Consider the following 115,289-nt stretch of genomic DNA (forward strand, 5'->3'; position numbering starts at 1 on the left):
CCGGGGGGTGGCCGCCCCCTGGTGCCTTCCCGGCTCCCGCCCCCGGGAGCGGGGCTCCGCTGTGAGGGCAGCCCCAAAGGGTGTCCTCGGCTCCTCGGGCAGCAGCGCAGTGGGCGAGCTGTGGCAATTAAGTTATTAAATAAAAGGGGGTGGGAGCACCGGTGACTGCTCGCTCTGCTTTTCTTCTAACAGGGCCTGCGTCCCTCTGGCACGAGGGAAACCCTTCATCAACCCTTCATCTGTATCTCCCAGACCCATCCTGCAGAGGATGGAGGCTGCCCGGGCATGTTAGGAGCATTTCTTAGGCTCTGGGAAACTCTGCTGCCACGCACTCGTGCGTCTATGCCTTGTAGTTGCCTTGGCACGAGGGATTTTGATTAGCCCAGCTGCAGACATCAATCCCTGAATCGTTTTTTGGGTCTAATTGCAGGTACCGCAGGACCGATGGCCGAGGCGTAATCAGTTGCTGAGACGCTGCAGCTGAAAAGGAGGGAGCCTGCAACCTTTGGTACATAACGTAATCCTAAGGAGGCTACTCCTATCTGCTTTGTGACCTTCACGCCTATCACATGGCTAAAGGTTAATAAAGCTCATGTTTGTTTGTTATAATGAATATCAGACTCGAGTTTGTTGTTCTAGGCAGTTAGTGTACAATTTACTCTGGCGAGTTAGGCAACAGACAGAGGACAATGTGTTTTAAAGCCAGGGTAATATAAGTAAGTCACTTTGTTGTCTTTGCAAAGCTCCATTTTAAAAGAATCTATAGAAATATTTAATTACTCCCAAGGCAAGGGACATCAAGTCTGTTCTCAGGGCTTTATTCCACACGGACTACTTCCTGCTTAATTTACTCTGGATTAAACGAAACAATTGCTTACTCTGAATGAGAACATATATACATAAATACATTAGGAATAAGAAATAACTGTGAGTAGAGACAAACCCTTAGGCCACCTGTGTGACACAGCAGTACACCTCTGTCTAACCTCCTCCTCTTGGCTATCATCCTGACTTATTCCTTGTTTTGATTTGGGTTCAGCAGGATCCATGTGGAGAGACTTCTGTGCTCTCAAGAAGCTCTGCTTAAATTGAAGAAATCTGCAGAACCAGGGCCTTGGACACTGTGTCTTCTGGAGGTGTGCACGACTGACTTCCCAACAGTACACCAAATGTTTTATTCCACTAATGATACATTACCATTCAAACACCTCTTTCATTAGACAGATGGCAAAAACTGTAAAACAAAATGAACTATGCAAAACTCAGGTTGCAGTTGAGTTTAAGCAAGAAATGGATTGTGTACCTTCTACCTGTACTGTGATTGGAGAGCTAATTCAGCACACACCAGCAGCAAAGGAGAGCTCATGACAGAACATGAAAAGAGCTGGTCTAAGAGAATTTAGATTATCCAAGTGCTTTCAAAAAGGCTAGGCCTAAATAAAAGCCACACTTAAGGTGCCTAGAGAATGGCTACTCAGCCTCAGAGGATTTAGCTGGTGAAGTGTAGGAAAGCTGGAAAAGGGCACCAGAAGAGCTCCTCTTAAAGACGCACAAAAAGATGGTGGCAAAGGAATCCCAGAGCAGTCAGCTCCCCAGTTAAAAATAAATAAAACACGCTAGCAGATAGCCAGGATGGCAAAAAGCAGCCAATACTAGATTTATTGAAAACAAATCATGTGAAACCAGCCTAATGTATCTTTCTGTGGCAAGGTAGCCAGCCTTGTTTATCTTCTCCTCTCATGTGCATGTACGGGCATCACAAAGAAAACTCCCCTTCTTACTCTTGTTTCTCTACTTGCGGTATTTCTTGCTCCAGTCAGAGAACAGGATTTCATACAGTGCTTTAGCTTTTTCTTTTTTTACAAGGATATCCGTCTAAAGGTTTGCTTGATGCATGTGAAATAAACCAGCCCAAAGCTTCAAAAGGTTGGTGGGCATCTTGGCCCTTGTTACAGCTAAGATGTTCTGTGAAGAGGCAGCAGATTTTAACTATGTAACACCAGCTTTAGAGCTGATACAGAAGAGCACTGATTTGCAAGCTTTCCAAAAGATAAAACAACATCCATTTATCATCCACTCCTCAAACATTTAAGCTGTGGCTTAGGTTTTTATGCACAAACGGTGCAATACTGCAGTTGGCTTAAGCTGATCTAAAACGACATTATTACTGAAGGAGGTTTGCCGTCCCCTCTTTTGTCTTGGCACTAGTGCTCACACAGTTGTACTAGCATTCACATGGTTGAACAGTAACTGAATCAGCTCAGTGATCTCACATGAGGGGAAGAAAAAAACCAAACCACACCACTCCCTTTCTTAGTTTTCAGACAGGTGAGAAAGCTGGCCTGACTTACCACAAGCTCACTAATGTCAACAGAGAGGGAGGCAAGCAGGCTGGAAGGGAACTACCTCCAAAGAAGGTGATGAAAGGGGCACAGTTGCACATGGTAGCAGATGCAGTGGCAAACTCAGTTTAAGGAATTCCTTGCTGATCTCATGTAAAGTGCACCCTCACAAAAAACAGAATTGTGGTGTGGAGGTGGAAATGAGCAGAAGGAAGAGGGTGGGGATTCCTACACTAAAATATCCACTGAAGAAAATTAAAAAAAAATAAATCACCTACAATATAGGTAATCATACTGAAGTCAAATGCACATTCTGGTTCACAGTGCCCAGAGACAGACACATGTATGAATCTTTCCTAGTTCAGAGCTGAAATGAATGGATGCTGCCTGCTCAGCACCCCAAGAATCAGATCCTTTACACCTTGAGCATACAAAAGTAAGCCATGAATTAAAAGGCACGCTGGGGACCATCCTTGGGCCTTCACCAGCGAGTTCTTAGTGCTCATGCTGGCAATATGCGAACCAACGGGAACACAGGCTGATAATTTTGTGGCTTCCTGGTAAACCTGAGGACACTTCTTTAAAGGCAGAAAACTGAAGTAGATCCATAATTTTCTTAAGATCACGTAAGCTCCTCACTGTGGAGGCAGTAACAGAATATGCTCTGTATTTGATGTGATCTAATAAAATTACTGTTTCAGGGCTTTAGGTAAGCTTTGCAAAGTGCTTTTAACATGTCTTGCTTTATGGAATTACATGCCAAAAACCAGATTAGAGCAAATACTCCTCTTCCAAATGCTACACTTTAAAGCATGTGCAAAATAATAGAACTATTTAATGATCCAGCTTGGAGATTATTTTTTTTTCAAGGAAAAATACTGTATTTTTTCATAACTGCTTCCTTAGAAACTATTGAAATATTTTTGTTAACATTTTTCCTTTTTAAGGGTAAGAAAAAGCCCTGCATTCAGGAATTTAAGTGAGAAGGATTAAGCAACCTCAATTACAAATATATCTCGTTATCAAGTCTGTTTGTGATGGTAGAGAGCTTGTACCAAGTGAAAAAATACAATTAAAAAAAGAAAGATTAATCAGATTAATCACATTAGCGTAAGCAATGAATAATAGAGTTGTTTCTGTGGTATTAGGGAGAAGAATGCCTAGTATTAAATTTTCGTTCTCAGATCTCTGAGAACAAAAAAGGCGTTCTGCACGATTTCCTCAAGCTCGGTCTTGCTCTGCTTCTTGGCAGACACCGTCATTTTTAGGTACATTTTTTCCTGCTGTTAGCTGCGCTGCAGGGCACCATCTCCTAGGTCATCATCAAAGGGTTTCTTTGCCAGTCTGGCACGCTGTCTCCTTTTCCCTCCACAGAGGCGAGGGCCAGCCCAGTCCCACTGAAATCCACAGCGGTCCCGTGCCAGACCCGCAGTTATGCATTACGCTTGTGCCACAGACTCCGGCGGACCTTCGCCAGTTGGCTTTATCTGATGATCTGGCTCCAGGAGAACAAGTCCCTCATGACTCACGTCCACCTCATACCTGATGTGCACGGCAACAGGTTGTTTTTCGAGCTGGGTCCCACAGATGCCAGCGCACGATTCCTTGCTTCTTCGCAGGGCTTCTGTCTACCGGGAAGCGCTGAATAACGCACGGGTTCGACGAAGATATTTGCTGAGCTCGTGCCCCGCGTCACACGCAACCGGGTGCCACCAACTTGCGGCGTGATTCAGAGCTCCCAGTCTGCAGGCACCCTCTATGGGCACTGCTGTGAAACACCACTCAGGACCCGTCCAGACGCAGCAGCCCTGGCAGGTGAGAGGGAACTTCAGAGTCACGGTGGAAATTAAGCAGAAACTAAAAACCACTTTTCAAAACCAAGTGGATTTACGTACATTCACTATAGTAAGCACAACTGGCACAAAAATTTTATAATTTGATATTGAACTCAGAAAAAAAAAACACCTCTTTTCAAAGTTCTTCAACTCAGATGGATATTTTATTTTGCTTTCTACATGCAAACCAGCATCTTGGAGTGGTAATATAACACCAAAATCTTACCATCAATTTGAAAAAAAACTCTGAAAAAGTAACTTTGAAATCCATTGTCACAAACTACTATTGTCTAGTAAATACAACAGTGGTAACAAAAGCTCTGTATCCAAACTAGAGTGTGAATGCAAATTCTAAACTAGATGACTGACAAGAAAATTGATTTAACTTTTTAGCTTTGTAAGGCTCTTGTGTGAATGCAAACACTGTGAATAATTATTAAGTGGAGCAGGTACCCAAGCCACAATAGCATAAGGCTCTAGCGTGTCATTAAGCAGCATAACTATGGAAAATTATTTTAAAATACAGCTTTCAAAATAGGTTTCCATTAACAAATGATCATCCCATTGCATCTGCCCCCACAGTTTTGTCTTCAAAAATGCATTCGATAGGCTCGCACTAAGCTGCAGCAATGTGGAACTCATAGGCCATGTTGTTGCCTTTCAGGCTCAAAACCAAATCTATAACACCATGTTTTAATCTGTCGTGTGAAGCCCTGGCCCTGAACGGGCCTTGTGTTAATTCACCCTGGTACCTGCAATGCAGCTGGCACTGGAGACAGCAAACTCCGAATCAGGCAGGCATGGGCATCAGCCCAAAGGAGAAAATTGTTGGATAATGGATTAGAGGCTTCTGGTGAACTATTATAAAAGATCTGGAAAAGGTTCCACTGTATTTTGGTTGACTAATACTTTCCATTATAAAGGACTCTTTCTTTGGGAAGCATTAACACCTCTGTTGTCTGTTGCAGGCCTTTGATATTTAGCAGGGGAAGTCCCAGAGGCTATGGTGGTGCCTATTCATTGCCCAGAGAAACGTGAGTCAGTTTTACCTGTATTGTAAAGTATTAAAAATGTTGGGTCTCTGATTCATGCACAAAGGCAGATTAAAATCAGGCTACCACCCACATCTGTCTGGCCTGCCCCCTCTGCACAGATGGATCAACTGCTCTTGAAACATCAGCTGAATTGCCACGATTTACAGCCAGGCATATTTAATAACACTAAAATCCGAGCACAAAGATCTCAGCTGCCAACAAAGCAGAAACTTTCAAGGCAGTAATGAGGTGGACGGCTATGGGAGATTTCCACTGCTGACATTTTTGATCTGTGCTTATGACAGGGGCTTTATATTTCTTTTTCTTTACTCTCTAGAAAACTGCAGAGACAGTTTTCTACAGAATATGCACAGCGTAAATCCTTCCAAATACAAGTGCCCCAGAATCCTTGGTTGCCTTGAAGTTGCATGGCAAGCTCATTCTCATTTCAACTTCAGACAGCCTATCTTTGTCCAAACTGTTCCCAGTCTGTCTGATACTCTGTTCTTGTTGGCTGGGGCCTCGCCCACATGCAGGTTGGATTGTTTGTCCTGGGGCCTTAGTATCAGTTTGCCTAGGTAAGGAAATGAGCATTTGGTAAGGGACAGTGATTGTCCTGTCCACCTTGTTGTGGACAGCCCCCACTGCCTTGAAAGTTCCTGCTTTGCAGACAGCACAGGAAGGCATTCCCAGAGATTACTTCTGGGTCCTCCAGGGATGTTGCTAATACATTGTAAATCAGTCTCATAGCTGACTGAACACCACCTTCTTGTCTGTACAGAGCTCATTTGTGTCTTGTTTTAAAAAATGTTTTCAACATCGGATTTCATTTTTACTGTGATGAAAGATAGCTGTCTTTTTGTCTCTGCCCTTTATACAAGAATCAAATTAATAATGTCTTTAGCAAGCACTTTTCCTAACGGGTCAGGATAACCATGGCTATATGGAAATATTTACGGAAACAGAGGTAGGCATTTTTAGCTATGCTGTCAATATTGTTATTTTGCTTTCTCGTCATTGTACCTGTAGCACCCAACAAATAACTACAAAATTTCAATTACAGCAAACTCTACATAAATTCTAAGTTCAGCTCTATGAATATCTTTAACTGTTTTATTTATACATAACCATTGCTTTCAGTTTAATGCATTCATTTAACAGTGCATTGTAGCTTAAAAGTCCATTATAAAAATGTCTCTATAATAACTCTTGAAAGAATTTTAAAGTCAGTAAATAAAGCTAAGAAACCAGCAGAAAAAAAACGTAACTTTTATATATATATCTCTCACAAGCTGTTATCTCATTCCTAATAAATAGCATAGTGGAGTAATAAATAATGGGATGTATTCCGTACCGTTTCAAACTTTGCCTCGTGTATTGTGTCAATGCTTTCCCCCAAGGGCTATATTTGTTTTATAAATAAATAAATATACACACACATATATATGCTATATGAATATGTGAAACTTAAAACTTTCTTCTCCAAAGGGTTATTAATGAACATATTATATGTGCATAATATTGTGTGTATCTTGCATATATATACTCTAAGCACATTAGAATAATTTAACATGAAAGCAGAGAAAAGACAGACAGTATTATACACAAGATTTTGACAAGGATAAAAGTGCAGACTTCTTAAAATGTTTTGCTTAAAAAAAATACACCTCTTCTGAAGAGTATACTTTTCACAGCTAAATCCAGAAAAACACTGTTTTTCTAGAAAGCCATCTGAATTCCCAAGCCCAGGTCAATTTCTATTAGTTTTTCCTTCACATTCACTGGTGTGGCTTCATCAACTCTCGAGGAAGTAGAACAGCTTTCAAATGTCTGTACTGCGGTCTGAAGTTCCGAATACACAAGCTCAGGTATAGAAAACTCTGCTTCTACCAGAACATTTTCTCCAGTAGCTTGTAACCATGGCTGAAGTTGTGTGAAAAGTACTTCTGCTGTTGAAGTGTCCCTTTCGCAAGAGTCCCCTCCTTCTCTTTCAAAACTATTTTGACTTACTGACAACTTATTTATTATCATCTTGTTATTAGGAGTCTGACCTAAGCCTGTGACAGCATTATATACTGCTAAATTCAAACTCATGTGGCCCTCATCATCTTCTTTATACCTAAGGGAATAGAATTGAAAATGCAAGTTACAAACACAGTATTTACAGCAGAAAATAACATCTAATATGATTACCAAAATTGAAAATGTCTGCAATTAGAAGATGAATCAGATTGCTATTATGTTGTACTCAAACAAAAAACACTCTGTATGAAGAGACAAATGCAATAGGGTTCCAATAAGTATTTTTCATCAAATACATCTCACTTAATATAAAATAAGAAATACCTATTCACAATTATATTTCATTTGCTGAATTTTCTTGTTCTAAAATGGAGAGTGTGACTTGTTTGTACTTCAGAAGCTGTTGATATATTTATGCACAGCTTACTTCCTTGGCGGATACAACTTACATGGTCAAAAAAAAATTATTTCAACAATCTAGGTTACAAGAATTTCCCAGTGGTAAAGGCTATAAAAACAAAATACTTTGACCATCTTTACACTAGGTTTTCCATCATGATAGTGAAATCTAAGATATAAATTGTTTCACAATATTTCACTGAGTATTTAAAGCTGGACCAAACATAAGACAGCATTTAATTAAATATCTGGATCTCTTATACAAAACCTACAAAAAAAAAAAGTTACTTTATAATCTGAACAAGAATCAACTGATAACATACCTGAAACGAGAATGACTGCTGAGTTTGTGTGCTTTTCGAAGATGTAGGGTCAATGAATAACTCCAGCAGAAACATTTCTGACAGATGTGGCATTTGTATTTCAGAATACCATTACTCTTGGAAAGAAATAGTGTTTGAGTAATTTAAGACTTGCAAATCTGCATGAGGACAATTAATCCTTTGTTGAAAAGGGGGAAACTACACTATCTAGCTAAAAACCTTTTTGAAGTTAACTCCCTAAAAAGTTTTAAATGTGTGGGTTTTAGGCAGACTTGTCTGCTTAAGGAACCTCATTGAACATGTAAGTTGTCTTTACTGCCTTCAGTACTGCACATATCTTCAGTAGTAGTGTGACAATATAGCTTCCACTAAAACCTTCACAGTTTACAATATAGCAGTGGTCATAATTCAGAAAGTTGAAGAAACAGGCAAGAAGTGTGCATGAACCATTGCAGCCAAAACTGTATTTTAATGTTGTGATGAAAGACTCACATGATCAGAAGGGATGTAAGCATTACATGTTTTATAGTTTCTCTATTTCCAGGTTACATATTAGCTCTAAGGGTGGAGTATCAACATGAGGAGAAAGGTGACATTGGATTTTAATCCCTGAAATATTTTGCATTTCAGATTAGGATTGGCATGTTATTTTAAAGAAAAAAAAAAACATAAGTTGGGGGGTTGGCTGAAATTCAAGACTGTGAGTATGCAACTGCATGTACTTAAAGTAAGCAATCAAAATCTATAGGTAAGGATGAATCAGGTATTTGCATAATACAAGAGTCCTAGAAATATGTGCAAATAGATACTTGATTTGATGGAAAAATGAAATATTTCCTTCATTCATATAAAACTAAACACATGTAGATTTGAAACTTAGGATCACTTATAGCAATATATTCTATTCTGCTATTTAATATACTCACCACATGTGCTCTCTTGTAATGCTGTTTCAAAGTTTGTAAAGTCCGTGAAGTAAAACCACATCCTTCAACATCACAGCTGTAGGCATCTGAATCATTGTGTGTTTCAACATGTTTATGCAGATCATACGCGTTCTTAAAACTGAAAACAAGGTAAAACAAATAACAGATATAATAGTACAGAGGAGTAGTCTTGTGGTTAATGTTTAGGACTGGGAGGTAGTAATTTTTGGCTCTGACAATGACAAGTGAAAGCGGAATATGTGTAAATCATTTCTCTTCTCTACCTCAGTTTTTCCACCTGTGAAAAGGGGATAATCTCTTTGATGTGCTCTGTATTTCATTTTCCATTCCTTCTTTCTTCCCACACATCCATGGCATGCCCAAATCTAGGTGATTTTTCCACAACTATGTTGCAAGGCATCAGCCTCTCTTTCTGTTCACACTGAGAAAATTATTGTCCATTATGGATCAGTCATTTCATTATTTCTGGTCTAGAAATTCAGATTGTTTCCTTGTGTCCACCCACAGTGTGAACACAAGAGTACTTAAATACTTGTTTACTTCATCCTACTTTCGGCATAAAAAGGCTAGACCTCTCATCTTCCCTGGCAAAAGTTACACATAATTTGCCAATCCAGTGCTTGGTCTATCACATCGCACATCCACAACTTGGTCTATCACATCACAATGGTATATTTTTATGTCTTTTTTTAATATTATTATTTCATTGCTGTTCAGCATCATATGATGAAAGCAGAAAAGAAACTGCCAGAGAAAAATCAGAGAACAAGACAGCAAAAGGTGTGGTGAACCTGTGGCAGAAAAATCACTCAGAAGATTACGGCTCTCCCAGGAAATGGCCAGCGATCATTCGCAATGGCAAAACCCACAGTTTAAGGCACTACTGCCACACATCTCCACTTGCCATCATCATGGACCATTTTATAGTCCACACAGTCTTGCCAAGAAAAGTCCCCTTTAAAACATCAATCCTACTTTACCAGAAGTTCATGAACCACAACGTTTTAACAGATGAAGGCAGATGAACAGCAGATAAATCTATTACATTTCTTCCTTGACCAGTTGACTGTTTTAGTGGTTGAAAGGTTTTCTTCTCTCTGTTAACTCCTATGTAAAAACTGAGTTCTACAGTTCTGCTCGCAGAGCTACAAGCCTTAAATTTTCTGACCTGCTGACACAGAGGTGACAATGGAAAGGGCGTTCATCACAGTGTCGGTATCTGGTGTGTGCTTTCAGTGAGGAGACACTTGTGCATACTACATCACAAAGCGGGCACGTAACACGGTTAACTGTAGAAAGAAAGATACTTTCAGTTCTGCATCACGACTTCAGCAGGACGTTCAGTCCACTATGACACATGAAAAGAAAATGTATTACAAACTCATATTAAAATTAACAGATTACAATAATTCAGGAACAAAATATACAGAGAAAAAAAAAAGATAAAAATGGAACACAGGTAGAACAGAAAGAGTAGTCAAATAACAGTAATCTTTTATATGTATATATACTATTACAATGTTTCGAGTTACTTTCAAAAAAGGTAAGGGAAAAAGATGTAGAGGATCATGTTTCACTCTCCAGGCTCTAACAAAAGGATGATTATCTTCTTGCCTTTAGCACTTTGGGAGGATTCCTAAAAGGTGCACGTTGTCTGGAGGCCTTCTGACAGACAAGCACTGGCAAATCTACCTTTAATGTTTAAGGTATTACCACTCTTTAAAAAGGTGGTAGAAGGAATATGTGTCTGCCCTCCGCCTCCCCGTTTCACATTCGGATATATTTGCTTAAGGCATAATAATGGTAGGTGCTTGCTAAGCTGCCAGACTTTGAACTGCAGTGGCAGAGGCACAGGTTTGCTCTGCTGACTCTGGAACAGGGGAGAACCTCTGGCACGTTGGCAGGCAGGACTGCAGCATCTTAGCTGGACAAATGCTTGCTTTGCTGCGTGTGAATCAGCAACCTGATGAATGCGGTAGGGAGAGTCTTAACAAAGAAGTATGGGATTTCAACAAAACCTGTCATATTTAGGACCCTGAAATAATGCCTTATTTTATGATCAGACTGGTGCTCTGCAGGTGGCCAGGGAAAATCATGCAGTTGGAGTGTTCGTGTTTTCTCAAAAAAAAAAAAGGAAGTAAATATAATGTGTTCTAACTGCTCTGGAATCCTTGCATAAACACCTTTCCTCATAGCTTGCCTTGAAGTAGGATTTTTTTTTTCTCCCTAAAATAAATAGCTTCATGTGCAAAATTAGTCTGGAGTAACAATCTATAGAACTGCACCAGTGAAGTCTCTTGAAATGGTAGTATCCAACAGTTTACTTCGTCTTCTGGCACGTAAATGTATCCATGTGGGGAGCAATTTCAAAATACCCACAGACTTTGCCTTCACATCACAACTTATCTCTGGCTAATTTCTTATAGATGGGCATAATTTTCACTATTTATCTATACCAGAAAGCTATTATGAAATATGCTGGAGTAAGAATCTTAAAATGTCATGTCTGCACTGGCAGTCTGCACTAGCAGACATGTATGCTGCCAGAATTTTTAAAGAAAGCTGAATCATGAACCGAGAAAGTAACTGGCTCTAATGTCTGAAGGGATTTATGTTGTGCCTAAACAATTGGACCCAGGATTGCTTCACAGCTTCTTCAGCCAAGTTCACGTTGCAGCTGGTTCACAGTGGTTTACTGGGACATGACACAGGATCACATCATCCTTGTTCCTAGGTCCAGCCACCCTGTGAGTTTCCCTGGCTGTGCAAGCAGGGTACAGGATGAATTATCAGGGGACAGGGCCAGCCAGGCCCCTTGTACAGTTCACAAAGGTTTAGATGCAGCCAGAGGGACCAGAAACAAACAGCCCTGTTCACCACGTCTTATTTTAGATATCAAATCTATTTTAATGTGTATTATGCTTTAATTAAACAAAAAAAAACAACCTCAGCATATTTATACTGCTTCATTAGCTAATAAAAATAAATAAATTTGTATCTATTTCCATTTTCTGTCCAAAATCACCTTGACACAAAGGAATAAAACTAGTCTAGTAAACAAAAATCTTTCTCTACTTTCTGACATAAAATATTAAAATTAAGATATTTTAGGTAGATGCACGCCAAGTATAAACATATTTAAATATGAACATGGTTAATCTTGGTAGCTCACAGTAAGCACCAAATCAAATGTATAGTGTTAAGCATCAATGTGTTGAGTTGCAGACAGTGAAAAATCATAGAATCTTAGAATATCCCAAGTTGGAAGGGACCCATAAGGATCACTGAGTCCAACTCCTCGATGTTTCATGTTTTCTTTACAAATGCAACTAGAAAATCATGTTTTCTTTACAAATGCAACTAGAATGTAGAATCTACTGTGACTGAGCAAGTCCGCACATAGCTACTTGTATGTTTATACAACCTAAATAACTGGTACCCAGGTCTGGCTACATGGTTCAAATATTCCTGTTCCCAAAGCAAAGACCCACCCGCTTCTCGGCTTCTGTATTTCCTGTATGTCCAAGAGCAATATCACATGTTTCCTTGTGCTTGGATGCTGTAGGATTCTTTCCCAGCAAGTCATAGCTGTTGTAGTATAACTTGTGGGAATAATTTGGGGACCTGAGGGAGATTGTGGTTAGGTCAGTGAAGGACTATGCTATTTGAGTGAAGCTGATTATGTACTGTGAAGTGAGCAGAGTTGCAGCTCAAGCTCAAACACTACTTTGGCTTTAACCATTCACCCAGTCATGAAAGCAAGTAAACAGGGATGCAAGTGAAGAATAAGCATCTGCACAGGAAGCTACTGCAAAATAGAAAAGCCCACACTGAAAAGCCCCTTAAACTTTTTCATCAGAAGGCATGAAGAAGGGGGTTCCCTTGCTTCAGTGAAATTCTTGCTTTCCAGAATTTGTAACCCAGTTGCCCTAGTTTTGTCTATTAATTTTCTTAGCTGATACAACAATACCTTAGTAACTCTGTAGTTTATCAAAAGCTCTTCTGTATAAGGTGACCTTGAGAAAAGCATGTTTTAATTTTAAAAAGCTCTGACTTACCATGTCCTCTCATGTGATCTCGTAGCAGTCTTTCATTGGCAAAATGTTTGTGACAGTTCTGGCAAACAAATATTTGTTCTAAATTTAAATAGAAATTATTTAGTGGTGATACAAATCACTTGTGAAAGATACATTAATTAATAACCTATAGCTGCCAGTTTTGTGAATAAGCTAAAACAACATTGGGACAGTTTCAGTATTCTTTTTCATTACCAATACTCTTTAGAAGAAAACTTAGTTTAGGCTTAATGAAAAGGATTGTTTATCAGTAACTTAATTTCATCCTCAGTCAGATAACAATGTTCAAAACACTAACAGTTTGAAATTTGAGTCAATTCTTCCGTCAATAACCTAGAATACTTTTACTTTCCATCACCAACATACTCATACTTTCATGAGATTGACTTGTAAGAAGAACAGAATTATTTATGAGACTACGTGTGCACATTTGTTATAAAACACCTTAAATGAAAATCTCTTTAAAATATACACAAAATAAAAGCATATTGACTTACTATCTTCTGAAACTTGTCTCTTTACGTGATCAAAAAACTTAGTGTTATTGGAGAACATTCCTCCACAAGTAGGACATGCTACAACTCTTTCTTGCGTGTGGGTTCTTAAATGATCCCATAGCTTGTGCTTGCCTTTAAATACTCCTAAGCAGTCTAACACAAATAGACAAAACAAACAAACAAACAAAAAACAGCTGCACATGAGTGCTACAGTCTTTCTTGAATAGAAACAGCAAAGTCTATTACATATGTCTTACCACTGTATTTTTAAAAACCCAAAGTAAAACCTCTTCTGGGAGAAGCAACAACAACAACAACCAGACTGTTGCAAACCTCATGTGACATTTAACCCCGCAAATATCTGTGACAAAGTCATATTATTTGTCAGTAATCAGAATTCTTCGAGACATGTTGTCCACATGTCCTTCCTTAAGAAAATTCTAGTTTTGAATTTGCAGAGGGCATGTTCTTATACCTTCCATCATCAGGCATAAAAGTTTTTGACTCCACCTGTATGTTTGTAAAGTAGAACAGAGATAAAATTAATTACTACCTCTGTTGCTATCACAGAACCCCAGCAAACTTCTCTTGTTCTCTTGAGAAACAGGAGAATATGACGGGGTAGTGAATACATGTGAAAGAACTCCGCTTACTGACCTCTTTTTTTTTTTTTTTATCTTCATGTTTTTCTATCTTTACATACACATTCACGTAGTGGTTAACCACACGCAATCAGCTATCCACCAAACAATCTTTGCATATAAATAGCTGTGTCAGACCTCTTGAGCTCAGGAACAGACTGGTACTGTAGACATAGAGCAAGAACAACACAACTAGAAAGTTCTGGTTATTGACATGTGACACATAAGGGTCTAGTAGGTTAATGTGTTGGCTTAAATGAAGCTCAAGAAGAGCTCTCAGTAGAAAACTTCAGATAGTTGTGAAGGAATACCCTGCCATATAACATAAGAAGAAGCTGCCACAAGACTCTCATCTACCTACCAAAGATAACGGCTATGCAGAAAACTACATTTTTAGAAAGGTGAAGTAAACAGCCTGGACCCAATCAGAGACTCTTAAGAGTCAAGAAGACTAAATTCAAATTCAAGAACAAGAGGGAGGAAAAGGTAAAAGATTCTTTGTGGATGATGCAATGAAATGGTCATCAAGTGAATCAAACTCAATGACAGGTTGGATACCTTTAGGTCTCAGAAATTAATACGTAAAATTAATTTAACAGAAATGATTCACCTAGTTCATTTAATCAAGTAGGTGCATCATGAGTTCCAAGTTCCATTTTTACTACTCATGGGGACTTTCTCTCTAATAGAAAGAAATGCCATAGTCTTGATAACAATCCACATCCACACCAGGCAGCAGAATAGAGACAACTTCCTGGAAAGGACCTCTGAGCTTCAGATTAACATACTTAGCAAAGGGCAAAGCCCTAGATTCTTCATTAAAAGACAAAGGAAACCTAAAACCTCACCTTGCCTACAATGAGGAAATAGGATCATCAGTGTCTCTCCTTCATCTTCACTGAGTACAGGATGCTTCTGGTCAGGAGGGGCCACAGAAAAAAGGCAAGGTCCCATGTCAATGTCAGGAGCTGGAGGAGTGAATATTCTTCCAGTGCAACCCAAAGATGTCTGTCTCCGTTCAACTCCAGGTTCAAAATGTGATATATAGGACATCTGACTAAATCACCCTTTTACATCCTTAATTTGTGAACTCTGTCAAGGTCAACAGCTTCTGGCTGCCTGACCAGCCTGTGGCCATCACTCTCTGCCATCCTCCCCTATGGCCTCTTCCACCTCACACATCTACAAGTTCAGTTGCTTGTGTTTGAGGTCCGCTCTAATACGGTGACGCCGCATAACCCTTGATGACACTTGAGCTAAGTTGAGAGAGAGAGCAGCAAGAAGCCTCCACTCATGCACCCTGAGTGTTCTGGCTTGGGACCTGCATTTACCTGCACTGTAGGGATGCTGTGAGGGGCCTTGCACCTCACTGCCCCTGCCTCTGACTTGCTGAATGAGCTTCCTGGCTTGGCCCTGGGCCTGTCTCGTTCCTGTGGACTTGTCCAGTGGCTGTGGCTGACCCTGGCTGGCACCACCAGACCTTCTCTGCTCTTGTTCAGGTTCTGTGAGACTGCACCCTGCCGGTGAGGTCCCTGCCTGCCTTACTGTCACCCTTAACTCACAGTTTGCCTTTCCTTGCAGATCAGCGCATTCTTGCCGTACCTCCACAAATTCAAACAAACTCAGACCACCAACCAGTACACTGAGGGTCCCGGGAAAAGACTGGTGCTATCTGTTGTCCCAGTTCCACGCCAACTGCTTCCTCGTGGAGATGAGACCTCACTTGCCTGTGCGTGTTTCTTAATTTGGGGGTTGGAATGAAAAGTTGTCTTTCACTTCCTGGACATTATGATTCTCCATGTTGCTTTCAAATGTTCATCACCACCCTGAATGTCCAGATCACAGACTAATATAGACCCCACAACACCCAGGATATATACACATTTATTTTTTGAGGCAGAATCTTTGTCTCAAAAGAGGTCTTCTCAGTTCCTCAGTGACAGAGAACTTCCATGAGTTCAAGAGGCAACTGCTACAGTACTTTAATATACTCCTTTAAAATGACTTTCCTAACTTCCTACTTGCACCTCTCTTGTTACAACTGAAGCTCATTACTTCTCATCCTTTCTAGCACAAACATGGAGAACAGATTTCACTGTTCCTAGCAGCAGGGCATATCTTCAACATATTTGAAGATGTCATACTCCTTTTCTTTCACGCTTCCCTTTACCCATTATGTTATTTATGCTATACAGTCAGAAGAGTCCTTTCAGTTGTCTCAATAGGCTATATTTTCGAAAGCTATGATCACACAGATATGTGATTTTATTTTCCTCTAAGGACTACAGATTTTACACTATCAGGCAACTGGAGTGAATTCCCCAGCCAAAATATGTGCATCTGTCGTCTGATCTCAGGATGGAAAGGGATGATGTTGCCCTGCATCCACAAACTGGATTTGGCCATCCCCACAGTGAATACCTACTCTAAAAAGTAACTTTAATAAACTGAAAATACTTATATGTGGAGGGTTAGATATAAAGAGGATACAAGTTAGATATAAAGAGGACTCCAATCAAATCAGGACTTTGTTGACACACGTTAAATTGTCAGCTTTAAGGCAAACAGAATGAATCTGCTCCAGGACCAGAGTCTAACAAATTGTCTCATTATTCTTCAGCAGAAAGTCTTCTCTTCTTGAGAAGCTCTGCTCATACACTTTGTAGGTCTGAAGCCGAATGGCATGTACATCAGATGGCAGTCCATACTTTAGCCCTTACTCAAACAATAAAGGCATCTGCTATGAAAGACTGTCAATGGAATGTGGCTTCTAAAACAGAGCCAAGGGCAGAACATCTGCTTTGAAGCCATGATGATAATTTTAACACGAGAGGTAGCTAGCAACACAGACAATGCATTAGAAGTGCTCTTTCTCACCACAGAGTTAGTTGAAAAAACTAGAATGACAATGGGTGTGCTTCCCTTGATTTGAAGAGACAGGTGAGAGTAAGCAGAGAGTAAGCTCACCATCAAAGGTTATCGTGAGGGAAACATTCCTGGTCCTGAGTGGTAGAATATAATTGAAAAGTCTGTTTGAATGGTATACAAACTGACATTCACAGACTGAATTATGAAGAAACCAAACCCTGGTCAGTACTGACATTTCTCAGCTTACGCTAATAGGGAGTTGAATACATTTGGTCCCACGGATGACATGAACTATTCTACTTAAATCATGGGTGCTATAAAATAAAAGTGTTCTGCAACTATTTTAGATTAAAAAAAAATAAAAATCTGAAGGTCTTATAATGTCCTACGCAATATGTACTACTCAGTTAATTTTATAAGAAATGTTGCAGAGAAACTATTTTTTGCAATTTAAATTTTTTATATGAACTACCTTTCCAGTGACAATAAACAGCTTTCTTCTGATCTGTAACAGTTTCTTCCTCAGTAGCATAAGCATGATGAGCAACATGTTGATAGAACCACTCTGGATTATTGAAAGTAACCTAAAAACAAACAACAAAAAAAAGCATGGAGAAGTAAGACAGTTTTGGCAGGAAATCAATTGACAGGACCATAGAATTAAGTGCTTTTAGAAACCAAACAGACATCAGTAAATATTGCAGTAACATTTAATTAACTCACCCCAACAGAAAGAAAATTACATCATTACAAAAATGTAGAACATTCGGCAGTATCCACCACAAAACCCAGGCCCTGAATTTGGACCTACCATCATGTAGTTGAAGCCTGTCTAGCTTAATTGAGGGAATGCTACCCATTCTTCACTTCTACCTGCTCACGAGAAGGCTATGAAGGAAATAGGAAAGCTGCACGATGATTAGACTGAATGAGGTGTTATAGACAGAGCGCTCCACCAGTCGGTGTGTGCGACAAGGGGCAACTAAACTTTAATTAGCCTCTTCCTCAGTCCACAAAAATCCACACCTGCAGTGAAAGTACACTGCATGCTGCACCTTCTTAAAGTCACACAGGGCGTCATCCAGCTGCAGACTGTCCTCAGTGGCAATTTAAAGTATCCCTCTCTCATTTCCCAATAACGTAACCCCTTAACCTCCCCGCTTCACTAGCCCAATTTTGTAAGGCTACACATTGAATCGGGACAAGGCATTAAACAGAATCTGATTGACCTGAATTGATCTGGCTTTAAATGCTAGGGAGAGGAAATGGGGAAAAAAACAACACCTCCTTACACTGGTATTGCCACCGCAGATAATGTACAGTTGATTCAGATTGAAAGAGATTTATCTTTTTAAGAAAAATATGTAAATGAAAAAAAAATTATTCACTTAGTATTATGTTTTTAATGATCCTAATCTTAGGAGAGTGGATTAAGCTAAAGTGTTAAAAGGCATTATTTGCACAGAACAGAGCATTCACATGAGGAGTTAATGCAGGTGAACTGCTGCATTTTTAGTTCGTACTCCAATGTATTTCACAATAGCTCCTCGGGGAAGACAAGCCCTTATTTCCTCTGAAGGACTTGAAACATGATCTGAGAAATCCAAGGTCCTGTGTATATGAAAACATGCAGGCATATTAAGGTGAATCAACTAAAGGGATTAAGCTCGACAGTGATGGAAAGCCTCTTCACTTCCTCATCAGAGTGACCACAGAGGGGTTAAACCCGCTTTTATTTATTGGCACCATCTCTAAGTCTTTCCCCGGAACTTTCTTGAGCATTTCTTTATATGTACATAGAGGAGGAGAGAAGCTTTGGGGGCTGTTGCCAGAGTTAGGAGCTTTACCTTTGGGGAAACAGAATCTGACATGGTAGGAGGCACCGCAAGAGTCGGGGGAAGTTGTATAGCCGATTTTCAAAGAGAATTATATTTATAACTGTGGGAACATATTTGCAGGAGGGTGGGAAATGTAAGCAGCTTTCCCTGCCCTCACAGTTCTCCTTCGCAGTGCGCCCTACCCCACCTCCTGGGTCTAGTCTAGCCTGCCTACTAAGTTGGGAAACATTCTTTTAATTAATAAAATTCACAACATAGTTTGAACTTGAAAAAACATGTATAAAAAGATTTAGCAAAATGCTATGGACTAAAGGAGTCCATCTGCCACAAGCGCCCACTTACAGAAATGAAATACAGAACATGAAATCGATGAACGTGAAGACTTTTCTTTTTTAAGTGTGCTTTTCAAAGACTGTGTTTACCGGCAGGTGCAGCAAAATCAAACTTCTGAGGGCTTGGAAGTTTTTCTTAACTTCATTTTTTAAAATAAATAGATCAGTTGTTGCATTGTGCAAGTAAAGGCTGATTGGCATGTATCAAAAAGCCTTGATACCTTAAAGTAACTACTGTAAGAAATATGATTCCTACATGCTATGAGGCAAAAGGGTAATAAGATTTGTTTGTAACAATAGTTTGTAATCAAACTATGCAAACCATCCCAAAGTTACTATAAATAATGCTCTGTATTACATGCTTAGGCATATAGCTTTAAAAAGAAGAGACTGGGGGTATTTCCATGCTTAATCCAATAGTGAATAAATGCTCACTTACAGAGAGAGAATTTCTCACAGATTGAGTCAACAACAGAATTACCTTTCCCTATAAACTTTGCTTGATGATTTTATGTCATTCCTTATATAAAGAAAAAAAAAATCAGAGAGAGATATCAAAGCGTTTTTTGGGTGTAGGTATTCTAAATTCAAAGCCAAAAGAGCCAAATGGATATTTCTGGGCATTCTGTCCAACAATAACATTCGCCTGACCAGACACTCACCCTTTATATATGCTATGGCATAAACAATCTGTAAATTGAAATGTTAAGAGGAAACCAGAAATAACCTTATACTTAGTAAGGAGAAGGTTAGCAAAACAAAGCATGAGCTATAACTACCACCAGGAAACAAAAACATTTCCACTCCAACATTACACTTACTCTAATTCAACACTGTGGTGTACGTGAGGGATACAGCATGTATCCCATCACCAGTCTGACATTCTCTTCATTCAGCATCACCAGTCTGACATTCTCTTGCATGGACATATTTTCATCCTCATTAGCTCTTGTTTGTAACATCAAAAAGCATAATTTATGTCATAAATTTAATTTTATCACAACTTTGATATGAAAAAGTCATAGATAAGGATTTAAGGATGATAACCCATGCGTCATTGGAGTGCCCAGGGAGACATAAGGTAAAAGGATGAAAGGCCTTTCAAAAGCATTAGAGTTTTTGTTTTGATTTGTAATTTGATGTTACTAAGCCTACATCAGATTTACCCATATAAGGTTTACAAAACTGTCTAGTTTTACAGTTTTCTTTTCCCATGGCACAACTCATTTCAGGTGTATCTTGTTCTCCAGTATCACTTTGGTTTCAATTATATCATTTAAGTCAAATGAAATCAAAAACTCATACGACATGACAAAAAGTAACGTAGATTGGATAGATACACAGCAGTAATTTATCTCATCTCAGAGACTGAAGTAGTGTAGATGATGTAGATGTCTAAAACCAAACTCGTCCAACAGTTACACAGAAGGGGGCGGTATGAAAAGCTCTTCTGCAAGGCATCACATCTACAGATGCAAAGGTAACGCTCACTGGCCACAAATAACAGCTGAGCTTCTGAGTCCAACAGTGACAGGGAAAGTGCTTCCCTGTAATATCATATCAGTTTGAAGCCACTTCTGATCAGGAGTGAACACCTCTAAGAAACAGAAATAAATGTACATGGGCAGCACTATTTATGTTAACATTCTCAAAAAAAATAAAAAAAATATATGTATAGCAGCTGCTAATCATCTTGGTTCATGTGATACAGAAATAGCACAGTTGGAAGTGAATGGATAATCGTTTTCTTTAATACAGGACACCACAAAGTGGTCAAGATACAACCCATTTTTAGTTGAAACCAATCCTGGCCACAACTGAATGTGAGACTTGTAAGAAAAGCCTATTGCAAGCATTTGATTTCTGTCCCAGTCAAAAATTAAAAAAACAAACAAACAAAACAAAAACAAAAACCAAACAACATTTCCAACTGCTCAAAGAAACATTAGATATTCTGAGACTTTTCTTTTGATAAATGATAAGCTCTCTGGACCTCTCTAGAAACTACCAAATTCATGAATTTAACATTCAACTGCATATATTACAGATTTGCATGTATGCTCTTAAAACACGAGGAAAGTTTCATCTTTGCTGAAAAAATCATTTTAGTCACCATAAAGAGAAAGAAAATTTGAAGTCATAGATGGTATGCAAATATCTTGTTTACATTTTGGTGAAGGCTACCATAATAGTCCCCAGATCTAATTTATGAGGATAGTGGGAAGCATTGTACAGAGGTAAGTTTGAGCAAGTCAGTCAAATCCAAAGGTAAAGTTAGGAAAGGAAAAAAAATCAGTAGTATCTCAGCATATGTCACTTACATTGCAATTCTCCCAATTGCAGACAAACTCCTCTGAGGTCTGTGGTAACTGATGCCAGCTACGGCTGGTCAGCAAACACGCCGGCAAGTCGTGGTGTAATGCCCATAACTGGGAGCCCACGAATTTCAGTTTGGTGTGGTAACTGTGAAAATTGACGTGTGTTATCAGCTCTCTGGGATCTTTTGCCCCAAATTCACAATTTCTCCACCAACACTGGTACTGCTCTAAACACAAGAAAGAAGTAACATTTTACAAAACTCTGTGTAAAACCTGTGGGTGTTGCTGCAATAGTGAGAACACCAACAGCACTTACATTTGCAATAACCCCGTGATCTGTAAGTAACCTTATCAGGGAAACTGGTAATTGCTATCTGCTGATAATGTGGTAGGGAAAACTTGCAAATCTCAGTGGCAAACAGATTTTCCGCTGTCTTAAAATTGTAGCACCACTAGCGTGCTTTGTACCTTCAAACACAATTTTTTATAGGAAGGCGCTTCACAGATTCAATGGGAAAATTTTGTAAAAATTTGTATTTTTCTTAGGTATATACTATGATACTCTTTGGTTTAGGTCACACAGACATTGTTAACGTTGGTTCAATTCTACTTTTTTCACCTTTAATTAAAACTCATTCACCTTTAATTAAAACGTCTACACCTGTAATTACACTTGATTACAGTGTTAAGAATAAAGAGCAGGATACACAAGAGCCAAAATAGTTATATTAACAAGTCTAGTATATTATTGCTATTACATCCACAGGGACTGCCTATAATTTTCTGCAGAATCAGATTTTTTGTTTTCCTTTTAAGTACACTTAGGACCATTAAAAAGATGTAAAATACAACACCAGTCATAAAACAGCACTGGTGTCTGTAACCAAACAAGGCAAACACCGTACGAACAATAAAAGTTTCTGTTCTTCTATTAAGATTCATAAGACTGCTACTTCAAACCTGGAATTCATAAGCACCAGGCCAGTTACCTGAAAGGGAAGCACTCTGCCATTCAAAAGCAATTCTCTAAAATCTTTTTTAGACAATTGCACCTGCTGAGGACCTAGCCTTAGAAAAACCCTCGGCAAAAGTTCCCAGATCACCTCTCCAGTCTCTTTCCATTTTAGTAACACCTATCCACAGAAACAAAAATCCAAGACCATCAGATCAAAAGGAAAAAGCAAGTGTAAATCTTTGTCTAAGGGCTTCAAGCAGCTGGATCCTTGGGAAGTCATGAAGGTCTGTGGGGCCTGTAAACTGAAGTCAGTATTACTTCCTAACCTAGGAAATAATCTTCAATACTGCAACATAATTTGTGTGACATGAGACACAAGTCACCTGCTGTTTCCAGGGGGTGCTGTAGATACTCTTTCAAGTGTTCTGCAACGTGATCACAAAACTCCTCCATGCATTTTCCTACAAAGAAGCATTCTTCCCATTCACATGGCAATATCATTTCAGAGTTCTTAAATTTGCTTCCAGGGGCCATCACCTACAATTTTTAGAAGTACAGAGAAGTTTTAGTTACTGCATCACATTTTTATAAATTTCCTTTGTAAAAACAGCAGTTAGGATTACAGCCTCCTGAATGATATATATATATATTTTCCTTTAATTACTGGATACTTTATTTTAAGAATCTGTGGCCATATTTTGCAAACATTTACACCTTGCCAGAAGCCCCCAGTTGTGACATTTTCAATACAGCCATACAGCTGGAGCCCTACGATCACCGTCCCAAACATCTGCTACCATAATTTAACTCCACAGAAGCCCTGTAAAACATCGTCCACACAAAAACTCAAACTCTGGGAGGAGGATGGCAACAGCAGCTGGGAGGAGGTTCGTATCATCCCTTATCAGCACATACAGATCTGGAAGATGGATGGTGTCCAGTAGCCTAAAGCATCAGTATAAAAGCCTGCCTGTGCCTCCACTGGTGCAGCTACTGAGTCGATTGCTGAAGAGTCGGGCACTGACATAATACTGGTTAAAAAAACCTGAGTGCGCCGGTGGAAAAACACACAGGAGTCAGTGTGTCAACTCTGTGGTGTTAGGTAGACACTGTTAACGTAACCTGCAATATTTTTGCACTTCTGGACACTAAATATACTGATTTGGAAGCGTGTCCCCCTAGTTAATTGCTAAAAAGCTGCAGAGATAGTTGCACATCTTCCATTAGGACCCGTACTTTTCCCTCATTGTAAAAGGGTGATCTAAACCGCTGCAACTGACTGGTTTATTTCACCCATTCCCCATCTCGCTGACCCCAAGCTGCAAAGCAAGGAGAGCGCCCTTTGTGCTACGCATTAAAGAATTCACCATCGACTACTTTAAAAAAGTTACTCCAAACGCGGCAATTAGCATCACTGCCACAAACTACTCAGAGCAACGATTCCTCTAACGGGCCAGGGCCGGTGCCCGCAGCACCCTGCCCGAGAGACCCGAGGTACGGCCCCGGCAGGTCGCTCCCGCTGCCCCCTCAGCTCCCCGCCACAGGCGGCCGGGGCTCTCCATACGCCCTCCCAACGGCCGCAACCGCCACCGGCCTGAGGCGGGCCGGGACGCGCTTGCGCAGGAGCCGCCTCCACGTTTGGGTGGAGGTGGTAGTGGGGTATTTGGTCTCCTCATGGCGCCCACATTGCCTCTCACGGCCTCTCACGATCCCCTCAGGGTCCCTCGGGGCCGGGGGCGGTTTTGGGGTCTCCCCTCGGGGCGACGACCCTCGGTCCCAGCCCACGAGTGGGTGAGGAACAGCAGCAGCCGGGTGTCCTGCGCTGCCCGGGCGTGTGATTTCTTGGGGGCGTTCATCGATAACAGCAGGCTCCTGCTCTGCTTGAATTACTCCTTAAACCACTCTTCATTCTGATAAAACTCTCACGCACAGAATTTCTAGCCTTTTATTTATTTTTTTTCTCCAGTGTGTAGACTCAGAAGCACCGTCAATACTGCAAGAAGACAAAGTTAATTAAGAAGGAAATGTGCACGCTGTATGATTAGAACAACAGTGATCCCTTCACTAGAAACGCTCTCGGGGGTGACTGAATTATTTTCTAGCACTGGTAAATGCAGCGCTCTTCTCCAAGGCTGCTCAGCCAGGAACGCCCCGTATCTCTCTCTATTCAACCCGCTTCTGACTTGCATAACCACACAAGTATATCGTGCCTGGAGGAGAACTTGGTGCATGTTGGGATTTGCATGTATTTCATGGGAAAAGTAGTGGAAAAGGGAGGAGAGTGAATGAGAAGTAGGTGCATTTGCCTCCAGGACAAAGTTTCTCATTTTTTTTTTCTCTTTGATTATGCAATCTGAGCTCTTCTCTTTTCCGTCTTTATAAATGGTGTTTTGTCACAGATTCCACTGTTTCTTCAGCAAAAATCTTCCGTTTGATTCAGGACTGACTTCACAGAAGGACAATAAAGCAACTGTTCTTTACCTTTTAAGACAGCTCCCCAAAGAACCCCTCTTTGTCCAAACACCTGACATATGTACCCATGTTTACTCTGAAAACACATCCTGAATTCTCTGTTGTCACATGGGCCCTTGGGTACAGGTGCCATTTGTATGGCAGGCAAAGGTATTCATTCCTTTGAAAGCTCAGACCATGGTCTTAACATGGGTATGGGTGTGGAGAGAAGGGAAGAAGAGCTCCCATATGCAGTTACTGTATTTTTTTTAAGCTACCCACAGCACAGCCCATATAGCAGATTTGAGAACCATTCTTTTCTATCCCCCTCTCCTTGGCACAACAGAGAGCGGGGGTAGGAACTTCCCCACCCTTCCCTTTAATGTGCTCATTTGATTTTTTGTTGTAGTTGTTTTGCAATTTGGTTGTAAAGCACCCCTCTTTATTCTAATATCATCCCCTCAGTGATGCTCCTACGTCAGACTTGCATGCAGATAGCACGTACAGGACGGAGCAGGTCTCTTCTGTGCGTGAGAAAGGACGTTCAGGCTTGAGAAAATGCTGCCCACAAGCTCTTTCCAGAAATGATGAAATGTAGACCTGCTATACACTCTTATCATTTGTGCATCTTACACTTTGCGACCTGCATGTTGCTGCATATAACGCACTGAGTGTGCTTTACCTTTGAAGTTAATGTATGGTAAACTAAGTACACGCTACCACTTTCCCCTCTACAAGTAACAGTATAGGTTCCGCTAGAAAAAAAGCATCTTAACATATTAATCGCTAATATTTAGTTAACAGGACTGCATCCATCACATCTTACCATACAGTTCTGTACAGCAGGTTAAGTATGTGTTCTCTGTTGTTTTTTTGTTTGTTTGGTTTTATTATTATTATTGTTATTATTATTAAAAAAAAATGTTGTATGTCCGATGTATTTTGTTGCCTCTTTTTCCCCAGCTTTGAATCTTTTTCTTGAAATTCACAGGTACGGGCCCCAGAGACACCCAGGCTCCTTCAAGCTCCGTGAAAAACAGCCAGCTGCGTTGGGAAGAGATGCTAAAATGAGAACATGGCTTCAGGGAAGGGCTGGCAGAGCTCAGCTGATATCTGGCCTCATTAACAACACCCAGCTCATCAATCCATACACGAGCAGTTCTGGCAAACTGGACAGCGCACGTGCTGCCTCCTTCTTCCAAGAACCTCACAGGTAGAAGGGCGAAAATCTGCAGAAAATCAGCATCATTAGGTCTGATAATTTTAACTCCTCATTCTGCCATTACTACACTTCTTTTTTTTTGTAGCTGTTTAAGTTTTCCTACCAAACACCTTAAAAACTTTATTGGATCAAAACCTAGATATAAATGGAAAAATACACAGGGGAGCACTCAACTGACAGCCAGAAGACATTAGAACTGAAAAACTTCACTTTAGATGGAATAAATCCCCAAACTCTGTATTTTTAATTGCTTTAGACATCAGCTGCTCTACAGCCAGTGCAACTAACCAGCTTTTCAAAAGGTTTAGCACCTAGCTAGACACTAACTGATCAAAACAACTCATGGATAAGACAGAAAGACAACAGCACCACACTACAAATGCTGATGAAATCCCGACTCCAGGAGCAAGGCTGAGGTCGCTTGGAGGAGTCTCGGCTTCCCTCCCCCTCTCAAAGGACACCCCTTCTGCCCCTTTCAGCTTGGCTGTTAGGAAGGTCAGATTAGCAACGGTGAGCATGGATTCCCCAGGAAAATGATGCAGAGTGTCAGCCATCGGCAGGGCTCTGTGCGCTGAATTTGTTTGAGCCGAACTCTGCGTTTTGCGACTGTCATCACTGCACGTGCAGAGTAGCACTTCAGGACCCAGGAGGAAAAAGAAATCCAAAACAGCTTTCTCAAAGCATTTTAGGGCAAAAAAAAAATGTATTTTCCAACCATTGTTGCACTGCATTGGGAAGTAACTGTGGCTTTTTAAAGTGTTCCAACAATTTTAATCAAGAAACCTTGGCAGCTTCTTGCCATGTACAGTGTGAATACGATAGTAGCACCACAGCACTGAAGAAAATCACTCTGAGTTGATGACAAATGTGATGAAAACGCCTTTTTTTGTTGTTGTTGTTGTCCTGTTGCCAACATGACACTTTGGATTTGCTACAGGGCAAAAGCCCCTACGTGAATACAAACCTTGGCAACTAATCTCACAGGTGCAGTCACTCGGCTGTACTGTCTTTGTCCAAAAATACTGAGAGCAGAGCTTTGCTGTGAGTTGTGGTGCGGATCGGCAGGACCCTCCTCCGCTGAGTTTCCTCCTCGCTTTACACCAGTTTAGGCCAGCACACTCACAACTGCCATGAATAGGCATGCCAAAAACACAGAGGGTTAAAGATTTTCCGACAGGTATGCCTGTATCGGTAATACATGTAAGGCCAAAAGTAATTAAAAGGAGAGACAGCATTACTTTAAGTAGTCTAAATATCGTCACGGGAGTATCATTACTGAAAAAGAATTCACAAAACCCCACTAACAAAGCTCTTTTCCCTATCCATTTTCTTGTAATACCCACAGTTTTTATATGACTATCGTTTAGATGTATGGTATCTTTTCCATTCCCAGTCTTCCAGATGAGGAATTCAAGCATCTTTCTGCGTACAGAACACTGGTAAATTACCCTGACAAACTGACAGAAAATTCAGTTTCAGAAATAATTTCGGCTGTTATCCAGCTGGTAATTTCCAACACTTTCTGGAACAACAAAAAAGGTGCAGATACCTAGTTGTTTAGACAGATAGGAAACTGACTGGTAAGTTTCTGCAAAATACTTTTTCTACTGGCACATCTCAAAAGAAAAGTTTAATTTTAGAGTGTAATGGCACAATACAGTAGGTTTTCTAGAGAGAACTCATCTTAGACCATAGCTGAGAAGGATGTAATCTCCTGTTTTTTTCTGTTACTGTACAGCAATAAGCTATAGAATAAATATTTTAGGATGCTACCCCATATTCCTGTATATTTTGGGGTGCACAAAGTTCTACAGATAACTACTGGATCTTACTGCTGTTGAAGCAAGTCTACCTGAAGAAAAAAAGTTTGATACATTGAGGACCAAAAAGAATAAAAACGCTAGTAGAGGAAAAGTTCTGTACCTTGTTGCTCCTTTACTTCAGAGCCCATGTGCCACAGACAGCATTCAATTAAATAATAGTCTCAGCAATAAACAATGACAATACACAACACTACACAACATCACTCCTTTGGCTCAAAATATTTCCAGTTTGTTACCGAACAGTTGTTATGCAAAATCTCCAACACACGGCTGAAAAAATGTAACCTTCATATGCTACAGATGAAAAGGCTAGTAACAAATTGGCAAATGAAATTTAGATTGCACATCCCTCACATATTTTTATTTGTTGTGCAGGTAGAAACAGCATCAGTATAACTTTGGTATTTGTCTGAAAAAGGCTTAGCTGGGAGAGCAGCTGGCATTCACTAGTTCTCCAAGGTAAGTTCTGTCTGAAAAGGAATCAATTTCCAACTTCTCAAAAAAATTGGAGTTTTTCATGTTGCAGCACACCCAAGATACAGTTTTGTTCTCACAGGGATGTTAATAATATTAGTAATAAAATCACACTGAGATGATGAGATACCACAGCAAGGGTTGCAGGGAAAGATCATTTTTAAAAAGAGCCTTCTGGGAGGTTCTGAGAACTTTCTATTGCCTGGCCTACTCAAAGCCCTTCCTTCCAGTGAGCTTCATTTTTATCTCCTGAAGCAGAATATCATTTAAGATTTTGGGGATACTGAGTTAGTTAAACACTTAGGATCAATTGTCATCAGAAGGGCAAGATGCTGACTTGCTTGGGCCAGATTCCGTGGGCCAGGAAGAGCAGGAGGGATGAGAGCCAGCATGAGAGCACAGAACACCTGAGGATCCCACACAGGACAAAGGGGCTATGTGAAGTCAGAGAGATCTCTGTAATGGACGATCACCTGCAGACACCATTCTTATCAAATAGTCAGGCAACTATTAGTTGTTAAAAAGGCTCTGGCTGATTCAATGTAACCTGAATGCAAACATCCGTGGTATTAATAGTGAGCAGATGTACTCAATGTGCAACTGAGGCAAAAAGTCTCCTCCTCCCTACCTAAAAGGTTGATCACCACATACATATGTCTAGACAAAAAACTCATCTTCCAGAAAATCTATATGCAGCACTGCAACCCTCCTTGTTTGTATACATACATTAATTTTTTTTAGATGTCAGCCATCTTATTTACCACACTAACTTGATCCCAGACCTCTGCATTTGCTTTCCTATTTTTTTTTCAGTCACCCTGCCAAAATATAATGTGATTAGGTATTTAATTAGGTAATTAATTAGGTACTGAACACGGGGAAAAAAAAAGTTTAAAAAAGTTTTAAAAAGTTTCAAGTACATAATATGTTTTATAAATAAAACCTAGAGTCCTCTTGATCAATGGGTTTGGCATGAAGGGGAAGCACTCATGGGGAGGATAGCTGAGAAGCTTATCTGGCCCAAGCCAGTGGTGGAATAATCTGTGTGATAGAGGGGCATCAAGCTCTAATTCTTGGGATGGTGGGAGGCTATAAAAAATTACAGAATCACAGAGTGTTGTTTGAAAAGGAACTGGGGAAAACAAGAGACTAGGGAACAGAAAATTCTTTCTTTTCCACACTGGTAAAAGATGTTTCTGATATGCATCCTTGTCCCCTCGAATATAGGCGTCTTCCATAAAGACATTTCTGGACTTGTTGACATTTACAGAAAAGTCGTTCTATTCCTCTGGCACAAAATCTGTCACCAGAAACCCCCCTCTTATTGCCGTGTCCCATTGCAATTAGGCTTTACACAGACTGTAGCATAGCGAGACTCTGGCTGTTGCTCTGGCACCAAGAAAGCCACGGGAGGTTACCTTTAATTTCCAGTCATTTATACTTTGGAAGGATTTGCTGCAGAAATTATAAGGCATTCTTTAGGGGTCAGGTAGTCCATGTTAATACCAACTTTCAAAGACAAACTCATTCCTACTCATATTTTTGCTAATACATAGAACATTTTCATAAATATGATAGGCACAGACAGGATTTTTACAACCATCAATCTTCACTGTTAAACACAGCAGCAGCTTTATCCTCAGCAAAAAACTTTAGTATGGTTCTGTGGCTCAGTTTGCAGCCCCAAGGGAACTTGTTCTTCAACTGTAGCTGGCAGGACAAATTTGCCTTTCAGGATTCCAGGCAGCAACTTTTTGTTTGTTTGTTTTTAGTTTATTCCTTTTTGATATCAGCTGCTTTTGCTCTGTGGGAAAGATATTGTCTCCTTGACATGCGAAAGTCCAGACTACACATCAATATATGGAGAATGGAATGAAAGTGTAGTATCAGCAGTAATGTATTTGGCCCAACCCTCTATTTATATCCCCAATATTCATGCAAACCTTGCCCATTATACACTAGGGCACACTGCCTCCACGTGGCAGAATATGCGTTAGACATTTTTTTGTCTTGCATTTCACACAACCTTGTATGTGGCAATGAATTTTGGAAACTGAAGAAATAGAATCCATACATTATTTCTGTGAGAAAAGGCAATATGAGGACATGGAACTTAATGCATCATATTGATAACAATGTTCTTCACACAAATATTCACCAGGAATGCACAGTAAAGTACAAAGGCTATATATATATATATGTATATATATATATAAAGAATGCTTTCTCAAATGTTTATTACATGATGAAAGAAGGCTAATTGAAAAAAAATCACATCCTGAACTTGATCAAAGGGGACCAATTGCTCTTCGGGCCTAGTAGCTAAAAGCCAAATTGAAAGAGCAGTTTTGAAGAATTACATAAAACTGTATCACATTCTTGTCTCAGTTCGTAACTGCTTTGATTCAAACTTGACTACAAGACCACAAAAGTTGCTTTAGCATTAGACCAGCTATGTGATTCAAGTAGCACTAACACTGTGTTACGGGTACAGGGCTTTTCCCATCACTAACTGAAAACACTTTGTGAAATTGGTATATTTTCTTCCACACCACACTCATCCCCACCCCCAAGCCCCAACCTCCACCTACTTTACCAACGTTGTTAGATATAAGACCTAAAGAAGAAAGAAAACAATTATTGTTTTGCCCACTTGTGTTTACATTTCAGTCTCTACCAGTTGGCCAGAAGTGCACTCCAGCTTACTGTCAACAAGGTCTTCGTATATAATTTCCAGACTGGAGAGAAGTAAGTGACATGTTACGGCTGAAAGGGTTTTCTAAATCACCAGTGCCATATTATTTAGGATTTCCCTGCTTTGGTTAAGATATATTATGATGCTCCTGTCAAATCTCAATCTTTCTGCACAAAATACACAGTGCAAGGGGGTGCTAAATTTATGGTGAGATTTTTCTTTCCTTTTTTTCTTTTGTTTTTGAAAGACAGTGCAAGGTCTAGAGACGATATGAGAATCTCAAAATTAGGGTGTTGCAGGGTGCTATGCCAATTTCAGCTTACATTTCATTGTATAAACATTTTCCCATCTGTTTGGTATCCAGCAAACAATCCTATTAGAAATTTTCCAAGTGTCTGCGTCTTTTTGTCTCTAAGTACTGTCCATTTCAACTTTTCAAAGTATAAATTAGTAGCTATACATCTGTTGTTGTTGCTCTGTTTGAACCTGTTGCTGTCCTGACTGCTGTTGCGTTGGCTGTGCCTGGGGCTGCAAGACATCAGTTTGAGGCACTGACCTCCACGTCAGAGGATGCTGTTCTGTTATCTGGTTCCCCAGAGGAGCAATGGAGTTCACCAAGGTGGTCAGGTTTATAAAATGGGCCACAGACTGAGGGTTGGCGGCCTCCGGCTGCGGCTGGATCTGAATGTCATTCTGGCGGTTGTGCAGCATGGCGGAACCACTGACGGTGTCAAACGTCACGGTGAGAATGGAGTTGTCCAGCTGCAGCTGGCGCTCGGGCGCAGCCAGGTGGCCCACTGCCACCGGCTGGAGGTTTGTGAATTGGGTGCCAGCCGCCGTTGTAATGGGGGTAACGGTGATGTTTGTCAGCCCGACGGAACTGGACGGGGCTGTGACGTTGGGGTCGCCAAGGGTCACCACCACCTGAGGAAAAACAGAAAGGTAACCTGACTGTCAAATATCTGGCACTGAGAAAAAAACAGCTGAGTGCTGATTGACTCGTATGTTGCTGCTGCCAGCAAAAGAAGTCATACAGATAGAGGGGAATATAAAAAGCTTTGAATGGAACAACTTCCAAGTATAGAAGTAAGGAGATAATGGGGGAGGGCATACGCAACATTCAAAACCGTCAGCCAAATTAGCTGTCACACCTGTAGACATAGCTTCAGCCAGTTAGTGGTACCTGGCAAACAAGGAGATGGTAACACTGAAGGAAATACAAACAGATATGAGGAATGGTCTGGTATGAGGAATGGTCTGGCCTGATTTTTTTCTTTTTAATTCCTATTTATCTTTGTATTACTGCAATTTATCAAACTAGCCCTAACTGTTCCGATTGCTCTTCTGTGTTTGCTATTAGAGAAACAGTTTATCCCCCTAAGCAATGCCAGCTGCCCATCACCCTTCTACTGGAGCTTTACCTGCTGAATGCTCTGTACAGCTGAGTTAGTTTCATCTCCAACATTTCCTGTAAACTCAGCTTCCTTTTCTGTGTATTCGCTGAAGGCAGGGTCCTCAGGCACTTGAGCTTCCTCCTCCTCACCTGACTTTTGCTTCCGTTTCTGGCCACGTTTAGGAGCTTTCATATGCTGTTTCCCTTCCGGCAATTCGCTCTGTTCCAAGGCTAATTCTGGCTGGAGTGATGAATTTCCAAACAAAACACTAAGCAAAATGACTTGATGAAGTTCCAAGTAAGACACTATCACCTGAAGTTGTTTTACTGTCGATTCTCAAGCAAAGGATCAAACTTCAGCAAAAACTTGTTTTCAGAGAATGAGAACTCATGCTCTAATTACCTCAATTTTATGAGCATGTTATATAACAAAACAAATCAACAACTTGCATCTGCTTATGCTGCTATGTCTTAGAACACAGCATGCCACACATTAAGCTAGGATTGGTTCTCTAAAAACCATATCCCTTGCCTACCAGCCCACAATTGGCTATGACACATAACAAAAAAATGATGTCCCCAATTCACCCTCCAGCAGGCCTGACACCTTGTCACCATAAGAATTCAGCAATGGTGACTTTACCTGAACAATCCCAATTGAGGAGGCATCAATGGTAGTAGTCTCTGGCAGCTGCTCTAAATCATCAATCCTCACTGAAAGAATCTGTGAACAAAGAGGTATCAGCCTGGTGAACAGCAGCAGAACAGACCACAGCCAAACAATACAGCATAGCCTTGATAAATCCTGTCACAAAGCAAAAATTATGTAATCTAACATTTTGCATGTATCATTTAATATAATGCACGGCTTTTTTTTTTTTTTTTTAAGTGACTTTCATCGTATGACATAGCATCATAGAATGGTTTGTGTTGGAAGGGACCTTAAAGCCCACCTGGTTCCACCCCCCGCCATGGGCAGGGACACCTCCCACCAGACCAGGCTGCCCAAAGCCCCATCCAGCCTGGCCTTGAGCACCTCCAGGGATGGGGCACCCACAGCTTCTCTGGGCAGCCTGTGCCAGGGCCTCACCGCCCTCACAGCGAAGAATTTCTTCCTTACACCAAATGTAAACCTACTCTCTTTTAGTTTAAAACAATTCCTCCTTGTCCTGTCATTATCTGATTGAACAAAGAATTGCTCTCCAACTTTTTTATAAGCCCCCTTTAAGTACTGAGAGGCTGCATTGAGGTCTCCCCAGAGCCTTCTCTTCTCCAGGCTGAACATCCCCAGCTTTCTCAGCCTTTCTTCATAGGAGAGATGCTCCAGCCCCTTGATCATCTTTGTGGCCCTCCTCTGGCCCCGCTCTAACAGATCTACATCTGTTTGTGCTGGAACTCCATGCAGCACTCCAAGTGGGGCCTCCCAAGGGCAGAGCAGAGGGGCACAGTCCCCTCCCTCCACCCACTGCCCACCCCTCTGTTGATGCAGCCCAGGATGCAGTTGGCCTTCTGGGTTGCAAGTGCGCACTGCTGGCTCATGTCAAGCTTTTTGTCCACCAGAACCCCCAAGTCCTTCTCTGCAGGGCTGCTCCCAATGAGTTCTTCTCCCAGTCTGTGTTCCTGTCTGGGATTACCCTGACCCAGGTGCAGCACCTTGCACTTGGACTTGTTGAATCGCATTCAGTTCACGTGGGCCCATTTCTCAAGCTTGTTCAGGACCCTTTAGATGGCATCCCTTCCTTCTGTTGTATCGACTGCACCACTCAGCTTGGTGTCATCTGCAAACTTGCTGAGGGTGCACTCGATCCCACTGTCCGTGTCATTAATAAAGGTATTAAACAGCTCTGGTCCCAGGACAGACCCCTGAGGGACACCGCTTGTCACCAGCCTCCACCCGGACATAGAGCCATTGACCACCACTCCCTGGGTGCAACCTTCAAGCCAATTCTTTATCCACTGAATGGTCCACCCATCAAGTCTGTATCTCTCCAATTTGGAAATGGGGATGTCATGTGGGACCGTGGCAAAGGCCTTACAGAAGTCCAGGTGGATGACATCGGTCAGTCCTCCCTTGTCAATCTTTTCCTTCTCACTGAAAACCAACAAAGTTTAAAGACAACACTAGAAGAAAGTGTTTATTTTCATATTCCAGACAGAACACAACCCACTGAGAAGTGAGGAATTCTATAGTAATGTAATGTTTTGTCAAACATAATTAGACAAAAAAAATATTATTTTAATTACTATTTATAAATGTATTAACTGTGTCCTATTCCCTTATTTTCAGCAATATCTATACTTCTCAGCTTATCAAAGAACAGAAACAAATCGCCCTCTAGATTGCAGACACTTAGCTGCATTTTTAAACCAAAAGTCAATAAACAGAACTTTTTGTTGACTGCCTACATTTCATCATGATGACAGGGAAGGAATAGTTCAATGCAAAGCAATGCTGATGATAAACTGCTTGTAAAATAAAACCTCAAAGGGAAAGGAGAAGCCTTAGTCAACCTAAACAATAAATGCTGAGAAAAAATACAGTATCTATTCAGAAATTTAGAACAAAGAAAAAGCCCCATTACAGTCAGACAAAACATCCCTCAAATCCAAATTCTCTGCAGTCAGCATTCATCTTTAATACTAAGAATCATTTTACATCATCAGCAGATACTGCCGTCATCTCTATTCACCACTTCTTTCAGATCACTTCTAAATATGGAGAACACAACGGGAAAAAAGAATCGATTATGGTCACTAGTAGATGAAGACAAAACATGAAAAGAAATATGCATTTAAGCTGAGGGAAAAAAAAAAAAGGGATTTAAGTAATCAGAAGAACTTCATTTTTAGGGAGTGGCAATCAGATATGTTTACTACTGAAACATAACAAAACAGCTGATTCGGCTAAGTGCATGCTTAACAGATGCTACCTGAGCTGGTATTTATCCTTAACCTTAAAACTGGCCTCAAAAGAGAACAGGAAAAAAAAAGGGGGGTGGGATGATGGGGGAGGAATTCCTTTCAAGTCACTGAAGTCATAAAGTTTCCTAAAAAAAAAAGAAAAGTCAAAAAACCACTCTATGATCTACCTGCCAAACTAACTCACCTCTGGATGTTTACGCCTCATATGTCGACTCATGGATGCTCTGGTAGAAACCTTTGTCCCACACAGCTGACAGCTCTGGGCTTCTACCTTATCATGCGTGAGCTGTATGTGCTTCTGGAGCATGTAATCAGTGACATACTTCTTATCGCAGACTGAACATGTCCACTGTTTTCCTACTGGTGGCAGATGGAAGGAAAAGCTATTAGCAACAGCCCCCGAAGATGAGTATCATACGAGAACTAGGAGAAAAGTTAAGCTGTAGTCTTTTATTACTGTATTTTAGAGGATTTACCTGTATGAATTAGCTTATGAGTCTCCATCGTATTTCTCTCACTAAAAGTCTTCCCACAGAGCTCACACATAAAATCTTTGATTCCTGTAAGAGTACATTTAGTGTAAGAGTAATAAGAGCATTACTAAGAGTAATACTCTTAGTGTAAGAGTAATAAAGGCACCTGGGACAATTCTGAATCTTGTATTACCAAAACACTCCACCCCACAGCCAAACAAATAAAAAGCCCAGTTTCACCAGCTATTTTCATTAAGCTATGCCACTGTATCAGTCTGAAAATAAATCAGAAAATAACATTTTGTTCTGTAAAATAGGAAACTGGAGACTGATTTAAAACAAAAGCAACACTCTAGGTCTATCCTAGACTAAACCAACCACCCTTAAAAAACGGAAACATGAAAGCAACCAAACACATCTTAACTGTATAACAGGTGGTCTTGACTGACCAAAACCTCACTTTGGAAAAAGCACAATATGCATATTTGTTTTAATAATGTTCCTCATATTCTCTCACTGTTCTATATAAGAGCTCTCTCAGGAAGCATTTAGCTGATTCAGTGCAGCTTTTGTACATCCTTAGGGACCTCACCTGTGTGTCTTTTGTAGTGCTTCAGCATGTTGACTTTCTGTGCAAATTTTCGGTGACATTCCTTGCACTCGTATTCTTTAATCCCTTTGTGAAGCTTCATGTGGTGACGAAGCGCATGTTTTGTCTTCATTCCTATGAGGTACAAAGATACAGCTAAAAGCACAGTATGATGATTTTCTCCATTCTCCTACCTTCGGAAGGGAGCTCAGGATGACCAACCACGTTAGACAATAGCTCTAAGTTGGTATCTGCTGTGTATCCGCTATTCAATGTTTTTAATTGTTTAGGTAGCAGTGCACACTATCATTATTATTTTAGTTCCAGGCAAGATCTCTGGAAAACATCTGAAGAACCATGTGGAAGAAGCAAAACAGCAGGGAGAAGCAAAGATAAAACATCCTTAGGGATGTCAGACTTACTGCCTTCCACTAATATGCCAGTTCAGATATGGTTCAAGTTATAGCTCAAGTAATTCAAAAATTGAAAGCAACTTTGACTCCTAAAGCTCTTAGAAAGAGAAATTACTCTAATTCTTAAGTCTGAAAACAGTCTAGAATGAAAGAAATCAAACAACAAACCAAAACAACTTTTATTCACTTTGGTACTGCAAATGCAGTGGAATTCACTCAGGCAAGCACTCCTCAATCTAACAGAACAGAGGCAAATTTCACTGACTTCAGATGTGTCTTACAGGTCGTGGAACTAGATTGTAAAATTACGGGTGTTTAATATATGCATAAGGCTCCTAATTAATACAGTTTCTAACACTCTAAAGAATTTACATTCTGAGTACCTTCCCAATATTCTAAGTCATTAGAATAATGGAAATCATTTTAATTCAGATGTTCACCTGCTATTCAGTATCACAGTTAATGGAAAACAAGGCATTAGACATACCTTTGCCACATTCTGCACACAAGTATTCTCGGATATTATCATGGACCCGCATGTGTTCTTTTAACATGTCTTTCCTAGCAAATGATTTGCCACATTGCTCACAAGCATGACTTTTTACACCTTAAAAATAAATTTAAAAGACAACATAAACAAAAAAAAATGTTAATGAAAAATGTGCATCCCCTAACACCTGACTAAACTGGTGAATCAGAGGGCAACAGTCCACCTGTGTTGACAGCCATATCTTTCATGCATATTGTAGCCCAGACTGAATTAGGAGACATTAGAGAGAGAAAAAAGCTGGCTTTTTGTGCGAGATCTAAAAAAAGAAAGTCTGAGGTAGGAAAATACTGCATAGCATGAAATAATAATGAGCTGTTAAAAATGATTTTGCAATAGCAGTTTTCAGCCTGTGTAATGGTGAGAAGGTGACATGGAGAAGAATTTGAGGAAGAACGGAATACAGAATTAGGATTTTAGCAGATGAATCCTGCATTATATTAACTAAGATCTGGATTGTGTGCCTTGACCAAACATCTTCATTAACACTATCTGTTTTAGAAAACTGGTCTACCTTAAAAGCATAAATATATCATTTATCTTATTGTAACTTACAGTAAAAACCCGTAACTTATTTCTCCCTGAAAAAAAATAAGGCAGGCATTGGCAACAGAAATTTCTTTGTAATAGTGAGAATGATAAAGAAACACAACATTTTTACCTGTATGTATAAGCTTATGTCTTTCCAGATTCCCTATACTGTTAAAAATCCTTCCACAGATTTCACATGGATGGATATATCTGAAACCAGAGAGACCAAAACTGTCATGCTTTTCCTGAGACAGAGGTGGTTTTCAGGCATTTTTGTCAGTGTGTTTGGTAATACTAATTACTAGAAAAGTTCCTTGAAACATAAATGCATTTTAAAAATGAGTCTTAGAAACACTAGGTTTGCTGAAGGCATTGCTATGCCCTCAAATGATATATTTTTTAAAAATTCTTATTAAAACCATAGATTTGTTGTTTACAAAGCCCAAACTGGGTCACTGTTGACTAATCGTTTTAAGTGAATTGGCAGTGATATATAAGCATTTCGAACTTTTAATCAACATTTTAACACCCATTAGTTTCTGGTCTTTTAGTACAACCCAATTCTCTAAAATCATCAGATGGCAGAGCCACTGTGACTTCAAGATAGCTCCTCATATCAGGCCAACAAGTCATCTTACTTCTGTACATTAGGATCAGGCAGGTTCTCCCGATGAATGACCATGTGTGCATGGTAAGTTGCCTTCAAAGCAAAACGTCGATTACAAATGCTACAGCCATAGCCTTTCTCCTTGTGCACATCCATTATATGCTTCAGGTACTCCTTCCCTCGGCCGAAAGTTAACTGTGAAATGAACCAATAGTGAATGAAAGGGGAAAAATGTCCTTAGAACAGCAACGATTTCATACTAAGTTTTACTGGGATCTCAAGCCAGAGCTACTAGTCAGAAATACCCTGCGTATCACTAGGTGAAAATTCTGGGAAAGCTAGATTCAGGCCTGAACCTGTTTGGCCATTACAAACACACTGCTACAGGACATCGGTTAACTCACTTGGAAAACTAGCTTGAGATGTTATCTCTGGCTTCACTTGGAAAACTAGCTTGAGATGTTATCTCTGGCTTCTTGCTGACAGAGGGCAGAAGTGCAGAACAGTTTGCTCGGTTTTGGACAGAAGTCGTGCTTCTTACACTGCACAAGTAGAGGACCTCCAATTATCTGTGCACTGAGGAACAGACTTGAAGAGAGCCACATCTAACCTCCACCAGCTGTTGAACCAAGGACGTCACAGATGGAGAGAAATGTCTTTTGGACTTTAGGGATAGAGTAAGCTCTCTTCTGCAGAGCAAGAAGAGTTGGTATTTCTAGGCATTTGCAGAGCAGCGATACCAGCTCAGGTCCTGGAAGCACTACAACTATGACAGCCAGGTGCTTGACCTGGGCTGAGTAACCTTGCATATACATATATGCTCCTATGTATCAGGGCAAAGTGCCATGACATGATCTTTTGCTCTGATTTTGCAATTATTCAGGGTATAACTGACAGTACTGAATAGCTTGGTGAAGATGTCCTTTGGGAAAACGAAAAAATAAAGACAGATATCCTCAGAAGACATATGTCACTAACTTATTTATATGTGGTTCTCCCTTAGGGATGTGTGAATTTTCAGCCAAAAAGAGCCTCTCCATTTCATCACAGGTAACACTCACTTCCCACTGCCTTACACAGTTTTTACTTCTCAGACACTTCCAAAAGTGCTAAAAACAAACAAAATAAAAACAGCTTCCAGAAAGAGCTTTCTAATTTGAATGGCACAATTTCCCACATTTAGAAGCATACATTTTTATGCAGTTTATGTATCCATTAAGTGCCAGATATTATAATTACCACATTGAAAGCAAGTACACGATTAACTGCTGTGATACCACATCTTCTTATACTTACTGACATAAGATTAAAATCAGCTTGCATTTAAAAACAGTTTGCAGATAAGAACAGAAAAATGACATATTAATATCTCTGAGTCTTTAAAATGAAAAGAAGATAGCCTAAGTACGTTCACCACATTAAGAGTAGACTGTGACATAAAGTCTGATTTCCAAAGGCCAAGTTGGTGGCTTAACTACCAAGGTTCTCCTGTCCCACTGTCAGTTTGGCCAGTTTTGCTGTTGTCACTGATTCATTTTGCATCCCCCCCACCACAGCACTGTGTGCTCCCCCAGTTAGGGTACAGAATCCAAATGGGCCTTAAAGATCCCATTCTTCCTCATTATTTCTTTACTAAATGGCAAAAGCCATGCAGTAAGAGGTTGAAAGAGTCTTCCTCTGTTCAATGACAAGTGAGTAAAGTCTGTGCCAGCAGAACCATCCATCCTGTTAGTAACAGAATAGGCCAAGAATAAGCAGTCATGCTGAACATTAACAACAGTGTTGATCCTCCAAACTGGATATCCACTAGAGGACATCTGATCTTGTCAAAATGAATCAAATTGCAGTTGGTATCATTCAGAATTGCCACAACTTTAATTTGCACATAATTAAAAGATAGCGTAAGATTTGAATATTCCTTTATTGTTTCTTCCTCCAGTTTTGCTTGCTTGCTGCTTTACACAGAGGGAAGTGTATATTTATGTATTTATCTTTTTAAGTATTTAGCATTTGCCTTACAGAACACCACCTGATGTCTTACAGAATAAGATCACTTCCTAGAATAGAGGTAACAAGCACTGCAGAGAAGAGCAGACCTGTGAACTGGCCTACTCTTTGCTAATCCTCAGTGTTACTTAAAACTGAATAATTTATAAATATCTCCACTCCTTCCCCCCATCAAATTAATTTGAAAGTATTTAAAGCTACCTGGCACCTTTTGCAGCTATACTTGTGAGGCTCAGAATCTGCACTTTCATCAGAGTTGTCATCGTTTTCCTCTGATGAGATTCCAATTTTACCAATGAATTCTTCTCTCTGGTGATCGTCCATTAGTGCTATATCCTGTGTAGGGTAGGAAAGAATATTCTGTTTTAATAAAGACCTATGTCAAAAGGTAACAGCTTGACAGCTGTTTTTCTTTTTTTTTTTTTTCCACCCTGACTGTTTCACATTAACAACTGCTGTAATGTTATTATTTATAACATCCTCCCACTTCATTCAATTCAGGTAAACAAAGTCCCTCTGTGCATGACTAAACAAGGAACAACTGTTTATCTAAACAGATAATACTCAGTTTTTGTATATAAAAGGAATCTGAACGTAAAAAGATACCCAACTGGTTCAGTATTACAACCATATAAGCATCACTGAGTGATACAATTCCTTTCAATTTTGTGCTAACCCAGTTACGTCAAAATAATCAGTGTCTGTTTAGGCACTAGTAATAGAGGTGTTTTTATTTTATATTTTTCTTTTTAAAAATGATTTGGGTCATTTTGACTAAACCAGCTTAGGAACTGAGCACACAGCCAGTTATGCCGGCATATATAAGAGAATCACATTCACTGTGATTCAATTACTTTTCTGGTTTGTTTGCTGGAACAATGCAACTGTTAGCAGTCCTCCTGTTAAACAGGTTGTTATTCTCCCTGCCTTAAGCTGTGCAACCTCTATGATTAACCCAAGGTCAAAGAAGTGTATTTACATAATGTTCAGAACAGCGTTCTGCAGTGGTACCTGAAATAACTTTAAATATGATAGTCCACGTACTCTGTAGCAGTCCACCTGTGGAATACAGAGCCATGGGTAAATCAGAACGCGACACTTGCTAGGCTGCCGTAGAAACATCACTGCACAGGGTACACAATCACTGTTGTGTTGCCAGTATGAACACGCGGCTGTAACAGTCTGAACATATTTATCGATATGCTTATTAATGCTTGCTAAATAACAGGCCTTTCCTACTAAAATATTAACACAATACCTTAAAATGGACATGAATATGATCTCTCAGCACATCCACCCTGAAAAATTTCCGCCCACAGATTTCACAGGTGTACTTCTTGTCTCCATGTGTTAAAAGGTGTTTGTTCATATTGCTTCTGCATGAAAATACCTAAGACAGAAGAAGAAGGATGGGTTTTTGTATCATGCCCAGCAGGACTACAATTCTTTATAAGTTATCCAACGGACTGCTCAGAACATATTTACTACCCCATATTATTCATTCTGGCCAGAAACATGTAGGAACTCAGCAGACTACCTCAGAAACTGCTGACACAGCAAAATACACATAAACAGCTTCAAAGAACTGACTGAAATTGCCTGCTTGTCAGAGGTTGACTTCCAAAAAAGATGGAGCAGAATTACATAGGGTAAATTTAGAAATATTTAGACCGTGTGTTCTGAACCAAGAACGTTGCCTCTATCTGTAAAAAGATACATACACAAAATCTATCTTCACTGATATTTAACGTATTGAAAAAATAAAAAAAAAATGGCCTACAGACCAAATTAAGTATTGCTTGAGCACATCTTGCACCATAGATCATTAAACATTTATCGAACCACTAGTTAAACCCACAATATTCGTACTAGTGACAACAGCAACTTCAGATCATGAGAATTAGCTCCCAAACACAACAGTGGCATGGTCACACAATGAGTTCACTTTGAATTCTAACAGAAAATGATTTCCAATGCACACAGTCAATTCTAGCTGTTTACATTCTGGCAGAAAAACTTCATGCTAAATAGTGTAAGCCAAGGGATTTCACTGGCAGACACAGTGACCACATTACACTCTATGTTTTGTTACATGTCCTGAAAAAATTCTAGTCCGAACTTCGGTTTTGTTCTTATTTTTGCCATAACAGCTCTCAGTGTCTCTAGACACTGTGTGCTTGGACATATAATGGAGCTGACGCAGCTGAAAGAGCAACAAACACCTTGGCTGGGCCCCAGGACTCGCTGCTAACTGACCGCATGCCTGTCTGAGCTGCGAGGTAATCTGATTTGGCAGATACCTTAGGGAACGTCATTCACCTAAAACCTTTTGGCAGGCTAAGCGTCTATTCAGGTAGACAGTTACTGTGGTTTAATACATGGGTGGTAACTTGTTATGCCACGATAACTCATTCAGAAGCTCTGGGTTGAGGCACAGCACACCCTTGGAGTGTTCTTGGAGCTGCAACACAGAGCTTCACGGGGCACATGCTGGCAAAGAAGCCTACCTTCCCACACACGGGGCATCCCGAAGGCTCCTTCTTGTAGCGAACCATGTTTTCCGTGCTGTGTTCAAATTCTTCTCTTTTCACACGCCTCACCCCTTAACAGAACAGTCCCCATCAAAAAAACAAAACAAAAAAAATAAACCATGGTTTTCCACTCCAATCTGCATGCCCTCTCAGGTGAATACTGTAAAGAAGAGTGAAACACTGGGAAGAGCCTCAACGCAGAAGTTAATTGCTAGCAAAAGGATAATTGCTTAGTTAAAATGGTGTCTTAAGAATATAGAAGCAGTCTGCCAAAGTGATGTATCCAAAGTGTTGGATATTACACCAACTGTACTGTGTATGAAAACAGACATTTATGGTCAACAGTAAAATAGGCAGATGTAGTAGGCCTTGGCATTTTGATCAGTTACCTGGCCTAGAAATTCTCCCCAAAAATCTCTAAGGAGAGAAGGAACCATCTGGAAGCTTTCAGACCTTTCTCTGCTACTTCCAAGAGGGCTGCTGCTGTTCTGTGAAAGTTGAACGTGAAACTTCTTGCCATTTCCACTCTAACCCTTGTCCTCTAGCTGTCCTCTAGTTCATGACACAGAGGGCTGAATCATGCGAGGCCAGTGACGATCAGCTATACTCAAGGCAACAAATCAGATAATCTGACTGCCTTTTTTTTTTTTTTTTTTTTTTTTTTTTTAAATCACCTGTGGTCTCATCATCCCTACCACTAGTGGCATTTTAATATATGCTTCAGCAATCTATCATCACCCAAGTTTTTCCACTCTCTCTGAGTACTTATAAGATCTTTAGACACTTGAAATTTCAAACAGACAAATATTATATTATTTTCAAACATTTCCCCAGATTTTGACAGATTAACATCACACAGCATTCTGCTTATATTATACTGGCCAGGTAGCAGCCTTTAAAAATAAATTTATATTGCAGTCACTTTCAGTCCTACATTGCAAGTTAATCCTCTGCCCTCAAATTTTCAAGTTACCACACATTTAAAGAAAAAAAAAAGAGCTCAAATAACTTTAAAAATTAGAGACTGTTAAAATCAGCTAGTCTAAGCTAATGCGTAACAACCCAAGCAACTTTCACGTAACCGTTAGCAGCACTGACTCCAATCATGGGAAGAAAAAAAAATGGTGCAGCTCCTAGAAAGGTTTCACAGAATTAGGTAACTTTCCTCCAGGATTCATTACTATTATTTTTTATAAGTGTCACGTGTTGCTGAAGCCTGCTACTTTAGGTCAGGAAGCTGACAAAAACTGACACCTACCATAATAGTTCTGTTCATATGCAGTATACTTACCTTCCAGGTGTCGTCTTTGATGGTCTAGCATGACATCCTTCCTGTAGAACATCTTATTGCAGATTTCACATGCAAACTTCTTATCCCCATGCTTTTTCTTGTGTTTGGAAAGATTACTGTTTGTAGAAAAGAATCTGAAACACATCTCACACTGGAATGTCTTGTCATCTGTAAGAGAAACCATGCAGGTCTTTACAGAGGAAAGCAGGTTTTATGTGTTTGTGGGACAGGTAGTTCTTTTGTTAGACCTGAATTTTAACATAAAATACATCATTACATGGATTGAGGAGGGAAATGCAGGAGCATGTATTTTTCTTTTACTTCAAAATTTGTCTTCCCATTAAAAGCATAATAAACATCAAATAACATATCACGTTTAATTTTGCCACCTATGAAACTAAGTATCACTGGAATGCACTGGAACATATTTTTTTCAAAAGCAATAGAAATATATTATGTTAATTTGAACACTGGCTCTAGCATCATAACTTCCTCACCTGGGCTATCTCCATTGTGGTCTAGCATACATTAAAATTATGTTTGGAGTTGACTGTGCAATACCTGCCAGTACAGTATACTCCAGAATAAAGTATAAAATCTCAAAAAACCAAACCATTACATGGTAATAGGGCTATGGGAAATTCACTTGATATTCAGCAGCTGAGACTTTTGTCGGAACATGACACCGTGGTGCTGTAGGTGGAATTTGCCAATGCTAAAGCAATCACAATGAAGTAACGGCTTGGTTTGTTAAATAGTAGAGCAAAAACTGCCTGCTCGTTTTGCTAACAGTCAACTCAAGAGACAGAAAATACGCTGCTGTCTTTGAATGAACACAAGACTGAGGTCACTCGGCATTACTTTCCATTCTACATATGGCTGAGTTTTTATACAAGCTGTACCCTCTGAAAGGAAATGAGAAAACCTACTTTGGATGGTGTGGAAGGGGCAATTGCCCAAGTGATTCTAAACTGAGAGTTATCACGGGTCTGTAAAAGTAATTGGGATGTCATTTTCTAAGCCTAAGATCACTCAGCGCAACTAATATGAGTAACCACAAGGGATCGCTGGAGAAGAAAAGGACAAGTTCTAGTGATACCAAGAAAGAATCATCTGCAGAGACTACTTCAAGTATAAAGAAAGTATGAAAAAGCAGAAGAGAACTGTAGAATCATAGAATCATAGAATGGCCTGGGATGAAAAGGACCTTAAAGATCATCTATTTTCAACCCCCCTGCTCTGGGCAGGGTTGCCAACCACTAGAGCAGGCTGCCCAGAGCCGCAAAACCACAAAAACTATAATCCCAGAAAGCTACAAACTATTGATAGTACCGGCTCCTTTTCCAGTTCTTCTATCTCAGAGAAGAGAGGCCAAACTTAGTTTCAGGAAAGAAAGTTAAACAGATGGTGACAGGGTAGCTATGAACATATGAGTGAAATATTAGTTAAGCTTTTATATAGTTGAGCAGGAAATACTAAAAAATGCAATACATAAGTGGATGTGTTGCTCTGCAGATTACTGTTTTAACTTCTGTTATCACAAGAGGTTTTGTGAGGAAAGGGGGAAAGAGGGGGCAGGTTGCTTGTGGTGATGAAAAAATCCAAATGCCTAATTCCCCTTTGCAGTTACTATACTGAGAGAGATTTGTAGACCTACCCACAAAACTGAGTAAAGATGAGAGGAAGCTGAACCGTTAGCCATTCTCACCTGTCCTGCAGTTATGGAATTCCAACGCACTCTCTATCCGAAAGGCCTTTTCACATGTTGTGCACTTGTATCTGTACTCGTTGTCAACCTGAGGATTGCAAACAGTAAGTGTTTAAGAGGGGGAAAAGCCAAGTCTCGTCTGACAGAGAAATTCTGAATCTCAGTTACTTTTTCTGTCTTTTCTAATTTTTCTTCCTTCAACAGGACGCTTAAATATACACTGATGCAAAATTCTAATGCTATATTATCACGCCATGTTTCTACATATGATCTCTATACAAAAAAAAAAAGAACAGACAATGCACCTGTGTGCTTGTAACAGTCTTCCTGATAACCTCCCAGTCCGATATGGAGACAGAATTTTTGAAAAGCGAGATGTAATCTGACTCATCCTCTAGCTCCAAAGTAGATGCCAGGAATCAGAGAGCTTAGGACCTTGATGCCCAGCAAGAACAGAAATATTCACTGATAAGGCCCCACCACAGGTGTGTTAAATATTTATACAGGCAGCAGCACTGAAAGGCCCTCATCAGCAGGCACGGCGCTGCTACTATAAGCATCACACTTTTACACATCTGTTCACAGCCCTTACTGACACAGCCTTCACCCAGAGAGTTCACCCACTAAATGATGCTATAGGTGGAGATAAATAAACCAGGACAGGCAAACAAGACTAGAATAGTCCTTTTTAATACAATAAACTGAATTCAGATCTCACTTCTAGGTAATGCAGGTCCAGCTAACTCCAGCTTCTCTTGCTGTAACAGATGCCTGAAAACAATTTTGAACAGAAAATTCAGACATGGAAAAGGACTTCCATGCTCCAAAGCATGTCCACACTTTCCAAACTAATTTGTTGTTGTAACAGCAAATGGTACCTCTCCCTATCAGTCTTGTCTCACTTATAAGAAATTCACAGATATCCGCTCAAATGTAATTGACCCAAACTCCCCCGCTAGCACCTGGATGCCCACGGTACATTTTCACCTAACCTCAGAAAAAGCCCACTAGTCATTTCCACTCACTTCGTTCCTGCTGTGCTTGTACGAAACATGCTGCTTCAAGCTCTCTTTACGGCTGAACAGCTTTGTGCATTCCTCACATTTAAATAGTTTGTCACCTGAGGGGATCAATCAAGATAAAAAAAAATCAAGTCAGAGACTGATAATCATCAACTCTAGGCAAGACAGAGGAAACCAAAGCACAAGCAACTGCAAATAAACAGGCTAGGGATGAGAAGTTTTAGTAATTCAGGAGATCCAAATAATGGATTTTGACCTTTTCCATTCTAGTGCAGTTTACCTACTGACGACAATTTTGTTTGGTTCCCCCCAACCTTTTCGAAATTGTTATTTTTCACAGAATCCTTAGAAGCAGGTTGTGCACCCCTGGAACTGCAGATCACAGGTCAAAAAGCACTCCGCTGGTATTTACACATCAATGTGGACCACGAGCCTGTGAAGATGGGGGACTGTGTGTATGTAAAGGGAAGAACAGTTTTGGAAAAGCCATCACATCCTTGCCTCTGCTTATAATATGTACCTAAATTCAGATTGTAAATACTCAAATTTCAACTCCCAACTTTTATTTTCTCATGCATAAATTAAAGAGGTCTCTAGAGGAAGTTTAAAAAAAAAAAGCAACTCTATTAAGATTATGCATACCAATATCTAAGAATAGTTTAAATGCTTTACTCAAAGGTGGAACCAATGAGAGACAGAAGCAATATACAAGTGAGGCAAAAAGCAAACCCACCATGAGAACGGATGTGCCTGCTGAGGTTGCTGCTGTTCTGGAAGATCTTACTGCAGATACTGCATTGATAGACTCGTTTGTGCTCCCCAAGTTGTTTTATCAGCTTCCGCCGTATACCATGTCTACTGGAGAGAATTAAACTTCTTTTGAGGGACATGGTGTTTTGGTGATGAGCAAACCTACTGGATCAGAGAAAGAAAGGCAGGGACTGAAAGGTATCCCACAGGTTGCAAGAAAGTCCCACGAGCTGGCAAAAGCTAGAGGAGTGTTATGCTCAGCTTCTGGCAGGAGAGGGAGTGCTGGAGCTTCATCCTTGAAAAGGTGACCTCTTGGCCACCCACTGGTAGCAGCAGATGTCAGAAAGCAGCTCGCTCCAAATTAACTTCACCCAGGATGAAAAAGAAAAAAAGCAGCAGCCACCAGCCCCACAGATCGTCTTTTCAGGCCTCTCAGAGCAGCATAAAGGATCTGTTCTGCTTATTCTCTAAAAACATTAGCAGTACTTCAGCTTAGAAATCTGGGCAGTTTTCATGCAAAAAGCGTGGATGACCAGAAGGCAGTTGGGCACCAAGAAGCAGTACTGTTCTATTTCCCAGCACAACCACCAGTTGGAATGCATTTTTGATGGTTCTCTATCTGCTAAGAACTTCAGTATATAGCATTACTAGCTAATTTTCAAACACCAAGGACTTTATTATACTAAAAAAAAGAAAAAAAATCATTCAAAAATACAGTTTTATCAAGCCGGAAAGACATAAAGGAATTTAAATCAGTCAATGATATTTAGCAGTCTCCCTGAGGTTCTGGTATACATAAATTTTCCCTTCCTAATGCTCTAAGTCTGAAGTATCATGCACATGAATCAGTATGAAGTCATTTATGAGTTAAGACACAAACCAGACTGAATAATAGTGGTTAGCTTTTTTTTTTTTAATGCCAAAAACTCTTTGCCTGCTTTAACACCAACATTCAACAAGAGTAATATTTCACTGTGCAACTGGAAGAGGCTTTGGTATCACACTGAATGAAACCATTAACATGACAGAAAATTAAATTCCCATGGTTTATATTCTAACCTTCTAGCACAATTATTTCACCAACTGTGCATCATCCTACAGTGCTCGATCCAGCTTTGTGGCTCTTCTAGTGGCAGCACCATGCAGTTTTACACTAATGAAAAACAGCATCTGTGGGCTCAGTGTTTGAGCACAGCTGTTACACGCTACTTAGGACTTGATTAAGCCCGAGAGGAAATTCTGCATCCCAGAACACTTACTTTGTGACCGAACTGATGCTGTTTGTGGTGCTAGGCATCTTTCCTAAAACCAATTCCATAATCCTCTCTTCTGCAGCTGAAGGCAGGGCTACCTCATCCGGTGGGACTTCAGTCGCAGTGTCAGCTACACGTTCCGCTGCAAACACATGATAAAAATACAGTGTTAAAGCGGAGAGCTTGAAAGAAAACCTTAATTGCAGGAATTTGCTTTTGTAATGACATGTGGCACTGAACTAGGATCCTTGACAAGTAACTGATTGCAAATGAGTAGGTAGTACTTTCAAGACAGAAAGGGGCTACTGAATCACAGGTAGGCTGTAGCCAGCATCTCTTATGAAGGTGTAATTTCTTACCTTTCCAGCCTACTACTACAGTTGACTATGCCTCGCAAGTTCCCATCAGAACTTCCCTTAAAGGAATGTAAGACCCTGAAAAAAGCCCCTTCCAGGAATACACTGAAAGGCAGAGAGAGAAAGCTCTCTCTTCTTGAGGGGGAAGATGCTTTCTCTCCTGTTCCTTCTTGCAGGATGCTATGCAGTTCTCTCTATTCCTAAAATTGTTGAAGGAGAATGCAGGTAATCTAAGCACAGATGTTGCAACCTTTACTGTAGACATGGACCTGGCAGATAATTAACATAGGTTTGTAAATCATCTGCTTTAGTGATCTGCCCAAAAACGTCCACCCTGACTGTGCTTTACTTTTTAGGCCTTTCTGAAAACTAAAGACATATGAGGGGAACACGTACTTAGCATTGTCTTAAGTTTTGTCTTACCTGCAGGCTCCTTCTCTTCAACAACGACAAGGGGTGTTTCTGCTTTTGCTGTTTTGGGCTTTCTTCCCCGTCTGGCCTTCCTCCTTGAGTCTGTACCGGCACTAGCTGCATCACAAACCACTGGCGGATCCGCGGGGGGAGTCTCTGTTGCTTTCGCTGCAACAGCCTCATTTTGGCTGGCTTGGGGAGCACCTTTAGCTTGTTCCAGGTGACTCAGCAAGTGCTCTGGATAGATGGAAAGAACAAGAGAGTAAAGAGGAAAGAAACTGCCATGAAATCCCCCAAGGGACAGATCTAGCTGAAGCCTATCAATCAGGTCGACCTCATTTAACAGAGACTCACTTCAAGTTATTTCAGAAGCAGTCACAATACCATCCTAACTAAAAGCATACAGTCTATTAAACAACCAAACAATTACTAACATGGACTGCAATTTTTAAGAGATTTGTTAGGTATAACTGGAAATAGGCTGTGTCCCTGACAGTGTGTACATTTTTCCAAAAACCCAAGTTACTTAGCAGCCTAAGTTCCCTTTTCAAAAATGATTTCTCAAATGGTCAGAGCTCTTAAATATTTTAAATTCTTTAGAAGACTGAATAAAACAGCTGGAAATGAAATGCAGAGAAAAGGAACCCACATATTTCATTACCTTTACTACATCTGTGCTATAAATACCAGACAGATAGTATCATTAAGTATAAGCTGACGTCTCTGATGTTATAGACCATTCATGCAGTTTCCTGTCCTTGATATTCCTAATGCTCACATCATCTTCTAGACAATAATTTTATTTCTTCTAGATTCAATATCACAATTGTATGCCTAGAGATTGCCTGCTGCCACATCAATAACATCATTGTTTTACCTTTCGCAAACAATTTTTACACAAACATGTAAGACCTATTTTACACGAATATATAAAACCTTTATTTTAGTGCATCATGGATGAGGACATGGCTTTGCAGTCTTGTGCTCTGGGAGAACAGAACTCTCCTAACGCTCCTCAGTACTATGGCATCAATTTCTAACACTCCATTACCTGTCAGCAGCTGAGGCTCTTGGAAAGCAGAAGAACAGACTTTACACGTCCACTGGCTAGACTCTGCTTCTGTAGCTCCGCTGCCTTCTGAAGCGTTCACTAAATCACAAGAAGAAAGAGTTTAAAGCTTTGAAAATGGGAAAAATAAGTAGTAAATCCCCGTAGCCTTGTTCCTCTTGCAGTGACTCCCTGCATACCATGAAGTATGACTTAAGCAGTAAGTGGCCCACAGAGGCAACTGCTTAATTTTGAACTTCCCAGCTATATTCCCACCAGCAGACCAAACAAAACAAGTAGTCACATGCCTGTTACGCGTGCAATTCATGAGAAACTTAAGTATGATTTATTATCTGGGACCACTTTGGGATCTTCCAGACATAAATACTTGAAAAGTCAAAACAGATGAGAACACCGAACAGAATCCAAATGCTGCAGGGAAGAACACTGGTGCTCTTGTAAGGTCCCGAGGGTCCCTTTATCACTTTCTAAAGAACAGTGATGATCAAAGACACGATACAAATCGATTTTTAGCAATGGAGCTACCGGTGCTCTTCTGCGTCAGTTGAGGACAGAAGTGGAGAAATCCTCCTTGCTCTCTCTGAAGAGCATCACAGATTAAGAGTATTTGGATTAACAGGCATAAGGGTGAGAACAATAAAAACCTGGTTTTGAGTGGTTTCATGAACTGGATGTTCTATCAGACTACCGTACCGGTATTTTAATTAGCATATCAGCTACCAAACACACATGAAGATATTAGGAGGAAAATGGATCTGGAATTGAAAAAAAGGTTACTTTGTTCACAGTCCCTTGTCTTTCACTCTTCGGATGATCTGTCTGAATTTGCCAAGTATCTGATAAGTCTGGACTGGTTCACAGAATTTTTGACACACAAAGCTGAATATTCCACAGTACACAAGAATTGCCCAGGAAAGTAGGATGACACTGTAATTAGATTGAGTGAATGCCAGTGCAAAAAATTCAAACTGTACCTCAGTTTCTGCCACAGATTTCCTGTATGACAGTAAGCAAGTCAGTTAATCTCTCTCTGCCTAAGGACCCCATTTGTAATGGGACGATAAAAATACTTCCTCCTTCTCACTCTTGGCTCTTAAACCAAAATAAAAGACTCTCTGAGGCAGAGATTGTTCCCTGCTACAAACACGTTCAACATTCTGCACTACACACGTCAGACCTCATCCGCACTGTAATAAATACATAAAAAAATGACTCGTTAATTCAAAAACAGAACTTCCTTCTTCACAGGCTACAAAAAGAACTTCTTATCTTGAGAGCTTTGTCCAGGAGGCCAAAGACAGCAAACCCTGAACCCCCAAGTTCTGCATAACTTAAAACGTCAAATTGGTAAACAACATGTAAGCTAAGCTATTGGATCCGTATCATGATGTTGCTGGCTAGTAAAACTGAAAAGCCACCATCTGCAAAACGGAAATCTGTCTTGGAAAATTATCTCCGGTTTTGCACTTCCCTTGCTCCTTCTACCTACCTCAAACCTAGAGACCCTAGGTACTAGGTGTACTGGTTTGCCAGGGAGTCACGTCCTGCATAGGTTCCCACTTCTTCAGGCTTCCAGGGTTAAGCAAAGACCTGTCAGTTGCCAGAAGCTTTGCAGGACTTGGGGCCAGCAGTCAGAATCAAAATAGGCATATTTTGTTTTGTAAACACCAAAAGACTACAACAGTGGGAACACTTTAAGGCTCCTCAAGTGTAACAGTACACATTTTGTTTCTGTTGAAGTTGGACTTTCAGACAGTAGTGTTAGGGATGTAGAAAGGGCTGTTCAAATTCTTCACCATTTTTTTTTTCAGGAGAAATCAGTTATGCTAAACTGAAAGGCAACTGCCCAGACAGCTCCATCTTTCAGCTGTGACAGTATCCAGGTAAACCTGAACCTCTTCTGAGGAAGTACACATCTGCAACAATCTCCTCCTCTTCTCCTTACTACTTTTAACACTAGTAAGCAAAACTTAGCAAACCAGCCTTCTCAAAGAAGAAACCCAGAATACTTTCTTTTGATCCTGATCTCCAAACTATGTACTCTGAGTTTACTTCAAGGCAAGACAAGGCAACTCGTGTTAGACAGCTTCTTAATTGCATTGTTCTCTTATCAGAGATTACAGAGGAATTGCTTCATAATCAATCTTGGGGACTAAGCTTCTGTGACACCACTAGTTGTTTCCTGACCTTGTGTTCTTTGCCAATAGTATCTGTATTGCTCATAAATTTACCTAAATCTGAGTTTCTGTCAGCAAATACAGTCTGAATTCTTCTAGACTTCTGGTATCGCTGTAATTTAGGGATGGGCAGCATTCTTGTCGTTTCCAAACAGCACTGTTCCTACACTCACATTCTCATGTTTTCTTCTAGCACCTGACCATTTGAACTATTACAGTTTGCAAAGAAAGTCTGCAGATTTTCTTTAGAATTGCCCCCACCAAACCTTAACCACCTCCAAAGCCAGAAGCAGTTATGGTTTTCATGAAAATCATCTGCCTAAAGGTCTTTTTGTCCCTTCTGGCCTTTTTTGAACCTGCCTATGCGTTTTAAGCAAAGTGCCCATGAAAATAAAAAGAAAAATCTAGACTTTCAAACCCTCTATATTAGTATTTGCTGAATGTTACATAACCACGATATCTGCAGAGAAATGGTACACCCAGCAGCTCTTTAGATCTGTATCTACCCTCTTTAGATCTATATCTACCCTCCCTCTCTCAAAAATAACATAACTTTGCATACCTGCTGGATCAGCTACTGGTATGCTGGATTTTTTCGTTTTTTTATGGGGGAAGACAGCAGTCGAAGGCTTTGAAGAGACTTTGTTCCCCTCTTTATCATATTCCATCACTACCAAGCACATATCTGTGGAGAGGAAAAACAGTTCCTTTTCTTTACTTTCCAGACCCTTTGATTCTCCTCCTCTGTACTGACAGCAGCACGCATAGTCACAAAGTTTTGCCTAACAGCAGGCCTGCAAAACACATTCTCACGTAAAATCCTAACCAGGACATTTTTATGCCCGGATTTGCATAAATGCCTTTGATGTTATGGAGTATATAGTGAAAGTGCTGAAGACAGAAAGCAGGACATACCTAAGCTTTTTACCTAAATATTTTTAAATACCCATTTGCACACACCGTATACATGAGAATGGGTTGAAAATACATGAATGGGTTAAACTACATAGGAAAAAAATGAAACCACTCAATTAATACCAACTGAAAACATCTTAGAATTTATAAACATGTTAACAGGACTGATTCAGCATTCAAGACTGTGCTCACCACCAAGATCAGCCATAAAACATGCTATTGGCATTGGCCTCTCCCCAAGACATTTGTCACCCCAAATTATACTCAGCATAGCCATAACAGTGTATAAGGAGTACTCCCAACTCAACAACAGAAAGAAATTGCCCTTGCAATGCTAAAGGATCATGCCCTTTAGCTGTAGAAATGCAAAAGTAGAAGAAAACCGAGGGGGCAGAGGAATAAAAGGCTTCTGGCAGTTCCAATTCGGACTGTAATAAATCTGCTGCCTTTCTTTGCTAGTGCACAAGCAATCATGTGGAATGGCACCTCACATCTGAACTTACTTCTTTCTAGTAGCTTTCACGTGAGACTGCATAAGGTAAAATTAGTTTTTAACTGTGCAACAGTTCTGAGCAAAACCAAAACATTTTCACTACAACTGTTAAAAAAAAAAAAAAAGGCTTCTTTAACAAATCTGCATATACGTTTGGACATACACTGACACCTGAGCCCCTTTACTTTCGTACCCTGAAGTGCTTCTGATGCAACTACCAGTTACTTAGTTAAGAACTATTTATCCAGGTTGTTGAGCCTGAAGAGGCCAAATCATCAACTAGGTCATCCGTTTTCAAAAACTCAGATATACCATGGTGAAGAACCCATGCTTTCTTCGTGTAAGGCAACCATGTACGCAGGTTAGCCTGACTCTAAAGGCTAACATATTCAAGGTCAAGGCCTATCCAATAAACAGCACTGTCAACTACAACTATCAGTCCCTATCAGGACTGGGCCCTTACGAAGGAAAAAAGGCCCCCACACATACCATTGGCAATACTAGAGACCTGCTTCAGCACTGGCTTTTCCATTTTTTTGGCGTAAAAAGCTGCATACCACACTCGCAGCTCAGTTCCTGGTGGGATGTCCCGGGAGGTGGTGAAGTAAATATCATTATCATGCTGGAAGGCAGTTAAATTTTGATGTTCGTGCTCAGTGGCTGGCCGCACCATCATCATCCAGTTGCAATCATCTTCATTTGAGGTGTCAAAGTAAACCAGGGGCCCATCCTTCTGGAACACCTACCAAGCAAATTATACATGCAATAAAACCGTAACTAATAATGCAAAGTTAAGAATTTATACTTTCTGCTTTGTAATGGCTTTTATTCAGCGTACATCAGAGATAAAGCAAGCCTCAACACGTGCATGCATCAGGCATGTATCATGTATCAGTGTCATCTTCAGATGAGTAAGTCTGAGACAGACTACCAGGGGCAGCATGGGAACAAAGAGAACTTCCATCCCCAGAAGTCTTGCTATAGCCACTAGTTTTTCAAAAAATTTGAATTACTGTATATAGGTAAACAGTGTGGAATCCAAACAGCACACTGGGAAACACCCATCAGCCCATGTCACATCTCTAAATCTTTGCTTCTGAGTCATGCATTACTGAATTACATTTTTACTGTGGCATTTCTCCCACCAAAACTTTTCAACAGATAAATAACGCAAATGCAAGACAGACGAAAATACATTTATTCTGCATGTTCCATAAGAATAATGCACATGCCATGACTAAGCAAACAAAATCAAATTGAAGAGAGTTTTTAAAAAAAAAAGAAATGAACTGCCATTGGCATGACACTTCCTATATCATCACGTTTAGGTGACAGACAAGCATTTTTGCTGACAGTATTCTGGCTCTATCTCCTATAAGAACATTAACTCCAAACACGCAGAAGAAGCCTCTCGATCAGTTCTTCTGCATCTTGCCCAGAGAATGCTCGTTTAGGTAGACTGGTATAGGGCATGCCTAAAAGATGTCCCAAATTACCACCACCATTTTTTTTCCGTAGTAGTAGACAGCATAAAATCATCATGGGTAAAACAGACTCGCTTTAATTGCTTTACACATGCCCTATCTTACCTTCAGTGGAAAAACTGATTCTTTTTCAAGCTTGGCAACTCTCTTGGATTCAAATGGGCCAAACTGCGTACGTTTCACTAGCTGCGTCAAAGCAAATACTCCTTCAGTCCCATCTTCCAATTGTCTTATCTCCAAATTAGAAGGCAGAGATGATCTAAGATTGAAGAGAGAATTGAGTTATATATGGGATAAAACTGCAAGAACCCATCGAAGGAAGATGTCAGCATCTATTTCTCCAATCTCTGGAGACAGAAGATAGTTTTCTGTCAAAATACCCTGATTTCTATGAGGATTTACAAACAGAGGAGAAAAACTACCAGCAGTGGAGGAGGGCCAAATCAGCAATTACTTGAGAGTGCTCAAGCAATATAAGTCCAGAGACCCAACAGGGTGCACCTGAGGGTGCAAGGGAGTGGTCCAGTACCACAGTGAAGCTGCTCTGTGTCATCTTTGAAAGAAAGACCCTTGGCATCAGGGGAGGTCCCTGGTGATTAGAGAAAGACAAATGTTGCACTCTTCTTCAAAAAAGAGAAAAAGGAACTACAGGTCAATCAGCCTCGCTTCAGTCCCTAGGAAAATCATGGAGCACGACACTTTGGGAGGTATTCATGGGCACATGACGAGCATGCACTGGTTAAGTGAAATCCACACCTGACAAACCATTTGTCATCCAGGATAAAATGACCTGGTTTATGGATGAAGGAAGAGCAGTGGATGTCACTTCCCTTGACTTTAGCAAGGCTTTCAACACGATCTCTGACCATGTTATTGTATCCAAGTTGGGATGTTATGGTCAAACACCAAATACAGCCTTGATTTTTCAGCTCTGTGCTAGCAAATGAAAACCTAAATATAATCAGACAGGCTACTGACTCGAAGTTGACACTGGCTGATCTGCTTTCCTATCTAGATGAAGAGAAATACAGAACGATTACAATCTTAGTGATAAGCAAATGAACTGAAAAAAACTGCTTTCAGTTTTAGTAACAGAATATGCAATGTTAGAGTCGGTAAAGTTCAGGAGACGTTTCTTAATGCTATTTTTCTAACCATATAGCATTTATTTTATCTTTTCAGCGGGACAGAGGAAAACAACCATCATGTGGTTATGCAACTAGACAGGGTGTTAAGAGATTCATATCCAGTTTGCGGTTAGACTTGCCCTCAACCTCAGACAAATCACTCTCTCACATACTGTTCCCCAGATGTAAAATAAATTACATCTTGTTTCAATTACATTTCTTGTTTCCCTTTCTTATCCTACCGGTTTTCAGCTGTAAACTCTTCAAGAAAATAAATACATTTTTTTGTAACATGGTCATTTTTAAATTCTGCTTTTAAATCCAGCAGCCAACGCTTCCACTAGGGAACACCTATGCACCTGTATGTTCAAAAAGGCTGAAAACCAGCGCACACGCCATAATCACAAGCGTTCACAATTGGAAGATCTGGACACTACTGCAATCCTCCACCATACAAAGAAACAAGAGTATTAAATCACAAGGCAACAACAACAAAAAGCCCAACCATTAAAGGTACAAAATCATAGTTTAACTTGTCACTGAATCCGTTTAGTATAGGTTGGAGTTACTGCACCGCCTAGTTTGTGACCAGTTTTTAGAAAAGCACCTCCATCACCAGTTTCATAGAATCACAGAATCATAGAACAGCCCGAGTTGGAAGGGACCCATAAGGATCATCGAGTCCAACTCCTGGCACCGCACAGGTCTGCCCAAAAATTCAGACCGCGCGACTAAGTGCGCAGTCCAAACTCTTCTTAAACTCCAACAGGCTTGGTGCAGGGACTGCTTCCCTGGGGAGCCTGTTCCAGCGCGTGACAACCCTCTCAGTGAAGAACCTCTTCCTGATGTCTAACCTGAACCTCTCCTGCCGCAGCTTGACACCATTCCTGCGATACCATTCCTTCAGGCATTCCAAAATTACCCTCATGTCCAAAGCAACTCTACTGTCAGGGGTGTTACAACAGTAGCCCCCATGAACACTGGTTGCCTAAGTTCGTTTTTTGAGGATTTTCAGCCACAGGAAGCTGACGTCTATCAGGAACTTACACTGGACTGCTGGACTTCCTGAAGGCTGGGAGATATGGCTACTGCTCCTGCACACATCCAGCAAACATATACCCTGGGACACAAAGAGCATCCTGCCCATGCAGAGAAGGGTCACGGCACATGCGCAGCTGATCCAGCACATCAGATGTTTGTTACAAAATGATCCTGGGAAGACACAGTATGGCTTGCATAGCCAGAACATGTCAGACTTGCTGCCCACTTGCCCATGGTTTCTCCGTGACTTTCCAGGAAATACAGAAGCTTCATAAAGCTCGTGAAGCCCACTGAACTCACTTCCCTTTTTGGGATCTGTGCTGCATCTTCATGATCGTTGTTTCTCCTCCTTAGCAAAAGTCCCACATTTTACACATTAATGTAAATTTTGCCTACAACGCCAGATTTCTTTTCTCTGTAAAGAATACACTACTCGCTGCTGTTTTCTCCTACTACGTTTAGCCTATTTGTTTCTTTTGGCAAGCATGACTGTTTCTGCTGCGCTGTCGTAGGCTTACTGACAGGAGTATTACCCATAATCATTCATACAGGCTCACAATAATGAGAACAACTTGTTTTGCTTCTCAGTGGAGGAATTACAGAGGTTATAGCAAGCAGGAGGATACAACCATTCACAGCACTGGGAAACCCTTCTGTGCTTGTCTGAAGCCTGTATGGTACATCTGAGGAGAGGAACGAGCTGCAGGTACTCGACCAAGACATCACCCCATCTGGCGCTATCTCACTTTTTGCCAGAAACTTAAGCAAAGAAGCCAAGTCCTGATGAGCAGCAAGTTATTGTTTGGCTTCAATTCAGTAGAGCACTTAAGTTTATGCATCGGTTTTTCTAGTTCCCTATCAAGGCTGTGTCCTTTTCATAGACTAGGACTTCACTTCTCAGCTGTCAACGTTAACAACCCAGTAACAAGCAAATACGACTTGAAGAACTAACGTGAGCATTGGTTAGCCAGCAGTGACACAAACGCTCCTTACCTGGCCCTGCTCAACACAAAGGAGTCTTTGACCGTCACCACTGGGCCCAGCTCAGGACACTCTGAATCATGGTACTGCCCACAGTCCTCGCACCCTGCAAGGAAGCAGACAGCAAAGTTCATGGAAAATGCTGTTGTAGTACAGCTGCCTCTTTCAAGAGCCAAATACAAAATCCAGCACAAAGCAAAATACTTATCAAGACAGGGTTTTATTTATATTGATTAAAAGAATACATATAACAGAACACTGAGCTGATAGCTGGCACCTATGTAGGTGAGATAATACACACTATGATCAGTACTATCAGCACACAATTGTTTAAATCCTCTCTCTGGGGGAAATAATTACCTTACATGCACAGGAAATATTTTGCTTAAAGATGGGATTATTCTTCCGATAAAGTGCCACGATGTCTAGCGGCCTGAGAAAATTGCATTACTCCCTTCATTAGAACCCAGGCTTTTAGAAACAGCTTGAATAGCACGGTCGTTTTAGAAATAAGAGACGCGAACCCTGTCCCCTGGCGCCAGCAGCAGAACCTGCGCAAGGCACGGAGGCAGAGCAGGAGCCGAGCACCTGATGCGCTCACACTCCTCAGGCACGGCAGAGGCAGCGTCTGGCAGGGAGTTAGCAGAGCTCGGAGACAGCTTCTGGTGCCTTCCCAAACGAGCCGGCTGACTAAGCAATGCGCCGAGGCTACTCCTTAGCTCACCTTCAGCCCACCTCAATTAACTTCTAGTTTAAGTGTAAATTACTCAGACCTGAATGGCTCCTAAGAAATAACTTCCAGACCGGGATGATGTGAAACTTTGTAAAATAAGCCAACTTAGCAGGATTTCAAACGCACGTACACTGCTTCACTGTGAAAACCAGCTGTCAAACTGCCCTGCCCGGTCAGCTGCTGACGCAGCACAGGAGATGATCACACAGGGGTTATCTTCTAAGCGCTCCCCATTCACAAGGACAAGTCAGGCAACCCCAGCAAGGCTGCAAAGCAGAGGGTGGCTACACTTTGTTTGGGATGAGAACAAGAAAAAAGCAATTTCGTTCCAGGGCATGCTCCCTCTGGTGAAGATAAACTGTACTCCTAACTGGAAACCCCTCCCTCCCAGTTTGTCTCACTGAACTAAGAACTGGATCTCTTCTAAGACGAGGAAAAGGGATCCCAAGCTACACAACACAGCTCCCTGTTGGTTGTGCTGTTTGTTCTTCTTTTTCTCCTGACAAAAAACCACAAGAGCTTAGCAGTGAAAATCCACATACACTTCACAAATGGCAGTGCCAGATCATGCAAGCCCCAAGCCCAGCCACTGCTTCCTGCACAGCTCTCTGTGGTGCCTCCTGGTGAACTAAGTCACAAAACAACCATTTTTTCCCCATCGGTTCATTTTTCAGCAGAAGGAATTTCCCAGCCCAGTTTGCCACACTGGGAGTGGCAGTTTACCATCCCACCATCCCACTCGTATGTGTGGCAAATTCAACTACCTGTAGCTCGCGCTGCACTTCATATACTAATATAATCTGGGTTAAATGTAAATTTCCAACACCAAATAGGGTGGAGGGGCCACAGAGGAATGTGTAAAGGAGACTGCTGAAAAGAACCGGATTATCACCCGCGACGGGTTGTCACCACCAATGTGGACTGGAAGGAACAGCCGGAATGACGGCTTCTTAAACTGGCTTTGCTGCCAAAGGAAAGGAAGCACTTTGTTTGCTCTTCCCCTTATCTTTTGACGACACCGAAGCAGCCTTCACTTCTGCAAAGACAGCCTCTGCACTGCTTCAACGAGCACTGCCCAAAACTACAGGTGGAAATCAGATACGTGTCTCTCGCTGCCTCATGGATGAATGATCAAAGCGGAGGGAACGTGAGACTGACACGGTGTGGCACGTCTCAAAATCCGAGGGATGCCTTGGAGCAGACAACCCCCACGGCTGGTACGCTCGCCGTATGTGACGCCTTCAAGAGATTACGGCCACGGGAGAAATACAAAACTAAGCAAAACAGCATTTTGCCTAAATGCCAAAATACCCTGGGGAGGGCAGGTTCACAAAGTTTTATGAAAAATTTTCCCAAACTCTCCTATGTCTATGAAATACATATTCAGTGGCGTTAACTGTGGGAGTGCACAGTATCATTTACAGCAACTTGCTTTTCCAGACCTTGAGCAGTCCCCAAGTTCCATGGCAAAAACATACAAAGAGCACAAGAAAGCTCAAGAAATTTAGTGACTTCTGCCTCCACCGGAAGATGAAAAAAGGCCATGTGACACCATCAATCTAAAATTAGGGAACGATGTCACATCCCCATCCTTTTTGGCATCTACCAGGGTCTTTTTATGAAAAGGAAGACACCATAATCTCACCACTGATATCTGCAACTCAACAAAAATTCCCACCAAGTCATCATTGTGTTTTAAGGAGCCCCAATAAACATGTTGTAGAGGGAAGAGTTAGCTGCCATACGGTCAATGCACAGCTGTGGAGCCATCAAGAGTGAAAGACTGTGGATTCATATCACCGAAGACATGGGCTCCATCCTGCTCTTCCCGGATCAGATCCACAATACCCAAGTCCCCTCTGCTCACACGTGTATGTGAGCGAACTCTGCATCTTCCAACCCTTTTCCACTGTAGCACCAGATCTTGCACGTCCAGATGGGTGACAAACAGAGGGGTTAGGATGGGAAGCAAGCCTGTAGCTGAGGTCCACCAAGCACAGGCTGCTGCCCGCTGTACCCCTGTGGCACACCAGCCCCTCTTCGTGCTCCGTGCTCTCATCGTCCCAGATCCACGGGCATGGAACCCAGGCTGGCACACGGGGTTACGCAGCAGGAGGAGACCACAAAGCTGAGCTGCGAGCGTGCGAAGCGCCGGCTGAGCCACCGGAGCACAAAACCATAGTGAAGGGCATCAGCAAGACCCGTCAGGTCAAGCAGTGAGCGCATCTCACACTGGGCTCGTCCTGAAAGATTAACCAGCCTGCATCCTCCTGCTGCGGGGACAGACCTTGAGCTGGGGCTACAGGTCAGAGCTCCCCGTGCAAAGCCCTGGCTGCCAAAGCTGGCAGTATAAGCACAGGGCTTAGACTAGTCCCTGGCAAGCCCCGAGCCTTCAACCACACTTATTTCAGCCACGAAGAAGCTGTTCTGCTAAGTCACATCCACAGGGCTCTTCATCTGTTTGCCAACGGAAACAGGAAAATGTGTATGCTTAAAATTAGCAACGTTCTCTCTACTCCCCCATAAGCTGTCTGAGCTTCTTTTACATAAATAAAAACTGAGTCTGTTTTAGTCTTTAATTTCAAACGTTCTGCACAGACAAGTCACATCACAAGAAGTAAATCATCTTCCTTCCAATACTTACAAATAAACATAGTCTCATCACTGCCATCTTCAGCCATTTTTTAAACCTGCCAAAACACAAAAGATGAAGTTAGTTCTGAATGAGTTTTACTTTCACCATATTAGTGAAACATCCCGTTACGGAGTGATGATGCTGACTGACCCAGAGCACACCCAAACACACTCCTGGCTCCTGCAGGGACAGAAAAGGAAAATGCCCCAGTGACTGCTGTGTCGTTACACGTGCTGCTGAAGTCACTAGCAAGAAGCCCAAATGGAGCTTCACGGGCACTTCTCTCTAGGCAATGCCATCTTAAGCAATTCCCCCCCGCCAACCTCCAGCCATTTCTCTGTGTCTCTGCACTCTGTGTTAGAAGCTCTTGTGGAACCTCAGAACAAGCAACACCATATTGCACGGTAGATTAAAAATCATCGGTGAAGGGTTGGATTACTGATTTAATAAACACAACAACCTTAAGAACCTAAACTCTGCAGATACGATCACAGATCTGTTCCAAAGGCAAACGTACAGTTTGGTAACAAGCATCATGAAACAGAAAATCAAATCCCGTCTCTGACACTGGCCTGCCATGAAATGGTAACCCACCAATTTGCTTTCACCTGTAAAATAAGGATAATCCATATTCACTTTTATAAACCAGTTTTGGCAGTATGTATTAAAAACTCTCATAAGCACTATTTATTGCTCCTCGATGTCTAGACAATCTGAATTACTTTTGGCAAGCAGCCTGTGATTATGCATGACTAAGATCACACAAGTGGGCTCTAGAAGACAGTTTTCCCTTTTCAAACCTTGAAATTCTCCTCTTCAAATAAGGAATCTTCCCAATGCCCCAGCAAGAGGCAAAGCAACACGAAGATCCTGACTTAAGTCCAAGAGAGAATGAGGCTGCAGAAACAGCAAGGACATTGGTCAAAAAGAAACAGGCAAGAGTAAGAGCCTGAACCCGTGAGGAGGAGGACAGAGGAGAGGAAACATGACCAAAGACACACCAGGCTGGCAGAGCCCTGTCTGAAAAAAGGCATAGAATTTGCTACTGCGACAACAAAAACCTGTCCAAAGATGAACACAAGCCTGGGCACCCCAGCCTCCCTGCACAGCCCTCCCAAATCCTTCCTCTCGCCAGCAGCACAGCCCCTCCTAACGCCTGCTGCCTTGTAAGGGGCTATCGCTGCCAACGTAGCACCAGCCGTTTATGGCTCCTGGGGATTAAACACACGTAACAACACATTTACACGTTTATACAGAAGTCTGGTGCTGGGCAGAAGCAGCAAATCAGGGAAATTCCCCAAAGCTCTCTTCCCGAAAGCAGTATACGCAATGAAACAGGTAACTAGTACAAAACAAGCCATAGAAAGTGAATCATAGACTGATGGCAAGAATGGTTGTGGTTTGCTTCCTAACCAAGATGCTCCGTGGATGCTCTGCACTATTTCAAGAAGTGTTATGTCCAGTTATTTTTAGACAGTTTGTGTCCTGACAAGACTTTCATCGTAAATACAGCTGAATTAACAAGTACTCTTCTCGGTCAGTGGTTCAGATACACAGGGGACACGGTGCAGCAAGATCAGCAGCACCGCTGTGCAACCTGCTCTTCAAAGGCGTGGGTGCTTTCCTGTGTCACACTTCCCAAACAGCAGATTGATGACATGCAGCGTTACCAGAGCACCAAGGTCAATCTTGCTCTAGCAGCCCTAAGATCAGAACAGCAATAAAGCAGGGGGAGAAATCATAGTGGCATAAATACCGGTCAAGGTGATGGAGAGAAACTGCCAAGGTCCCTCACACGTACCTCACTTCACTGATGAGACTCTATATTTCAGCTATTATCTGCATTAGCTTAATTTTCAGTTTTGTAGCAAGCGCTTTCATTTTCCACAGAGCAAACTTTCTGATTCAGCCTCCATCTTTCCTGCGCTCAGCACAGTGACCTGCTGTGCTCTGAAAAAAACAGGAACGGGCATTAGGTGTCAAAATACAGCCGCGTCTCTTCGTGCAGGTGCAGGAAGAGGACTGACTGCCTTGCACTATTAGTCTTTGCACTGTTATGAGCTCCTGAGGGGTCTTCTTCTCCCTCCTACTTTATTAAAGCGTAAGGAAGGAAGGAAGGACCCCAGAAGTGGGTTTAAGGATCCTGCTTTGCAGACGCGGAACTTCTCACCTGTGGGCTTCAAAACCCTTGGCAAACCTCACAAACCCCGTGGGCTTTTGAGCCTAGTGCCATGATGTCACCTGCTCCGGCTGCTAACCCAGGCGCCACACCACCTCACGCGGCGGCACCGAGCACACACTTCACAGGGTTTATTTTACCTTTCATCTCCTGTTACGTTATAGATTTTTTATTCAGGGCTATTTTTTCTTTATTTTGAAGCATTTCTGTCAGAAAAGTATTCCACGAAGCCACCCGTCCCACTGCACCTAACTACACCGCCTTGCACGGACAACCAGAGCCAGTGAGAACTCCCTTTATTTTTCACGTAAATATGTCACTCTCTATACATTTTTCACATTAAAAAAAAAAAAATATATATATATATTTCCACACAAAGGGGCAGGCATCGCCGGGCGGCCACAACCCAGGTGGAAACGCACCCCGGGGGGCCCTCCCGTGCCCTCAGAGCGGGGCAGAGCGGGCGAGCGCCCCAACGGCCGTAACGGCCGTAACGGCTGCAACGGCCGCCGCCCGTCACGGAGCCCGCGGGGCCGGCGGAGGGCTCCCGCTGGGGCCCGAGCCGCGATCCGGGAGCGGCTCCGCCGGGTTTTGCCTCGGACCCGCGGCGCTCGCCCCCCTCCCTCCCTCCCTCCGCCGCGGCGGCGCGGCCGCTGTAACAAAGAACAGGCGGCGTGGAGGCGGAGGAGGAGGACGGGGAGGAGGGGACGGAGCCGCCGCCGCCGCCGCCGCCGCGCCCGGAGCCCGCCCCCGCCGCCGCCCCGGCCCCGGCCCCGAGCGCCTCCGGGGAGCGGAGGGGGGGGGGGGGAGCGATGAGGAACGGGGGGAGAAACGGGGGGGGAGGGAGTGGAGGGGGTGTCCGCGCGCGGGGTGGGGGGGGGGCGCGGGGCGGCGGCGTTACCTGCCCCGGGAACGGCCCGAGCCGGATCGGATCCGGGCTCCGGGTTCCGATCCGCTCCGGAAACCACGCGACGGCGGAAGACGGCGCGGCCGGGCGCGGGGCACGCTGGGAGGTGTAGTCCTCGCCGTGTCCCCCCCCCCGTTCCTCCCCCCACGGCTGCCGCTGTGGTCGGGGGCCTGTGTGAACGGGATCGATAAATAAATAAATAAATAAATAAATAAAGTGGTTGTCTGAGCGTCAGAGTGCTCGTTTAAGGGGGATAAGCCTGTGCTGCGTAAAAGTGGCCCTGCTTTTGTTCTCTGTGAGGGTGGTGAGGCCCTGGCACAGGCTGCCCAGAGAAGGTGTGGGTGCCCCATCCCTGGAGGTGCTCAAGGCCAGGCTGGATGGGGCTTTGGGCAGCCCGATCTGGTGGGAGGTGTCCCTGCCCATGGCAGGGGGTGGAACCAGGTGGGCTTTAAGGTCCCTTCCAACACAAACCAGTCTGTGGTTGTCGGATCAGGAGTTAACTGCACGTTTCTTAGCCAAAGCAGTGTGGGTTTACAATGCTTGTATGCCTGGACCCTGCAGCTCTAACACGCTTTCTATGTATATTTTTTCAGTATTAGCATCAGGCCGTGAACTTGTGCGTTATACCTGGCTTGATCCTTGGGGTAGAGATGAAAAAAAACAAAGACCCTTTCTATTCACTGTTCAGGAATGATGAACCGGAGGACAGATTGTGGCACCTGCTTTAGCTCGGATGCTTCTTGTCACTTTTGCTAGCATACCCTCATAGCATCACAGAAGTTAAAAATAAATAAATAAAGACCCAAGATTAGAGCAGAAAGGAAAATGAGGAAACTATCAGGAGACCAGTAGGGAATTTCAGCTAAGCGCTTCAAGGATTTGAAATAAACAGGCAGATAGATGTGGGCAGTAACTCTCAGCAAGGCAACATACAATTTCCTTGCAAAAGAAGGTGCAACAGTCACTTTCGGGAGGGACAAAAAAACACCTCTGTAGCTATTTTCATGTGAATGTTTTGTCTTGTTTTCCTCTGGTCTGGTAGGGCTTGGTGGGAGTATTCATTTAGAAGATATTTTTTTTCAGCAAAAAGATTGTAAGAGAACCTTATTCACAGGCAGTGCTCATTTTAGTACTGGTGTCTTTCATACAGGATCTATGCACTAACATCCCTTTTGCCTCCCAATATCTCCCCCAAATTACAAATGGTTTCAGGATAATACAATATCACCGAGAGATGAAATGATGAGTAACCACAGTGATTCCACAATTCCCCCTCCCATTAGATTCCCACCCTGTCCATGTTTTAGATAATTCTCAAGTAACAAGAGAGGGCTACTTGTGTGGCCGGCTGTGCCTGGATTATCAGAAAAAAAACCACTGTGTTGGCACAGAGTAGGTGGAGGAGTCTGCCCCCAGATAAGCAGGTGAACGGTCTGCATTAAACAACAGGTCAAATTCGTGAAGGAGAGTAGAAAACCGCCTATTAAGGTTGGCTGACTAGGTACGTAGGACAGCACACAACCCAGAGACAACTGGCGTTTATTGTATGTACAGCAGTAGTTATTTCTTTAAAAAATCCTCGCGCTTTTTAGTGATGTAATAAATCTGTACATCGTAGGCTTCTTAATTACACCAACTTAATTTTACATACACACACAGAAAAACAACAACAAAAAAATAAAACACCACAGAAGTGACCATCACAGTTGTATGCTATGAAAAAATGTTTTACTCCCCCTGGAATATCAGAGCATAGTACATTATTGGGAAATACAAAGTTACAGGATTGGAAAGACCTCAGATCCCTCCTTCACAGGTACTTCACACCCTGCCAGCACCTTGCATAGTAGCAGTTTGGATATCCTGAGTGAAATGATATTATTCACCCGTGACTTCAAGCAATCCTCCCTGTTATGTAGTTAATCTTGAACTGTTTGTCACCAAGGCTGCAGCTCAGCAACACGCCGAGGCATTTGATAACTTAAAACATGTGAATAAATCCACCTAGGTGCTGTGGAGGTCGGAGCAGGACATCAGCTGTGCCTGCTCACAGGGGGAATGAATGCCTTTGGAGCTCTGCTACGCTTCATTCTGGAGCATAAGTGCTTATCTCAAGCTTCAGCTCTGCAGTTAAAATGTAGCAATAAGCTAAAACAAAAAAATCCAGGTGACTCCCACCTTGTAGAGAGCTCTTGGCCCTTGTAACACCAAGATTTACCAGAGCTAAAAGAGATGTTAAAACAAGAGCAAGGCTCACTTCCCCCATACACATTCAACAGCATTTTATGTAGTCAATTCCACTTTTTCTATGATATTTCATGTATCAAGAACACCAAAACATTACTTGAAATACATAGCCGAGAGCCTTCATTTGAAAAAAACCACTTGGGACTAGCGAGGAGCTGCAGCACCAGAAACAACCCTAAAATTTCACCGATTCTCAGAACTGGTATTGCAGGCAACAAACAGCATGGTCTGAAAAAAGCAGTGCTGGAAACCAAGCCCTCTCGAGAGCCGGGCAGTAACTACGGGTCTGTATGACACAGAGCCCCAGCCAAAGAGCCAGCACGGGAATAAAAATCTAACAAAGTGTAAGAATAAAGCCCAGAATTTATACTTGTACAGTTTTATTACCTCTCCATTAAGCCGAACAAATTTGGCAAAAGTATTTTGCTTTTTAAATGAATATTTTTTTTTCCCTTATGACATCCCTTCTCCTTCCTGCAGCCTCAGTTTCAGAAGTGTTGTGTATAGTTAGGAGTGAAATGGCTGACATTTTCTCCTGGGGTGAACTGGTTGTGAAACACAGTGATTTAGGGATAAAGGAGCCCCTCCTCTTTAAAGAGACTTTTAAAATGATCTTTAAGTGAACTTTAACAAAGTTACCTAGCTTGTATTCACGTGAGATATTAAGCAGCTTTATCACTTTAATTTACAAAGAAATTTTTAATTCTTGTACTACTTGTTCAGTCAAAATTCCCAGAAAAGCCAAGGCAAATCTTGGCTAGGTAGGGATGCAGGTCATCATGTCATAAAAATGAAAAGCTTAAATGTCATAAAGCAAAAGCAAATCACAAACACAGACTAAGAAGGTTCAATTATGGGCAGAAAAATTTATCTTGTTTTTACAAGATGACAAAAATTATTTTTTTTGGAAGAGGTGAGGAACACACGCCAGCCAGATGCAGAGGTCAAACATCAAACCAAACGATGTTTATTTTCCTGAGGAGTGAAGCCAACTGAAAAACAAGATTCCTGTGATTCCCTTTTAACCCCAGATGCCTTGCTTTCCTCATCTTCGTAATTAATTCTCTCTCAATATACGTGAGCCCAAATCTTCACACAGTTTGCAGTATATAATATATATATACACACACACACACATTGCATTTCCCACCATTAAGACACACATTTAGGCAATTACCAAGATTTTCAGAAAGATCAACCAAAAACAAAAAAGCCTCAGGGTGCATCTGTTCTTTGGGGTAAGTAAGATACAAGCAAACCCTTCTGTATTCTGCACGGTATTCAGTGTTATTTCCACCGCATTCTACAGTAAATGATAAAGCTTCTGTAAATTAAATCCCAGTTCAGTAATTTAAACAGACTCCAAGTAGTGTTACATACTCCCTCTACATTCCCAATTCTCCAGCTCTTAGTGTACAAGGTGCTATCCACAGAGCTGTATCGCTTTGGTTTATTCAATTTGGTGGTTAGCCTTCCTCCTTCAGCAAATAAAACCGAGCATTTAAAACATAAGGGGGATTTCATCACCCACCCTGCCCCATTATGCAAAGAGTTCCTAGCAAAGTCAGGGGGAAAAGTGCATGTTGAGGGAACTTAACTTCAGGTTTTTGGATGCTCAGATCGTGGTCTGCTATAGAATGAACGAATCCTAACTTCTGTTTTGTGTTAAATTAACTACAAACGAAAGTGTTCACGCACATTCAAGCAGGACAAACCCGTATTACTAAACTGGGATTTTTAAACACATTACAGCTCCAGGACACTCATGTGTAACAAATATTCAAAACATAGAATATTAAAATGCCTTCAAGTGTTTTCGTAATAAGCAGCATGCTTAAACATACAGCCATTTGATAGTCTGGACTGCTGTACTACAGTGATTTTACTAGGTTACACATAAATGGTATTTTTTAAACAGTAGACTCAGTTAAAAGATTTTGACAATTCATTTCTTCTACTATTTTGTTGGTAAAAAAAAAAAAAGAAAAAGAATCTAGTTTTATCTCTGTAAAAGTATTTACCAAGGAATCTAGAGTCCATCGGAAGTTTTGATACGCGTTTCTGTTCTTCAGTGACTTTTTATTTTTGAAGAATGGTTTAAGTTGAAAGCTGAAATATCTGCCAAAGCCTTGGATGACTTTTAAGGGGCAGGAATGGGAAACCCTGTTGGCAAAGCAGGCACAATCTATCTTCCATTTGTGTCAGCAGTTTTGATGGAATGGATGCTTTTATTGGAGAAAGCGAACAGGCTTGGTCCTTCGTCCTCAGTAGGAATGTATACAACGGAAAACTACAGGTATGCATGAAAGGTGGTACCTGTGAAATACTGCCTTTTACCCTTTTAAATAGCTGAAACAAGAACTATGCCTTTACTTTCACCAGTTTTTCCTTTCAATTTAAAGGAGTTAAAGGAGCCAGCTGCAATATTTAATGAGGGGAAAAAAGTCAGAAAACCAACTGAACACTCACCCCGTGACCACACTGGTAGATCTAGAAACTGAAAGACCGAGGGAATTGTGATCATTATTTTTTTAAAAGCTCTCTTCACAACTGTGTTTTCTAAGATCTCAGTAAGTATTTGGCAAGTAAAACAAGCTGTCTAATGAGAAGTTTATATAGGGTTAAATATGCTCTGTTCGACACTTATTGCTCCTAGCTTTGCATTTGATATGATGGTTTATTTTCTTGTCTAACAAGTACTTGGTAGAAGGAATTAGAGCCCCTAAGATAGGTTTTCGCGTTAGCAGCACAGCTTCTCACACAGGGAAGAAAAGCTACAGAGGAGAAGTCTTAAATGTTTTGCTTGCAAGTAGACTCAAGTAGACTTTTAAAAAAGTTCTGTTTTTTAGAGTATAACTTATGCACAGAACATTAAACAATATGCTAGTATAAGTGTTTGCATAATTTATTGATTTATGGCTAGTATAAAAGGCATCTCTCCACCTACATGGACTGAGCAGTTATAGCAGGCTACAGATATTACAGTAGGCTATCTTAATCAGCATTTTAGTTCTGCTTCTGAAAACTTACCCGTTTCCAAATTACAATACAAACTGGATCTGGGTCTCTCTTTTCCCTTTCAGCCTGACCAGAAACACAAGCTGAGACTTGCGTTGCTACTACTCCATGCTGCAGCAAGGAAGCACAGTGGTATCTTCTCTCTTGATAGTGGTTCAGCCATAGGGCAGGTATGATTTTTCAGTTCTCAGCTCCCCACTAATGTAAACTAGGTGCTCACATGCAGGTCCTCTCCACCTGCACCATTCCCTGTCCTCCCTCATCTTGTACAACACCCCACACAATCCTCCAAAAGCTGTCACGATGCAATTAGTGCTGCTTGTATTTGGAGGAACAACTTGATAACCAGAGAGAAAAGCGTTCTGGAAGAATAAACAAAAAAGACAAGCCTTCTGTTTATTCCTTGACCGCTGCATTAGTGAACATCATGTTATGCAAGTCATCAGCTGCATTCGTATTCTCTAGTACTGCTCTGTAAACAACTGATGTGCAGTACCCCACCAGAGAGCATCCAGTCTTATACACATGGTTCTGCTGAAGCACCGTTCAGTTTGCTCTTGCTTTTGTTCTTGGAAAGCAGCTTCCTGTTAAGAAGACGTGAAAGCGTGCCTCCCTTCTTGCGCGTTTCCTCCGACAGGGGCTGCTGCAGGTAGACAAGATCGTTGTGCGACTGGCTCATTCCCGGGTCCTTCTGATGGTGTCGCCGACGGAAGAAGAGCTTCGCGCTTTTTTTCAAAATCCCACCTGCAGAAGCAAAGAGCAGAGGCACGGGACACTTTAGACAGAACGGGCTGCTTTCCTCTTGGACTACAGCTTTAGCTGTAATTGCAACACTACTAAAAAACAGCCTGGGTCTCAACATTTCCAGTTTGAGCACAACCCTCTTAACAATTCAGTGTTAGAAAGCTAAGAGAGTGGTGCATCTAAGCAATAACATTGATGGTTTGTAACTGATGGGACATAGGAGCACGAGTCCCGCATTGGAACAAGTGATTTTGGGTACTGACAAACGTGAGCAATCGCTGCGCTTTCAACCAGAGGCACACATACGTACGCTACATGCTACTGAATCCACCTTGCCCCACTCTTGACCCAGCTCTCTCCCAGCCAAACACCACGGAGAAATTCAGGCTCTGTGAAGTTATGTATTTCTCTGCTTCTCCTCATTCCATGCAGGTATCATGCAAACTGAATCGCTTAGATTCACGACAGACTGTGGTAGCTCTAGATCTATGCATATACACACGCTCTTACAGCTAGCAGAAAAGTTCAGGAGAGAAGAGCTCACACGCATTGCTGGAGGAGCGCTAAAGAAAAAGTAGTTTTTCCTTCAGTTCTCTCTGAAACGATGCAGTTGAAAAGGAAGGAAAGCTACCGTGCAATCTATCTACGAGCAATCAAGTATTAATCTTCTGATTTCAACTTCTAAAGTCGATCCACGCATCTTGGGCAAGTTGCCTTCCTTACACTGTGTTTCAAGCGTTCTTCTGAAAGCTATGATAGTGTTCAAACATACACATGCACAGCGTTTAGTTTGGGTTGCACACTGGGTTCTCAAATGTCAAACAGGCATATGCAACCTTTCTAGTGCAATAAGAGTACGGCGTATTTCACAGAAAGAATGAAATAGAGAAAGAGGTGTTACTGTCTGCTGTTTCAGCAGTAAAAGGAGCTGAAACGAAAAGATTACCCCGTTATGCACAAAGTGAAGATGGCATTTTAATCTGAAGCGCAGTACACAGTTGGTGCCTGAGCTCAGCACCTGGCAGCCAGCCCGCATACAGCAGACTTGAACAAGCCAGGCTGCACGTATTCTACAAGAGGTCAGCACCATCACCTAGAGTAGCCATCATCAAGCGCTTGCTGTTTGAAAATCCTGTTAGAAATAACAATTCACCTCAAATAGATTGAAGATAGTATTACATCTGCTTCCAATAGATTCAGAAATTTGCCCAAATCCCTTCTTGCGGTAAATTAGTCCAGGTTCCTTTATTTTGTAGTACTCCTCCTCTTGATCCCATGTCAAACCTGCTATGCAGCCAAGGCAATTGCAGCTATCGTCTCACCAGGGCTTCGTGCTGGCAACACCAGACACCAGTAGTCTTCTCTCTTTGCAAGCCCTGGCTGTTTCTGTAGCCAGCATTGTGCCAAATTCCACCTTCCCTTTCCATGTGCATGCCTGATGTGTAAGGCAGCTCAGCTGGCAGGGATGCTACCAGCGGCACTCAGCACGATGTCAGCACATCAGCCCAGCATTAACACGGTGGTCGTTTTGTGCAGAACTGGGCACTGTCGTTGCCCCAGTGGCACAAGCCAATTTGAACGAAGGAGGACCCAGGTAGCAAGCCAACACAGGGGGTTTCTGGCAGTCAGGCAGGATACGTGAGGACAGTCTCTTCCCTGGCAGCTTCCGCAGCCCCTACCATAACCAGGTTTCCTTACTCCTTCTCAGATCAACTATTAGATTTTGTCACCACACAGTCTCCATTCTGCTTTTCCTCCCATTGCAAATGGATGCAAAAAGCAACACGCAGACTAATTCCTGCATGTGATCGTGTCCAACAGCTAGGATTACATCATTATCAAAGGACTCGACGCAGGCTGCATGGCATTTTGCACAGCAGCAGCTGCAGAATAGGCAATTCATGGCAGCCCTGCTCCACGCAGCCAGATGCTTTGTTCAGACCGGAACACTTACAAACATGTGCTTGGCATTATTACTTTTTATTTTAAGGACTAGGCACTCAGCATCCGGGAGGATATTCCAGCGTGTTTTGCCTCGCTGCGGCTGAGACTTGGCTCACCAGGCACAATGGGATTGAAGCAGAAGTCAGCTGAAAGCAACTGGAACTCATGGGTTTGACTCTTGACTGCTCTCCCATCACCCTCTGACTGATCACTTTGGCAAGGCAGTACCACTTCAAGCTCTTGTCAACAGCATAAAAGAAAGTGTTTTACCCCGTGACACTGACGGTTGTTAATATGCAGGGGCTGGGGGAGGTTGCTGAGGCCCTGCTGCTGTGCGGCTTTTGTTTTAGCGCTCAGCTGTTCTGCCCAGCAGACTTGGCAGCTGCAGCTGAAGTTGTGCCAATGGGAGGTACAGGACAGAAGAGTTTATCTGTAAACAGATACTTAGTCCTATCCATTCAGACTGATCTCCCTTCCTAGGGAACAGAACCTAACCAAGGCTGCTGCAAAACTTGCGCTGGTGGCCCAGGACAACTCGCTGCAGCTGAAAAAAACTGCAGGCAGCACTTCCCTGAGAACAGCACGGCCTCAGCAAAAGCAGGAGCCCCCCGACGTGAAAGCTTGTGTTTTCAGAGGCACTGAGGTCACTGGTACCTGGAAGCTTGCCACATCCCCACTGCCACCCATCAGTCTCCAGCCAGTCTGGCACGTGCTGCCTGACGGTGGCTCCAGCTGCTGTGGAGGCATGCACCCCGACCGAGAAGATAGGGCACAGGGCAAATCACAAGCTTGGTGATGCTCGTGCTGTTTGCATGCTTACTTTTCAAGTTCAACAGGATCCGCATGCCAGCTTTGCCCCTAACACCAGGAGATAAGCAGAGAGAGTCTCAAGAGCACCGTACAGACTCAGGTCTTCACAGGCTCCTGAGCACAGCTTAGGGTGCTCTGAACAGGCTTGTGGGGCTAGGATCACTTTGTTCAATAACATAAACTAGATTCAGATTTCCTTCCACATCTACTACGATATGAATGGAGATGCTTCTTTCCATTCCTTCCCAACTCCAAAACAGTTTGTAATCCAAGTGATTGTGTAAACAGCTGCTGAGGAACTTGTAGCTCAAGGAGTTTGGCTAGAAACGAGATCTAGAAAACCGTAAGCAGCAGCTTTTAAAATAAGCATTCTGTGTATGCATATCCAGTATGGGGTCACACATGGTTTGCATGAGCAGATGTTTGACTGATAACCAGATAGGACAGGAATGGGCATGATGGACAGAGATCAGGAGCACAGAGCACCCCTCCAAGCCTTCCTTGCTGTCCACTCTGCGTGACCCACCTGGACAGCACACCCACCAGGAAAACCATTTGTTACGGCAGACTAGTCTGCTAGGGCATCTGAGCACAGGAAGGCCATTTTGGAGGGGGGAAAGAAATGGATGAGGGGGAGAAGAAAACAGGTGCCAAACTACATTTTGCTTCGATTTTTACAATGAGAGTACCATTGTAAAGCTACATTTTCTTTAAAAAGTAAGACAAAAATAACTTACTGTGTAGGTAATTAATTCTGGCTGGCATAGTGGTCCTCTTAAGTTTATAAAAGGGAATGGGTAAGAAACAGGAAGTCAGAAAGGTAAAGAACAAAAATATTCAAGAGTAAAAAGAAATATAGAGAAAGACAACGCTAACTTTAAGACATTAATACCATACATAAGGCTTTTTAAAGCAGAAAGCTGTTTTTTACTGTTGCTATTCTTGTTTTTTAGAAGGGAAGGCATTTAACAAAAAACCCTTGAACTATCCAAATCTAACTCAGGAAAACATTTCTACCTCCTTTCCCTATCTCACTCCATAAAAGCTATTCGGCTGTGACAAAGCAAAGATTCAAGATTTCCACAAAAAGATCTGTGTACAAGGAAATGGATTTTAGACTGTTTTTAGAAGTCTTTTTCAGCTGAGACAACTGTCTCAAATATTAGAGATAACTTGCCCTTTTTAGCAGTCCTACCCTGCACTGTGCAAAGCGAATCTTCAGAAGTCTGATCTCTTTGCAACATACTGCACAGGGAAAAACAAAACTAGACAACAGTTCACAAAAAAACTTCCACTTGCGTGTTTGGAATAACACGTTAAAGAAGAGTTCAGAGGTTTTGCAAAATTTCACACAGCTTTGTAAGTTTCACCAGGCTCCAAAAAAGACAAATGTTCACTTCATGCTTAGCCGCCTAACTCCACCCCAAACACACCCAAAACCTTCTAATGCCAAACTGATTGTTGCTGTGCTATTCTAAACTGTCAGATGGAAAAAAAAAAAAAAAAGTGCTGTGAAAAGACAAGACCTCAATGTCCTATGGGAGAACTTTGGCAAAGAGGTCTAGTATACACCTTATGTGGGGTGCATTACAATAATCTAGTACTATACTGAGGTTTTGTAGAAAGCCATTTCACACTACCTCAGGGTAAGGAAAGAATAGAAAATAAAGCAAAAGAGGGATGAATACAGGTGAGAAACTGCAATTTTTGCATCTTGAATGCACATCCCCTGAGGCTGGCATGCTGCCTGTTCAAGGCACAGGTCGGAGTCCACTAAGTTGCTCTTCTTTCAGACTTTTTAAACAGCCACCTGTGTCTACCACATAGCCACAAGCCATCACAACAGCCTAAGAGGGCACTGGATTTATAAAGGAAACACAAAGAATCCTAAGACATTTCCAAATTGCAACTATCCAGGTATGTAACTACATGAGCAAAATGATCTGACCCTTTATTTACTTATTAAATTATACTTTATTCCCGTTTCTTTACAGCAAACTATGTATTAATGAAAACATAGAAAAACTTCTGGCTTAGCCATTGGTGCTGTCTGAACACACATTTTAGTGAGGGCAGGGAAGCTCGTGCTCAGAGAAGCAAGGAAGAAAGGAGGAAGAAAAGCAGCCTACCAGAAAGCAACTGCAGGACCTTGCCATTTTCACATCAGGAATGGGACTCCTAACAGAGCACAAGTCCTTGTTTACAAGAATACATTTTTCACTGAGGAACTGACAATGTGGCCAGTTATCTCCCTCCCAGATACTGAGTCAGGCTTAGTGGTCTGCCTTTCAGCTTCTAAGGGTGAGCCCTTCTAGCTTCCAGATGGAGGAGAACGTCACAGAGCCTGCCATATCTCTGAGAGCCAGAGGACTGCACTCTTTATAGCTACTAGTAAGACAGCTTCCATCACCACAATTGCATAGAGTTTCAGAAGAAAAATCAGTACAAGAAGATAACCTACTGTACAGTGTTGCACAACGCTGTCGATTATTGTACAAAAAGCAGTCTTTCACTGCAGGAGAGGTAAGGCTCACGTACCTTTAGACTTTTTCATGCTCCCAGTTTCTGAAACACTTAATGAGCTCCCAGATATTTCTTCACAGGTCTGGTCTAAGAGCGTGTTGGAGTTCCACTGCTGAGTGCCGTTCTCCAAGCCCCAAGCCTTATGGGCACTTTGCTGAGGGTCAGTATCAGGTACTGTTTCTGAAGCACCTAATGATAGCTTTTCATCAGAGGTGACTTTTGTAATTGCCTCCTCTCCAGTGGGTGCTGGATCTGCTTCTTTGCAGCAGCTGTCCATGGCTGCAGCATAGTCCATCATCAGTGCAGCTTCACTGTCCTGAGATAAAGAGGTCTGCCCAGTGAAAGAAAAAATAAATAAATAAAGAGACAACACTGACACAAGCTGCTCTGCCAGAAAAAACAAGCCTCCCTGGAAAAGTTCTGTTCTTCTCTCTGCTTTACACTTTCACCTGCACTGCTCAGAGCTATCAGAAAGCCATTGTGAGGCTCCTTTAGCTCCACTAAAGGAGAGGAACATATAGTCAAATTCTAGTAAGAATCATAGGTGACCATATTTACCTAATCACTGTCTTGTTAAAGCCAAATGGCTGGAAAAAAAAAAAAAGACTTAAGTACATGCTTCACACCTATCACTGGCCCCACTGCAAGTAATGGGACACTTTCCTACATGTGCTGCTGTAACAACGTATTAGACTGCATAGAAAATAATCTATTTTATTATTTATAATCTTATTTATTATTTAATTATTAAAAAGGTAGATATCAATGCATTTCGTCTTGTAGAAGGACTTCTTGACAGCTCTATCAGATAAATACAAATCCACAAATCCAAAACACGGAGAAGGACTCATCTTTTGTCCTCACCTAACCTGGTTTTCCCAAATTCCTAATCATCCCACTCCTGTCCAAGGACACCATACGTTTTTATTCAGGTTGTCAAATCCAAGAATGAAAAAACAACCCACTCTGCAGTAAACCCACTCATATTTGGCTCAGCTTCAAACAGTAATTGAAGCAAACAGACCTAGATCCTGCAGAGACTGCTGAATAGGAGAAAACAGAAAGCACATTCATGTAATACTCAGTGGAGCAAAGACTTTGCAGGACTAAGAATTAAACGTGTTGTTTTCTGCTCTACCTTGGACACCCCTGATATGATAATGGTGCTCTTCTTCCTAGGAGACTTCAGCTTCTGCTTTGCAGACTCGCTTAACTGTCGAATGGCTGCTTCTGCAACAGGATCAGTGCCATTCAATACCAACAGTTCTGAAAATGAAGAATTATTTCAGAAAGAATAAAAAAATGGGAAGTATCAGAGCTAAGAGAGGCAGATCTTGTTCTTAATTTAAAATTCAAAGAAATTAGCAGAAATTGTATGAACACCATGAATAACAAAATATTTTCCAGTACACCACCCAGCTATTGGGTCTTGTCTTTCCATTCTTCTCAGTCTGGTCTATGTTAGCCATTGTTCTGAGAAAAGGTACAAAAGTTGCACTTACAAACCCATGCCTTGAACACACAGAAGGTTTTAGAAACCTAGGCAAAGCAGCCAATTATTTCAACACATTGCTACACTGCAGTAACTTTGGGCACAAGCAAATGTAAACTAATCAAATTCATCAAGCTTAGAAACAAACAAATCTAATAAAGTTGATGAAGCAAAAAAAAAAACCAACCCACAGATTTAATTATTGGAGGTGGGCTCTTTAATAAGAGATTTAACAACAAAAGGATACAGTCAGGAATAGCATTAATTAAACTGCGTGGTGTCTTTTCGTTATTGTGACATTAAGGCACTAAAAATGATGCCTAAATAATAATACCACACTAAGTACCTCAGATACCTTTGGAATTTAACAGTAGGTGTGCACAAGTGGTATGCACACCCATGCACGCCTGCACATTTGATACAAACCCCTGCTTTTCCGCCTTCATAACCACTGCAAAGCCCCCCAGAACAGCTGAGTGGTCAGGACAGCATCAGAAGCACTTACTAACTCTTATTGTTGTCATTATTTAGAACTATGGCAAGGACACGGTGTCTTTTCCATGGAGCTTGTAGCTATTACGGCATTATGTTTGTAATAAATACTACCTAAGTTATTGCCTTACTGAATGCTCCTTTGTATTCCTTTCATTTGCTTGGGCTTTTGAGCTAATGAGTAATTCTTCCTGTTGTGGTATATTAACATTTCACAGAAATTCCCCCGAACTCCCATAAAAAGAAAAACACTGCCCATCTCAATGTGCCCTAAGCTGCATTCACAGGTTTTCCAGTAAGTGCTTTGTTTCTTTGAGATCAAAATCAGCTATGAGAGAAAACTTGGAAGTCTAAGGCTTCCCAAAACGGCTTAGTAAATACCATCCTGCTTCGTGGTATCTTTGGTCTAAAGATGGGGAAAGATTCAAGAGTTATTAAACTATGGTTCACACTCCTTCCCAAATTTTTGTATTTTTGCCTGTACATCTCTACCTCTGAGCAAGCCTTCTGACTGTTCCAGGAGCAGCCTAGATCATCTCCAGATTGTCCCACGCGTACTTAAATCTGTACGAAGAAAACTGAACTCCACATCACGTGCCATTTACAGCTATACTGGACCACACCTTTCATCACTGCTGCCTACGGAGCTAAAGAATGAATGGTGACAACACAAAGGACTGAAAAATACGCTGACGATTCAGAGTTGTACCTCAAAAAGGTAAAAGGCCACAGAGTCAAAATCAGGTTGAATTCAAAGTGAATTTGTAATTAAAGGTATTGTCAATGCTACCTGATGCTCTGAAGAACCTGATGGTTCTTCAACTATATGCCAGGTGACTTAGGAAAGCGAACTGGCACGGCAAGATTATGTATTTGCATTAGCACAAAACATAACAACAGTGGCAGAGTTCGGAAGAGAATTCAGTGTTCCTGCTGTTCCAGTCTGCTTTACATCAAGCCAGCCTCAAGCCTTCTATTCAGAGAGGGGAATTCAGAATGGCCTTAAAGTTAAGTTTTGGATGTTTTTCATTCTGTGCAGTATCCCTCATGCCTTTATAAAGGAGAAGCCTTTCATTCAGAAGTAAGAGAAAAGGCAGCCTGGCTTTTTTTTTGCAGTCACCCCCCCTCTCCAAACCACAGCTCATTGTTATTTTTTCAAAATTAGTAATTTAAATCTCCAATTAAAAACAGACTTCTATTGCAAGACTGCTATATGCCTAACCACAGTACTTGCTAACATAAACAACTCAGTGCCTGTTGAAAGGCAGTAGCCATGTGGGTTTGTTTTTATTTTAACAGGATTACATTAATCCCATGTGCAGCCTAGAGAGATGTGTTCTGATTATAAGCTTTGAAAGTTTCTATTACCTGTATCTGAAGATGATAAAGTTTTGCTGACTGTAGCACCATGAGAATGGGTAGCTTGAACAGAGAAATCCTTTTCAATCATCTTGACCTTAACTGGAGTTTTCACAGGAGAATCTGAAGACCAAGTTTCTTGGTTATTTAAACGATTCAAGACACTTACTATGAAAATAATAAGAGTAAATTATACCAATTTAAAAGCTTGTTTAAAACATAAGTGTTTGAGAAAGCAGTTTAATAGAAATTCTCAATGCATGCTCTCTATGGTAATGTGACCCCCTAAAGACCTGTGAAGTATAGCAATTTCTTTTTAAGTATTTTCTGTAATATACTAGACAATATCCATTTAAGTAAAAGATCTGCTTTGAGAACTGAAGAGAATTCAGCTCTTTGTGAGACTTCAAACAAAGACTGTTTAGAGATTTTATTTTCATACATATCCCAAGAAGAATCGAGTCTGCTCCTGAAAGGTATTCTGAAAAAAGTTTGTCAGAGGATGACATACCAATCCTCATCACAGATTGTAATACACACCGAGGTTAGAAGGCACAGCAACAAGACTGTCACCAGCAAGCACTCAGAGCCTGACACTTTCATCATACAGAAAAACATCCACAAAGCTCTTATACATTACCACCCTAGCATAAAGCTTTAAAGTGTGTACTAAAAGGAGGACTAACCACTCCTCCTGTAAGAACAAGGCTTCATGAAAATTAAAAACCTGATTTTGAAGAATACAAAAAACACCCCGCACCACCAACGCATCAGAGAAATCTGGACAACAGCACCTTTCCCTCCATCCCACTTCCTCCCTGGACCAAATCCTCCTGTTCCCCACATACAATCCTAACGTCAAACATAGAAAGAATTGGACCTCCTCACCTGTGCTCAGTGGAGATGATCTCCCTTCTAGTCGAGGTTTGGTTTTCACAGCAGTTACAGTAGTGACCACAGTCCCACAGGGCATCACAGTTCGATCCTTTTCTATCTTAGTGCTTGACATTGGAGAAGAAACTTGCCAGATCTTTAACTCATTAGGTTCTATAAAGAAGAACTAGGAAGAGAAAAAATATTTCACCTTAGAGGCGCAGTTAAGCAAGAAAGACATTAACATTCCTAGCTAGTGCCCCTTTAACATTCCTACTAACATTCAATAGCCAGCTAATACTTTTGATATATACAAATACAGTGTGACACACTACCATATAATATGAATGTGCTACTCAAACTGGGCCACACATTGCACTGCACTGTGAAGGACAGTCCATAGCACAAGATGAGCATTCACAAGGACCTCCAGAAGTAAAAGATCCACCCTAAAAACATCCCCGTGCCATACCTCTGCACTAATGGATCCCAGCCGAGGCCCCAGCTCTGGACTGCTCTCACTGGCCGTGCTGTTCAGTGCAAAGCTTTGCTGGCCAGAAGGTTGCTTCCTGAACAAATCTAGAGGTACAGTTGCCATTGCGGACAAAGAACCTAGAAGAAATAAAATTAAAAAAAAAAAAGCACTCATTTAAGCTGTCAGTATATCTAAGGACGAGAAGACAGGAAAGGAGGAAGAATGGCAGCTAATTACGAGAACTGGTTCTACACCATGGGACAGTAAGAGCACTGTTCAGAGCTTTCTTTACATTTTTCAACTATTCCCCAGCCTGGCCTAATACTGAGCAACAAAGAATGGAGACGTGAAACATTACCTGCTTGCCACTATTTCTGGCCATTTCCGCCCCCCCCCCCCCGGTTATGCAGAATGCTTGTGGGAAAAGAAAACATCTAGAAATATTACTATTATGTTCTTGAACAATATTCTTAACCAGTTACTTCCATCTTTCTTTTCAGAGAACACCTTGGGTTCCTAGTGAATTGGTGTTATCATTAAGAATATTTTGTCTTAATTTGATCTTCAGTGCCAGCTGAGCAGTTCTCTAATTCCTCCCCTTACTTTGTTAGCTACATTAGACTGGAGCAAACCATTACCAAAATTACTGCAGGATTTCAGGGATGAAATCATAGTTCTAAGCAAAATCCAAGGGCACAGAGATCTACATTATATTCCCATTGTCCACTCTCATGACTCTACTCTGAGTTTTCCATTTAAATTTGCAGAACAGCTAAGGCAGTGGTGGAGCCAGGGGAGAAGAAAGACAATTGCCAGTGTAATCAACTGGGACTTTTTTGTTTTAAAAACAGGTTGAAACACTCTTAGTAGGACGTGGAATGCTACTGGTATTGTTTGAAAGACCCATTACAAAAGATGCTTGAGGACTAGATTTATGTAAGAAACAATATATATTTGCTGATTACATAGATCTCATCTCTCTCTCTCTCTCTTTTTAAATAAAAAACAGCATCCCCATCAGAGAAATTTAAATAATTTGCCTACATTTGACTTCCCATCCTTCGACAAATAATCATTTGTTGCCTGTTTGTTTTATACCTGAAACCTGGCATAAGAAGGAAAGGGCAAATGGATTCAAGAGGTGAAATAAAGTTACTACTCCTAGCTAAAGCAGAACTGTATCAGCAAAAGGACAAGCAGTACCTATGAGAAGAATTTAAGAACTTGTGGCATCAATTCGATAAAGCTCAGGTAAGCAAGGTATTTTTGGAGCAACTTTACAAAGCTCATGCAAACAGCTCATCATGCTCCCTGGTCTCAAAACCTACTCATCCCTCATCCCCAGCACTTGTAAGGCAATACTTCTCCAAATAAACACAATGCAATAGTTCAGTGGTGAATTTTTCTTTGCCACTGAAGGCTAATTGCAAACTGTAACAACAGAATCAAAAATATTTCATTCTGTAAATTTTATATTTAATCCAAAGCACACTAATTCTGGTTGCATTATATGTGGTAATTGCTAGGCAGCCTTCTGGGCTTGAAAAGGAAGGACTTAGGACGAACAACAATTACCCTTTAGTAAGAGAAAGACGGGGAAAGATTAACTTGAAACCAAAATTTCTCACAGAAAATCTGTTAAAATTTTAGAAGGGCAAAAAATTAGGATTACCAACAGCGGTTGACAGCCTAGAAACAAAGGCTGATTCAAGGTTCCTTTGTAACCTCAAATCTGTCCTGAGGAGGAGAGTTACTTTTTAACCCTGCATTTCTCTTCTGTCCAGGCTTACTGGTGGAAGTAACAAAGTACCTTGACAGCGGCTGACCCAGATGGATCTGCCTACCCAAGAACTCTGCAGTTTTCCATGGATTTCAACTCTGGGACCTAAATTTGAGGACAGGCTTACCGAGTTTTAAAACATAAACTTAACTTATACATTTTCCCCTGTTTTGTATAAACTTGGCTGGCTCTTTTCAGCTGATCTCCCTTTTGTTGTTGTTCTCCCCTCGAGGGCTCTCTAGAGACGTTAGAGAAGGTACAGCTGATGGGACAATCAGGACAAGTCAGCAGAAGACACCTGAACTTCAACAGAGGTTCACAAATCAAACACTTTCTTATACGGCTATACAGCCAGGTAGAACTAAAGGAGGACTCATGTCAACACATAGCAATGAGGTGATCATGCAAAACACTTCAGTTTTAATACTTACTATCCAACTTTCCATCTTCTACTATTTGCAGTTGCAATGTTTTTGATTTGGCACTTAGTTCGCTGCAAAATAAATGAAACTATGTTAGGTTTTTGTATGCAAAAGATTCTCCTTCCCACATAGATTTTCCCTGTCTCGTTCTGGTCCCCAGCTCCTTGCCCTGCACCAAGCACAACCCCACACAGTCAACCCACCAGGGTGCTGGGCAGGCTGTGTGCATGGCTTCTTTCTGACCTCAGTAAGAATGACTAAAGGAATCTCAGCCAGAAAAACAGGGTTTGGTTCCCTCCAGCATTGTTCAGAAGTTCAAGTGCCTGAACTGTCACAGGCTTTTCTTCTCCCCCAGCAGTTTACACACACTGCCTTTCAGGCTGATAGTCAGTCCCTAGTTCAACTGCTGTGCAGCAGCACTAAGAAACCATTTTTTTCCCGGCAGGTTCAGAAGTGAGCATTTCCGAAATTTTTAAGTTAAGATGCTGGAATAGGTCCAATCAACTGCCTATTCAAAGCTGTGCATTATCTTGTCAAAGCAGGAAAGCATCCTGCAAAGCAGGAGAGAAGCAAGGAAATAGTCATGGGCTCAAGTGAGAGGAGTCAGTATGACTTCCAAAATAAGACTCAAGGATGTTGCAAGATAAGAAGAAATAGTTTCTCTGTGACAGAACTAATGTGTACTATTAGCAGAATTACTGACATTTGTAGAACTCTGTAAGATGTACTAGACAAGAGATTAAAAAAAACAACAAAAAAAACAAACTTTCCTCCAGTGAGACAGTGAACTGGGTAGCTACTGAGGAATCTTGTAGTAAAACTTGATTTTATGCCCATCTCTGCAAGTGTTCTGCCAAAAAGCTTGAGGGAACACATGAATGTATTTTATTTTTCCATGTCTCCACTTCAGGCTGGCGTGATCTTGGTTGCAGATACTGCACCTCCATCAGATGCTCTGGGACATAACCTATGCAGCAGGCTTTAACCTTCTCCCTGCCTCTACCATCCCCTCCTGCACCTACAAAACTTGAAAAGAACAACCTTGAGGCCACCTGTTGCTGCTCTTCTCACAAATCTAAATCAAGGCCTGACATGGTGGTCAGTGCACTGGTCTTCAAGCTGGTGGGTATTTTTGTTTCTGAATTAAAAAAGTCAGGGGGGAATGAATATGAAAGAAAGTATACAGTCAAATCCTGATCACTTATCTTTAAAAGTCCCCAAGCTTACCTCATGCCCTTCTGAAAAATAGCAAACACTGTGGAAAACCCAGCATTATCCCTAGCATCAAGGCCAAATTCCAGTCAACTTAATCACATCCTGCCTGCCCTCCCTCTGCACTTTCAGTTGGGAAGGTCATTATTCTTATAAGCTTCCTGTCTGAAAGCGCTGGGCGTGTGTCAGTTCTACAAAACTGAGCACATGCTGCTCCACCAACAGATGGTGGAAGTGATTCACAAACCTAGGGGGTGAAGCACTTTGAGATACTCCAGAAAAGAAAGCTGCTACAGAAGTGCATTGTTTCTCCTACTGTGGAGAAGTTGCATCACATTAATCCTTAAGCTGTGACAGGAACACAGCATGCTGTCACGGAAGAACACAGCCTGCTCTGGCTTTCCACAAAAGCTGTAGATCCTCGTAACTGAAATCAGACTCTATAAGACATTAAGTCATTGAACTGTACAGTCTTAAGGAACAGAGCTTCCTAGCTGGTTCTCCACTTGCCAGCAGGAGGAGACAGTGCATATTTCTCCACCAAGCCACACAAAAAGACAGGACTTCTGTGTTGTTCTACAACATCCATTCTAACTTGCTGACCTCAGAGACTGCTTATCATCTGAACCTCTGCACACATTCAGAGGAGTCCAGTGTTCTCAAAGTCCTGTACAGCTTCTGACAACCAGTCCCAGTGCCTTCCTTTATATCAAGCAACCTATGTTGCTTTTCCCTACCACACTCCTGTTTTTGCAGAGCACACTCCCATAAAGTACGTGGGCACAGTCCAGCAGACTGCAAGGGGGAGGCAGGAAAAGATCTGTGCACTGCACACTCACTCCCCCTTGAAGTTGAGGAGATAAACACAGAAGTGCACACCTCTCCTCAAGGAAGGCAACACTCAGCACTGGAAGGCACAGGTCTGAATGCTCACTCAGATCCTTGCAAGGTGAGCTTCTGCTTTACAAGATAAAGAATGAGTATGATGAATGCCACACTGTGACTGGACAGTGATGAAAAATGTCACAGAAAAACAGATGGACTTGTTCTTGATGATCACCAGCAGTGCGCGCTTGCAGCCCAGAAGGTCAACTGCACCCTGGGCTGCATCAACAAAGGAGTGGCCAGTGGGTGGAGGGAGGTGACTGTCCCCCTCTGCTCTGCCCTTGTGAGGCCCCACCTGGAGTGCTGCAACCAGGTCTGGGGCCCCCAGCCCAAGAAGGATGTGGGGCTGTTAGAACAGGTCCAGAGGAGGGCCATGAATATGATCAAGGGGCTGGAGCACCTCTCCTATGAAGGAAGGCTGAGAGAGCTGGGGATGTTCAGCCTGGAGAAGAGAAGGCTCCAGGGAGACCTCACTGCAGCTTTTCAGTACTTAAAGGGGGCTTATAAAAAAGATTAAGAACAACTTTTTGCTCAATCAGATAATGACAGGACAAGGAGGAATGGTATTAAACTAGAAGAGGGGAGATGTAGATCAGAAGTTAGGAGGAAATTCTTCATTCAGAGGGTGGTGAGGCACTAACACAGGTTGCCCAGAGAAGTTGTGTATGCCCCAACCCTGGAGGCGTTTAAGATCAGGTTAGATGAGGCCCTGGGCAACCTGATCTAGTGGGTGGCATCCCTGCCCATGGGTTGGAACTGGATGATCTTTAACACTCCCTTCCAACCCAAGGCATTCTACGATTCTATGATCTTAAAGGTCTTTTCCATCCTAGATGATTCTATGAATGGAACTGAAGTAGGAGAGGAAAGCTACATAAAGAACCACGGACACTCCACTATGTACCAATTGCCTCTCACGTTAATAAACCAGTAGAAGGAAAAAAAAAAAAGCAGCACCTGTAGTATGTTGCATGGCAGCACTGCTACCCGTTTCCCTGGGACTCTGCTTCTGCCTGTGTACGTGTCTAAATCCACTAGAGAAACACATCTGTAACTTACCGCCCATCTGTGGCTCTCCCTTCCCCTCCTCATACAACACAGAAGCTACCAGATCTTTTCTGCTCTGCCACCAGAAAGTGGAAATTAAAACAGTTTTAGAACTGCTCAGTTTTGACCCTATTTACAGAAGCTGCATAAATCACACAATACTGTGCAGGCTGCCACAAATTCCCATTTATGTTCTACACAAAAAAAATATCTAGTTAGTTACTATCTAGTTTTACACTCTGCTTTGTATAATAGCCATAATTCTTTTAGACAGTCAACCTGTCTGCACATTTACATTTGCCAGTCGGGGGAGAGGGAAGGGAGAGACAACAGATTTCCTCAGATGCAGTTTTCAAGGTAAAGTGACTTAAAAACCTTGCTAACATTTTTTTTTTTTGACACTGAATTGGAGTACAGGGTGATTTATTTTGCCTGTTATTGCTGTCATTAACTACAGTCAGATATCTGCCAGGGAGCTCTAGAGACCTATTTGATCTCATATCTACGCAGAGGGTAATTAGATATCCTGAGGTCCCTACCAGCTCCAGATTTTTCCGAGGCCACCTGACAGGACATATTTCAAAACGTTGTTCTTCCCTCAAAAGCTCACATAGTGCCAGTAAAAAAAGATGTTTTACTATGAAGTGTTCTCTGTAGGTAAGTTACTCACAAGACAAACTCTTCCTTCCAAAAGGGATTTGCAGCATTTTTGGCTACAGAGCTGGAAAACTTCTGCATAGGGTCATTCAACTGAACTATACACACAAGGTTTGTGCTGCCTGTAAGGGGGGAAAAAAAAAAGTTATTAATCTTCCATCACCAGGAGGTACACTTACTCAAAAGAAAGTGAAGAATCCTCTTCCTTATATATTGCACTTGTGAATAGACCATTTGGAAACGCTTCCTCACCCACTCACAGAATAAATTTCTCCCCATACTCCGTTTGTACACCATCTGCAGTAATGGCACTGGTTGAGACCGGGTCATTGTTGTCCTATACACTCTTCTATACAGTGTGAAACATGGTGACCCAATTTAAATTCTGTCATGAAGCAAGGAAGTGCAGGCACAAAAAGATTAAAAAAAAAAAAAAAAAAAAAAGGATGTGGATGCAGAGTGAATAACAAGGAGGTGGTGGTGTGGGTGGGGAAGTAAAGTTGCTTTGAGCTGCTCTACAAAAACAGATCAAAGTTCCTACTGGCCAGAGTCACACGGTTTCTTTGGACACCAAAGCAACTTTCTTCTGCTAGCAAGGGAACGATCACAGTCGTGTTAATTAACGATGGCTTTATGGACTGCAGTTTCTAACAAGTTCATGGCATTTTAGAGTACTGGTGCAGAGTTACTACACCTTTATCTTGGAATTCGCTCCAGTGACTAACTGGTGTATCAGAGTAGTTTTTTCTACTTGCTACTCCAAGTGCAAATAATTTGCTCAACACGTCACTCTTAAAACAATCTCTTCTGTTTGGCTTCCACGGCCTTAGAAATCATTTTGGTCTTGGGGTTCCCCTATAGCAAGTGCAGCAGCAAAAAGCTCAGTAATGACTGTGCAAAGCAAAACAGAAGATACATTGCCTCCAGCTCTCCGGAAGAACCCAGGTCTACATTCATCACCACCAACTATCAGTTGTCCACTGGTGGTGTATCTGGGCTGTGGAGAAGCAGCTTGGGCCTGACAAGGTTATCAGAGGAGACAAAGCACTACGTACACGCAGCTTATTTGGGATCCAACCTAACCCCGGAGTAAGTAGTTTAGCTGCTTTCCCAATGCGCTGAGCCCGAGTTAATGAACCCAGGGCGGTTTTCTGTTATAGCAGCCATATGTCCCTGCAGCCTGCTCATGCTGCCAGCAGAGCTGAGCAGCCTGGTGCAGAAAAGCGCCTACAGCTCTGCCTGCAATTGCACTGGAGCCACCCAGGGACTGACACTGCAGCGGGGTATTTCAACAGCTCCGCCCTGCGCTCTCTGTTGTTTACAGCTAACAATTTTTTTTTTCCTTAACAAGAGAAATCGTTTTTACCCTTGATGATGCACTGTGGGCCATACAGCACCAATCTAGGACAGCGTTTGATTACATGCACAAATTAAGGAGACAAAACCAGGCACAGCCCATAAGCGGAGGCCAGTTCTGCTGCTGGTTACTCACTGGCTGAACTCACATATCCATAGGAAAGCCACAAGATCCTATAAACCTTGCTGGCAACCCATGTTTGAGCTTAATGGTTGGGATGGACAAACCCTCCTCTCCCCTCCTCAAGCCAGTATGTATCTGTGGTGGTGTGCATGCTCTTAGGGAGTCTCAGAGTTGCAACAGGATGGTTAACTATTGTTGCAAGACAAGGCCAGGAAGAGGGAAGGGAACAATAACTAAAAGGCAGCAAGCTATGTCCAGAAGCCAGCATCTACCCAGCTGTGCAGTATTTTCATTGGATTTAAAGTGACCAGCTAAACCCCACTGTGAAACTTTCTCAGTTCCAAAGCATCTGAGCTCCGAGAGTTGCTAGGGAACCACCTAAATTTCCTCCATCTCCTGTTAGAAGAGCAAATGCTGATTTTTGGATCTCAGTATCTAGGTTCCCAAATAAGAGTGCATTAATTGTCCCCTCTTCCTCTCCTTTTCAAGGAGGGGGCAGCGAGCCTTCCCACAGCAATGAATCCTTTGCAGCCTGTGCTCTGTGCTAATAAAGGCATCTCATCTCATGACTTTCTAACAGCAGCCAAAATGATCAGCTCTACTGAAATGCTTAGCTTGCACTACAAAACTGTAGAGTAACAATGAATTCTAAATGAGTTTTCCTGCTGCAATCTACAGTTTCCAGCACAGCTTTATTTATAGAGATTTATAGAGGACATTTCACTGCAAAGAGTTTATATATATATATGTATTTAAAAAAAAAAAAAAAACAAAAAACAGCCTGCAGAAAGTTTTAGAGGAATCGCTTCCAACCAGGATGAGCAAAGCAGCATTATGCAACAGTCTGGGGCAGAAACTTACTACATCTAACTGAAAAGGAGTAAAGCAAGCAGGATATATTTATCCAAAATTAGTACCTTGCCCAATTTAGAAGCCACAAGCTTCCATTAAAAAGATTGTTACAGAATTGTTAGCGACCATAAATCACAGGGCCTCATATCTGCATTTCCTCTGACAAAATCCCAAATATGCTCACTCATGCCTCAAGCAGTGACGGAAGCATGCTTGCACTTGAAGTAGTTTGAATACTTGTTAGACAGGCTCAGTGCTTTTTTCTTAAACCAACAGTGCAAATTCACCAGGCAGTGATCTCTTTTTGGCTTCATTCTCCACCTGCAAGAGGTACCCCCCCACCCCTCCCCACAGAGGTACTTCATTGGGGGAAAAAAAAAATCAAAAAAAAACCAACACCAAAAAAAACCAACACTCTCCTTTGAGGAAAGTTTGCATAAAAGAGGAGAGTTTTACATAAATCAGTAAATTGCTCAAAAGTAAAGAAAAGCAGATGTAAAAATAAGGTAATATTGAACCAAACCAATGCCACTGCTAAGAGTTAATGAAGAGTGGGTTTTGAGCCCTCCCCCACTACCTTGTGCACACCCTAAGTGTGTTTATTTAGAAATAAAAAGTAAACTCCAGAAAATAAACAACCAGCTCTACAAATATGCTCATTTAAATTTGTTTTCAAACATGATGAATTTGTTTACACGAAGATCAAGGTGTCTAAATAATCAGCTAAACTAAAACACGGTTTTGTACAAGCATGACTAAGCCCGTTTCTCGGAGTACAGCAATTTCTTACATCTTATTTTGAGCCAAGCTTGTAAACTAGAACTTTCAAATGATTTCAGCTGGAAGAAAACAAACACACAAATAAACAAAACAAACACCCTACTTAAAAATGAGCAGCATCCTCTGGGCTATGTTACCTGCAGCACTGTGATCAGCTAGGTTTACTGCGATGTTCTTTACCAGCAGTTTCAGTTCATGAGCCCTTGGAGGTTTAGGCGGACTAGTGCCCTGAGGGAGAGCGCTCGTGTTCTGTACATTCTGTGAAAAGCAAGCAAAAGAAGAGGGATTGTGCATATGCAAACGCTTTCAGCTTCTGTCACATTAATATAGGGAATTAGACGTGATGTGGTGTAACATCTACAAGTAGCCACATGGGAGTCATAATCACAAAGCCTTCACTGCCAAAGGCTATGTTGTTTTAAAGCAAGCATCGCAGTTGTTTCTGATCACTGAGTGGTGTTAAACTTACTTGTTTTTGGGTCATGAATAGGTAAATAAAAGCACTACGCAGAAAGAGACTTCTCAAAAGGTTCAGGTAGGAACGGACTTACCTGAACCTCCTTTATGTCTGTAGGCCTTGTACTCAACACTACAGATGGAGAAACTGAGCTAAAGAGGTTCTTCAAAACATCTCTGAGCGTTTCAGATATTGCACATGTCCCCGCTCCCTGTCCCTAAGGGGAAACAAACAATCATGCTGTTCAAAATTCAGAAGAATACAAGTTAAGGCAAAAAAAAAAAAATCATTTGACATATCTAAACCACCAAAGGTAGTGAGAATTATCTTCATCAGAGAGAGATCTGGTTTCTGTTGCCAATAACTAAATGTACCAGGAGATCATGCAAATAAATAGTTCAATTTCTACACTAAGCATTAAAGAAAAACTAGAAATGTACCCTAACAAAGCCACACTCTGTTCTGAGAGTTAAGAAGGCAGAGCTATTAGCCACAAAAACAGAAGTTGCATTGACAGTCTGTATCTTATGATGCTGCTTTAAAGTTTCTGTACTGCTTTGCACTCTGCTGGGAAAGCAGATCAGGCCATGGGATAAGCAGATAGGCGCTGTGCCACTGATTTAATGGGAGTTACGCCAGCTTGTGACAGATGAGACCGTGCTAATCCTGGGCCGCACTGAGAAGTTATTTTAGCATCTCTTGGAGGTCTTTAACTTTGCTGAAAAAAAGCACGCTGTATGGACAGGCAGTCATGGCACTCCATGGGACTGACTCACATGTTTGCCTACTCAAAAACCTCATGGTCGCCTGCATTTAACACCACCTGCTTCCACACTTCCTCTCTGAAGCATCAGAACACGTCACAAATTTTGCTTACACGTGTGGCTTCACTGGAATAATTGTAAGGTGTCTGAAGACAGTGAACCATCCCTCCTCCCCCTGTGCCCACAGAGAAGCCTGCTTCCAGTGTCATGCTACTCAGAAGCTTTCTTCTGCTCAGTTATCTACAAGGGAGCAAATCTTCAGATGAAGCTGTCACATAAAGGGCAGTTTGATGCTCCCTCTGCTCTGAAGGCAGCCCATCTCCATGAGGTTTGTCTTCTAAAGAAAACGTTGAAGTTGAAGACAAAGATCTGAGGACTCATCCGTCTCTTCTTACATGGTACCACATTGAGAGATTGTGTTATAGCAAAGCAAGGCTTTAAAAGAAAGGGAACCACCTTACAGCTGCGGATACAGAATAGATGGGCAATGCAATAAGTATACAAAGCAGAAAAAAAAAGGTACCCTTCCACATGCTGCTGGCAGATGGGAGCACACCTACAGCAAGCATGCCACGACCGATTCACAGCAAACAGCACCAACAAAGCAGGCCCAGCTTTGTCAAGTGATGGTCTGTCACTAAAACCCTCAGTCCTTTTAAAAAAGTAGGAAAACACACACATGGCGTTACTTCTGATCTCCTGAAGGGATGCTTGCAGCTTATACAACAGGTCAAACCAATCGGGAGTAACACCCCTTTCCCAATTATCCAAGTGTTACAGAAACATCCAGGGCGTTTCATAAAAATCCCAGGCACATTGCGTCCAGAAATCCTGTTTCATCACCTCCTGACATACCCACCCCCTGATGACATGCAGCTACTGTTCAAAACCCGCAAGAGCATCAGCTAATTCCTCAGCAGCTTTGCCTTGCTCATGCTGCAGTACCCAAAAAAACTGACAAAGAAAGAGGCAGCAGCGCACTCCTGCAGATGCAGATAATACTTTTAAAAATATGAAAGAAGTAAATCAGGCTGATGAAAGTCTCAGTTTCAGTAATTTTTATTTTTCAGGATCTTTCAATAAGCAGATAAACTGCTGGTTATTTTCACTGTTTCGGAGGTGATTTACCACCCCTACCCTTACCTACACATCGTTCGATGAAGAATATTGTCAAGTAGTAAAATTCCAGCCAATTCTCACTTTGCCACCAACCTAACCTGGTATTTGTTATTTAATAATAACAACAGCAACAACTGTCATTGGATTTCCACTAGTAGATATTTCCTGTTTTTTTTTTTTTTTTTTTTTTTTTTTTTTTCCTCCTCCATAGTTATTTGCAAGACAATTTGGTTAAAGAGCTTCCTTTCCGGCCAACCTTTTTTTTTTTTAGCCATCCTTATTTGGAAAGTGATGCTCTATCGCACCACACTCCACAAAGTCACAGTGACTTAACTGCCAAGCAAAAAGGTTCAAGACTACACGTTTTACTGTGGGATTGACACAGGCCAGGGGCTGACAGTGAGCTGCTGCGGCTAGCTCAAGGCCAGGCAGCACACAAGGTCAAGGTAGCGGAACCACGTGCAACCCAAGCCCTGCAAATCAGCCAGATTGCACCAAAGGTAGCTCAGGCTCATCCAGCTTTTATCAGCAGAAAATAGGTTGTTATATCCATCCACCTGTTTGACTGATGACAGAACCATTGTGTAGATAATAATCAGCAATTACAGATCTTTATTTGTACACAGAATACCTCTTCCGAAAGAAGAAAAAACAAGACAAAGGCCAACATTAAAGTTTAAGAGCTGAAGGCACTTCCGAGGAGTGGGTTGCTCTTTGTTATATACGTTAAGTAGCTGTTTGTTGCCTCCCCATCTCCACAAATGCTAACAGAAACTTCAAAGGGGAAAAAAGCCCTTAAGTAGTAAGAACTTAACAGGCTCATTAAAAAAACACAAGCAAAGCAGGCTGCAACCGCTTTGTTACTCTGGACTTAGGCACCTCTCCAAAAGCAGGTTTTGAAGTCCAGTGAAGCTCAGTGACAGTGCCAAAGTCATTCGCACGTGTTAAGTACTTAATGCTTGTTCAAAAAGTGATCATTTACACTGCTAGATGCACAGTAAATCCCCATTAAAACACACTTCAAAAGACTTGCTTCTCTTTAGTTATGAGCTTAACATTCTTGTGTACAAAAGCTATGGTAATAAATTATGATTCTAGGTCATTTCGTACAGGTCTTCAGAAGCAGCTCTGCTATACACTAGCCTTAATCTTTAGCAAGGCCTTCAATCAGAAAACCAAGCTCCTAATACACAAGCAACCACACACCCACTGTTGTAGGAAAGGTGTAAGAGTCACCATGTTGTGACCCCCGCCAAATTATGAAGATTCAAAGGCACAAGAAACTCCTTCAGGATATGTGTCAAAAAAACAGAATTTATATACTAAGATAAGGTGCAATTCAGAAAGCCTCAAGATATTTCTAGACAACCTGTCATTTCCTTAAAAATTTGTATTTTTTCAGAGTGGTATCTGAACCAGGGTTACCAGATTCTAAAACTAATTAAGTTAAGGAAGAGGGCAATTTAGTAATTACATTGATGGGAACATCATTACATTTTTTTCATTATTTTACAAGTGCTCTTAAAGAAGGCATTTAGTAACAGACATTTTTCACACCTTTGAATTTGGCTGAAAAATGTTTGCCAGGTCACTTGTCTGTCAAATGCAGGTTTATCTTTAATGCTTCAGTGATCCTGAGAGACGCTCTCAGATTTCAGAGATGCGGGGGTTTTGATGGATGAGCCATGGCAAGTTTCACTGAAGCAGTTTAAGAAACCATTGTCAATAGATAACTGCCCCATTCTTCTGCTGAATGCGGCCAGCAGAAAGGAACAGGCACTTTTACTTCAGTTGTTCCAGCCTCACCTGATACCTTAGCTCTAGCCACTATCACTGATACCCTAAAGCACTGGAGGGTTGGAGACCCATCTTTTCTGCCTCCTTGAGCAGGGGGACAGAGTGACTACCTGGGGCAACAGCAGCAAGATTTGGCAGAGCTTGTCTATGGCCCCTCCACATCTGAAGTGCACCTTTGCATTTGTTGCAACAAATAAAAACTTACTGACTGACCTCCTGCCCTGTTGGCTGGATTTCAAAGTTGGTTTCGTTGGTATTAATGAGGACCCACTCAACTTTGACATCATCTCCTTTGTCTTTCACGTAGAGCTGAAGCTGTGGATAGGAAAGAAGTTATTGAAGAGTGTTCTGGTGACCTTTAAAGACATTTTAAGTCAAGCTCCATACTGATGCTCACCAAAGGAAGAATACCTGTTGCTGAGTCAGCATATGCCCAAGTGACAGTCTAAGAAACCAAAAGTTACTTGAGAGCATATGCCAGTTAAAAAGGGTATTTTTGTTCTAAACATCTGAACAATCTATCCAAAGATTTATTTATCCAGTTGTCCTAAAGAAGAGGCTTAATTCATGAATTTATAACTCGCCACAGATAGAACCGTAATATTATTAAATGTTTTACTGGACTTAAGATGAGCTTGCATGCATTTTTCAACCGGGATGTGAAAACCTGATACCATCTTTCAGATCTTTCAGCTGAGCTGGGGGATGAGATGTAACAAAAGAAAGTCAAAAAAAAAAAGAGAATAATACTTAATGCTTTACCTGCAAGTAAAGTGGAGACAGTTTCACACTGTACGACTGCCTTTCTGCAGCTTCAGGTGAAATATGTGAGACGCTGAAAACAAACGTAATGGAATCTCCCACAACATTACAAGAAACCACCTAAAGAAATTAAAGGGGGGAAGAGGCAAAGGAAGAGAAAAATGATTTAGTCTTCAGAAGAATGTTTGGTGAAAGCAAGAAAGGAACTAATAAAATGAAGGACTTCAGGCTACCAGAATTATGCTACATTCTGCAGCTGGAAGTTTTCCAGGCAATTTCATTAACATCTCTACCTCCTTCTATGCATTCAGTTCTAAACACTGCAGTTCAAACATATGCTTCTGGATGAATACCCGACAATTCTGGCATTTTCCAAAATTTCTTTTGTGTTGTTATATAACACAAGACAACTCCTCACCTGACGAAGACTCCTTGTGTTTCACAGACCTATACATTAGAATCTCTAAGATCTAAATTTTGTACCGTGGATACAAACAAGTTTGTTCTCCTTCCTTTCCTGCCCTGAACCAAGTATCCTATCATAGGATGGCTGTTCTCACTAAACATTCAACTCATTAAAATGAATTGGGCAAGATTTATTTTAGTGGTATCCTACAAATGTGAAACTTTGGCATAATGCTGCTGCTGAGAGGATTTTGATTAATTCCACCACTGGGGTGGTGATGAGCAGAAGCCCTTAAAAGTTTGAGTCTTTGACCAAACCAAGAAAGGCACTGAACTTCAGTGGTGAAGCTAAATGTCTGGGACGAGGTTGTATGCCATACACTTACTTAAGTACATACCTTGACTTTTATAAGTAGTAATTTAACCTGTTATCACAGTGAGTTTACAAACACAATGTTTTTTTTTTTTCCTCCCTCTGTGAAGTAATTGAGGTTGTGAGCTGGTGCTCAAAGTCCCACGAAGGTGCAGAAAGCACCTGGCAGCAGAGGAAAGCCCCAGGTGCAGAAGTCAAAAGTCATGCATTAAGCCAGGGAGAGAAGTTCGCTTTGCAAAGTTGCAGCCTCTGCTGGTTGAAGACAGCTGCTCATCACTGGTCGTCTGTGGTTACTGTCCCACAGCTCCACCACTGGAAAGGTGAGTTAAACTCTCCTTGGATGGCCAAGTTAACCAGGTTAATGCGATGCACAAATCATTTGCTGCAAGATTTGTTTGAGGGAAACTCTACACATACGTTAGTAAATTATGTTTGTGCACTTACTGCTTCACTTATGAGCACTGGAACTAAAGCTGAAGGTTTAAAATGAATCACGTACCCTCTGGAAGATTCTTATCAGTCTCTTCTTAAATATACAGCCCATTTCCCAGGGCTCCATCGGATACATTGTAAGAAGCACCAGAGCACCATCAAGGGCTTCTGAGCACATCCATTAAGGGAGAAATTACAAAGGAGCAGGGGGAGGGAGTGGACAGGACAAATAACTATCACAACCACACCCATGAGCATCAAGATTTGCCTTTTCAGGTTTGTCTTGTGCAAACTCTAGTTGGGAAGTGGGAAAAATCTGCTTCCCTCACCTCTCCTCTTCCCCAAAACCTAAATTCCTTCAAAGATGATTTATGTCCCTTAATCCCATATAATCACCATAAGCAGCCACAATTAGGACATAACAGAAAAGAGTTTTAAGCATTTCTTATAGCTAACAAGACCAAAACCCCTAACTGCTCATTTTACTTGTAGTTGAGTCAAAACACAGAATCACTCAATTCATTCACAATGAGGATGGAGTGGCATGGTTTTTCCTTAAAGATGACAAAAACTGACAAGTCCTTCCCTCTTTTTGGAGCGCAGAGGAGAGAAAAAGGACAGGTCTGATGCACATACTGCTGACACTTGCATATCCTAAGCACGGTGGTTTACCACCCGTACACATCTGACCCACACATGCATGGGAAGTTTAGCGCATTCAGAACTAGTTGGACCTGCTGCACATGTGGTGCAGAGCCATTCAACTGGAACATTTAAGAGACAGAGTTACCAGGTACACAGCTGATTACTCCTTTAAAAACAAAAACAAATGAAAGCGTGGTAGAAGAGTTCGTAGATACGTTCCTGTGCTACTTTTTTCTTTTGTTTTTACTATTAAGATAGAAACATGCTCCAGGTGGTGGAACTTCTACTTTTCTTTCTCTACCCTGTTGAGATATGCCAAATCCAACTGCTGACATTTGTACCAGAAGTTTAGGAGCACATACTGCTGGTGTTTGGGCTTTTGGTTTCCTTGATTCATTTCTTTTCTGCCTAAGTCACCCAGCAAATACTCCCTTTCTCTCCTAATTTTTAAGAAAGAAACTGTGGTCTTCAGGCACAGGAGTCTGAGTTCAATCACAAAAAGGAGTGTTTCCCTGTTTGTTAATGGAAAATAACATATCAGGCAAAACCCATTTTTACCTGGAGTAGCACGATGGTTTATGGAGTAAGAACACTGAGAAAGTAGAATTCTTGGCAAAAACTTGAAGGGAAAGAGGTTCTGTTTTCATCTAAGATGCTGCCTACCAGCAAGAGACCGCAACTGCCACTTCTCTTCGTAAGTGACATTTCTTTAGAAATATAGCAGACGCTTTTGACAGACCTGAGCAGAAACATGTAGGCCGTTTGCCCCAGAACAGTAACACGAATAAAAATATCGAAGCTTCCTATGCTGTGCTCTTCTTCCACCATGGCCCCATCCAGCCTCCTTCCTCAAATTCTTTTTCTCTGAGCCGGTGAAGAGCAACCACCAACAAAACCCAGCTCATTCGTATCCTGCAAAGCTCTAGTTACGTGACAAAATGCATTTGCTAGCAAGTAAAGGAAAGATCAGGCAAAGCACCCCTTTCTGGTTGACAGGGCAGAGAAAAAGGGAGGGTAGATTTTCGTGAGAAAACAGTAGCATCTGGACTGGTAAATTGCTCTTCAATTTCATTTGTCTTCTTCATTTCTTTCCCAGCCTTCCATACAAGGGAAATCACCTGGTCACCAACCTTTTACTTTCAACAGAGGCTAGAAAGCCTGTAGTTTCTGTAACAAAATTTCTCTTAAAACGAAGACCTTGCACCACCGCACAGCAGCTGTGGCTGGCTAACTCTGGACTCCCAGAGGGGTTATGCTCCAGCTCCTCTCCTTCGCTATCTTGTAGCTGGACAAGCAAGACCTCCTACTCTTGCAGAAGTAGGGTGAGGTGAAGCAGCAGCACAAAGGCACCAGAACTCTCCCACCAGCAAGACCAAAGTGCCTTATCACTCCAGCATCTCCCCATGGACAGACACTCCACCACCAGCAAGGCACCTCTGTGCACTTTGAGGATCTTCTATCCAGCAGTAGCTCCCAGCCCTTCCTCTAAAGTTATTAGTACAATTACCCTAAAACACTGTTCCAGGCAAACAAGAAGGAACAAGACTGAAGAAACATTACCGTCAGAGCAAGACAAATATTTTTCTAAGTAACTGAAGTGCCTGAACATGTGTACTCAACAGCTATCGAAGTCCTGCCCCCCTGCTTTGCCTTCCCCCTCTATAACTTGACTCTGCAGTTCTTCTGGACAGAGCTGTAAAATTTCAGCCACTCTCCTTTCAGCAAAAGCTACTTCAGTTCAAGGAGAATCAGAATGCCTCTCCTTGTCACTCAGGGCATCCTCTTGCCTTGAGATGTTTCAGTATTGTTCCTGGCACCATACAGATTTGTGCTTCACACACGGCCTTTCTGTTACTCCTCCAGATCAGCCTTTCTTCCCCATCTCTCCGTGCGAGACAGGAGAGCCCCTCCTGTGGTAAAAGGGATGGTGAATGGCCATGATTTCAGAAGGAAGTTCATACAGTCCAGCAGAACAAGTTCTTCTCCACCTTCCCCAAGACTGACTGTATTGTGTGCATGTGTAAAACTCCCGATGTTACAGGCCTGATTGGTTTCCCTCTGGACAGAAATAAGTTTTACTGCATTTAGCATCTATTTCAAGAAAGAACAAGTTACTCGAGGCTGAGAAATGTATATCCGTACCATGTGAGTAATAATCTTTAAAAGTTTGCACAAGAAAACAAGTATACCCTGAGGCAGCAATGCAGTGAACGCTGTTTTCATCTCAACTGCAGGAATCACAATGCTATGAGATTTAGGAGCCCCACAATTTCCAGTTCTTGTTTTGGATTACCGCTCTGAGAAAGAAAAGGCCCTCATTCTGGCACAGATATGTTATCTTGTCCACGGCCACAAAGATAGTTTGTGTGCTCAGCTTAAAACCTCCCCACAGGAAACTTTTCCAGTCAGAAACTTCTGCCTTTTCACAGTCATTACGCTCAGCTGTTTGAGAGGAGAATTACAACACCTTCCTTGGTTAAGCAAGCCTATGCATTAACTTCTTGAGGGGCTTTCTGTAGCTTCTACACCATTCCCTCTTCACTCGAGCAGTTCATTAAATGACAGACAAAATCAAGGACAGAACACAAACGCAATGTCTAACCCGGGCACAGCTAGTAGCAGATTTTTAGAAGCTGTTATCAAAGCAAGTTTGCCTGAAAATATAACAAGAAAATCTCTGATCAGTTCTCCAAAGTGACAATAAGCACACAGATGAAGGCAGGGTGAATGATGGAATGAGCGCACAGGAGGAAGAGTTACCACGTGAGCAACAGAATCAAAACAAAAACTGATACACCGAGTGAATTTATCCATTCCTTTGTGTCTGACAGACAAATTCAAAGCAGTGGAAAAAAGGGCAGGGGGAAGGGGTGGTGGTTAAAAACAACAGTCAGGGAGTAGAAGCAGACACGAGAGGTAGACTTTTCAATCAGCCTGTAAGGCCAAGCAAACATCAGATGGTGGGAGAACGAGACGCAGTACCTATATTTAAGAAGGGGTAAATAAACACCAGAAATAGATTTGGTAGTTTGGCCTCACTAACATGCAGGTTAAACAAACAACTTAGAAGGTGGCATAGCTGAAGACACTGATACAAAGGGAAGACAATAAAATGCAAGAGAAGTTTGCCAGCTTGTCCTACAGTAACTTGGAGAGAGGCATTGGAGTGCTAGGGCACCCCTGGCACCTGCTGGCAGATGTGGCACAAACCTGCAGGAGGACCACGAGCATCTGCAGCTGCCTGACAGTGCCAAAACCAGCATTATTGCCACTGAAACAAACAAATCCCAGCCTGGATGTCTTCCTTTGACAAGAAACTCAGTTCCTAGGTAGGTTAGATCCATTATGCTGTCTTGCCTATTTTAACCAGGACACCTATGTCCAAAACTCCTCAGCAGAAAACTGAAAGGAAGTTATGATGCTGAGGAAAGAAAGCTGGGAGGCAGCAATATAGAGGAAGATTACGACATTACACAGAAAAGCTGAAAAACCTTGATGACTAGAAGAGAAATGCAACTCAAAATTCAGAGCATGTGTGCCAGAATCAACAAATAAGCTCCCCTATATAGGAGCAGTATCACTAGGAGAAAGCCAAAGTGAGAGAGACCTGGATTTATCAAGTCAACCACAGTGTAAAGGAGCCATGGGAGAGGCAGATCAGAAGCCTAAAATACATTGGAAAAGAGCTGTTAGAGGCACAGGGAAGCAGTCAATCTCAACACACAGGGAGACCTTGCTGTAATGCTGTGTTTCACTTTAGCCATCACGTTCAAGAAACACGAATCCAACTGGAGCGGCTGCAGAGACCGGACGCACAGGCGTGACTGGCAAACCAGCACTGTGAAATGAGACTTGAGGAACACCTTATTTACCCAAGCCAAACAAAGGCTGGAAGGAAACATAACTCCTCCGTAATGTACTCAGTGACAGAAAACACCAGGGAAAAAAAAGTAAATATCGTCAGGATAAAGGGTTATGCTAGTACAGGAAGAAAAAAATTATACAAAAAATAGCTGCATAGGCTATGATTCTTCTTAAGCTTGTGAACAACAACAAAAAAAAAAACTAATAAAAAACAAGCAAACAATAATTAAAAGAGCAAATCTCCAGGACAGCTTTTCAAGCACAAGAAGGAGTTAAAGGACAACAGAGATTGCACACGGTGGTCAGGACGGTTCAGCCCACCAACACTAATCGTCGCTAAACACATGTACACAACGAGGGATGAATCCCAGGTAATGCTGCAGCATTCACAATGAGCAACCAGCCTCTCCTGCGGTGGAAAACAGCCTTTGCTTCGCAATGTCTTCACTTGCTTTGGAGCGAGTGGAGCTGGGTGAGCCCCGGCACGATGCCAGCCAGCATGGGCTGCCAGCTGGAAGCGAAGGGAGATGAGGATGAAGCTGCAACAGCGGAGTGGTTGAACGAGGCCTTTTCGTCAGCCTGCAAAGTAGCCCTCCTTTCTCTCCATGACTTATCCCAGAGAGATTCATCATATGAAGGCTTCCCGTTAGCTTTTCTGTTTGCTATTGCCTGATGCAATGCAGGACAGTCGTTCCTTGTATAGCAACTTCTCATGAACCACTTGTGAAAGGAAAAGTAAGCAGTGGGCCCTCTGAAGGCATTTCTCCGCTCTGTTTAAGCATGAAAAGAAGGGGATTTCTGCTCCAGTTTAATGGTTAGGGAACAGACTTGGAAGTTTGCTCTGCCCAAACCCTTCCGTGCCAAGCTCGCAACAAGAGAATTGTCTTCTCTGTAGCCTTTTATTGTTTCTGGGAAGTTCAAAGCCTCTGGAAATAGACTGCAGTAATGGAAAGGTTGGCAGAATTAGCTGAGAATATTGCTAATGTTTACTTTATTGAAACAAAACAGCCAACACCACACAATGAAAACAGGCCTCTTCATTCTATATATTTAGGCTCTGGCCCAAATCTGGAGCGACGGCTACGTATAAATAGAGGCTTTGTCAAGAAGCAGCGCGGTGTAACCTTCCTCCATGGAGCAGCTCCGTCACGATCGCAGCAGCGTTTGCCAAGTTCACAGCCAGCAGCTTCCCTGACAGCGTTCGCATTGGCCAACACACGCCGCTTTTACAGCCTCAAGCTCCTTCAAGGCAAGGACAGTTGTATGCAGCTAAGGACAGCACGTGTCAGAGCGTGTCCTGCTCATAAACAGGGCTGTCAGCGATAATATAACAGTTACAGCCTGTCTGGCAATCCTGTATTGATTCGGCGTGAGCGCAGGCAAGCCTTGCCAGGCGTGAGGCTCGCACCCAGCACCATGCAGGATCATCCCCTGGTGCACTCCATGGCCATTCAAGAGGACAAAACCATGCACCACAAAAGAGAAGTGTGCCACAGGGATCCATCGCTGTACCTCTGCATCCCATAGTTACAGATTTTGAACTCTTACCCTCATTCCTCTGTTTCCTTTGATGACCACAACCTCTCTGATGCAAAGTCTTGAAAATACCTATTTAGAAACGACGTGCAATAAATCAAGCCCTGGCTGCTGACCAAGGCTCCTATACGCTCTCGCTACCCAGATCACAAGTAAAGCAGCATGCCGAACCAGTTACAGGAAAGCAGTCCTGTGCCAGCTGATGCCCCAGGCAAGTGCAGAGCTCTGTGGGACGCTACAACATTGATAAACAAGCAGCATATGGTCACAGGCCACATTCAGAGCCAGTCAGACCAGTAGTGAGTTACAAACACATATCAGAGGCCTCAGTCTGGACAGACTGCCGAGAGAGATTTCAATTTCATGTTGTGTTTTCTGGTAATGCTTGCAAAGATTAAGGGTTTGAAGAGCAGGGGAAAAAGAAATAAAAAACTCCAAAACTCTGGACCTTTGGTATTACCTGAAGAGTACATAAGAGAATTGCCACATGAGAAAACTCCTGAGGTGTTTAGAGAAAGGTTCAAATTTAGTGAAGGAGTGAAAGTAGCACCCAAGTACAATTCTAAGGTTATTACATACTGAAATCCAAATAAATTATTCAGGTTATACCTTAACTGAAGGAGCACGAATAATTCAGAGCAATTTTTCTAGCAGCTATGCACAAGATTATGGAAACAGGTTTTGGCACAATTCAGAACAACCCAATTTACAAAAGCAAGACTGTCTTAATCCAATACATTTTAAAAAGTGCTTATATTGCTTCAAGCTGCTATGAAACCCCATTAGATTAGCTGGTTGCAATATTAACAGCTCCATTAGCATCCTGAAATGGCTCGACCCAAGGTCAGACAAGGACCAGGGGACTGCAGGCAATGGCACAAAGCCCCAGGTAGAAGAGGGCGAGAGCACAGCCCCACAGCACGGCTTTGTGCAACACCACAGCAGCTCACCCATCTTGAGCCACTGTGGGACCAACGCTCCTGAGACATCACAACCTTGCCACAGTGGGGAGAGAGCTTCAATTTCACTAGCCCTAACTGCTGGGGCAGGAAGCACTGGTAGGGAAAGGAAGAAAAATCAAAACAAAACAAACAAAAAACTAAACCAGGACTAGAGAACAAGCGCACAAATGTCTTTACACGCTGGCAATTCCCAGCTGCCACTGATCAGGGTGTGACTTAAAGTTGAGTATCAGACAAATGAGCATGCATAGTTTTTAAAGGAATCATAGTATAGCTGCTTAACATTTAAATCAGACAAGCAAAACAAAACAACAAAGCAGAACTAGAAGTATTAAGCTAAACTGATTCAGGTGCCTGAAGCACCAGTTCATATTGACTAGTAGTTACAGTAACTAGGATGAAAACGCAAAAGTTATTGTTGCTAATAAGCACACAACAGTTTTTTCCTTTTAAGGCATCTGTACACTATTTTAAGAGCCACATTCTGCCTTATTTTAATATTGTGTGCACTAAGTGTGGGAAAAAACACTTCCTGGTAGGTGCTGGAGGGGTGGGCGAGGAAGAAGCAAACAATCCCTTCCTCACTGAATATAGGATTCAGTAGCCAGGATGTCACCCTGAGGACTCTGCACCTGCTCCACTGATCCTTATCTGGCTGGGACTCACGAAGCAAACCCGCAATCAGCCACACAAACAGCACAAGAGGCAGACAAAGATGCTTTCCTGTCCCAGAGGAGAAGTGTCCCTTTCCTTCTTCATGAATTCCCCACCCCATGCGTCAACAATAGGATGGGGAACCGTAATGATGGGGTGGTGGGAGAAGGCTGCTGTAAGAGGTGACGAAAGGTGTTTCTATGAACTTGGCATAACTCTAGTTATTGTTCATTTGGTAGAAGCCCTGGAGCACGCTGTTCATGACTTGCACAAGAAGTGAATCAACGCAAAGAGTTTACACAGGCTCATTAGAGAGGCAGTCCCTTACCAGCCTCCACAAACTCATCAGGTCAAATGCTCAAAGTACTGAGAAATCAAACTCCTGCCAACACTCACACAAAAAGTTACACTTCTTGCTAAAAAGTAAACTGAAACAAAACAGAAAATGAAGTTTACCTTCTCTTGAGCTGACTTTACCACACTAACAACTTGTTTAACTGCTAGCTCAAGTGGTTCTTGTGGGTCATCTTCCTCAAATGTCAGCAACTGTGAATCCTAAGAAAGAAGAAGAGAAGCATTATTAGGTGACAAACCCATCACTTGAAAATGAGTGATGAAAATTCATGGCCTGTAAAGATCCTGGAAGAACCAGAGACAGAACTGCAAACCTATGTCAAAACTCACGTGTTTTAATTGTGTGACAGCTCACTATGTAATACAAGGTAGAGTCTGAAAACCTACACTTAGGACATACACATAGGCCTAATCATCTTTCACTGTACAGAATATGCAGGTATACAACATGCCGCAGGGTGAAGCCCATGTGCAGCGACAGAGCTCAGCGAAACTGCTCTTCCTGATAAGGATTAACCAGTTATGCTTCAAAAACATTTTTGGTTTGGCCTAGCAATAGAAATAATATTTTTTTGGGAGGGAGGAGCTCATGCAGCTGCTCTAGTCTACACCAAAACTAAGAAAACCCAAATACCAGCTTGCAGAGGTGAGGGATGAGCCCCTCCCTGGACCTTGCTGGTGTGTGGAAGCAGCAGTGCTGACAAGCACTCGGCGTTCGCAGCAGGAGAAGGACAGCAAGCGCAGGTTTCGGCAGTGAGGTCACGCTCCTGAGGCACCAGTTATTGCATTCCCCAGGCGGTGCGCATACCGGGCGGCCGGTGCCGCCGCGTTGTTTTGTGCCGGCGCAGCAGCGCAGGCAGGCAGGAATTTGACGAGCTGCGCGGCGCTGGCGCTGTCTGGGGAGCAGCACGGTGCTGCAGTGCCAGGCGGTGAACTCATCGCAAGAAACCGCTCCAGCTGCTCTCTCGGGGAGGGCGCACGCCCGGCTTCGTGGCTTCGCTCTCTAGCTGGGGACAGGACGCCGCTGCTCGCCTCTTAGTTTCGGTTCCCAGCACCTGTTCCCAAATCCTCTCGGCTTTCCCCTTCCATGAGCAAACCCTCGTTTCTTAGCCCAGCCTTTCTGAGCCGTGCAATCCCGGAGGACGCCGTATTTTCCTTCCGCACGGCCGTGCCTGGGAAGCGTCGCGCTGCTCTCCTTATCTTCCACGCACACATGTTGCCTGGCTCTTCCTCCTGCCCCAGCCTTCCCCACCATGCACAGAAAGCCCCGTGGGGCCGCTGGCCGGCGAGACGGTGCTCTGCCAGCGCCAGGGGGGCTGCAGGCAGGCTCTCTCTCAGGCTATGGCACACAGCAGCACTGGGTTGTTCGTCCCAGGCGTTTTCCACTGACGCAGCCAGGTTGCAGTCCCCCAGGACTGGGGAATTTGGTGGCGGCTTCCCCTGACCTCGCTGCCCCTTGGGCCTGGGCACGCATGGCCACAAGGTGCCGAGCAGGGTGCCCTAAGCGAGCGGGAGGGCAGGACGGGAAGGAGCTGCCAAATTCTTCTGTGCTTCTTAACCCAGGCAGGCTAAGGGCAGACTAACCTCAACGTGGACACCCCAGGGCCTCCAGAAAAACCCCGTCCCCAAAACACCCCGGTGCCACAGCCACGGCCGGGGGTTCCCCCCGCACGGCGGGCACCCCGGAGCCCCGCATGCACCCGGCGGGGGGGGCGGGGGGGGGCGGCTGTCCGCGGAGCGCCCTGTCCCGGCCCCGGGCCTTCATTTCGCCCCGTCCCGTCCCGTCCCGCCCCGCCTCACCTGCGGCCCCGGCACTCACCGCCCTGGCCGCCGCCTCGTCGCGCAGCGCCGCCACCCAGGCCCTCCGCCACTGCCGCCGCCAGCTGCCCAGCGACAGCGCCCAGGCCAGCACCGAGCCGCCCTCCTCCAGCAGCTCGTCCCGCGGCGGCCACGGGGGCGCCTGCTGCTGCTGCTGCTGCTGCTGCTGCTGGGACTGCTGCTGCTGGGGCTGCTGCTGCTGCTCCGGGGTCCGCCGCCGCCGCCCCCCGCGCAGGGCCAGCAGCGCGTACTGCACCAGGTAGACGGCCAGCGTGGCCAGCGCCGCCACGAAGAGGGCGACCAGCGCGTACCAGCGCAGCTCGGCCAGCCCGCCCGCCAGCCCCGCCATGGCTGACCATAATGGGAGCCGCGATACCGGCCCCCACCGCCACCACGGCGCGCAAGGAGGCGGCGGCGGCGGCGGCTGCAGCGGGGCCGGGCACCGGCAGCCGCAGCCCGATCGCGTCCCCGTCCCCGTCTCCCCACCCCCCCGAGCGTCCGGTGGCGGCCCCGGGACCCGCCCGGCGCCGCCCTCGGCGCAGGCAGCGCCCGCCCCCGTCGCCGGGGCGCTGAGGGGAGGCTGGGCCCGGCCCCAGGCCGTGCGGTGGGGCGGCCGCCATCGAGGCGTTTTATTCCTCCCCCTCCTTCATGTGTGGGGGTAGACGCGAGTTTCCCCCTTTTTGGGGGGTTTCGGGGTGCTGCCTTATCGCTGTGTCCTCGGTTTTGTTCTGCACTGCTTTGCCTGCTCTCCCTCTCTCTCACACTGACTGTCTTTACCTCTTCGTAGCCAGTGAACTTCTCACCTATGTGTATTTTGCCCAATCCATGCCCTAAAACAACCCGTGATGAAGTCACTGAGGTTGGCAGTGAAATGTTGCTTTAACTTCTTGCTCCACTCAAATTTAGACTGTTGCCACTGTAGCTTTAAAGGGCAGAAATATCCTTTCTTAGCTGGAAACTGGGATTCCAGATCTCTCAGTGTGTGCCATGGGCCACAGAGGGATCGCCAGGGCTCTGGTGTGCCTGGCGGGGGAGCCCGCGGATGGCAGATGTTGAGGTGCAGAAGTTGTGTGGGCTCGCAGACCACACAGCAAATGCTTGTGTGCTGGACGTTTTCAAGCTGATTCACAGCTAGAAGCAAAGGTAAAAAGAAAAGGGAAGTGAGTACATTACAGTCACCAAATGGGTGAGCTGGGAAGGAACCCCTGGAGGCCACCTGCTCCAAGCCCTGCCTAAGCAGGGCCACCCAGAGCAGGCTGCCCAGGGCCGTGCCCAGGCCGCTTTTGGAGATCCCCAAGGAGGAGAGCCCACAGCTCTCTGGGCAGCCTGTGCCAGGGCTGCTGAAGTGATGCCTGGTGTTCAGAGGGAGACTCATGTTATTTGTGTGTCCATTGCCTCTTGTCCTGGTGCTGGACACCACTGCAAAGAGCCTGGGTCCATCTTCTTTCTTCATATAAGAGATGCTCCAGACCCCTAATCATCCTTGTGGCTGGGCTCTCTCCACCACGTCCCCGTCTCTTGTACTGGGGAGCACAGAACTGGACCCAGCACTCCACCTTACCACTGGCCTCACTGGTGCTGATTGTGAGGAAGGATCATCTCCCTCTGCCTGCTGGTAACATTCCTCCTAATGCAGCCCAGGACACCGTTTGGTGGTCTTTGCCAAGATGGCATGTTGTTGGTGCACTGGGAAACCCCACGCTCCATTTACTGACCAGATGCCTTCTGCCTGCCTGCCTCCCGGCAGATTTAGAGTGCACCTACAGGATACCAAGGAGCAAGCTGCTGAGATCTCCAGAGATTCAACCAGAGCTAGATTGCTATGTTAGCACAGCACCGTACATGGGTTAATTGACCCTGCTGAGAGATCAGATTTATTAGCTGGGGACATTCAGTTTAAGATCAAACCCAGTGTCTTTGCTCATATTGCACTGTGCTGTACCACCTGGTCTGCAGATAGCTCAGGGATTTCTAACGCAGCACAGCATGGTGACAGACAAATGTACCCTTAGCTTGTCCCATGTTTCAGTTCCCCATGTATGCCATCTAGACAATTTTAACTGGCACGAGTGTTGTGAGACTCATTACTGAATATGAAATGACAAGAAAGGGTAAAAGATTCCACTGAAATATTAAGAACAGTTTCCCTTTCTGGAATTTTATCAACTACTTTGTTACTAGAAATATTTTGTGCTTTTACTTTTAAAGTATAGCAAAAATAAATGGCAGCTAATATTTAATTACTTTCCCTTTTCATGTACTTGTGAACTTGGAATAGCCCTCCCTGAACATCCAGGATCTTTCCCATCAAAGTATAGCTCTGGGGATGAGATTAGTAAAGTAATTAGTTGTTCATAATTCCACGCTCTTTGAAGCTGGGAAGTGTGATTCTGACTTTTCTGCTAGGCTCTCCACTGTATTTCTATTAAAGAACCTTTGTATTTCCCAATCTCAGCTTTCTTTTTACTTAGCAAGTATGTATCTCTATCAGCAATGGCTGCAAAGCAAGCCTGAAATAAGGTGAAGTGAGAGAGAATGATACAGAGTTGATCTTACAAGGATTCTGGAATAAGAGAGTTTTAAACACATCATTCATTGCAGTTCCCTCACACCTCCAAGTTTTGGTCCTTTGAAGTATGAATTTTGTAAACTGTTTCACTCACTGTGTTAGAAAGGCAAGGAGAAAACTGCAGACCTGTAGCTTGCTATGACCTAGTCTACACTAGAATGGTTTCCTGTTAAAGCTGCCATAGACAGATGAACAACAATAAAATATCTCATTTGTTAACCAGTGCTGCCAGATTCATCATACATCTGAGCTTCTGGAGATGCTCTTGTTGCCCTGCAGACAGAACGGGGGCAGAATTTTAGGACCTCAATGGTTTGTCTGAAATGTCCAGATCTGTTGCAGGTGGATGGAGCAGTGGTTAGGGCTTAGCACAGGCAAATGGGGGAATGGTGTGTGCCAGGGTCCTGTCCTGCCTTGGGCTGGGACACAGCAGAGCTCAGATCTAGGACCTGGAAAGTGACCCTGAGTCCCATGGTACAGATGTAAGCAAAGAGTGTAGATGAGATCATAGTTATGTCACCAGTTACATTTCTAAATCTGTAAGTAGAACCAAAACAAAACCAACCAACCAAACAAAAAAAGCAGTAGGTTCTATCACTGCAATGAAACTATCACTTATACAATTGCCATGCACAGAGATAAAACCAATCCAAACCTTTCCAACTAATTCTCTGCCTCTGAGCTCCAGCGTATTTTTTTCACACATACAAAAAAAAAGAAAGAATTCATAAAAAGCCATATATCCGTACATGTAGTCTACCATGAAGTCCAAAACACATGTTCTGTCAGGGTAGTATAGAAGTGTAAGAGGAGCTTATTTGGCAAAACTGCCCTCTGGCCAGCAGAGTTTTTTTTTTTCCAGCATCCTGGGATTCTGTGGGATACCGCCTTTACCTGTGACATGGCTATAACCCTGTCTTCCTTATGAGATTTCACTTGCCCAACAGTCAGCCTGAGGTGAAAACACTTCATGTATTTCACTGCCAGCTCTGCTGGCAGAGGCAGACCTGTAAATCTCCACACATGAAACGTGACCTCTTAGCGCATTACTTGATCCCGTATTTGAGGGGACCATCATCCCTTTCACATGTAGTAGTTTAACCTCTTTCCCACAGTTCTACCTGCTGTGCCAGCGGCAGGAAACAGGCACATCCTTCTACCTGCTGACCCTCGCAAGTCTGCTCAGGGGTTGTGAGGCAGGGAGAGGAACAATCCTAAAGCCAGAAGATGAGATCCTGCGTTTTGTCCTGCTCTTTCTTGCACTTTCTGTTCTGTTTTCTGTAACTCCCTTCTAGCTGAGATTTGGCACCTGTGACCCTTCTTGTCTCACATGACTTGACATACCAGAAATATTGTCCCCTACTCTTTAATGTCTGTCCGAGAAAGAGAGCAAAGGGCTGGAGCAGAGACCAGGTGGGATACCCAGAGAAGCCTTGCTGGAAATCAGTCAGCAGCCTGAGACCAGAGGAGGTGCTGCTAAACAGGCTTTAATAACTAGGAGCTAGCACGGGGCAATGAGGCTAGCACAGGGCAGGTTCTCAGTCAGGAAAAACTCCTCCCACCAGAGTATATCTTCTTAATAAAGGAGTCCAACTACATACAAAAATGCTATGAGGCGATGGCATCACTGGACTTTCAATTTGACTAATTATTGTTATTTTTGGTTCTTTTGCAAAATCAGGAGACACCTGATCTATCCAAGCACCAATCTCTGCTTCTCTGTTGGAAAAAAAAAAAAAAAAGTAATATTTGCATAGTGACATCAGTAGAAAGACTTCATTTCATTTAGGTTATTTAGTTTTTCTTTGCCCAAATGTCTACATCTCCTAAGTGCTTAAGAGGGCACACTGCCAGGAGCTGAGTTTTTCATTAGATCAGGAAATTGCTCTTATAGTTTTGTTATTACGTATGTTATTAATACACATGCTTGGTCCTAAAAACAAAAATCTTGAAAAACAGCTAGGCCCCATAAATATGATTGTTGACAAATTGGCTAAGCTTTAAAACAAATTGGTCACTGTTTCATTTTGATTGATCATAATTAATTTCAAATTACGTATTTGGATATAAAGCACAACTATAATGCCATGTTTCGGTTCTACCTTGGAACGAACTTGGTACACCTTGGATACTTGTAGTTTCTTTTGAAACTATTCACACACCAAGAATACATCCTGACAAAGAAAAAAACAACAACGTGGAAAAACACACAAATAATGGTACTGTCACGTTTGTATTCATCGAAATATCAGTATTTTATTGATTAATCTTAGAAGTCTCTTAACATTTTGTTGTATTATAACTACTTTCTTTTCTCTGTAGGGTTGCACTCTTCCCATCCTCTGATATCTGGGTAAATAGTCACTTCCTGAGTGGTCACGACTTCGTGAAAGAGACAAAGGTTAATGACACGTGTCTCGAATTGCTGGTCCTTTCTTTTACTACTTGTATCTGGCAATGCAATAAAAGAAGAAAAAGTATGTTTGAGAGTACTGTTTGTCTATTACAACAACCCTTCAAAAAGATATTTACTAGAGTTCAGTAAAGCACCGTGAGCTTTTAGAAAGTAAACCATGACATGAGCTGCTTCTTTCTTTTCTCTTTATTTTCACCTGCTGGAGCCAGCTGTATTCTCCCCACCAGAGAGCGCCAGGAAGCCTCAGTCGATGGGGCCGGCATGGAGAGGCCGCGGTGTGTGGTGCTTGAGCGGCCTGCTTGAGGGGACAGATGAGAAGGCGAGGTGTTATGGCATGGGCAACGGGAAGGGGTTGTCCTGCCCTGCTCTGTGCTGGTGTGGCCTCATCTCGAGCACTGTGTGCAGTTCTGGGCACCACAATGCAAGAAGGACATAAAACTGTTAGAGAGTGTCCAAAGGAGGGCTACAAAGATTGTGAAGGGTCTGGAGGGCATGCTGTATGAGGAGCGGCTGAGGTCCCTTGGTTTGTTCAGCCCCGAGCAGAGCAGGCTGAGGGGAGGCCCCATGGCGGCCTGCAGCTCCCTCACGAGGGGAGCGGAGGGGCAGGCGCTGAGCTCTGCTCTCTGGGGACAGCGACAGGACCCGAGGGAACGGCGTGGGGCTGGGACAGGGGAGGGTCAGGCTGGGTGTTAGGGAAAGGTTCTGCACCCAGAGGGTGGTCGAGCACTGGGACAGGATCCCCAGGGCAGTGGTCACAGCACCAAGCTGCCAGAGTTCAAGAAGCGTTTGGACAATGCTCTCAGACATAGGGTCTGGTTTTTGGGTGGTCCTGTGTGGATCCAGGACTTAAATGATCATTGTGGGTCCCTTCCAACTCAGGATATTCTGTGATTCTCTGATTCTACGGGCAAAAAGCTTTTAATTCCTCAGTCATAAGTTCACTATATGTTCAACTGTGTTTACTGTAAGCTATCTTAATAGGTGTTAAATCACAATTAACCCCCTTGTATTTTCTTAGACAACTGTCTGTGCTGCAGAAACCATTGGGACAAGCTGGCATCCTCCTTGGAAGTCCCAAGAGGGAGGCAAAGACTAAAGAATCTGGAGATGCACATTGTCTCTCCACTCCCAGCTGTCAGGCAGAAAACATACTGGTTGGTGGAAGGAATAAATACTGGAGCAGAAGACAGGTTTTAGATGAAAGTGTAAATAACATGCCTTTGACTAAAAAAGAATTTTTCTCCAAACTCAGAAATTGCCACAAAACAGAGCCAACTTTAAACACACATTTTTATATGCAGACACATACATATAGAGGGAGAGGTTCACCTTGTATGTGGTGCATTCATGTGGGGCTCTTCAGGTGGATGTGATGTTGCAGTCCTTTGTTTCTGGCTCCTCCTAGTGCCCATACAACGTGTCAGAGGCACATAATAAATTCTAGGATCATCTCCGCAAACTCCACAGAATTACATCTCAGGCTCGATGTAATTCTTCTCCCAAGCCTTCTGAGCTGCATTAGTACTTTAAAACTCATTTTTTATTATCAATGATTTTCCTCCATACTTACTCATAGTGAGCTTGCTGTTTTTCACATTTCTATCTTTAAAAAATTCACTGACATGCTTCTATCAGATTTCTGCTGATGAAACAGGTAATCTGAATGCAAGCTAACAAAGTTAAGTTTCCTTCTGGTGGCATTTGGCTGCTCAGTCGATTGACGAGTGAAGAGGAGGAAGGCTTTACCTTTCCCCTTACAGGATCAGCTGTGTCAGCCCTGACATTAACCAGACTCCATGCCAGGTGCCCCACAGAGCAAGAGATGTGCATGAAATCAAGAACTAGCCATCTGAGGAAGGAGTAAGAGGGATGGTGGTCAACAGAACTGTGTTTGCTGTTCTATACATCCTTTTCTGGTTTTAGATTCCCCTCTTTTTAGGACCCACAGGTGTAGGTGGCGAGGTGGAGAAACTGCTAATGTACCTCCACAGGTATAGTTGTGACTCCTAGTGACATCCTCAGGATGTGCAGACTTCAAAGCTTGTTCCAAAAGGACCTGAACTTCCTCGAATGCAATTTTGTAGGGGAAATACTATTAATCAATCTTTTGGGACATCTTTCTTCCCCTAAACTATTTGATAGACTTCATAGCATAGAGGAATGGATGCAGCTTCTTGTCAGCCAAAAAGGGTTGGAAGGTGTCAAACCCCAGGGGCTCCAAGCTGTTCATTAAGGAAATACGGAAAAAGCAAGAACCAAAGAGCAATATTCACTACAACTGACACCTTAAAACAGAGGCTGTTTTCTTTCGTTTGCAGTAGGGCCACAGTTTGCTCCCTTTTGTATCTCATCATCTCTCATCATCTTCTGCTGTTGCCATCCTACTTTCTCCTGCCTCTTCTCGCTCATTGACTTTTTTCTCCAAACACCTTCCTGTGGAGCTTGCAAAACTCAGCATGGTCTCTTCTTTATAGCAGAAGCATCCCTGGGTGCTAGTAATCCCAGCAGGTCATGGTGCCTCATCACTGCTTTGTGTTTAACGAGCAGTGATCTCTCTTCATTAGAGAGATGCATGTTGCCTGAGCCCTCAAATATCAGCTTAAGTTAATGTCAGCAGCCAGGGCTCCATGACATCGAACTTTATCCATCCCAGGTCCTGGATGACCTGACATTAAGAAATTGTTAAAGGTTAAATATTTAAGCAAATGTTAGTGCGCTCTTTAACAATAACAGATGGAAAACTGTACATAGATCTTGACTGGATGCAGAAAGAAGTAGAGGTTATTTCCTTGTGCTGAAAGGAGAAAGAGGGAGCCAAACCTCTGGTGACTTACCACTCTGTGAAGGGATCAGTGAGCAGCTCTCCCCACTTTTTCTACAGCTCACTTATCCTCTGACATGCAGGGATGCTCCATGGAGGGACAGGCCAGGAGCCCTTTGTCCCTGTTTTCACAGAGATTGAGGGATTACCAAAGGCACAAATCCTCTTGACCTTGGAGTACGCTTTCAACCCTTCATTTTGGGCGCTTGGTGGACCTGGTACTTCAGCTCTGCCAGTATGTTCCACCTGACCTAAGGCCTCCCCCACTCTAACAAGACACCACACACACACATACGTAAAAAGAACAGATAACTGTTAAGCACATGCTCTCACTGCTAATCTCACCCTTCCCACCGAGGCCCTTCTTTGCCTCCCCATCAGTGATTTTTATGAAACTTGTTGGAGATTAATTCTTTTGAGACCTTGGCTCCTCTTATTAAATGTGATTGAAATTGGTCGGTGGGTCCAACCAAACGCACAAATGAAAAATGGAAAAGGACAGCAGATGTGGAGTGCAGAAAATTCAGAAAACAGCTCTAGTTTTCAAAGATAGGTGTCTTATCTGCTTTGAAGAAAGGAACCTAGCAAACCCCCTTCCCAAAAGATAGAGACAATTTTCTGCATCATGAGAATACAGAGACTGCATTCTCACCCACAGGCTTTTGGAGATGGAAATATATGCTGCAAAACGGCTTTTGATAAGAGCACTGCAAAATACCATAACCATTCCTGACGGTGTATTTTCAAACATCTGGTTCAATCCAGTTTTAGATGAAAGAGATACTCAGTCAATGTAACCTTGCTTCCACACA

The 115,289-nt window shown here is 42.5% G+C and overlaps 3 protein-coding genes across 11 annotated transcripts; all 3 read right to left on the reverse strand.

Moving 5' to 3' along the window:
- Positions 1–6,930: 6,930 nt before the first annotated feature.
- LOC118247796 (histone H4 transcription factor-like) lies at positions 6,931–14,082 on the reverse strand. The gene is made up of 7 exons (XM_050712059.1): positions 14,029–14,082; positions 13,476–13,628; positions 12,961–13,038; positions 10,071–10,191; positions 8,882–9,020; positions 7,956–8,071; positions 6,931–7,330 (listed from the first exon to the last, which is right to left on the reverse strand). The coding sequence occupies exons 2-7, from the start codon at positions 13,531–13,533 to the stop codon at positions 6,931–6,933; spliced, it is 912 nt and encodes a 303-aa protein (XP_050568016.1). The 5' UTR covers positions 13,534–13,628; positions 14,029–14,082.
- Positions 14,083–28,006: 13,924 nt separating this feature from the next.
- PRDM15 (PR/SET domain 15) lies at positions 28,007–65,713 on the reverse strand. 8 transcript variants are annotated; one of them, XM_050709684.1, is made up of 26 exons: positions 65,632–65,706; positions 64,353–64,501; positions 62,561–62,606; positions 59,196–59,289; positions 56,140–56,293; positions 55,040–55,292; positions 53,705–53,827; positions 50,948–51,046; positions 49,909–50,133; positions 49,136–49,271; positions 47,860–47,981; positions 47,130–47,224; positions 46,105–46,192; positions 44,397–44,564; positions 43,082–43,176; positions 41,833–41,964; positions 40,776–40,910; positions 38,599–38,762; positions 38,091–38,170; positions 37,370–37,489; positions 36,473–36,604; positions 35,884–35,967; positions 35,592–35,767; positions 33,129–33,209; positions 32,514–32,726; positions 28,007–32,016 (listed from the first exon to the last, which is right to left on the reverse strand). In XM_050709684.1, the coding sequence occupies exons 3-26, from the start codon at positions 62,595–62,597 to the stop codon at positions 31,540–31,542; spliced, it is 3,483 nt and encodes a 1,160-aa protein (XP_050565641.1). In that variant the 5' UTR covers positions 62,598–62,606; positions 64,353–64,501; positions 65,632–65,706; the 3' UTR covers positions 28,007–31,539. The 8 variants fall into 8 exon arrangements, with proteins under 8 accessions (XP_050565641.1, XP_050565639.1, XP_050565635.1 ...); XM_050709682.1 differs by having other exon boundaries at positions 47,860–47,984; XM_050709678.1 differs by having other exon boundaries at positions 47,860–48,038.
- A 1,444-nt stretch (positions 65,714–67,157) lies between these two features.
- On the reverse strand, positions 67,158–107,174 carry C2CD2 (C2 calcium dependent domain containing 2). 2 transcript variants are annotated; one of them, XM_035546024.2, is made up of 14 exons: positions 106,673–107,174; positions 104,956–105,054; positions 95,629–95,748; positions 95,080–95,181; positions 91,281–91,403; positions 90,867–90,987; positions 87,631–87,739; positions 83,826–83,887; positions 81,612–81,751; positions 81,155–81,326; positions 80,276–80,389; positions 78,062–78,189; positions 76,939–77,254; positions 67,158–71,646 (listed from the first exon to the last, which is right to left on the reverse strand). In XM_035546024.2, exons 1-14 carry the CDS (start codon positions 107,018–107,020, stop codon positions 71,420–71,422), a joined length of 2,181 nt encoding a protein of 726 aa, XP_035401917.1. In that variant the 5' UTR covers positions 107,021–107,174; the 3' UTR covers positions 67,158–71,419. The 2 variants fall into 2 exon arrangements, with proteins under 2 accessions (XP_035401917.1, XP_050565655.1); XM_050709698.1 differs by lacking the exon at positions 95,629–95,748 and having other exon boundaries at positions 106,673–107,161.
- Between the last annotated feature and the right edge of the window lie 8,115 nt (positions 107,175–115,289).

Source organism: Cygnus atratus, chromosome 1 (assembly GCF_013377495.2).
Source record: "Cygnus atratus isolate AKBS03 ecotype Queensland, Australia chromosome 1, CAtr_DNAZoo_HiC_assembly, whole genome shotgun sequence".
NCBI classification, from domain to species: Eukaryota; Metazoa; Chordata; class Aves; order Anseriformes; family Anatidae; genus Cygnus; species Cygnus atratus.

Excerpts from the sequence above, each read along its gene's own strand:
- LOC118247796 (XM_050712059.1), bottom strand. The coding sequence starts at position 13,533 with ATGTTCTCCAATAACACTAAGTTTTTTGATCACGTAAAGAGACAAGTT. Across the intron at positions 13,039-13,475 it reads GAGACAAGTTTCAGAAGATA|AACAAATATTTGTTTGCCAG; the intron begins GTAAGTCAATAT and ends ATTTAAATTTAG. Across the intron at positions 9,021-10,070 it reads TGTCACCTCTGTGTCAGCAG|TTTTAAGAACGCGTATGATC; the intron begins GTCAGAAAATTT and ends CCTTGTTTTCAG.
- PRDM15 (XM_035546006.2), bottom strand. The coding sequence starts at position 62,597 with ATGGCTGAAGATGGCAGTGATGAGACTATGTTTATTT. Across the intron at positions 56,294-59,195 it reads TTTGTGTTGAGCAGGGCCAG|ATCATCTCTGCCTTCTAATT; the intron begins GTAAGGAGCGTT and ends CTTCAATCTTAG. Across the intron at positions 55,293-56,139 it reads AATCAGTTTTTCCACTGAAG|GTGTTCCAGAAGGATGGGCC; the intron begins GTAAGATAGGGC and ends TTTGCTTGGTAG.
- C2CD2 (XM_035546024.2), bottom strand. The coding sequence starts at position 107,020 with ATGGCGGGGCTGGCGGGCGGGCTGGCCGAGCTGCGCTGGTACGCGCTG. Across the intron at positions 95,182-95,628 it reads TGTCTCCACTTTACTTGCAG|CTTCAGCTCTACGTGAAAGA; the intron begins GTAAAGCATTAA and ends TCCTATCCACAG. Across the intron at positions 91,404-95,079 it reads TCCAGCCAACAGGGCAGGAG|GGACAGGGAGCGGGGACATG; the intron begins GTCAGTCAGTAA and ends GTTTCCCCTTAG.